A 144,179-nucleotide genomic window follows, 5' to 3' on the forward strand; every position below is an offset into this window, starting at 1 on the left:
TTTGAGACACACACGCTGTCCAATGGGTTTTGTGACAAACACGCTGTCCAGAGGGGTTTGTGACACACAGAGACTCTGTCCAATGGGGTTTGTGACACACACGCTGTCCAGAGGGGTTTGTGATATACACACTGCCAGGGGCTTTTGTGACACACACTGTCCAATGTGGTTTGTGATACACACACTGTCCAATGGGGTTTGTGAAACACAGGCTGTCCAATGGGTTTTGAGACACACACACTCTCCAATGAGGTTTGTGACTCACACACTCTCCAGGGGGTTTTTGACACACACACCGTCCAGTGGGGTTTTAGACACACACGCTGTCCAATAGGGTTAGTGACACACACGCTGTCCAATGTGTTTGAGACACACACCCTGTCCAACGGGGTTTGTGACACACACACTGCCCAATGGGATTTGTGACACACACACTTTTCAAAGAGGTTTGTGAAACACACACCGTCCAATGGGTTTTGTGACACACAGGCTGTCCAATGGGATTTCTTACTCACACACACTGTCCAATGCGGTTTGAGAAAGACACACTGTACAGGGTGATTTGTGACACACACACTGTCCTGGGTTTTTGTGACACACACACTGTCCAATGGGGTTTGTGACACACACAATGTCCAATGGGATTTGTGAGACACACACTGTCCAATGGCGTTTGTGATAAACACTGTCCAGGGTGGCTAGCGAAACACAAATTGTCCAGGGGGTTTGTGACACACACTCTGTCCAATAGGGTTTTTGAAACACACACACTGTCTAATGGGGTTTGTGACACACACGCTGTCCAGAGGGATTTGTGACACACACTGTCCAATAGGGTTTGTGATACACACACACTGTCCAATAGGGTTTGTGACACACACACTGTCCTGTGGGGTTTTAGACACACACGCTGTCCAATGGGGTTTGTGACACACACAATGTCCAACGGGTTTTTGAGACACACACCCTGTCTAACGGGGTTTGTGACACACACAGTGTCCAATGGGATTTGTGACACACACACTATCCAAAGGGGCTTATGACACACAGACTGTTCAATGGCATTTGTGACACATACGCTCTCTAAAGGGGTTTATGACACACATGCTGTCCAGGGGTTTTTGTGACACACACACTGTCCAATGGGGTTTGAGGCAAACACTGTCCAATGGGGTTTGTGATAAACACGCTATCCAATGTGATTTCTTACTCATACACTCTCTCCAAAGGGGTTTGAGACACACACACTGTCCAGCGGGTTTTCTGACACACACACTGTTCAATGGGGTTTGGGACACACACGCTGTCCAGGGTGGTTTCTGATACACATGCTGTCCAAAGGTGTTTGTGACACACATTGTCCAATGGGGTTTGTGACACACCCGCTCTACAGGGATCTTTCTGACACACACACTGTCCAATGGGCTTTGAGACACACATGCTGTCCAGGGTGGTTTGTGACACACATGCTTTCCAAAGGGTTTTGTCACACACACTGTCCAATGCCGTCTGTGACACACACGCTGTCCAATGAGATTTGTGTAACACACACGCTGTCCAATGGGGTTTGAGATACACACAGTCCAATGCGGTTTGAGACACGCACTCTGTCCAGGGGGTTTTGTGACAAACACTGACCAATGAGTTTTCTGATACACACACTGTCCAATGTACTTTGTGACACACACACACTGTCCAATAGGGTTTGTGACACACACGCTGTCCAGTGGGGTTTTAGACACACACGCTGTCCAACGGGGTTTGTGACACACACGCTGTCCAACGAGGTTTGTGACACACACACACTATCCAAAGGGGTTTGTGACAGACACACTGTTCAATGGGTTTTGTGACACACACTCTGTCTAAAGGGGTTTATGACACACACGTTGTCCAGGGGGTTTTGTGACGCACACACTGTCCAATGGGGTTTCAGGCACACACTGTCCAATGGGGTTTGTGATAAACACGCTGTCCAATGGGATTTCTTACTCACACACTCTCTCCAATAAGGTTTGAGACACACACACTGTCCAGGGGGCTTTCTGACACCCACAGTGTCCAATGGGATTTGAGACACACACTCTGTCCAGGGTGGTTTGTGACACACATGCTGTCCAAAGGGGTTTGTGACACACGCTGTGCAATGGGGTTTGTGAAACACACACACTGTCTAAAGGGGTGCATTGCACACACGCTGTCCAGGGGGTTTTACGTCACACACACTGTCCAATGGGGTTTGAGGCACACACACGCTGTCCAATGGGGTTTGTGACACACACATGCTGTCCAATGGGGTTTGAGACACGCACACTGTCCAGGGGGATTTCTGACACACACACTGTCCAATGGGGTTTGAGACACACACACTGTCTAAAGGGGTTTATGACACACACACTGTCCAATCGGGTTTGAGACACACATGCTGTCCAATGGGGTTTGTGACACACACCCTATCCAATGGGATTTGTGTCACACACACACTGTCCAATGGGGTTTGAGATACACACAGTCCAATGGGGTTTGTGAAACACACGCTCTCCAGGGGCGTTTGTGACACACATACTGTCCAGGGGGGTTTGTGAAACACAGGCTGTCCAATGGGTTTGTTGACAAACACACAATGTCAATTGGGGTTTGTGACATACACACTGTCCAATGGTGTTTGAGACACACACCCTGTCCAATGGGGTTTGTGACACACACAATGTCTAATGGGATTTGTGACACACACTGTCCAATGGGGTTTGTGATACACACACTGTCCAGGGGATTTGTGAACAGACACTCTGTCCAATCGGGTTTGTGACACAAAGACACTGTCCAATAGGGTTTGTGAAACACACACTGTCCAATTAGGCTTTAGACACACACGCAGTCCAATGGGGTCTGTGACACACACACTGTCCAGGGGGAGTTGTTAAACACACACTGTCCAGGGGGTTTGTGACACACTCTCTGTCCAATGGATTTTGTGACACACACACACTGTCCAATGGGGTTTGTGACACATACACTGTCCAATGGGGCTTGAGACACATACGCTGTCCAGTGGGGTTTGTCACACACACACTGTCCAATGTGGTTTGTGACACAGACACACTGTCCACTAGAGTTTGTGACACACACACTGTCCAATGGGTTAGTGACACACACACTGTCCAAGGGGGCTTATTACAAACACACTATTGTAGGTGTTTGTGACACACACATTCTCCAATGGGGTTTGTGACACACACTCTGTCCAATGGGGTTTGTAACACACACACGCTGTCCAATGGGGTTTGTGACACACACACTGTCCAGGGGAGATTGTGACTCACACACTGTCCAGGGCGTTTGTGACACACATGCTGTCTAAAGCGGTTTCTGGCACACACGCTATCCACGGGGGTTGGTGAAACACACGCTTTCCAATGTGCTTTCTCACACACACACACTGTCCAGTAGGGTTTGTGATACACATTGTCCAGTGGGGTTTTAGACACACACGCTGTCCAATGGTGTTTGTGACACACGCTGTCTAAAGAGGTTTGTGAGACACACGCTGTCCAGGGGGTTTTGTGAAACACACTGTCCAATGGGGTTTGTGATACACACGCTGTCCAATGGAATTTCTTACACACACTCGCTGTCCAATGGGGTCACACACACTGTCCAGGGGTGTTTGTGACACACACACTGTCCTGGGTATTTGTGACACACACGGTGTTCAATGGGCTTGTGACACACACACTGTTTAATGGCGTTTGTGACACACACGCTGTCCAGGGGTGTTGGTGAAACACACACTGTCCAATGGGGTTTGAGACACACACACTGTCCAATGAGGTTTGTGACTCACACACTCTCCAGGGGGTTTTTGACACACACACTGTCCAGTGGGGTTTTAGACACACACGTTGTCCAATGCAGTTTGTGACACACACGCTGTCCAATGTGTTTGAGACACACACCCTGTCCAACAGGGTTTGTGACACACACACCGTCCAATGCATTTTGTGACACACATGCTGTCCAATGGGATTTCTTACTCACACACGCTGTCCAATGGGGTTTGGACAGACACACTGTACAGGGGGATTTGTGACACACACACTGTCCTGGGTGTTTGTGACACACACGCTGTCCAAGGGGGTTTCTGACACACACTCTGTACAGAGGTGTTTTACACATACACACTGTCCAGGGGGGTTGGTGAAACACACACTGCCCAGGGGGTTTGTGAACACACACTCTGTCCAATCGGGTTTGTGACACACACACACTGTCCAATGGGGTTTGTGACACACACTGTCCAAAGAGGTTTGAGACACATAGGCTGTCCAATGGGTTTTGTGACACACACTCTGTCCAGAGGGGTTTGTGACACACAGAGACGCTGTCCAATTGGGTTTGTGACACACACAGTGTCCAATGGGGTTTGAGAGAAACACACTGTCCAATGGGGTTTGTGACACACACAATGTCCAATGGGATTTGTGACACACACTGTCCAATGGGGTTTGTGATGCACACACGCTGTCCAATGGGGTTTGAGACACACACACTGTCCAGAGGGGTTTATTACAAACACACTGTCATGGGTGTTTGTGACACACACGTTCTCCAATGGTGTTTTGACACACACATGCTGTCCAATGGGGTTTGTCACACACACACACTGTCCAATGGGGTTTGAGACACTCACACTGTCCTGGGTGTTTGTGACACACACGCTGTCCAATGGGGTTTTTGACACACACTCTGTCCAGAGGCGTTTTACACACACACACTGTCCAGGGGGCTTTCTGAAACAGACACTGTCCAGGGAGTTTGTGACACACACGCTGTCTAAAGCAGTTTGTGGCACACACGCTGTCCACCGAGGTTGGTGAAACACACGCTGTCCAATGCGGTTTGTTACACACGCACTCTTCAGGGAGGTTTGTAACAAACACACTGTCCACTAGAGTTTGTGACACACACGCTTTCCAATGTGGTTTGTGACACATACACACTGTCCAATACAGTTTGTGACACACACATTGTCCAGTGGGGTTTTAGATACACACGCTGTCCAATGGGGTTTGTTACAAACACGCTGTCCAATGGTGTTTGAGACACACACCCTATCCAACAGGGTTTGTGACACAAACACTGTCCAATGGAGTTTGTGACACACACTCTGTCCAGAGGCGTTTTACACTCACACACTGTCCGGGGGGCTTTATGACACACAAACTGTCCAATGGGGTTTGAGACACACACGCTGTCCAGGGTGGTTTGTAATACACATGCTGTCCAAAGGGGTTTGTGACACACACTGTCCAATGAGGTTTGTGATACACACGCTGCCCAATGGGATTTCTTACTCACACACACTGTCCAATGGGTTTGAGACACACACACTGTCCAGGGGGCTTTCTGACACACACACTGTGCAGGGGAGTTTGTGACACACACGCTGTCTAAAGCAGTCTGTGGCACACACGCTGTCCACAGGGGCTGGTGAAACATACGCTTTCCAATGTGCTTTCTGACACACACACCAGAAGGATTTGTGATACACACTGTCCAGTGGGGTTTTAGACACACACGCTGTCCAATGGGGTTTGTGACACACACGCTGTCTAAAGGAGTTTATTACACACACGCTGTCCAGGGTCTTTTGTGACAAACACACCATCCAATGGGTTTTGTGAGACACACGCTGTCCAATGCAGTTTGAGGCACACACTGTCCAATGGGATTTCTTACTCACACACACTGTCCAAAGGGGTTTGAGACACACACACTGTCCAGGGGGCTTTCTGACACACACACTGTCCAATGGGGTTTGAGACACACACGCTGTCCAGGGTGGATTGTGACACACACGATGTCCACAAGGGTTTGTGACACACACTGTCCAATGGGGTTTGTGATACACACGCTGTCCATTGGGGTTTGTGACATACACACGCTGTCTAATGGGGTTTGAGAAACAGACACTGTCCAGGAGGCTTTCTGACACACACACTGTCCAATGGGGTTTGAGACACACACACACTGTCCATTCGGGTTTGTGACACACACACACTGTCCAATGGGGCTTGTGACACACACACTCTACAATGGGGTTTGTAACACCACACGCTGTCCAATTGGGTTTGTAACACACACACTGTCCAGGGATTTTGTGACTCACACACTGTCCAGGGGGTTCGTGACACACACGCTGTCTAAAGCGGTTTGTGGCACATACGCTGTCCACCAGGGTTGGTGAAGCACATGCTGTCCAATGAGGTTTGTGACACACACACTCTTCAGGGGGATTTGTGACAAACACACTGTCCACTACGGTTTGTGACACACACGCTTTCCAATGTGGTTTGTGACACACACACTGTCCAATAGAGTTTGTGACATACACATTGTCCCGTGCGGTTTTAGATACACACGCTGTCCAACGGGGTTTGTTACACACACGCTGTCCAATGGGGTTTGTGACACACACACTCTACAATGGGGTTTGTAACACCACACGCTCTCCAATGTGGTTTGTGACACACACACGCTGTCTTGGGGATTTTGTGAATTACACACTGTCCAGGGGGTTTGTGACACACTCTGTCCAATGGGGTTTGTGACACACACACACTGTCCAATGGGGTTTGTGACACACATACTGTCCAATAGGGTTTGAGACACACATGCTGTCCAATGGGGTATATAACACACAAGCTGTCCAGAGGGGTTTGTGACACACACAGACACTGTCCAATAGGGTTTGTGACACAAACAGTGTCCAATGGGGTTTGAAACACACATGCTGTCCAATGGGATATGTAACAGACACGCTGTCCAGAGGGGTTCGTGACATACTCACTGTCCAGGGGATTTGTGACATACACATTGTCCAGGGGGTTTTGTGACACACACACTATTTAAAGGGGTTTGTGACACACACGCTGTCTAAAGGGGTTTGTGACACACACGCTGTCCAGGGGATTTTGTGAAACACACACTGTCCAATGGGTTTTGTGACACACATGCTGTCCAATGGGGTTTGAGACACACACACTCTCCAGGGGGGTTTGTGTCACACACACTGTCCTGAGTGTTTGTGACACACACGCTATTCAATGGGGTTTCTGATACACACACTGTTTAATGGGGTTTGTGACACACATGCTGTCTAAAGGGGTTTGTGGCACACACGCTGTCCCGGGGGTTTGGTGAAACACATGCTGTCCAATGGGGTTTGAGACACACACACGGTTCAATGAGGTTTGTGACTCACACACTCTCCAGGGGAGTTTGTGACAAACACACAGTCCAATGGGGTTTTAGAAACACAGGCTGTCCAATGGGGTTTGTGACACACACGCTGTCCAGAGGCATATATGACACTAACTCGCTGTCCAATGGAGTTTGTGACACACAGGCTGTCCAATGGGTTTGTGACACACACACTGTCCAGAGAGGTTTGTGAAACACACACTGTCCAGAGGGATTTGGCACACGCACGCTGTCCATTGGGGTTTGTGACACACGCACTGTCCACGGGGCTTTCTGACACACACTCTGTCTAATGGGGTTAGAGACACACACACTGTCCAGGGGAGTTTGTGACACACACGCTGTCTAAAGGGGTTTGTGACACACACGCTGTCGAGGGGGTTTTGTGACACACACTGTTCAATGGGGTTTGTGATACACATGCTGTCCAATGGGATTTCTTACTCACACACACTGTCCAATGGGGTTTGAGACAAACGCACTGTACAGGGGAGTTTGTGAAACACACACTGTCCAGGGTGTTTGTGACACACACACTGTTCAATGGGGTTTGTGAAACACGCACTGATTAATGGGGTTTGTGAAACACATTCTGTCTAAAGGGGTTTGTGTCACACACGCTGTCCAGGGGGCTTTGTGACAAACACACTGTCCAAAGGGGTTTGAGACACACACGCTTTCCAATGGGGATTGTGACACACACACGCTGTCCAATGGGGTTTGTGACACACACACACTGCCCAGGGGGGTTTGTGACACACACACACTGTCCAATGGGGTTTGTGACACACACAGTGTCCAATGCGGTTTGAGACACACACGCTGTCCAATGGGGTTTGTGACACACACGCTGTCCAGAGGCGTTTGTGACACACACACGCTGTCCAATGGAGATTGTGACACACAGACTGTCCAATGGCTTTGTGACACACACACTGTCCAGAGGGGTTTGTGAAACACACACTGTCCAGAGGGTTTTATCACACGCATACTGTCCAGTAGGGTTTGTGACACACACACGCTCTCCAATGGCGTTTGTGACACACACGCTCCCCAATGGGCTTTGTGACACACAGACTGTCCAATGGGGTTTGAGACACAGACACTCTCTAGGGGGGTATTTGAGACACACACTGTCCAATGGGGTTTGTGACACACACGTTGTCCAATGGGCTTTGTGACGCACACACGCTGTCCAATGGACTTTGTGACACACACACACACACACTGTCCAATGGGCTTTGTGACACACACACTGTCCAATGGGCTTTGTGACACACACGCTGTCAAGGTGGGTTTGTGACACACACTCTGTCCAGTGGGGTTTTTGACATACACGCTGTCCAATGGGGTTTGTGACACACACACACACACACACTGTCCAAAGGGGTTTGTGACACACACACTGTCCAGGTGGTTTTGTGACACATACACTGTCCAAAGGGCTTTTTGATTCACACACTGTCCAGGGGATTTTGTGACCCACACACTATCCAGGGGATTTTGTGACCCACACACTGTCCAATGGGGAATGTGACACATACATTGTCCAGGGGGGTTTGTGAAACACACACTATCCAATGGGGTTTGTGACACACAAACTGTCCAGGGGATTTTTTGACACACACACGCTGTCCAATGGGGTTTGTGACACACACACTGTGCAGGTTGTTTGTGACACACATGCTGTCCAATGGGGTTTGTGACACACACACTGTCCATGTTGTTTGTGACACACATGCTGTCCAATGCCATTTGTGACACACACGCTCTCCAAGGGGGATTGTGACACACGCAGAATGGGTTTTGAAACACAAACACTGTCCAATCGGATTTGTGACACACACCCTGTCCAATGGGGTTTGTGACACACACACGCTGTCCAATGGGGTTTGTGACACACACACTGTCCAGTGGGGTTAGTGACACACACACTGTCCAATAGGGTTTGTGACACACACAGTGTCCAATGCGGTTTGAGACACACACACTGTCCATTGGGTTTTGTGACACACACGCTGTCCAATGGGATTTCTTACACACACACGCTGTCCGTCTGAAAGCATTAAGTGGATTTGCAGCAATCAGCAGTTAATCTCAGTATGATTAAGCAATTTCTGTATTTAAGTAACTTGTACTTTATAATTTTGAACCTACAGAATTCATGCAGTTAAAGGAAAATACTCCACACGAGGTTCTGACTGGTTCTGCAGCATTATAGTAACACCTTTCAGTGGGGTTAAACTGTGGAATTAAATGCAACATTGGCTTGGAATTTGAAGGTTCAGATATTTCCTGCAGTCAGGTTTCTTACTGAACTAAATTCCCTTCAGTGATTTTGGAAAAGTAAGACTGTTCCTGTGTTCTGGCTGTGCTCCACTGTGCATTTGTTCATTTGTGTATCTAGTTGTGTTGTGTGTCTTTAGGTATGTTGTACCACAGAAAAACGGAAGGAGGGAAGCGCGTTTTAGTTCTAGTACATCGGCACTAGTGAGAATACTCATTCAGTATTGTTATGGCCTTCATGAAGAATAACATGCCCTAAGAAACAACAAACAATCTATTTCAATTCATTTTGGTACTTCTATCAGAAAATAAAGTGACTGAAAACCCCAAATACATTCTGTAGCTTTCATAAAAGTTATTGCAAGTGTATGCCAGATCTGATCATCTGTGCAGCTGCTGAAGGGACCTCAATTGTATGTGAAAGAGGAAGATAGTGCCTTGAAAAGGCAAAATGCAAGATGATAGAGCCTGATTGCTACCAATTATCTTGAAATATTTGTTGGGGTGGTCAAATAACCATGCATTTTAACTTTTATAATGAAGGATTTTCATTAATGTTTTTCTATTTCAAGGTTTTCTGTACTCAAGTGCATATAGAACATAATGGGGGGGGAAAAATGTCCCGTTTTCCCAGTGTCTAAGTATTAATGTTTTGGGAATCATGACTATGACTAGAAAAAGCTGTATTTGTGGAAGGCATACTAGCTCCCCACAAGCGATCTTATGTAGTTAATCCCTGCCTCGCTTCTAAGAGTGGCTGCATTTACTCTTCTGTTTAATTGCTTCTCCTAAAAAGATGAGGTATTATGAAGGTAGATTTATGAAGGTCGTAATAGTAACTTTGTTAACAGGTTGAGCAAAGTATTCCAAGGCTACATAACAGCATGAAAGATGCTGCTGATTGTCTTGTGAAAGTGACGTGGGTACTGAGAGCCGCTGGAGGAGAGTTGAAGGGAAAAAAGAGATTGGAGGTGGGGTTCTTGAATTCATGATGAATTTAGACCCTTGCTGTTCTGAAGGGAGCATTGGGAAGGGTTGTGCACACCCTAAAGCCACTATAAAGAAACGTCAGAGCTTGTGTTAGGGTAACATTTTGGATAGGCTGGAACAGCAGAGCAAATTTGACAACTCCATTTGAAATAACATTTACTCAGCCCACTTTTTGTAATACATGGTGACACATTTCTGAGCAAAGAGAGAGAATTTCAGTGGTTTGCTTATCCACAATTAAAAAGTAATTGGATTGGACAGTTTCACAACTCATAAAGGGTTTAGAAATGTCCATGAAAATGCATGTATTGTATGAAGTAAAGATGCTAAAACCTGCTTTAAGCCGTGCTGTTTGTTCAGCTGTGAATGGGCAGTCAGACACCCACATGCTGGGATAACCTGTTCGTTGTCGTGGTCTGTGTGTAACTGAAGATGAAGCTTCTAGACAGCACTAGCTCTGGATGTGTTCACGTGGCACAGTGAAGTACTGCAGAGCACGAACAAAGCTGGATGTCATTGTGTGAACTGAGATATTAAGATTAATGCTGCCATATTTGCATACTATGTCACATACATTAGTAATCTCTGTTTCTCAGCATCATTCATTAATGTGCATAAAGTGTACTACACATAATGCCTTGCTGGTTTTTTTTCCTTATTTCCCTTACACTAATTTATTTAGAATTGTCATAAGATGTCATTTTGTATCCCCTTTGTTTATAGTTCAAACAAATCACTGTTGACAGATAAATCTACTGAGAAATGTAGATCTCTGAGAAATACGCCATTAGGTGGCACAAGAAGCAGCGTACCCAACAACAAAGGTGTGTATCTCATCAAAACGTGTTCTTCTGACAACACCAATTGTTTCTTGACCATTTAATTCAATGTTTAGGCCTGTGAGAACCATAAATGTATTTTCTCTGTATTTCGTTTGGTAATCTTTAAGTAGAATTTCTCCTTGACTTGGCCGGCCTCTGGGAGATCGCGATGGCTCCGAGTTTTGGGATCTCAGGAACACATCTCAGAAGTGTGGGGGAAAGTATGTTATTTAATGCATTCACAGTGTCTTTAATAATACTGTCATTTTTTTAAACAGAATTTAAAGTATCTGTATGAGCTATAGTTGTGTTTACAGGCAGGTCTTACCATGGCCTCTCCTTCCTACAAGGAGACATTGCATAGTTGTTAGAAGGCAATAAACAGCATATTTAGTGGGAAATGTTAACTAAATCTATGTAGTAACAACACTACTAATCAAGTAGTAATGCTGCTATAGTGGGTTCATTTCTCTGTGCTAATTTTTGGTAGATGTTTGAATTTTAAATAGAAATAGGAGTAAGACTTGAGGTGAAAGAAGGCTGAGGTGAACAGAATGCTATTGCATATCGAGGTTTTATTATTATTTGAAATATTTGCAGACTGTAAAATTACTTTAAAACAACCAACCAACCAACCAAAGCACTGAGATTGTACAATGGTGATCATTAAGTCAAAACTAGCACACCTTTACCTATGCTGAAGGAAGCAATTCTAATTTCTTTTATGCAATGAAGCAAACTGAGATCTTTTTTTCTTATGCATTCTGAAAAAAAAAAAAAGGAGTTATGGTGACATATTCTAAACACCCATGTTTAGAACAGTTAGGGTTGTTTTTAACAATACACAAAGTAATCAGGCTTGGGGCATACTGTACTAAATGTGGTACGAAAATACAGTCTCTGCCCTTAGTGAAATGCTTCCAATGACATTTTTAAAAGATATTACAAATGAGTTTAACAGTCTGTAGAAGAGCGTTGCTGTGGAACGAAATGCATATGCAGTAACAATGGCATATAGATAAGCTGAAACCTGAAATGGAAGCAAAAGTGAAGATTCTGTTTTATAGAAAAGGTTTTTAACATAAGTGAAAGTTTCATGTCAAATGTGGACTGATTTTTAAAAATAAACTTCATGAATGTGTTCACTCAAAATACTACGCAAGCGCCATTTACTGAAGGGGACATGTTGATTATGAACTTAAGAATCAGCTTAGATCACCACATTTTGTGAGGGAAGTACTAAGTTGAATATAAATGCACATGTGAAAGCACCCATATTTAACGTGGTAATAAACTCGTCATTTACGAAGCCAGGCAGATTGGTGGGTAAACTTCAGTATGCACACTGAAGTAGAAATTCTATGCAAGCATGAAAGTTGAAGCTAAAGTCTATTCAAACGTAGAAAAGATAACTCCGTATGTTACTTATTGCTGGTTTTGTTTTCTGATTAGACAAGATGTTCACCAAGGAAAAGTTTGAGGAGAACAGTCTTGTCTCAAAATGGTGATGGGCATCTCTAAATTTCATTTTTACTGACAAAAGTGCATGTGATATCTTCAGTGTATTTGGATAGGATCCACAGTCCGCAAAGGGGCAAGGTATGTACAAATTGGAAATTGAACCGGTGTAAAGGGACTACAAGTAAATGTCATCAGACAGTTTAGGGCCCTTGTGTTGCTCCTGAGGATCAGCCCCGTGTGGGACAGTGACAGCGCTCAGCTACGCACAGCGGCCCTGGCTCTATTGATCTCACTGCTTAGATCAGCGTGTTTCAATTAGCCCAACAGATTTGTGATTACGAGCTTACGCAAACAGTGCAGTGCATTCCCTGCCCCCTCCCATGCTGGGTTCTGGACAAACCTTCATCTCTGAGACAGAGCAACAGCTGCTGGGCCAGAGTCAGTGAACCTCGTCCCTTTGAAAGGGTTCTAGGGATTGCTTAAAGCTCGAAGGTAAAAGCATGTGCTACATTTAAAAACTGGCACAGTGAGATTGGATTTAATGGTGCTTGTTGAATTCCTTTGAGGGTCTGTAGTGCAAGCCGGTAGCATTCCTGTGGCTGCTCATTTTCTAAATATAAAAAGCTCCAGGAGCTTTGCTGCTTGTGTCGCTTGGTGACTTTGATGGAAACATCCTTTTAGCACCACATCGGGGTTTCATCCAAGTCAGTGGGCATATTGGGCTACAGCATCCACAAGCAGCTGAATGTGGAGGCAGTGGTACCTCTCTAAATTAGAGTCAAACTCAAATAGAGAGTGTTCAATTGGATTTGTCTTGCTGGTTGATAGAGTCGTCTTTTGTCACATAAGCGTGAGTTACACTGAGACCTCGAGACAACAGTGGTGATCTGCTCATTTTAATTGGGTTTGGTTCTCAGAAAAAAAAAAAGACAACAAAACAATAGAAAGGCAATGTACTAATTTGATATGCCAGTAAAAGCCCTGGGTGTAAACCACAGCTGATCATTTGGTGATGCTGCTGCCTCTGGCAGATGATTTGAACCGAAACTTTGCAATGTGTGCACAGTGATAGCTCCTGGATGATTTGTGCTGTATCGTTTTGCCTGAATGTCCTAGGAATGCAGAATTCTATGTATTCTTCCAGCCTCTGCTTTGCTTTTTCTTATCAACTGAATTCTGTTTTCAGTTTAGCAAAAATTGAGACTATGGTCCTATCGTTTTTAACTTTTAAAATACTTTGCACCCTCAGAAACCTACAAGAAAGTAGTGTCTGTATTTCCTGAGCAGAGTGGCAGTTTCATCCAGGGTTGACATAGCAGGAGAAAGCTAGGACAGCCCTCTGGCTTGCAGTTTCAACAAATACCAGTTTTAGGAGTCCAGCTTAAGACACCTTTAAATCCCATTTGAGGGAGTATTTGAATTGCTTCCCCTCAGGTCACCTCAGGTCCTCCCTGAAGGTTTTACCATAGGAAAATGTTACTAATCCGTGTTTCATATTCAGAATCTCCTGTCATGTTTCAAAACTTATAATGCATTAGTAACAAAATAATGCAAGATCTTCACCCTTACAAAATATCTCTTACATTACTTTGTGTCTATTCATTAGGGGAGTATTATAAATATTGAAGTATGAGAAAACATACAAGAAAAAGAATGCAAATGCTTTAATTGCCATTGTCAGAAGGGGAGGGAAGGTTGAAGAATCTGATCAAGCACACGCCCTTCAAGAAACCCCTGGGTTCTCCAGAGTCGTGGCTGAACGTGGGAAGGTATCTTCGGATTTTCTCAATTCTGGTGTTACTGGAGTGAAATTCCAGCCACTTCAACTGGCTATTCCTGCTGCCCTGGCCTGTTTTGGGGTGTTTGTTGCTGGCTCAGGGTTCTGGGTGGCTCGGTGGTGGCTGATGTGCCTCTGCCATTGTACCCTGCACAGGTGGAGGGACATGGGAAAAACGGTTTAACCAGCTTTATACAAAAGGCAGAGTATAACTGACCACTTGCCATGCTTGTCCATGCTTGCTGTTTAAGATACGCAGTTCGACAGTTCTCAGCTGCTGATCAGCCTTTACAAAAGGATCTGCAGAATGGAAGTTTAAGAACAAAATACAAAAGCACACACTATAAATTTCTGTAGGTCAAACAAAAGGGATCATTCAAATCACTTAAAATACCTTGAAGGAATAGTACATCAACTTACCTAAAACCGAAACAAAACAAAACAAAAAGTTGTGATAGCTACTGCAATTAGCAGAAAAGAGAAAATGAGTTATTTTTGATAAAGAATACTTGAAGCTGCTGCAAAAAAAATCTCAGCATGAAGTGGAAGGTTCACATCAAGTTCATCTGTACGATTAGGAAAAAGGTTCATTAGCCCAGCAGTGGGAGTTGTATCAGAGAGATTCATTGGACTCTGTCAGACCGGGGGATGAAGGGAGGAGCAGAACCAGATGATAGGCTTTGCTTTGGAGTTAGAGTTTGTGTAGCAATGCATACAATAGCTTTAATCTTGACTAAAATTAAAATTATAGGAGTAGCAAACAATTTTATTACAGCTTTTACAATACCAGCATTTACAAAGCAGCTTTTGAAAGTAAAATAAACTTCTTAAAGTCTTTCTGTTGTTTTCATAGGTAAAGAAAAGAAAATAGAAAAAAAAAGGCAGGAGAGCTAGGATATCAAGGATTTGATGATTTCATAGCAAAACCTATGACCGCCACTCAGCTCTGTGACTTATACATGAATAATAGCAACTTAATTAAAGCAAATTAGAGGTGCTGTTATAGAGTCAGGCTACACAGAATTATAGTTGGTACTTACAGACCTTGTCAGGGGAGTTCAGATGTTTTATGAAGATTAACCTCTAAGAGATTTTTATAGGTAGTGCGATGCAATGCAACCCAGTGCAAAACCCTGGGATTCATATAATCTTCAGGTGCCTATAATGTAGGTGGCTGCATCCCACCTGTTACTTGAGCTCCCTGTACAGTCAGTGCACACAAGTACACCCTGCCAGATGAGTCTTCATCCCACACCTTTCAGCTGGGAAGAACGAGCTCATTTATCTTACCAAATAAATTACCAGGTAACACAGAAGGAGCCTTTCATGTTGCTTTTGTAAAAGAAAATAAACTCTTTAATGACGGTTGGTATGATCACGGTGACCTTGCCGATTCCATAGACTAATAGACAACAGTGTGTTCTAGGATTGGCTGAGATCTTTCCAGCACAACAGGTTTTGTTTTGTCTTTGTTTTGTTATCCTACATGTTGTAGTTTTCCTTTAAAAAAGTGAAGCCATGATCTAAACTTTCACTGCTCTTCACTGATCCAATGGTACACAGGAGGGGACAAGGACAAGCAGGTCTGAGGAAGACTGTTGTGTAAATTAGTTTGAGGATGCCTTATGTGTAGTAAATTCTTCTACTTTATATAAAAAAGACTTGGATCTATAGGTTTTATACAAGGTCCTCTTGAATCACACAGATGACACATTTTTTACAGTATTGTGTTATGAAACATTTGTAATAATTTTATACTTTCTATAAATTTTTACAGTGTTTAGCTTCACTATCTAAAAACTGTTTTGTTCCAAATCATACTCTCTTAACACCTCACGTTCTGTTTGGTATAACTGTCAACTTTCCGAATTCTTACTTGGATTCTTTGGAACAAAGGATGAAAATGTTGCCAAGTGCATGAAATATTTCTTAAAACTGGTGGTTCATCATTCTAATTTTGAATAAGAACATCAAAACTTAGTTTGTATACAGGGCAGTATCTAGCTTGCTGTTGATCAGAAGCATGCCAAAGGGGCAGATTCACATTAAACAAAGTTATTCCTGTGCATATACATCCCGTGCATGATCTGACTGACTTTTCATTAAATTAATGACTGTGAGAAGATATTTTATGTGTTTATAAAGACTGGACAACGCATAAAGAATCTGAGCCTTATAAAAAGAACCAGCATTTGAGCAGTCAGCAACACACATAGTGCATAAAGCCAGTGGGGATTCTGAATACACACGTAAAAATTTCAGTGGCTTTCAGTCCCATTTATAGAAAGTGATCAACAGAATAAAACTTTAAAGCTATAAAACAACAAAACAATTCTAATGATACGACGTTGCAAGTGCCAGTAAACCTAATCTTTTATTTGAATAGCCTGGAAATGTTCCCACCATATCTAAGTTCAACTGCTGACTTCTTATGACAATACACTTAACGAAGACCAAGATATTCCAGATTTTGACAAGTCTAAAACCCAGGTGAGATCCAAGTGTCAGCTACTTTATCTTCACTCTGCCTATACACTCTTCCTTTTTTAAAAAAGAACTCAATTATTTTCTCTTGTTAAGTATTTCTTTTTGAAGAGGCAAAGAAAGACGCAATCTGCATTTTTAGTTTATAAATATTTTGAAAGTTTACCAAATTTTTTTTTTTTTGAAAAATATGCTCTTTACTGCAGTGTGTTTGTTGCATTTCAGTGAAGTTAAACCAGGGATATTCAGCTGAAACAAAGAATAACTCCGTTTGATACTGTGCCCCTTAGTTTTGAATGAAAGGAGAACTCCTCTTTCTCTTTTTCTTGAACAGGTTGGTTTACGTGAGCTGCGATACAAATGTATTTCTAGGACCAGATGTGGTCACTTTGATGCCAGCGTCAGCCAATACTGAACATGTTTGAGCACAACAACCAGACAAAAGAACCTTTGTGTTAGTTATTTCATAGGAACATTTTGTCAAATGTCCTTATTCATAGAATCCTTGCTTGTGCTAAATGCTGTTCTGGCAAGAACTCCATCCAGTTTTGGAGCAGTTATTGAATGACTAACAAATTGTGATAAATTCTATGTACTTACTAAGAATGATGTGTAGCTTTTAGGTCTGCATACAAAATTGTATTGATATTCCATTTTCCCCTTCTCATCCTTGACAAAACAAAATGTCAATAGAAAGAAATGCAAAACCTCAATTTTACTCCATAAAAACTTATAAATCCATTTTCCTGCTCCCTCCTTTTTTTTTTTTTTTCTTCTGAATTGAACTAGGAGGGCAGAATTTTTATAGATCAAAAAATTATTTGTCATCTGTGAAATGAACCTTCAAGCTATAAAGAAAACAACAATGGGACGGTGTGATAGAGATCTGCACAGGCGAGAACGCTACAAAGAGGCTGGGTAGGAGTTGAGCACCCAGTGTTTATATGGTAATAGGGATGCCCAAAACCGAGCTGGGGTGCTGGTTCTTCATACAGGAACATCTGTAGAACTTACTGTGGATGCTTTGCAGGATTTCATAGGGAGACTGGACAAGTTTGTGCAGAGGAATCTATTGAGGAGGACTCAGAAGCTACGGTTAGTTCAGGAACTACACAATATGGCATTTAAACAGTGCAGTTGAGTTGAACCATCTGGGTCAATAAGGAAAATGTTGAAATAACATTGGTCCCAGATAAAGATCTGTAGGTTTTTTTTGCCATAGGAAGAGTGAAGTGGATGAAAGAGAAGAATTGTTCTGCCCATCCATTGGGGCTGGAGGAATTTCAGAGTCTGGAATGGTGTTAGGGCAAAGGAGAGACAGATCAAGCTGGTGTAGAAGAGCTTTAAGCCTTTGCTTAAATTGTTCTGGAATGATCAGTGGGCAAAACCCACACAGGTGATGCAACTAGTAAATATTTGTTCTTGTTCAGAGTCCTTATTTTACCTTGCTGAGACAAGGTAGTTATCTTACCAAAAAACCCCATTCTTTTTATTTAATGATTTACCTTTCAAAACAGTTGGGCACCTAGACATTTATACATCAACTAATTGTTTTTTATGGCCACTCCTTTTATTTCCTGAAAGGCACTTGCTTTTAAGAAACAAACAGCACTTTTCCATTCTAAAGACCATGAAGAAAACTCTAAAGAAACGAACACAAAGCCATGTAGGTTGGTCTTTATTTTGAGATGAGACTGATGGAACTCACAAGCTCTATTCATCTCAACAGATACTAAGGGTGGAGATAGAAGTTACTTTTTTAGTGTCAATGTTACCTTGTTACTGATCTGCATAGTGCATTTGCCACAAAAAATAAGTCTCTTCCCTTGAAAATGTTATCGCTTTGCATTTACCTGTTATTGCCTCTTTTCTACCCCCAATGCACCTACAGTAATCTTCAGATTTTCTGTTCTGTTTCTGACAAGAAAGCAGAGTCTCTCTGGTACTTAATTGCATATATTGTTTGGTTGTGTAAGGTTGTGTTCTTAATCAGATGAGGATTTACTTACGTATAGAGTTTTTGCAAATATGCATGCCTTAGTTAAAGAAACACCTATGTCATTTGTAAAGGTCTACAGATATTTAAAGATATAAACAGCAGGGAGAGTATGAGTGGAATTAATAACAAACTGTCAGTCATCTACCTAGTATAAGGAAATGAAGCAGGTTTGTGGGGTTTTTTTAATCAAATGTCATCTGAAAATCAGAGGAAAATTAATGATATTAAAAATTAAGTCTCTGGGCCAGCACATGTAGTGCTCAGCAGGTCCTGAGCCCGGGATCGCAAAAGTGAAATTAGTCTCTGAAGAATCATGGCAGTTTGAGACCGTTACCACATTTCATAATCTGTCATGGGTTTTCAGACAGACTTTTGGTTTTTAAAACGGTTGGAATTGTGAGTATAATTAATTTAAGTGCTCGGGACATTTGAATTGGATGTGAATCAAGTACTAGATAAGATATCTTAGGAAAAAGCATGCATGGGGAAAGCATTAGGATAAATGTGTTGGGTGTTTGGGGATATTTGGTTGGTTGGTTTGGTTTTTTTTTTGGGGGGGGGTGGTTTGGGGGTTGGTTTGTTTTTCTTGCATGTGTGTGTGTTTTATTTTGTTGTGGTTTTGTTTGGGGTTTGTTGTTGTTGGCTGGTGGTTCTAATTTTTCACTCTAGGAGTAAAATGATAAAAAGACCCCATTGATTTAGAACACTAAATTCAGAGGAATAGAACTGTGAAGAGAAATCTGTAGTACCTGGATCTCCAGAGCTGGTCCTGTTGGCTTTTCACATTGTGAGAAATTCTTTCATGCTGCTGCAGAGGACTTTCGTTCCTCTGGGATGGAGCCAAAAGATCCTGCTCTCCTGAGACAATTTCTGGTGTTTTCTTCTCTTTGCCTCAGGTCTCAGAAGAGAAATGTATCAAGATCCTTCCAGATAAAGTGCTTGAGGAACTACAATAACCTATATTGTTTCTGTGAACTCCTGATGTTGGAAAGACAATCACAATTGCAACTGTGTTTGCTACTTTGAAATGACGATTTTCTATACCTGAGGTGGTTGTTGCAAAAGCTATTTCTCGATATTACGTGTTAAAATCTCATTCTTTATTTGCATACACATGAGTTACTGAAACTGCTGCTTGTTGAGATTCAGCTGTGGATTTAGCCCCCTTCATCTGTAATCAAGCTGTAAAAATCTTGTTAAAACATTTCCTTAATAGTAAAATACCTGGCAAAACAATTAACATGAGTGGAGATAATTGAACATGAGCGTTATAAAGTAGAAAAGTTACAAACCATTTGCCACACTTTTAAAGTGATATCTGTTGTCTCTTTTTATGTTTATTTTTTCAAGCATATATGCTTCCGCCTTCCCTACTGAATATTCATTTATTCCTGTGACTTTATGACATTTTATTTCTTATTATAGCATTCTGTTGCTCACTAAGAACATTAGTTGAGGTTCCCTTTTCATACTCATATGACAGGACACAAGAATCCCATGAAAACTTACAGAAGGACAATAACCACTAAATCAGTTTTATTTTTAATAAATTCAGAAAATAGTTTTTAGAAGTTTGATGTCGTTGAATGTTTTACTTATCTTTTATTTTCCATCCTTTTTGAGTTATATTTGCTTGAACTTGAGCACTTTTCCAATTCGTATTAACTCCTCAAAGAAATGTGATGCAAACCCTGTACTCAGTTCCTTTTAATTCCCACTGCTTGGTCACACATAGAATAGAGATTCAATCAGACTATTAAAAACTTAATGTGTGTTGTTAGAAATCTTCCTCAGTTTTAGAATAAACCACCAGCTTTCATTCGTGGCTTCCATATAATAAAAACTGATTTTTGGAATTTACAGTGAGATGTCACCTTATCGAAATGGGGGAGAAATCAATGTGTTTTGCTCAGGGCAGTCCCTGCCTCCAATCCTTACATACAATAAAGGTGGGGAGAATAGCCTTCAGCCTTTTTAAATGTTTGAGAAGTTCTTCAATGAGTATGAAGTGAAAGTTACCTGGGGTTTTAATTCTTTTTAATTCAAAAATATAGTGAATTTCGTCATGCTGAAATGATTCCATTGTGGTGGCAAAGCCTGCTCTTCTCTTGCTCGCAGCAGCTTCCAGTGAGTCTGGCTGTGGGCAAAGGAGGGAGCAGGACAGGACCAGCTCTGAACGTCAGGTCTGCGCACTGACATACCTGCAAACAACTAATAGAAGATGCAAATGGGAAAGACAAAGCTCTGCTGTTATTCGTTGTCATCTTCTCCCCACTGCAGTGGTGTCACATCAGAGACGATACAGAGGCAAAGATACTCCCAGGAGCTGCTTGGTGTTTGGTGTCAACCTAAGGAAACGCTGAGGCTGAGATTGAACAGTACGTTAATTCCAATCCATTGGGGTTGGCGATACTTCTTTAGTTGGGTGGTATGTGCACTGTAAAGCATGGGCTGAGAGATGCTCTGGGTCTTCATGGAGCATGAGGGTTTGGTTCATGTCGCTGAGGCAATCAGAGTGTTCGTGATCTTCTGTGGGGTCTGATCACACTCAGAGGAGACGGGAAGAGAAACTTCCGGAGAGCAAACGGGTTGTGTTGAGCAGCTCGAGGTTATGTTAATCGGTCACAATCTAAGAGCATGAAAATACAGAAAATTAAGTCCATTTTCATGGGAGGTTCACAGTTCCCTATAACAGGAAATACAAATACATCTGTAGAAAAATGAAGGCAAAGGATTAAAAAGTGAAGAGACACTAGAGGAGATGTTGGGACAACATTTCCCGTTGTGCTGTTGCTCATTTTGTGATATATTCATCTCCTGTGCTGTTCGTCTCACCATTGCACAAGCAAACCCTCAATTGTGGCTGAGGATGACATTCGTCTACACACAAAAACCAACTGATAGTATATTAATATTAATTCAGTATATTAATATTAATTCCTAGACAATATAGTTTACCTTTCCAAAACCAGACTTTATATGTTTAAAATATTTTCATTGTTATTATGTATGTGGTGATAAAGTATAATAAGAATATCAGTAAAACCATTCATAAATATGAGGTAGAAATTGCTTAAAGCAGCAAATAGAATGCTGACTAAATGTGCTATGAGGTTGTATCCACCAGAAGTCCTGGTCTTTGGAAGGGAAGCCTTTTTCAGGTCCAACACTTGCAAATTGTACTTTCCAAAGGTCCCGACAACTCTGAATAAATAAGTTGTTTTTCCTAATGTAAAAGTGAAACATTTGATGGAATTCTTTCCGATCCCCCAAGTCTGTAAATCACTTGTGTAGGAAACAGCTGGAGTAATAAAATTCATCTTCTTGCACCATCAACCAGTTTATTCAAAGACACCTTTAAAAGTAACAAATTACATTTCCACAGAGCAACATCTATGAGGAAACAAATTTCTTATGCAAAATGACTCCTCTAGGAAATTATGAAAATGAAGCATTAATTAAGGATGTGTTTCCTGAATTTCGAGCTGAATGTAGAGCACAGGATGAAAACAGGATTAGCTCATTGTGGTTTTCAGTACCAGGGTGGCGATGTGAAGATGGAATGAACATCAGCTTCTAGCACTGGAAACTGAAGTTTCTTGTTCATACCGAATGTAGATCTCCCTCATTTCTTTGCACAAAGCTTTCCACTTGCTACTATAAAATTCAGAGTGTTCTAACCTCACCCCACGGTGCTATGAACATGAATTTAAATTTCCAAATAAATTTTACAGTATTCGTAAGTATTCATGCCAGTCACGAGCAGGATCAGTTTCAACTTGCACAAACCCCATTTGCAGCTTCTGCTGGGTCTTGGCTGTGACCATACACCAGTTTGGCTGCGGAGACAGAGATATTGATGAATTTTGAGAATGACTTTTCTCCACCTTCTTCATGTTCTGGGTAGAGACGAGATCTTGCAGAGTGTTCGAGAGGGGATGGAGCAAACCGTTCTTATTTTAGCTTTGATGGTGCTTTCTCTCTTTTTCTCTATACTATACACAACCCCTACTCGTCCTTTCATATGGTAGACACATTCTGTTCCGCACACCTTTTTTATTCTGCTCTTTTCTGAGAATCATGTCCCAGGTTAAACAATGGGAACGATGCTGAAATGTCATGTTCTGTGAGTTTAGCCCAGCTCAGGGTGAGGCAGAACATTGTCTTCACAACATATTGATCCGGTTCAAAACACAAAGTAAGGCACTGTTTTATAATAATATAGCTAATGACATTTCAACTGTCCTGTATGTTTCTGCATTTCATTTTTCAGCTACAAACAGACGTGACTTTGATTTGAGGTGGATAGGAAGAATTGTTTTTAAACTGGGCTCATATTTCTGAAAAATGGAGCTTTTATGTATTTGTCCATCTGCCTCCTGTGATGCCAAATTAGTCACTAGGCCAATATTCTGCTTCCAGATTTTCTTAGCCCTGTTCAGTTTTAATTTGGAGCAAAAATTTGAAAAGCTTATAATTAGCTTTAACAGTTTTAAAGTAACTGTTTAAACCCGGTGGCAAATTCTGTGGGGTTTTTCCAGCCATGACAGACTGTTATCATTGGAGATAAACTTGGGAAGTGTTCCAGCTGAACATCTATATATGTGCCTCTATATCTTCTGTCTTTATCTTTGTGTGCATTGGGGAATTAGATATCACATTTTTAGAGGGCGAACAGCTGAGTGCAGCCTCAAAGCAACTGTTTATCAGGTTAATTCTGCAGGATTGCTCTGGTTTAACAGACACTTTCTGCTTTTTCTGCAGGATAATTCTGGTTTCCCTGGACATCTTTCCCACCTGCTCTACACACTTTATCATTTGTGCAAATTTTCCTGCTTGCACATGTTTTTCTCTACCCTATTTGTGCAGCTGTGCCACAAATCTCTGCATGCCCCTTTGCCATTTGTGAGTACATATATATATGCTTAGCTGTGTTTCATATTGTTAAAATGTTACAAAATCCTTATGTATTTTTAGTGCTTAGGCTGGTTTGATGTTCTCAGAACTAGGTTTAAGCCAAATATTAATTAGGTCTTAGTCTGCTCTTGTTCTAGGGATACATCAGGCTACTGAGGTCTCTCCATCATCACTTTTCCTTTCTTCCCACTTAGAAAATGCCATTGTGACCATGTCACAGTGATCAAAGTTGGAAAAGCATGTGCGGGAGTGCCAAGGATGTGTTTTCCCTTTGCATTTTGATCTTGGGTCCAATATACTTCTCATTACCATCATTTTTTCTTGAAAACTTGCCACTAACGGTGTCCAACTGAGGAGAGAGGACCTGAAGTATAGAAACTTCTAATGTGAGAGAATTTAGTCTGTTTGTGTGGTTAACATTTCCAGTGATGTTGTTCACATTGGTCCAAAGTCCCATTGGTCTGATAACAATGAAAAAAACCTTCTGAAAAGTCTGCCTTTTGTTTTCTCTGCGTTCTGTTCATCTTTATACTTAATTATTTGATACTTATTATACATAAAAAGTGCTACCTTTTTTTTTTTTTTGTCTTACTACCTGGTTAGAACGTTCTTTCTTGTCTCTGTTGTCCGTCTGTGTTGCTGCACTCCCACCATGCCCCAAAACCATCTCAGTGTCTGAATTGTGTACACTTTAATGGGGATTAGTGGGATTTTTTTCCCCATAATGCTTTAGAATTAAGCGCCTAGTCATTTTCTTTGGGTTACTTTATTTCACTTATTTCTGCAGATTTCTTCGTGCAATTTTTCTGCTTGAGAGTCTTCAAAAGGTGACTAGAGTCAGCTTGTCCAGAGCTGTGTTTTAACAGCTGCACTGGGTGTGTGTGCAGGGGTGTCTTCATGTTTTTATACTATATATCGACATATACACACATATATTTACAAGCACTCCTTTCCTACTTGGCTCCTGGTGTTTCTCTGTCGCTACAACTCTCTTGTATCAAGTGCCGTATCTTTTTCCTCTGCAGAGTTTTAGCTCACCTACATATTTGATAAAGGCACAATATAGCTCTTTCCAGTCTTCATAAATATTAATTATGTTAATTAAATATTAAATCAAATACTAAATCATAACTTAAATTAAAATATCAAATATTTATTGAAAGAGATCTAGTACTGGTGACTCTGAGAGCAGATACATAGAAATTATCTCCTAGTTAATGTTATGCCATTTATAATTGTGATGATAAGGGTCTAGCAGCCAATGATGTGTTGCAGACTGCTATATTCATGTTCAAATCACATCATCCTTTCTCCTCTAAATAGATTTGTTGCACTATATGGAAATGACTGGTAAAATGTTAGCAGTGAATTTCCAGTGTGGGGATGATGGTTATAGTGCAGGAGCTGAGAACGTGCTGAAATAATCCTGAGGGCGTAGCACCTGGTCTTTTAAATTCAATTAAATCACCGGTTCTGTTATCTTATTAAAGCATCACCGGGACAACACAGAAATGGACATACTGGATTGAGTCCAACGTTGGACACAAAGTTTATGAAGGGTTTGGAGCATCTAATGTGTGAGGAGAGGGCAAGTGCAGAGGCTGACATCTGGGCAGGAACAACCCAGGTTCCAGTGTAAGTTGGGGAATGACCTATTAGAGAGCAGTGTAGGGGAAAGGGACCTGGGTGTCCAGGGGACAGCAGGGTGACCATGAGCCAGCACTGGGCCCTTGTGGCCAGGAAGCCAATGGGACCTGGGGTGGGTTAGAAGGGGGTGGTCAGTAGGTCAGAGAGGTTCTCCTGCCCCTCTGCTCTGCCCTGGGGAGACCACACCTGGAATCTTGTGTCCAGCTGTGGCCCCTCAGTTCCAGCAGGACAGGGAACTGCTGCAGAGAGTCCAGCGCAGCCACCAAGATGCTGCAGGGAGTGGAGCATCTCCCGTGTGAGGAAAGGCTGAGGGAGCTGGGGCTCTGGAGCTGGACAAGAGGACACTGAGGGGGGACTCATTCCTGGGGATCCATATGGAAAGGGGGAGTGTCAGGAGGATGGAGCCAGGCTCTTCTGGTGACAACCAGTGACAGGACAAGGGGCAATGAGTGCAAACTGGAACACAGGAGGTTCCACTGAAAGATGAGAAGCAACTTGTTTGGGGTGAGGGTGGCAGAGCCTGGCCCAGGCTGCCCAGGGGGGTTGTGGAGTCTCCTTCTGTGCAGACATTCCAACCCGCCTGGACACCTTCCTGTGTAACCTCATCTGGGTGTTCCTGCTCCATGGGGGGATTGCACTGGATGAGCTTTCCAGGGCCCTTCCAACCCCCAGCATTCTGGGACTCTGTGAGCGGTGCTGCCATGGTGAAGAGAAGGCCTGGGGGATGCTATCAATATATGGAAAAACTTTACGGGAGGATACAAAGGTGGAGCCAGATGCTTCATGGTGATACCCTGTGAAAGGAGGAGAGACAGTGGGAAAAGCTGAAATAACAGAGATTCTGTTGAAGCAGAAGAAAAAAAAAAAAAAAGAGAGAAAAAAAATTACTGTGAGGTTGACCAAAAAGAAAATTAATTGATATGGGGTTGACCCAGGGCTGGAACAAAGTGTCCGTCCATGGAGGTGTCCAAACCCAATGGTCGTGGCCGCTCCTCTGCTGCCCCGCTCCGATCTGCACCTTTGGACCAAATGCTCTCCAGGGACCCTTCCCAACCTCAGCTCTTCTGGGTTTCATACCATCTATGTCACAAGAGTTCGTATTTTAGTGCAAAATTGACGCCAATTTACCAGAATATGTAAATGATGAGAGCATGGAAGAAGTCAGGTTATTAATGCCTATACAGTTTACTTTTTCCTCTGTTTATTCTGCTTAATTTGGTTTGAACTGTTTATAATTTTCATGTATTTAACCCATCTTCCAAATATTCAAGAGACCCGTCTTAGATTATTTTCACTAAAACAGCATTTGGAAGAAAAGTATGAAGAACTCACAGAGTTCTGGAAGCATTAGAAACATAGTGTCTGATACAAAATTCTGCCTCTTAGATTCTTCTTCCAAATCTAAAGTGATAAAGTGTAAGTGAAACCTTTAAATTCAGCATGTCTGAAACCATTGATTTTCATGGACCAGACTCGATGCCACAGGCAAATGTGAACAAAGCACTTGATCCAACAGGCTGAATACTGAATGTGCAACAAATAAATGTGAGCTCTGCTTTGCTCAACCAGGTCTGGAGACTTTCAAATACCAGGAGATATTGGAATATCCTGTCCTGAGTCCTCAATGTCTGAATAAAGCGTATCTTACATATCTGCTTGCTTTCCGTGGTAGTGTTCGTAGGACCTGGGTTTATTGGCTTTTATTTCTGGCCACATTTTTGTTCCCATATGAAAATTCTATTCCAGTTGAAATGGTGGAGGCTGAGATAAGAATCATCAGCCAGGCACAGCCACCTATTGGAAACAGCTGATCTAAAAAAAATGAGGCTAAAAAGAATCAGAACATGTAAGTTTCTGTTCATTTTTACATTGTGCTTTTGCAATTTATCTGCTGTCACCATATTTTGTCAGTTAATTTCCTATAGCCTAATATTTCTTGAAATGCTAGCTTGCTGTTTCTTCCCCTCTTTTTTAATGCAGCAGGTAAGAATTCAAAATAATTATTGCTTTAAATTATGTCAAGATATTTGCGTTTCAACCATTGTACTGTAAATGGTTTTAAAAGTACTGTGGAATTAAATCAGAAAGAAAGATGGTGAAATACTGCAAATGATACAGGCGCCACCTACTGTTGGCTATTTTGATCTATATTAAACCTGTATTAAATTATATTGTACCAGCTCTACCTTTCTTAATCTAGTATAAGCATTATTTATAAATATTTATGTTGAAACAGGTGAGGAATGTGAGGAGGATGAAGTGGAGTCAGATGTCGAGATTTATTGAGAGGTGTGTGGGAAATCAAGCTTGCTTTTGCTGTTATTCATTTGTACTCCGGTTTGCACTGGTTTCAGGATGGTGTTTTTTCTTCCCAGCCTGAAGAATTAATCCCAAATTGGGTAACTGAATGATAGATAGAAGTAAATTTAGTAACATGTCTTGCTGTCTTGGATGTTATCAGATAAACTGCTAATTAAATGGAAGACTCTGGACGCAGCACAGTTCTGTTTAATCATGAAGCTGAATCGCACAATGCATGTCCAGCTTAAGAAATTGATTTATATCCTAATGACTTGGTTAATCTCATATTTGTAAATCACAGGAAATTCTCAGCTGTTTAATGGGTGCTTTATAATGTCTATAATGTTTGTACACGTAGAAGCTTTACAAAGCAGCAATAGTGTCGAGGGTTTAGATTGCAGGGTGACAATCAAACCCTGGCAGGTGTATTGTTGACCTCCTCTCCCCGCTTCCCACTCAGCACAGGCGATCGGGAGGGAAAGAAGGACAGAGAGAAGAGAGCTGGAAACATTAAAAATGTTTTACTAATGCTACTAATAAGAATAGAGAAAATAATACAAAATACACAAAACCAATCTGGAAAGTCCCAGCAACTGCAGAGCCGGCAGCCGAAGTCCTGGACTGGACTCTACAGCCAACCGGAGCTGGATTCAGACTGTCACCGGCCTCAGTTCGCAGGGACGACTTGCAAGGTTCTCTCCTAATGTCACCATAAGGAAAAGGGAAAAGCGACGAGATCCTCGTGATCTCCCACTTTTATATGAAGTATCACGTAAATGGGATGTTATACACAGTTGGTCAGTCTCTTGGTCACCTGTTTCTCGTTGCCCCTCTGGCGAGATGTCCATCCATGCTTATCAATAACTTGTCATTCCATTGCTGTGTTTACCAAAACATGTACCTGGTTCTCCAGGAAAATGCAGCTCATATGAAGCTTTAGCTGACAGGCAAATTCACTAAAAGAGAAACTTGTTTTTTAACAAAACCAGGACAAATAGCTAAAAATAACGGTACCTATATCTGCCATGTTTTATATATTCTCTACCATAATATTCTACCAGAGGGGCAACTTGGATAAAAATACCAAAATGTAGATGCTGTTGTGCCTAGCGAATACAATGATTTCTATGAAAAAGAAGGTGATTTAACTAAATATATGTACGTTAGAGAAATCAGCATGAAGTAGCAATGTTGTCGCCACACGCATGTGTTTCTGCTACGGGAATTCCAGGATTTCATATGACGAGGTCAGTGGCCACCTGACCTGAATTGAGACAGCGATGTTAGAGAGGAAATGGGTTCTAGGAGATCATTTCCTGGGACGTCCACAGGGAGTACACAGTTATGATCACTTAGTGGCTTTAAATCAATGCAGCTGGAACAATATTTGTAACATTTGGCAGCTTAAAAATATATTTAAACATGAAATTACGGATAACATTTTGGCTAATGGTTCCGTTCAGTTTGTGTTGTGATCAAAACCAGTAATGCTGCATGTGTGTGTGGCACAGATTCTGCCCAATGACGGTGTGCAGGTACAATAACAATGACCAGTGTGAAAAGGAGTGTTCTGCTAATTCAGAGATAGGTAACTGCTTCTGTCCAACTTGATTTTTGAAGGGTTTTTGTCCCTGGAAAATTGAATAATGTAGATAAAATTTGGTTGAATAACTGAAAGCAGAGTAGGTCGTGCTTTATGGAGGGAATTGTTATCCTGCGGGTTTGAAAAGGATCAGCGACGGAAACGTTCTTGAGTTGACCGACGTCCAGAGTGCAGTTAATGTGCTGTCAGACCGCTGGAAACAGAGAAAAATGACTAAATCCAGACTCCTCAGAGCTCTTGTCTGAACAGGTAGGGTAGCAAGTGCATTATGTTGCAAAATGGAGAGAAGCACATACAGAGGGAGAAAGAGCAAAAATACGTGAGCCAAAGTGAAAAGGAAAGTAAAGGATTAAGACAAAATAGAAGGAAGGGCCGGACAAGCCTGGTGTCAGGATTGCTGAACGTCCTCGCGAGCTGCGGAACCTCTGCAAACACCACAGGGAGAAGAAATCCAGGCAGGAGTAGTATCTGAATGAAAAATACTGCACCAGTGGCTGAAGGAGTAATAAGAACTAAAGTTGAAGGAGATTTTATACTGAAATAAGGTTGTGAATCCAGAAAATGCCATACTAGTAGTTTATCACTGTGAATTTCATGTGAACGCCAAGTTATCATGGCTTTAGTATTGATGCAAGCCCTATAATGCAGCACTGAATTAATACAGTTAATAAAATGGACTATGTACAAATAATAGCAATCAAAACTGGATTTGTTCTCTGGCTTGAACTTCAGAATTAGGTTGTGAACTTGGGAGCGTCAGTGAAACGTGCAGGTGAGTAGAACATGCGGAGTCAAGGCTGCTCCCGCGCAGAGCCACACCAAGCTGTGTCCATGGGCAGCACAGACGCGGCGCAGGAAACAAACCAGCCCCTGGCACAGAGAGAACCCCAGGGTGTTAGAGCCTGCTTGGTGATTAGAAATACTAGACAACTATTATGTTACAATAAGGATGGATGTAATCTCTTTTTTCCTGTGTTCTTTAAAAGGAACGTGGTTCCAAGATTTAGAGGATCTCCCACCCCACAGCCAATGGGGACTGCTTTACTAGACAAGTGGAGCATCGATTTCGTCCAGTGTCCAGCTGTAATCACAGACTTTTTACTCACTTTTTGGTATCATCAAAATTAGAAATTGCACATCTCTTTTTTTTTTTTTTGGTATTAAAAATAATTTACAATGTTTTACATTAATGCTAAATCAGTTAAAAGACAGCATTTCTGTTCTCATTAGAGACATGAAAAAATCTAGTATTCAGGCTTTGGACTTGTCAAATACCCCTGGTCTGAATAAGCGGGTGCTCGGGGAGCAGCAGCAGTGTGACAGTGAGAGCTGCAGCACAAGGCACTTCTGCTTCCTGTCCTTTCTACTTTAACGTTGGCTTTTCAGCCTTGACAATATTTATTCTGCCTCTCTGCTTATTCCGCCTGATGCTCACATCCCTTACCGCCTGCCGCTCTCCGTTCTTCCTGCTTTCTTGCTGCGGGTTTTACTGTCCCCTTGCTCTGCAGCCACCGGCACACCTGCCACTTTCAACGTGCAAGGACTGGCAGCCGTGTCCCCTCTGTCCTGCTGAAGAACTGTCCTGATTTCTGGAAGCAAAAGCGAAAGAGATCTTGAGGTTTATGCTGAAAAAGCAAATGAGCTACATGACACAGCCAAACACTCTCTTTTGTGGTAGGATGCGTGAATTTGGGAAGACGCAGTTCCCTCATCTCTGCTGAACTCCTCCAGAGACAGCACAGTAAAAAAACACAGGAAGACAACTTTGTAGCATCCTGTGTCAATAGCATGAGATTGAGTCCTTGTATCCTCTAAGAGAGCTGTCAAGCCTGGCCTGAGAGTGGCTGGTTTAGCTGCTGGATGTCAAGCCTGGCCTTAGAGCAGCCAGTTTAGCTGCTGGATGTCAAGCCTGGCCTGAGAGTGGCCAGTTTAGCTGCTGGATGTCAGGCCTGGCCTGAGAGCAGCCGGTTTAACCTCCAGATGTCAAGCCTGGCCTGAAAGCGGCTGCTTTAGACTCCAGATGTCAAGCCTGGCCTGAGAGTGGCCAGTTTAGCCGCTGGATGTCAGGCCTGGCCTGAGAGCAGCTGGTTTAACCTCCAGATGTCAAGCCTACCCTGAGAGTGGCTGCTTTAGCCTCCAGATGTCAAGCCTGGCCTGAGAGTGGCCAGTTTAGCCGCTGGATGTCAAGCCTGGCCTGAGAGCGGCCAGTTTAGCCGCTGGATGTCAGGCCTGGCCTGAGAGCAGCTGGTTTAACGTCCAGATGTCAAGCCTGGCCTGAGAGCAGCCAGTTTAACCTCCAAATGTCAAGTCCGGCCTGAGAGCGGCTGGTTTAGCCTCCAGATGTCAAGCCCGGCCTGAGAGTGGCCGGTTTAGCCTCCAGATGTCAAGCCTGGCCTGAGAGCGGCTGGTTTAGCTGTTGTTCTAAGAGCCAGGGACATGTTAATGTCTTCTGCCATAGTGGAATATTAACTAGTTGCTAAGACGCAAAGGCAAAACTTACATTCAACCCCAAATTTAACTGCAGTTTGGTGTACATCCTGATTTTGAAGACAGGCCAGAGGACTCTGTCCCACAGGCTGTGTGGGCTTTCTCTAAGGTCAAACCCAGGAGTTACTCCAGAACATTAGCATACTATCTTTAGGTTGCAGCCAGCAAATTTCATCTGAACTATGTAAAATAAAAGGCTCCCTCTGGCCAGAGAAACATAAAAATATTACTCTGCAGCTCCTTCAAGCTGTGACTTCTTTAAAATATGGACTACAAATACGATTGAGTTTGCCTCAGGAGAGTATTTACTTCAATAACTGTGGCTGTAACTCCATTATTTTTCACGTTTCTCTTCTTTGGTGGCTACATTCTTGATTTCAAGAGAAAATTTACTCCTCTTGGTTACAAGCCCCATTTTTTCCCGTTTATGAGGTTTAAAAAAAAGGGTAAAGCTTACAAAGCCATACCAAAGATACACGAGCCCAAACCTGGCCCGTTCGGCTCTTTCATTCAGTTACATTACACTAAGAAAACATATTTTTATCTCTTCCTAGCAGTTCCCATCGAAAGGCTGATTTGGCAGTACACAGATTAAAGAGAGAAAAGATAGCATACAGCAGGCAGTGTGACGTTGTGTGGGTTCCTCACAGCTGTGTGCTCACCTGAGCACTGATCAGCACTACTGATGGCAATTCTCTAATTGCCCAGGGATATTCCCTGTCCCTCAGAAGTTTCCCCAAATCATTGTTTTTGTGGTTTGTGCCTGGTGTGAAAATCCCGTCTGGGCTGGCAACGCTCTGCCCCATGTCCTTCCAGCTCAGCTTTCCAATTTGAACAATACATCTGAATTTCTTTCTCTGTGCACCTTCTCCCACGCACCTTTCCTTGGAGCTCTCTCACATGTTGAATAAAAGATGAAGTCTTTTAAATCCAGCTGCTCTTGTGAGCTCTATTAGCGCTCACTCCTGAAATGCACTTTCCAACTGATGTGGAAGAATCCTGCGTGCAGCTTTGGAAACTTCCAGAAGGTCTCGCAGTGTTCCAGGCAGGAACGTGCTGCCAGCCATTCTTGGCTTGTGCTGTCTATGCTCACAGAGCCAACCGGGAGCTTTTGAGTCAGGCTGGATGTGAAAAACCAGAGTCTTTTGTGTGAAGAAAGAATGATTGAGGATATGTAGTACACTAAAAAAAAGGCAAGCACCAGATTTTAAAATCTTCACTGCAACCTTACGGTGAGCAGAAAAAGTAGACATTAAAATATATGACCTTTAAAATGCAGTTCAGCTATATTATGACATCCTTTGAATACCTTTACACAAGCTTCCTTCCTTGTTACGGTACTTTAAAGGTTTTTGAGGTGTTTGTGACATGCACCAGGATGGTAAGCAGCAGCAGAATATACACTCAGTGCCTGCAAAGGGTGAAATATTATATTACAATTAATATGGTCCATCTTGTGCCCAGGGCATTGACCATGCCTCTATAGATAGAATTTTTCGCCTCAGGAGACTGCAAAATATGTTTTTCATCACATGTATTGCGAAATCCTGATGCTAAGTCCTTATGTTACTCCAGTCTTGCATATTCTTTATTGGATGTCTCATATCAACTGATGTATAGAACTACACCTTGAATTGATTCCAAGCATATTTTCATAACGTCTTTAAGCATAAGTGATTTGTTGGAATTGAAGCCAGAAGATGTGTTTGTTAAGAGAGGTTCTTAGATTTTCATACAGTAGAGAGAGAATTTGAAAAGCAAATGAAACTTAAGAGAATGTTCTTGGTTTAGAACAGTGTTTTGAATATTAATATGCAGAATGTCCCACTCTAGGCACCATGAAGCTGAACTATTTTACAACTCAGCTTTGTGAGCAAGTTCAAATGGGTGCTGGGATTAACCTCCACAGAACTTTCTATAGGTTTGAAGCTTCTACCACAGCCTCCCCAAGAAAGAAATGTGTCTTAGGTAGATATAGGTTGGCAGCTGCAAAAATGACTTGAGCCGGTTTTACTGCGTTTAAAACAAGACAGGATCACTTCAGTCTGCCCTCAGATCACGAGAAAGGCTAATCCATGGAAATAAAGCCTTCATTTTTTATGTAGCCAGAGTCAAAGCATTTGTATTAGGGGAAATTTGAGGTCATAACACTATGATCTGGAATAGAAAGACTAAAAAAAGTTAGTAGGCAGAATTGATGTCTAGTAGGTAAAATAAAAGTATCTCATTGGGATTAAAGAGAGCTAATTAAGGGCCCAGCAGCTCTAACAGCTGTGACACATCACAGATGCATAGTCTTAGTTGAGCCCATCAAAATGCAAAGCAGTTTAAAACTCCTGTGCATCTGTAAGAATAATATTTGCTATCATTGTATTTTCTGTCTTTGTGTTACGTTTCTGCCACTTTAAAGTAATGGTGTTATTGCCAAAGAGCAGCAGGGGTTGCAAAATAACAGGACTGTACTTCAAATGAAAATAGGTAGATGTACGGCAAGTGTAGGATCTGTTTCAATTGGAAGTTTTTAGTACTATACAATGCAAATTTCCAGAAGTATAAAGTAGATTAATTGCAAGAAAGCAGCTATCGGGTTTTTTTAAAGAAATCTCCCCAGCCCTCATGCCCTAAGAATTTTGAGGCTTTTCTCCAGCATTTGAAGATGTCCAAGATTTCGAACTCCCCTCCTGGGAACAGGCAGGAGAACAGGCCCTGATGGGCTCCTGTGCTGGGTGCCACTGGGCCAACTGGCTCAAACTGCGTGGGGATGGGGCGCGGAATCCAGGAGCACGTATGGGATCTGTACCTGCCTGGAAAAACTCGGAGAATGATGATGCTGGAGAAAAGGAGCTGAGTTCTCATACCAATGTTTCAAGTTTGAATTTCCGTTTGGATTTTTTGTATATCTATTTCAGAATATTCAATATTTCAATTTGAATCAATTTTTATTTATAGTACAAATCAAGACTATGGTGTGAAACTTAAAATATGTGAGTTTCAAGTAGTTAACTTTTCAAGCATTTTTTCCCATTGGCCATAAATCTTGAGGCAAATGCATTTATATACAGTTGCACTGTCATTTATTTGTGTAATTAGTTTAAAGGTTAGCTCAAGTTAGGTTAATCTAGACAATAATTTTATGCAATTCCCCGTTGCAGCATTAATATGAACTAAAATGTCTTCATTTATATGAAAGTCAGTGTGGTGTTTGTGAAAGCTAACAGCAAGAATTGTGAGAGGCTACAATTTCTATTTATCTATCATCTTGTTCTTCAGTACAGGAATCACTATGGAGTGGATTGCTAAGGCCCCCAGGTGGGAACACCATGTAGGGTGAGGTGTATATACGATGCACAGGAAATTATGAGATGTGTTTAAAGTAGAGAATTCTGGATTAAGAATCATGAGGGTTTGTTTGTGATCGTGCTTGGGGTATGGCTCTTCAGCAACGTGTATTCATGTCCAGCCTTCATTGTGAGGTACCCTGGTCTGGAGTTTTGGAGATACTGAATTCTCATGTTTGTGTAAAGGGCAGAAACAGCAGAGGTGGGGGAGAGAGGGAACAGTGATGTGAGTTTTACAGATGTAAAATACATCTGTGAACTGCATTCCTTTTTGAAGAAGTCTGTCTTGTAGAAGATCATTATTGCAGAACGATTGGTCTGATCTTGTCCATGAGCTGAGGAAGAGCGTTGCTGTCCCCTCGGTCTCTGGAGGACGTGGCGGGAAAGAGGTGGGTTTGTGCTTTGCTGAGCTGGGGTCTAACACAGACTGGTTTAGTCAGTCAGAGCTCTGTGAGGTCCAGTTGTGTCAGTCCAGCTTCAGGAGACTCTGCAGGGCACAGACTGAGCAGGAGCCCTGTGGTCCAGCATCACCGTCCCGTGCCATGATTCACCACGTCCAGCAGTCAGGTTTGTGCCGCATCCCTACCAAAGTGTTAGTACTGAGCTGTGTGAAGTAGCGCTACACCCTGGACTACAAACCTCAGGCTTAATTTCATAAGATGGGAATATTAAGTGGAAATAGAGGGTATTACCCCCTTTATATGACATTTGCAAGACCAGCACTGCAATACTAGTTATAGGCCACCCACATTTAACGGAAGATGAGATTTTATTTTATAAAAAAGGAGAAATATGGCTAATAGAGAAGCTCAGAGTTAAGCCATGACTTGATCACGGACTATTGGCCATGTTCACAGAGGAGCAATTTTTCTGTTAGTGGGCAACTGTTTAGGTACAACAGAAACCAGTCTCTGGAAACCGAGATTATAAGCAAAGTGCAAAAAACGATTGGAAAACATAGCGATGGAGGTGGTGGCTTCCCATTAGGGTCAGTCATTAAGTCAAGGCTGAGTGCCCTGAGAAACCCAGGGGAACTGGTGCTGAGCACGTGGTGCAGGAGTGGCTGCTGGAGCCAGAGGGGTCAGAACATGTGGCCATTGTCCCTCCCGACCTCAAATCCGCCGAGCTGCAGGCACGGAATTGTCTCAACACTTCACACCAGCCGTTCCTCTGCGTATCGAGAAACATTCTGCTAGTCCAGGAAAAAGTTCCGAAAGGCTGTTGCTCAAATGTGATCCAGTTGTATTTAAGCAAAAAACCAATTTGGCGGATCAAGTGCAATCTAGACATCGTGATCAGGATGTGGCCCTATTGCAGTGCACACTTAGTACCTGCAGTAAAATATAGCCCTGGGTGTGAACAGTTAATTAGAAATGGAAAGGAATTTTAAAGCAATCGCTGAGAATTTTGATACAGCTCCAGAATGAATTAAGAAACTATTTTTAATGATCACAGGGACTAGTCATGCTGAGGGAGTGAAAGAATGGCAGCCTGGAGAATAAACATGATCAGATTGGTAGATTCTTTCTGATGAAAACACTCAGACTGAAGAAATTCATCCCTAAATACGACAGGCAAATGTTTAACCTTTGGGTTTGGTTTGTGTTCACATTCCAAACTAACATAGCTAGAAACACTTAAACTTTTGTGAGTGCCAAACATATGTTTACAGAGTAATTATATTTAACATCAGGAAGCTCACAAAACACTTTCCATATTCCTGTTTTATGTGCCCTTTCGTATTAATGTTTTCTAAATGTCATGTTGAACAGCGTACTAAATTTCAGCTTATTTCTAGGGTACCTGAGGTGGCTGCTTTAGAAGGTATTTTTCTCAGCTGTAATACTGTGATACTGTAATAACTTCTTGCATTTAAATTGGTTGTTAGTATTATATTTCCATATAATCTGTTAACTTGCATTTTCCAGTAGGCCAACATATTGAGGTGTTAATAAAGTGCACGATTAAGCAAGAGTTTTACTGTAGCTGTACCTGTGCACTGCAAATCCTCAGTTTATTGCCACTGCGATTTGCCCTCTGTACAGAATTACCCTTGTTCAAAACTGTTGTGCAAGCCAGCAATTCATGGGGGACTGGCTAATGGGGCTCGGTACATTGCGCAATTTTGACATTGGATCTCTTTCCATCGGGGAGGGGGCAGGGAGGAAGGAATAAAAAATAAAAGGTAAAGTGTTTAAAACTGGACCCAATTTTAAGTTTTTAAAAACCCCACCTGGAGGTCCTGGGGCCAGCAGGGTGACCATGAGCCAGCACTGGGCCCTTGTGGCCAGGAAGCCAATGGTACCTGGGGTGGGTTAGAAGGGGGTGGTCAGTAGGTCAGAGAGGTTCTCCTGCCCCTCTGCTCTGCCCTGGGGAGACCACACCTGGAATATTGTGTCCAGCTGTGGCCCCTCAGTTCCAGCAGGACAGGGAACTGCTGCAGAGAGTCCAGCGCAGCCACCAAGATGCTGCAGGGAGTGGAGCATCTCCCGTGTGAGGAAAGGCTGAGGGAGCTGGGGCTCTGGAGCTGGACAAGAGGACACTGAGGGGGGACTCATTCCTGGGGATCAATATGGAAAGGGGCAGTGTCAGGAGGATGGAGCCAGGCTCTTCTGGTGACAACCAGGGACAGGACAAGGGGCAATGGGTGCAAACTGGAACACAGGAGGTTCCACTGAAAGGTGAGAAGAAACTTGTTGGGGGTGAGGGTGTCAGAGCCTGGCCCAGGCTGCCCAGGGGGGTTGTGGAGTCTCCTTCTGTGCAGACATTCCAACCCGCCTGGACACCTTCCTGTGTAACCTCATCTGGGTGTTCCTGCTCCATGGGGGGATTGCACTGGGTGAGCTTTCCAGTTCCCTTCCAACAAATGACACTCTGTGTAACTGTCCATCGGGCCTGGGCGCTGGGAGCTCTTTCACCGGGCCGGTTGTCGCAGGGCTGGCCCGGGGATGTCGCCGGTCCCCGCTGTGCCCGGGCCGGTCGCAGCACAGGCTGCGGGACGTGTCCCCGTGGGCCCGGCCCTGTCCGGGGGCTCAGCCCCGGCCCCGCTCCCCGCTCCGGCGGGGCTGCCCCAGCGCCAGGGAAGCGGCTGCACCGCCCTGTGCTGGGGGACAGCGGGTCCCGAGCCCTGGGGCCAACAGCACAGACACGGGACAGCGGATTTGTGTAAAAACACGGGTTTCATTGAGTAACCAGCCCGTTTAACGGATTATCCATTCGTTACACCCCGCGTTTTACAGACCGAACCCTCACGAAGCCCGAGCGCCGCCCGCCCCCTGCTGGCTGCGGAGCCGCGGCGCTGGGGAGCCGGGTCCGGCGCGAACCGCGGCGGCCTCTGCCCTGCACCGGGAACAGACACCGCGGAGCGCGGCCGCAGTGACCCGGGGTGACCGCCCGGGGCGGCGGGGCTGTGTGTCCGCGTGTCTGTGTGTCCGTGTGTCACCCCGGCAGGGCCCGGCGAGGCGGCGCCGCCTGTCCCTTGCGGGCGCCCGTAGCGGGCGGGGCGGGGCGGGGCGGGGCGGAGCGGAGCGGAGCGGCCATGGCGGCGGGCAGCGCCATCCAGATCCCCAGCCGGCTGCCGCTGCTGCTCACCCAGGAGGGCGTCCTGCTGCCCGGCTCCACCATGCGCACCAGCGTGGACTCGCCGCGCAACATGCAGCTGGTGCGCAGCCGGCTGCTCAAGGGCACGTCGCTGCGCAGCACCATCATCGGCGTCATCCCCAACACCAGCGACCCGACCTCCGACTGCGACGACCTGCCCGCGCTGCACAGGTGCGGCCCGGAGCGGCTCCGAGCTGCGCCGTGTCCCTGCCCTACCCAGGCCCTGCCCCGCCCCGTCCTGTCCTGTCCTGCTCCCTATCCTGTCCTGACCCTGCGCTGTCCTTTCCTGCCCTGTCCCTGTCCGCTGCCATCTTGTCACTGCGGGGCCGGGGGGAAGCGCTTCTCCCTTCACGAAACTTCTCTCGCTGCAGCGGACCTGGCGGGGCTGGCAGAGAACAACCCAGGAACAGCCCCAGGTTCCAGTATAAATTGGGAACGAGCTGTTGGAGAGCAGTGTAGGGGAAAGGGACCTGGGGGTCCTGGGGCCAGCAGGGTGACCATGAGCCAGCACTGGGCCCTTGTGGCCAGGAAGGCCAGTGGTACCTGGGGTGGGTTAGAAGGGGGTGGTCAGTAGGTCAGAGAGGTTCTCCTGCCCCTCTGCTCTGCCCTGGGGAGACCACACCTGGAATCTTGTGTCCAGTTGTGGCCCCTCAGTTCCAGCAGGACAGGGAACTGCTGCAGAGAGTCCAGCGCAGCCACCAAGATGCTGCAGGGAGTGGAGCATCTCCTGTGTGAGGAAAGGCTGAGGGAGCTGGGGCTCTGGAGCTGGACAAGAGGACACTGAGGGGGGACTCATTCCTGGGGATCAATATGGAAAGGGGGAGTGTCAGGAGGATGGAGCCAGGCTCTTCTGGTGACAACCAGGGACAGGACAAGGGGCAATGGGTGCAAACTGGAACACAGGAGGTTCCACTGAAAGATGAGAAGAAACTTGTTGGGGTGAGGGTGTCAGAGCCTGGCCCAGGCTGCCCAGGGGGTTGTGGAGTCTCCTTCTGTGCAGACATTCCAACCCGCCTGGACACCTTCCTGTGTAACCTCATCTGGGTGTTCCTGCTCCATGGGGGGATTGCACTGGATGAGCTTTCCAGGGCCCTTCAACCCCTGACATTCTGGGATTCTGTGAAAAAAGTACACGTTTCTAAATCAGGTGACTGTATTGTATTATCCTGTTATAGGTAGTGTTTCAGTTATTCACATTCAGAATTTAGGGTTTGGTTTTGTAACCTGTGCTACAAACGAGATTGTATAACTCGGTTGCTTTCCATGATAAGTAACTCCGAGACAGGAGGTTTCTGCAAGCTTTACCTTGTTTGCTCTTTGATGAGCGGTACCGGAGATGTTCCGTGGAGTGTGACCGGTGACGGGTGGCCGTTCTGTGTTGCAGGATCGGCACGGCTGCGCTGGCCGTGCAGGTGGTGGGCAGCAACTGGCCCAAGCCACACTACACGCTGCTGGTGACGGGGCTGTGCCGCTTCCAGATCCTGCAGCTGCTGAAGGAGAAGCCCTACCCCGTGGCCGAGGTCGAGCAGCTGGATCGGCTGGAGCAGTTCACTAACCAGCAAAAGCCCGAGGAGGGGCTGGGAGAGCTGTCGGAACAATGCTACAAGTATGCGGTACAGGTAAATTGTTTTAATCCTGCATGTGGTATGTCAAAATATTTATAGCGGTTTTGTTTGCTTCCTGTCTGCCCTTTTCTCTCTGTAGTTGTTATATATTTCAGTGACTATTCTTGTTATAGCTTAAGGTGTGTGTGTGGAGTTCCTCATTGCAAGATGAGTCTAGCTGTGTATGGCAGTGCTGTCATATGTGACAATACTAGAAACACGCTCCAGTTAAAGGAGTACTTTCGAATATTTTTTTCCCAGAATTAATGATTGATGTTTTGTGAGGTTCGCTTTGTGGTTTTTTTTTTTTAATTATTAAATGAAAAACACCCTTCTACAGCCTTGATTATAAACTGATGTGCCCAGGTATAAGAAATTTGAGTTTAAAGGATGTATAGAAGAAGAGTCATCATAGTGTTAACTGGGAAAGTTTTTGACTGGGGAGATGCAGGCATTGAGAAAAGTGCTGCAAACAATGAAGATGCTTCTGAACTTCTCGAGCAAGCAGAAGGCCCAGAGTCTTGATTGCCTGCTGCTGAGTTAGCGCTGCTTCTGTAACTTCTTAAAAATGTATTTCAGTAGCTTTCCTGTTAAAGTACCTAGGCGTGTTTCGCACTAACACATGCCATCCTCTACGGGTCAGGTACTCAAACAATTGCAAAAGCAACACAGCTGTTCATTGTGTGCTCCTTGCAGCTGGTTGAGATGCTGGATATGTCGGTTCCTGCAGTCGCGAAGCTGAGACACCTTTTAGACAGTCTGCCCAGAGAAGCTTTGCCGGATATCCTGACTTCTATCATCCGTACGTCCAACCAGGAGAAGCTTCAGGTATTATCTTCTATAAACTTTTCTAAGGGGATGTAGGTGTTTGCTGTTTTTTTTACGGTTAATCACTTTTGAATAATTTTGAAATTGCTTATACTTGAGGCTGTACCGTGATCATGTTGTGCCGGGAGATTTGTGGTACAACTGAGCATGAATACTTATAAAAAGGATTTTTTGCTGTTTTTAGAAGTGTTTATTTAGCTCTATCTCTGAACTCACCTAATAGATAAATCAGTCTAATTAGCACTGGAAATGGTTAATTTTATAAAACAGTAAGAAATACAACATGGACTTTTCCTTCCCATGGTCAGGATGATGAAACTTTCTTCAAATTGAGTTGAAATCTTACTTACTCGTCACAGCTGACAGATTACTGTGCATCTCTTAATACCAACAGCTTCAGAATCAGGGTTTTTAAGTCTTTTTAAAAACGTCTTGAAATGTAGAGTTTTTTAAACACTGAGACACTGGTTAAATTTGCGTAGTATGTCAAAATAACTTTATGCAAAAATGATGCTTATGGCTCGATGCTTCCTAGTCTCATTTCTGTGTTTGCTTGCTGTGTTCAGAAGTTTTGAGCTGAATTTTACCCTCTTCCACGTATCAACATCGTTAAACATGGAAATGGAGTAGTGTATAAAATTCTCAAAGACAAGCAAAATGAAACAAAACAACGAAACAAACCAAAACAGCAACAAACCCAACACTTCAGGCACCAGGTGATTATTTCCTGGGTTAACTGTGCTGTGACTTTGTCAGAGGGCTCGCTCTTTCCTGAGCAGCACTAGCTGAAAAATAGAATGGTGGTAGATGTTTGCCACAGAAAATATGCCTAAAATAAGAATGTGCTTTAAAACCAGACAGTATAAAAGACTTTTTTCAATTTTGGAGTGTTTTGTAGTTTTGGCACCCAGACCCTTGAGGCTGCATTTTGTGTGCTGTGTTCTCCGGGCTTTTCTTGGTGCCTTTTTTCCTGAACCGTTTATTCTATAACTCCAGTCCAAAGGCAGTAGCAGAACCTGCATGTTCCCCTCCCGTAGTCTGATGATCCATCAGCGTGAACTCATTGGGGGTTTGACTCCTTGCTCTTAGATTTTAGATGCTGTTCGGCTGGAAGAGCGGTTCAAGATGACGATACCATTGCTCGTTAGACAAATTGAAGGCCTGAAGCTGCTGCAGAAAACAAGAAAGCCCAAACAGGACGACGATAAAAGGGTATGGACCTTTGAAGGTGTGATACTTCAAGATCTTAAATAAATATAAAGGTGCGATTAAATAGGCTGTTCTGGTCTCTGCTGGTTAAGGGTAGATGATAAATACACTTAGGAAATACATAGAGTAAACTTAGGACTGTAACTTCTTTAAGTAGTACCAATAACACTTTGTGAAATTATTCATTGGAAAGAATGATTCTGAATGATTCTGTGAAGGAGGCTCTCCCAGCCCCTTGAATGGCTGCCACTCAACCCCCAAAGTTCACACCTTATTTAAAACCCCAAACCCAATACTATTCACTGTCTCTCTTTTCCATTTGGTAGGTTGTAGCTATTCGTCCTAACAGAAGAATCAATCACATCCCAAGCACTACAGAGGATGAGGAGGAGGAAGATCAGGATGATGTTGTCATGCTGGAAAAAAAGGTCAGAGCATCCAGTATGTCAGAACAAGCCCTTAAAGTTTGTCTGAAGGAAATAAAGAGGTAAGAGACTTTCAAATGGTGGTTTCTTTTCTTATTTTATTTTTTAAACCAAATCCTGACATTAACTTTTTCTGATGTGGTGAGTTGTTTATGTTGGTTGTGTGTTGGAGATTATTTTTTAAATTTAGTGGAGTGCCAGTTTTTGCCTGTAAATGTCATCATTTCATCTTTTTGCAACACCAGAGGTATTGACAAAGAATGCGGTTGATACAGTAACGTAGCATTAAACTGTAAGCTCTAAGCCCCCGTCTTATTAAGATGTCAAAAAAACCCAAACAAACAACACAACTAAAACTGCACTTGTTAATAATTAATGAATAAACTGACCTCATTTTAAGTTTTTTTTTTTCCACTCCTTTTCTCTGGTGAGGGGATAACTTACTATCCATGGTTATATGATTGTTAACAACCTCTTCTTGAGTGAGGACGCCTGTACAGTATTTCATGCATTGTCTATGAAATGTGTGCGTAGGGAACTGACTCTTTTTTTTTCCCTTCTTTTTTTATCCTATAATAACCTATTACGCAAAGATTGATGGAATAGCAACTTGTGTTTTCAGTATTCTGGTTGTCAGAAGGTGTGAGGGTTTGCTGGTGACCTCAGGTTTGCCCAATATCTATGTTGTGGTGCAGGAGAGCCTTACTTCACCATTAATTCCTTACGAACTCTATGCATGTATTTCCAGATTAAAGAAGATGCCCCAGTCAATGCCAGAATATGCTTTGACAAGAAATTACCTGGAACTGATGGTAGAATTGCCGTGGAATAAGAGTACAAAAGGTAAACGCTTCTGTTACTGTTGATTGTCTCTTGCACAGACGTTTCAGGCCAGGTAGCCATCCGGTAAACACTCACATTCAGTTATGTCTCGCAAATGTTTGTCTCATTGTCTGATCATAACAATGGCAATGATGTGTTACTGCAGTTTTACGATTTGCCTGGCTTAAAGTAACATCTGTAGACTGTAGTCCGGTTGTGCATCTATGCATGTGAATTTAAAAAGTCTTAGGAGTACCTGCACAGAAAAATACAGGTGTTGTTACTTGGAATCTGTGCTAATGTGTACCTAAAATAATGAAGAAAAGAGCAGCCAATTAGTTCCTATATATCGGACAGAAAAGCTCTTGTACCTTTCTGAGGCATTCGTATTCCTGAAGAGAGTTCTGGTGTGTCTTAAGTCTGATAAGGAAAAAAAAGATGAGACATCACGATTGTAGTTCATTTTAATAATTAAAACTTCTGGTACAATTAAAAAACTGAGTATCATGTCAGCTTTGTATGGCGGTTTTCGGAAGTTGTAAGCAGATGCTATGGGAACAGTAAGTGTAAATGGAGAGCGGGGAAAGCGTACAAAATCAAACATGATTTTTGCTCCTGCCCAACACAAGTAGATGAAGTGGGCAAGTTGACTTTCCAGAAGGTTTACTGCTGCAGGAAAGGGTTTCATTCCTTCCAGTGGCTGCTGACGAGTGAGGCTTTTGAATAGCATTAAAAACAATCTGATTTTAAAAGAAATGTAACGTAGCACACCAGCAGAGGTGTTTGTCTGTCTTTTCCAGTTCTAGTGTCACAGGGTATTTTGTACAGTGCCAAATCACTGCAAGTGAATCCGCTCTTCAAGGCTCTTGCTCTCCGATAGTTACAGACTCTTATTGAAAGTAGGTGATGAAGACAGGGGGATGAGGTTGTTCTTTGAGAAGACCTTACAGGGTCGCTTATTTCGATGAGAAAGCAAATGCAGAAAAATTCGTGTATCACCAAATTGCTGTTCTAGGATAGATTTTAAGTTCGTTTGAACCAGATTTCAATGCATGACACAGTGACAAGGTGAGGCCCTTTAAAATCTCATTCTCAGTACTTTCGACCTATCTTATGTTAATTTCCTGATTGAGGGAGAATTATAATACTTTTGTTTTAGGAAAACATCATCTGAAATGTATGTGCGTCAGGGGATTTCATTGATGAATGTATTTGTATCTATTGTAGAATGTATGGTTTCTGTTTTTAAAAGGAAACGTACTGATACCTCTTCTGTTGATAGATCGCCTGGAAATCCGTGCAGCTCGAATTCTGTTGGATAATGACCATTATGCTATGGAGAAGCTGAAGAAGAGAGTTTTGGAGTACTTGGCTGTCCGCCAGCTTAAAAACAACCTCAAGGGCCCCATTCTTTGTTTTGTGGGGCCCCCAGGAGTTGGTAAAACTAGTGTTGGGAGATCAGTTGCCAAGACTTTGGGACGAGAATTCCACAGGATTGCTCTCGGAGGGGTCTGTGATCAGTCTGATATTCGAGGCCACAGGTAACTACTTCTTCCTATTCTGATTGCACTTTGTTCTTTTGTTTGTTGCAGAATGTATTGATTATTATGATTGTTTAACTAATACAGATAAATTTTGCTTGTTTCAAACACTGGTAGCTAGTAATTGATTTTTCTTGGCATTCAATGATGTTATTCAGGAGAGAACTTTAGTAACAGGAATGAATGTTCAGTGCGATGTGGCCTTTTTTCTTTCCTTCTGCTGCTGCCCTTTATTGTTGCGGTGAAGAACGGAATTTCATCCTCAGTCATTTTGACACTGAAAGTAGGAAGTCTCATGGAAACTTAAATGGTAGATCTGATTTTTCTGCTTTTTAAGAGGTGTGTAATGATGTAGTTATGTAAAGCAGCCTATGAGCAGCAATGCAGTACTTTACACTTTGCATTGTTGGAACAGGAGGAAGACCTGAGGGTGATGTTTAGAAGTTGCTAGAGGATAACAACTGAGTTACTTAATATATCAAACTTGGTACTGTACTATTTTCCCATTTCAAAAGGAAGTTTTTACAAGGACACTCAAGCTGGAAGATTTCGAAGGAGATTTTTTGAGTGAATTTCCTTAGCATTTATTTTGAGGGTGCATCTCTTTTTGTACTCCTTAGTCTCTTAAACCATTTGTTCGTGTTGGTCTGTTTTGCATTCCCTGCAGTTGGAAGCACAATGAATGGGTAAAGAAGTAACTGCCAAACATTAGTGCTGCATTTTTGGTTCCATTAAACATATTTTTATGCTTATTGCATGCAGTGTAGGAAACTTGGAATAATGAATTTATTAGTATTCTGAAAACCTATAAAACCACGTTGTGGGTTTTTTTGTGACATTAATGAATCAGATCTCTCCTTAAAGCAGTACGTAAGTTATTGTGAAGCAAAGCTATCAGTTATTTCTTTGGTGCCGTGTAGCAGGTTTTTTTTTGGTGTGTGAGTACGTCACAGTTCAGGAAAGAGATTGAAGGGCTGGAGCGGGTCCAGAGAAGAGCAACAAGACTGGTGAAGGGACTTGAACACAAGCCCTATGAGGAGAGGCTGAGGGAGCTGGGCTTGTTTAGTCTGGAGAAGAGGAGGCTTAGAGCTGAGCTCAGCACTCTCTAGAACTACCTGAAGGGCAGTTCTGGCCAGGTGGGGATTGGTCTCTTCTCCCAGGCATCAGCAATAGGACAAGGGGGCATGGGCTTCAACTCTGCCAGAGGAAATTGAGGCTGGAGATTAGAAAGCAATTCTGTGCAGAGAGAGTGGTCAGGCATTGGAATGGCTGCCCAGGGAGGTGCTGGACTCACCGGCCCTGGAGGTTTGTAAACTGAGATTGGACATGGCACTTAGTGCCGTGATCTAGTCAATGGACTGGAGTTGGACCAAGGGCTGGACTGGATGATCTCTGAGGGCTTTTCCAACCCAGTCGATTCTGTGATTCTGTGGTCATGGTGGTGGAAGCTCCCAGTCTCAGGTGGACACTTGCTGGGAAATCTTGTGCTGAACACAGGCACAAACTTCTACAAATCTCAATATAATGCATTTCTAGCGAGCTAGTGCATAATATAATATTGATCACTTCTTAGAACAGAACATTAGAGATGTAAAAGCAACAAACTGGTGATTTTGTACTTGATGACAACTTGAAAATTCAGAGTTGTTTCATAACCCTTTAATTCGGCACTCTTGATAAAACGAGCAACGTGCATTTATTCCTGTGCACATTCAGTGGCAAATTGTCAGGATTTTAGTTTTTCAGAGTGTTTAACGCTTACCTGGAGTTTGTAGCTTGAGGGGCTCATGTCTAAGGGTTTTACCCATGTGAGTTTGGTTGACGTACCCAGCAGCACTGGATGTTTGCAGAAACATTGTTTTAATGCACCTTTTTTCCCGTGCAGCAGCTCTGCGCTTGTGTCACTGTCTGTAAACCTTGGCCACAGCCCGTCTTGTACCCATTTACATACACTGATGGAAACGAAGCAAACCTCTGTCCTCCTCCTTCACGATTGCTGTAATTCAGAAACTTCATTGTTAATCACTGTTTAATAAGAATTCTGATGTTTCGGATTGCTTATGGTACGGATCCCAAAAGCAGTTTAAAATGATTCAACACCGTGTTGCTGTTTGAACTGAGACCACTAGAGGCTGTGGAATCCTCAGCATTACAGACTGAAGTCCCTTTCCAGGGGAGCAGGACCCTGTCATCACCTCTGACTCAGGTGTTGGTGGCTGTCGCTGTAGTATTTTTGAGGGCATTATTAAATTATCATTGCATGTTAGAAGCTAACCATTCTAAGTTCTATTTTGAAAATTTTCCTTGCAATTAGCTGATGGGAAGTATTTGATAAGACAGTTTATTTTTTCATCAGCAAAGGAAAATGCTACCCACAGTTAGCAAGAGTATCGTGTGGTTACTCCTTAACAAACAGGTGTGGAGTTGAAAAACAAACCTGGGGGCAGTTAGTGTGAGCCCCTTGGCAAGCTTTTTGTGGGTAAAATAGAAACCAGCTGTTGCATGGAGTGGAATTACAGAGCTGGTGTGCAAGTGGAGGAGACACAGGCTGCTGTTCTCTGAGGTTTACTGTTCATTAGGCCCATTTTCTAATATTCCATGCTAGAAGCCATTCTTTTTCTCCTTATGGCTTCTTGTTAGGCTTTCAGGCTTAAGCTCAGGATTCCATTAGCATTGCAGACTTGCGATCCTGTGTGTCCCTACTAATGTACTAAACATCAAAAGAAAAATGTACTAAATGTACTAGAACGTCAAAGAAGAAACTGTGGTTGGGTTTCACTTGCGAGCAGCTCTGAGCGCAAGGTGCAGGCTGAGAGCTGCAGCAAGCCCGGGCAGCAGGGCAAAGTAAAAGCAAATGAAAAGAGTGTGGCAGGGTGGGGAGCACGGTTGAGTGAGCGGGGCCAGGGGAGCGCTGGATTTTGCCGTTTCAGGTGTACCGTGTGCTCTGCCATGTGGTAAATTAGCGTGCTGGGCTGACCTGAAGAAATAAACTTCACAGCAGAGTCAGTTCTACTGTTAAGCATCATTCTTTATTTTCTCAGCACTGGGGATCACCCTCCATCAGTGCTCCAGCGACTGGATGCTCTTGCGTTGCTTATATTCATGTAATTATTACGTATGCATTACAATTTTTGGAAATTGTGACATACATCTATACTAAGAAATAATCGGTGATGTTAGTTATGATTGTTTAGTTTCTTACTTACAATACATCTATTAATTATTAGTTAAATATAACTTCATCTTCTGTCTCCCTCCTGTCGTGCAGGAGGATCTAAAACTTGAATAATATTCCCTTGTTCTGCAGGTGCTCAGAAATCATTGATCTCATGTCAGTTGGTTAATGATGGGTACGTCTTTTGTACCTTAATCACAGTGTACATGAAGTTGGCAGCTGCTCTTCAGGGTCACATTTATTGTTAACTTGTATTTCAAAAAGAAAAACACAAAACCAAACCCAAAAAACCGACAACAAACCACAACAACATCAACCAACCAACACCCAGAAAACCCCATCAACCTAACAAACCCTGCAACAAATCCAACCAAAATCCCTAACAAACAAAACCCCCCAACCCAGCAAGTTCTGAAGGAGAACTTAGGACTTTTTTCCAAGCAGCTCACTACATTTAAGGTCTCCTTAGTACTGATATTTTGCTTTATACAGGAACTATATGATCTTCACTGTCACATGTGTGTGTGACTTTCTGTTTTTGGAAAGGAAAGCAGTAACTGTGCCATTTATTCCTGGTGCTGTGAGCTCGTGGTGAAACTCTGCTCTCCCCCCGTGTGAAGCACTCTGTCTTACACTGGTTTTCCTCCTTTCAGCTCTGGCTAAAATAATGAAAATAAAGCCTAACATCACATTGCGTGGCTGCCGTTCACAAACTGCAGTATTGAGTTTCACAGGTTACAGATGGCCAGATAGATAAATGGCTTTTAATCTCAATATATTCTAGTGGTTTTGTATGTAAATATTTTTAGGGTATGTCTTACCAGGGACTTCTGTGTTGAGGTGTGTTCCGTAATAACCATTTAGAAAGGAAAACAGGCTACCTAAGTCTGTATTTTCAAGGTAAAATACTACATTATTGTTTTTCATCATCCTCCATATGACATTTACATCAGCATTCTTTCCTTGCCTTGGAGACGTTGAGTCTTTGATTAATAGTGTAGCAAAATAGACATTGGTCCTTCTCTAATAAATGAAGATGTGTCACAGATTGAGACTAAAATGTATAGTTTCAGTTATACCTGATCAATTTACGTAAATAAATTTAAACATGCTTTATTTGAAATTTAGTGCATCAATTAACCATCTATATGGAGTTAGTTGTTTAGATTTTCCATGTCTAGAGCCACCGAGGGCTTTTCTCTTCTGTTAACACCAGTTCTGTGCAGACTGAGTGTTTTGCGGAACTGCTCCATGTTTCCAACGATACTTCCCTTAATTTTGACCTTTGAGTTTCTTGAAAAGCTCTTGGGGCTGTATGGGGAACCACTTCATCCTTTTTGTAACGTTGGATCCATTTCGCTCAGGCTGTGGTTTCTGTTGAAGTGTTCTATGCGGCAGCTCGTGACCCAAGGCTTGCTTTGGACAGGGTATGTTAAAAATACTTTAAAAAAGGAGATTTTCTGTCCCTGGTAGAATGTTTTTCCTATTGTTTGCTTTAGAAGCCTGTTTCCAGCTTCATCAACTTGCTCGTGGGGGCAGCAACAGGCAAACTGGAATTCTGTTGCATTTCTTGCTCTTTAGATCATCTTTAAAACTTCCCTTTTTGCTCAGATCTAGAATTAAATACGGTAACTGCAACTCGTTCTCTCAGCAGTCAGATATTCCAGGGCACTAGCACCATTGCTGTGTGGTGTGAGGGCTGCTTGGTTTTAGTTAAAGTCTTCTCTAGTATCTTTTGAAACTACTTGGTGGTATTTTTGGTTTGTAAATGTCGTGGTGTTTGTTCCAGGCTGTATTAAAGCAGATCCCAGGGCACGGGCCTGTTTGCACATCTGCATTGGGAGGGCCAGGCTCTGTAATTCAGCACTTCACGTATTTGTTCTTGAGTGACCAGCATTTCATACTCTTAATTATAGTATTTGATTTAGTTATGGCACAAGAAGACAAGACTGTGATAAAGGCAGCAGACAAGGGATATATGTGCATGGAAAATGTAGTTGCTCTGTGCATTGTGAAGGAAGTTTTTACTACCTTTGCTGGATGAATTCAGACTCCTAACTTTGTTTATTCCTTTGCACTGTTTCAGGTTTTTTTTATGTCAAGTTGAAATGACATAATAGAGTTAATTTTTGTGAGTATTAATTAAAGCGTGCTGTATATAGAGGGCACATTTACAGTTCAGCATATTTGGAACTTTGCCACAATTTGTAACTTGTTGTGTGGACCCGGTTTTGATGACAAAAGCCCAGTATCGTCATCATTAAAATGTTGGTATTAATGAGGTTCCCAGATCTGATTCTGTATATTCATATAGTGCAAGGATGCTTGTACTGAATCATGTAAAATACCCACAAGCCATAACATTTGGATATAGCTTAATACATGTGTTTATCTTTCCAGACCACCATGGAACTGGGAGTTTCATCTGCTGATATAATTGCTTATATTAGTTCAGATGCATATTCAATATTTTTACCAACTAGTTCCAGGAAGTTTAGCAAAAAGCAGGAATTGTTACAATCTTGTGTATTGTTGCATCCTCCTCTGTGTTGTGTTTGTGATGTTTCTACCTGTGCTCCGTGTGTCCCTGCAGGCGCACGTACGTGGGCAGCATGCCCGGCAGGATCATCAACGGGCTGAAGACCGTGGGGGTGAACAACCCCGTGTTCCTGCTGGACGAGGTGGATAAGCTGGGGAAGAGCTTGCAGGGGGACCCCGCGGCTGCCTTGCTGGAGGTGAGGGCTCGACGCTGCACGTGGCGCTTCCTTGGGAATTCATAAATAGAACACCGGACAGAAGGGAACATGACAGTGGCAGGGTTTGTGTTGAAATACAGGTGCTGTGTTTTGACGTGGTAGGTTCTGCCCGTTGTGCACAATGCACAGGGTTACAGAGCTTGCTAAGTGAGGTAGCTTTGATCTCAGAGATCTTTACTTAAACACCAGGAAGTATTTGTGTGATTTGGTACATTTAAAGACTGTTCAAGTCTTAAACATTACTTATTTGGAGGACTTCAAGGTGTTGATTTTTAATGTCCAAATGCTGTAAGAAAGTATTGTAGAGCAGCCAGGCAGTAGCTGGAATTTGTCAAGTTTTCCCTTTCTTTCGTGGAATAATTTTAATATATTTTGAAGCTTTTGATGATACAAGCTTAAATTGGAACGAAGGGTTTTACCTAGTGTGTAATGTGGACTAGTTGCATGTTCTATTAGCAGCATTTCTTTAATTAGTGTTGTAATTGCCTTTCTGAACTTAAGTATTTCATTTAAGTAACAGATCCCCACTCCTTGACTGATTATGTCGTGGTGAGTATTTGCTTTCTGTGAAAATCAGCTATTAAGTGTAGTTTATCTGGAATTCTGGGACTCAGACCAAGGTATAAATGAATCTAATTTTGAAGTGCATGATGTAGTTATTTTATCACAAAATGTTTAGAGGTGTTAAAATTGACTTGCTTGAAGACACCAGTGAAATCCTGGAGACACAAGTAAGGATGATACTGTTGGAATATTTCGTAAACCCATCAGCTGCTGAGATCCCAGAGTCCCAGCCTGGTTGGGGTTTCAGGCCCTCTGTAGATCCCCAGCCCAGCCCTGCTCACGCAGGGTCACAGAGCAGGTCACACAGGTGGGTCCAGGCGGTTTGAATGTCTCAGAGAAGGAGACTCCACACCCGCTCTGGGCAGCCTGGGCCAGGCTCTGGCACCTCCCAGCAAACAAGTTTCTGCTCATGTTCACATGGAGCCTCCTGTGTTCCAGTCTGTGCCCGTTGCCCCCCACCCTGGTGTTGGGCACCACTGAGCAGAGTCTGGTCCATCCTCTGACACCCACCCTGAGATATTGATCCATTGATCAGATCCCTCTCAGCTTCTCTTCTCCAGCTCAACAGCCCCAGCTCTCTCAGTGTCTCCTCAGCACAAAGATGCTCCAGACCCCTCAGCGTCTTTGTGTCCCTCCACAAGACTCTCTCCAGTAATTCCTTGTCCTTCTTAGACTGGGAGCCCAGATGTTGTTGGTTAAGTGGGCTGTTGGGATTTCAGGAGGCTCAGATTTGAGTGACGATGAAGATGATTGAGACTGGTGCTTTGCAGGCTTTGTGTAGCAGAGAGCTGCCAGAACCGTCTTTCTGCTTTCATTGTCCCTGGAGTGTGATACAGGATGATATCCCAGTACAATTCCTTCTTCCCTGGCCTGTGCACTGAACAGTTTCATTCCAGCAGTTTGTGGAGAGGCAGGAATGTCTCCCAGGGCCTGGGCGCCTTGCCCTTGCCCCGCAGAGCAGAGCCTGTGTCCCTCGTCCTGCGCGGCACCGTGGGGACCAGAGAGCTGGCGGCACAGCTCGAATGCTCGAGCACTAGTGCACTTAATGCTTCTGCTGTTGTGCACATCTAGAAATGCCTCATACCGCTGTATTTTTACAGCCTCGCCACTGGTTTCTGTTCCCTCTGGTTGTCGGGGCTGCCACCTGAGACTGTTTCAGCCGAGCTGCTTCTGTGGTTCTTTACCTGCTTCAGTCTAAAGGAGTTGGGCTAGTAAGAGATATTTATCCAATTTTATTGGCTCGCTTTTGCTGAAATGATTTAGGGCATAATCCTAGAAGCGTCTCAGTTGTCAGACATAAGGTACGGTGACTTCTGTAGGTGGGATGAAAGTGGTTCTGCTAATATTTGCCTACAGAGTCATTCTAATGACTCTTCTTGACTGACAGTGCTTGAGTATGAAAAACGCTGCTTAAATTAAGGTGTCATGAGCTCATCTGTATGCTGCATGACTTCCTGCAAATGAAACGTCAGTTGACATTCTACAAATGTCATTAGTTTCTTCCTGGTTAGACAGTGTTAAAATGACTGTTTTGACAAGGCCAACTAGTTCTTTGAAAACCGGCGTGTGAACAGGTGATGGGTTGAGAGCTCTGTTTTGATCTTTGCATGTTAACATGAACCAGTAATAATGTAAATGTGCTAGCAGATACCATGGCTTCACTTCTTCAGCTTTTCAAAATGACAGTTATGGTCCTTTACCTCTGTATTTCTCGAGTGGGACATTGTACACATTCCCAGGGTGCATGAAAAGTCTCTAAGTGCAAGGAGAACAAGCAGGGGAGCGTCACAAACACTCAGAGGCATTTTCTTTGTACTTTCTACTTGCGGGATTTTATTTACTCCTTGCTGTTAATGGTAGTGAGCTCTGTTTGTGAGTTTGCTGATACTGCTTCTGTCATTTCTCCTGTAGATATGGAGCGAAGCTGGCTGAAATCTAGTCAGTGCGTGGATAAAAAATACCTGGCAGTCACATTTTGTTGGCGGCTGTTTGCTAGGCAGTCCCAATCAGTAATGAAGGAATGGCATTTCTTGGAAGAGAATAGCTTTTTTGGGAGTGTTCCAGTCATTAATCCAGATCTGTACACAAATATTGTTGATTTCATGCAACCTTTGCTGTTTCTTGTCATTTATTTTTTCATTCCTTGCCTTGCAGTAGAAAATCAAGCATTTCTGTTGTCCTTCTATCATGTCAAGTGTGTGAGTGCAAATGAAATTATTTTTTAAAAAAATTAATTATGTTTGAATTTTTGATACTTTGTTGCTGCTTTGGGAGGTTTCTGGTTTGGGGATTTTAAAACCACGTTCTAGGTGATATTCCCCTTGGCTCCGGCCATGGGTTATTGCACCAGGCTGCTCAGGTTGGCTTCCAGCCATACTGGGCTGCGCGTCACTCATTGCTAATTGACCATTAATTGCATCTGGAGGAGTAATTGCTCTGTTGCCCGTGTTGGGGCTGCTGCCCTGGGACTGTGATTGCTCTGAGCATCCCGAGGCAGGTGCTTTGCCTCTTCTGATGTTCATCTGCCTTTGGAGGGTCATTAACACACTGTTGGCGAGTCCATCTCAAAGAGTAGAACACACAACAGCGTCAGCCAACTGGAACGTTTGTTTTTCAGACCGCTGCTTTTCCTTTGGTAAGTGCCGGCATTAAGTATAAAGGCAGGTCATTTTCGCTTGGTGTGTAGGGGTGTTAGTTCTCCCTGGCTGTCTGCAATGGGGGATATTCAAGAAGAAAATTGCCTGTGAGCTTGGAAGCGAAGCTGGATGGTTTGTAATTGCCAGATACGTGTTCCCTTCCAGTGCTTCTGCAGAGCTGTTGCTTAAGCAAAACAGGATGTCTTCCTCTGCCCAGGCAGCGCTCGTCAGCAAGGGGGTGGCTTAGTCTAAATTTGGATGACCACTGTTCAAAACAGGAGAAAACAGAAATGCATCCAAGTGCCTGATAGTGAGTGTTTGTATGCAGGGCAATTAGAGCAGGAGCAGAGCCAGGCAATTAAATGTGCATGGAACTTCTTCTGGATTTTGTAGTAATAAAAGGCTGGTACAGAGAAGCCTTTGTGTGCGTGTGAGCTGTCAGCCATAAATGAACCAAGATGTTTTGTTCACTGAATGTTATTTTTGTACTTCATATTTTTGCATTCATTTAATGGCTTTGAAGACTTTTGAACTTGAACTTTAGCACGATACCTAGCTGAAAACAGTTCCATTTGCTTTGGAAAATCTGTTTGCAGTGCACAGGCATGATATTGTTTTATGTCTTCTTCCAAGAAATAGTTACCAAGACAACGAATTCTTAGTCCAGATAAATTCTAGCCCTTACAGAAAATCTCAGATAATTCACATTTTTAGATAGAATCCTGTGTAACCTCATCTGGGTCTTCCTGCTCCATGGGGGGATTGCACTGGATGAGCTTTCCAGGTCCCTTCAACCCCTGACACTCTGGGATTCTGTGAATCCGAGCTGGTTTTGATGACAGTTTCCTTTACCTTTATTGGATAGTATGGTTTCCACATTACTACAGCATCAATATTTTGCAAATAATATCATAATCACCAGCTTAGCACTTAGTAGGATTCGTAAGGGTTTCTAGTTGCAGACTAGAAGGAGAAATAGATAAAGATGCATGTAGATCAATGTTTCTAGAAAAACAGTTTGGTCTGTCAGGATATCTTGTTTTCTTTGGAAGCGGTTGCAAATGCTTCAGCCAATAGACTGGAATTTTGTGGAAGTACTGTGTTATTGGTGTTAAAAAAAGGAGGTAAGTTGAATTAGGATTTACTGTTTAAATCAGTTTTGAAAAAGTGGCAAGAGTAGACTCTGAATGCAGTGGGTGGTGGGATTTAGGCGTATGATTCAGTATGTATTAAGGGGAACATATCATTTACATTTTATTACAATCACAATACATTTCCAGGTATTAGTGTTAAATGTGTGCAGCACTTCAAAATAAAGTCAGAAAATGTTCTGTTTGTAAAAGAAGTTTTGCTGTGTTTATGGCATTTTGAAAAGTGTTTTACTAGTTTGTTGTGATCATATCTCTGTTCTAAAGGTTTTTAACTTTTCAAAGACTGCACAGAATTGAAGAGTAATGAGAATTCAGAATTGTTTCTTTCATAAGCAACTAAGAAGTGCTCAAATTCATTTTTTTAGAGCTATCAACACTGTTCCTGGCTATAATTCAAGCTGCTAAGACAAGGGGTGCATTCATTTGGGTACAGGCAGATACATTATTTTGACAGCAGTGTGCTTTTTCTCAGGAGATGCATAGGTCCCATTATTTGTAACGTGAGAGTTATTGATGTCGGTGCAACACTGGTAATTCATCATTTGGGAAGGGGAAGTGTGGCGGTGCTGCAGGGGGTGGGATGAAGGTGGTTCGTAGGTGGTGATGCAGAAGCCAAGTGTGTTCATTGCTATGTGCAATGAGCTTTCAGTCTTCAGTTAAAAAAACTACAAGACAGCAGCTTAGTACATGATCCACATATATTGAATATTCATCACCCAATGCAGAAAAACAGCTTATTTGAGTAATAGCTTAAATATATGCAAGTGTTGTGTTAGCACACATAAGTAGTACTAAAAGCAATAGGAAGACAACAGTGTTATTGCATTTAAGTCATAGTTGTGCGGTGAACTTGAGGCTGGTCAGACTGTGGTGTTATTCTTCCGTGCTTGTTTGATTTTTGTCTCTTTTTAATCACAAAATTTAGGGGGAAGAAAGGAAAAATGCAGAGGTGGTGTTAGGAAGGCCAGGGCTCCCCTAGAGTCAAGACTTGCGTGGGGTGTCTCGGGCAATAAGAAGAGCTTCTAGTAGTAATAATAGTGTTAGTTAAGTATTAATAGTTACAGAGTACTCAGGATGTTGAGGGTCAGGCTTTAGTGGTACTCATAACATTTAATGAATGTAAAGTCAGATTTGAGAGATCCAAATGAAATATAATAAGAATGTGCATGTTTTATTTACTTCTAATTGAGGAACTGTACCATTTCTGTGTTCGCACTTGTTAAGGTCTTGGATCCGGAACAAAATCACAGTTTCACCGATCACTACTTAAATGTGGCCTTTGACCTGTCCCAAGTGCTTTTCATTGCTACAGCCAACACTACGGCTACAATCCCACCGGCTCTGCTGGACAGGATGGAGATCATTCAAGTTCCAGGTAACACAACCATTTTCATTCAAGTGGCTGTTGCAAGTCCTTCGGTGGCATTGGGGTGTCTTTTCCTGAGCTGAAAAGCGGTTCCTTACGGTGAGTGCTGGGAATCCAGCCTGAGTGGCCAGAATCTAGAGGAGACTCATCAGGACGCCTCTGTCGTGAGAATGAAGTTCAGCATTGCGCTTAGGAAAATTCAGTTCCAGGTATCTGGAGATACACGGGTACGTTCTGTAACCATATTGGTGTGTTCGTATTCTAACTGGCTGTTGGCTGATGCATCTCTCTGAGATTCCAGTGAAGAAAGGAGTCTTTGAAACACTACAATTCTATTCTTGTTCACATGAAGTTACAGATAACCGCCAAGTATCATACCAACAGCCTTTTAAATTATATCTGGGTTTTTTTGTTAAATTTGATCAGTTACAATTATAAAAGGTAAGAAATATGGTTATGTTGTAGTGTAAAAGCAAAATGATTAGTAAACATACGCTTTTCCTTTCATAGGATACACACAAGAAGAAAAAATTGAAATTGCACATAGACACTTGATTCCTAAACAGCTTGAACAGCACGGCCTGACTCCACAGCAAATACAGATTCCACAAGTAACCACTCTGGACATAATTACCAGGTAAATTTGTTATTCATTGCTTTAAATAATTTCTTTTTTGGGATAACTAGTAAATAATTTATAAAGTGATAACGCAAATAATTTCTTAAGATCTATTGTCCTTGATAGCTTCAGGAGTTCAGCGCTCGCTAATGTACAGAATTGCTCTTTCCTGAGCTCTGTGCGGCTCTGATACCCCAAACCATCGTTCCTCTCCCGAGGATCCCGTGCTATGGCTCTCGGGTGTCTCACCGTGGGTTGGGTTGGCACAGCTGGCAAAACGCTGTGAGAAACACGAACGCTTGGAGCTATAATGTGATTTCCACAGTGCTCAGTGTGTGAAGCCGTGGTCTTAGCAGACAACTTTGTTTTAAAGAGTGGAGTTTTATTGCTGTGATTTTCATAGAAAAAAATGGAAATTACATGACTTGATGGGCCACGTTTGTCTAAAAATGGGAATTAGATTTTAAAAAATCAGTTGTTTTTGTTTTTTTTTTTAATAGCTTGTATTTATTAAAACTACTTTTTTTTTCTGGGGTGTGAAAGTAAAGATACTGATCAGAACATCTCTTGGACTTGAAAGTAGCGCACTTCCAATGGAAAAAATTCTATTCAATGAGTAGAAGTATTTTAGACCAGGAACAGTATTTTGTCATTTAATGAGTGTGACTGGTGTTTCTTTTTAATTCATAGTCTAAAAGAAAATATTCTTTTACAGTCAGTTCATCAGCTTCCAGTGAACTAGATTTGGAGGTTTAGAATGATTATTCCTTTGAATTTTTACGCATGTGAGAAGAGCTCAGTGCTCCTGGAGCATTGTTGAGCATTTCCCTGCGGTTTGATGCCGCTCAGTCATTCGCCTTTCTTCACGGCTTTATCAGCAAACCGCAATTATTTGGGTAAAAGCACATGACATTTCCTTCCTGTTTGAGTAGCCCGAGGTCTCGGTGCCTTGCAGACCTCATTTTATTTGGCTTTTGTCACGGTCCATTCAGTGATGGACTCGTGATGGTTCATTTACCTAGATCTCGAAGCGCAAAATTAAGGCGACCAAAATGCCAAGGGGTTATAATTCAGTCAAACAGTGTTACTTTATTATTTTACCCGTAGAGCGGCATGCGATAGAGAAAAAGGAAAAGGAAAGGGGGGAAAAAGAATTGGCTACCACCAACTGAGTCCCTATGGTCTCAGGTCCCGTAAGCAGAGTCCTGCCGGTCCTCCGCCGTGATCTGGGATCCTTTGGTGGGGAGATCTCCATGGTGTCCAGTCAGGAACCATCTTTTATACTTCTTCACCCTCATGAGTTGAGGCCAATCTCTGCCTTTGTTTCACAATCCAGGCTTAACTGCGCAGGCTCGAAGAATCCCCGCTTTGCTTGCCAGGAACTGTCTGCGCCTGCGTGGCCTCGCATTCAGGGCTCTCTTTCTGGTCCATTGGGTGACCTCAGGACTCTTGGCAAGCCTCTGTGCATGCTCTTCTTCGTTGGCCTTAATAACAGGGAGGAGGTGGAGGGCAGGTTTGGCTGAAGCAGCAGGTGAAGATCCATCTTCTGGACAGCAGCTCTTGTCCCCAGGTTGGAGAGACCCGTAGAACACAATTCCTTTTAGGAGGTGGGGGCACGTTTGGCTGAGGCAGCAGGTGAAGCCCACACAGCAGCCATTGTTACTGGGAGCCCCCGGGTTGGAGAGACCTGTGCAGCACCATTCTTCCTCAGGCCTGTCTCCAAGCCGTTGCCCAATTCTTTCTGTCAGGGCATCTGTTCCCTGGTGGTGCTGTTCAGGCAAGCACTGTTCTTCGGGCCGACTCTTAGAGCTGTGTGTTTCACGCGGTGCGCAGGTACACGCGGGAGGCCGGCGTGCGCTCCCTGGACCGCCGGCTGGGCGCGATCTGCCGGGCCGTGGCCGTGAAGGTGGCGGAGGGACAGCACAAGGACGCCAAGCCGGACCGCGCCGACGGGGCCGACGGAGAAGGTTTGTGTCTTTTGCATGCTTTAGTAACAAGGAAACTTCTAACGTAGTCGCTAGGACGCTGATTTATCAACCTTTCCTCCCTTTGAATGCTGCTTTAAGGGCTGTGTTTTTAAAAGCTTTGCAAATAGCGACGTTCTTATTATGCAGTGCTGAATTATGGCTTGAAACGTGAGTGATTTCAGCCTGCCAGGTGGGTAATTGAGAAGTGCAGTGGATCTGTTTCGTATCATAGGTATGGAATTATGATTTGTATATGTTGTTATGTCTTCCTACGCTGTTGTACGTGAATCTTTCACCTTTTTCTTTAATAAAAGACTGAGCATGGCTTTACTTATTGTAATTACAGAGGTTCTTTAGCTGTGCTGTGTGTGCTCTGCCGGCTCAGAATTCAATCTGGTTGTTTTGTTGTACTTGAAATAAATGTCTACTTGAAGAGCTTTGAAATTAGAAAGGTTTAGGGGCTCTTGTTGTGCCTTTCAAGACTGCACTTACTCTAAGGCTCTTGGGGCTTTAGTAACTTATCAACTTCATTAAGTCTGTTCTTGTTCCCTATGTATACAAACAATAGTGATTTATCTATCTAAAGTGGTTTGATGTTGTAAAACATTCCATAACTAAGCCAATGTGGAAAAAGCATCAGGTTTTAACAGCTGTACAGCTAGAACGGTTCTGGGCTGCTTTGGAGGACGACAAACAGACACTCATTATCTGTTCTTTTAAAACAAGGCAACTTGGAAGTTTGAATGGTGCCCCCTCTTTCAGAGGATAAATCCTGGAGGAGGAAATATAACCTGCATTTGTACAAACAGCGGTATTCATTAGAAGAAGAGTTTTACGCATAGTAGAAACTTCTGTAATTTGTCTCTGGAAATCTGTTTATTGATGGTCTTTCCGCTTTACATTGCTGGTTTTCCCTCACTCAGTATTTCCCTTCTGAAAATTAAATCTTCTCCTACCTCATTGAGTTTTCTAAAATCACCATGATGTCTGTGGAAACTGTAATATCAGGAGATTGGATTTGGCCTGCACATCCGCGTTTGCTCTGAACCCTTGGCTTACAGCAAGTGAACTCTCGTGGCCGTGCATGTGTCCATGTCTGGTTTACATTAAAAGGAAGAGCTTTTACAACATATTTATGAATGCTTTCCATTTATATAATGTGCATCTTTTCCACCTGCCTCCTCTGTGCTGGGTTTTTCTGAGTCCAGCACTGAATTAGTTGATACTCCTGTGGTACCTGAACTTGCTCTTGACCCGGAGCGCTGAGCCTTTGGGTCTTTGCCACTCTCACTTCTTTATAGGAATTTGACAAGTTGTATTTTTAAAGTATTTCTTTGCACTGAACGGTAGTTGTGTCTAAAATGTACTTAAAAGGTCTAATGCGATTGCTGAATCAAACATTGTCATTCTGCTCTTCAAGCCTTCTGATAAAATAAAGGAAAAGTAGGTTCAGAGCACAACTCCTGATACTACAGGAAGAAACATTTTAATATTAAAGCAAAGAGCAAAAAGGAATTGTATTAGACATCTTAGTCCAGCGAGAGAGGTATTTGCAATGTTAAAATTAGCACTTAGGTATTTACGCTGTTAAAATTACACACTGTTAAAATTAGTGCTGGGTTTGCAGCTTGCGGAAGGTGGGAGCAGCCAGCTCAGTGCTCCCCAAGAGGGCCAAATGTTTGGGGCGGGACACAATGTGGGGTAAATCGAGGAGAAATGGGCTATGAAGAGTTGCCTTTGTACTTCTGGAGTGGAAAGTGTCTGTAAGAAACAGCTATGTTGATAAAAGGGAGTCCAAGGGACAGGTGGCTCTGTAGGTAAAGTTTGTATTACAGAGACATGTATAGAATAGTGTAATCTGCAAGATGTGGTTTATTTTGTACTAATAATATGCTTCTACCCTGCTGTATTTTTAGCCCAATGTGTCACTTGGGAGCGTATGAGAGCAGGATGCTTTAAAAAATATTTTTGTTTCATTTTCACTCAGCCTGTTGGAAACAACCAAGTATTTAAAATGGAACCTGGAAATATTCCCAAATATTTCCAAGTAGATGCAAATAATGGGGTTTGTATTTATTTGGACCTTTTCTTCCTGTTGATTAGTGGGCATTTGTGCAGTTGCGCGTCGCAATGATGATTTTTTTATTTCATATAGCAAATGGCTCTGGAAGAATAGTTAATCGAGTTGTCTCTTAATGATTTCATTTCCAATTATTTCTTTTCTATTTATTTATCTGTATAAAAACACCTGGGGGAGCATCAGTTTGTGTCAGTCTTTGAATTCATACAGTGAACATCAGCAAAAGTCATCGTTTAGAGCTCTCCATGGAGTCAGCCTTGTGTTCATAATGCCATCCCATACGTCACTGAAGCTCTACCCCACGATTATGAGATTTATGTCTTTGACACTAGAAGAAATTGTGGGAGTCACCAAAAATCGTGACACTCTCCTTCCTATTTTAGTGCAACTGCCGTGAGAATGTGAGGCAGCAACTGTGCAGCTGCCGGGGCATCAGATGATACAGCGCTTGAAACCCGGAGTGAAAGATGATTTGTGTAATTCAGACTTGAGAGTAGGTTTAGGACAGGTAATATTTAATAACCAGAAGTGACTAAATGAGGATTCTATCTATGTTGAAACCGAGGCTTTGAAAACACTTAAATGTGTCCATAAGCCAGTAATTCAGTGCAGTTTGTTCTGCTCCTGGTGGATGAACCAACACTTGGCTTTGAGTTTGAAAGCAAGTTTGGCTGAAATGGTCAGTGTGACCAGAAGCGTGTGGTCCTCACCGCCCTCCCTCCGCTTGGGCATAACGCATTTTATTTCGCAAAACATGATTATACCTGACTGGGATGGGTTGCTTGGAATGTCTTTTCTGTTTTAGGCCGAAGAGGTGTAAATGTTGCGAAAAGTTGGATTTATACACAAACTAATTTTCACCATGTTAACTTACCTAGATATTCCTGCATGAAAACCTCAAATTCAAGTGCTTCATGTACACATCGTTTCTCTAGATCAGACTTGATGGAATGTAGTTGTTTTGTGCAAAGAGAAACTTTCTGATCTTGTGGGGAGAACGTGCAGAGCATTATATTGAAGTGCAGTAGGATCGGGGTCCCAGGCGGGATTTTCTTTTCAAAATATCTTTGGGAAGTGACACTTCCAATATGTGGTGCATCCCATTGGAGTTGGACGATGGAAAGTTGCTTTTGAGATGGAGTTTGTGCTGTGCCAGGCTTTGGACCTGGACTCTTGTCAACAGGGCAATCCTGCCCTTCTACCTAAAGTTAGAAATCTTTAGGTTGAAGACTTAGGTATTGCTAGTGCTTAATTTCAATATGTTTTAAGAGCAGCTGAGAACTTGCTGCATGTTGAGGTAGTTCCAGGCTCTTCTATTCGCTCATCTCCGTTATATGTCTAGAAGAAAGCAGCAAACTTAAATTCTTCAAGTTTTGTCTTTGTGACGTGAAATTCCTTTTTAGATTAAATCACGAATTATATATAGTAGTTAATTGTCGGTATGTTTTCTTAGAAGTCTGATTTCTCACACATCTGGTATTTACGTGCAAGGTTTTGTTTTGGGCACTTGCAAAGGCAGATTCATGAGGAACGTTGTTCTGATCTTTGCTGAGTGGCTGCAAAGGGACCTGGGGGAACTAATGGACAGGAAGCTCAACATGAGCCAACAGTGTGCCCAGGTGGCCAAGAAGGCCAATGGTGTCCTGTCCTGTATCCAAAGTAGCGTGGTCAGCAGGACAAGGGCAGGGATCCTTCCCCTGTGCTCTGCATTGGGGAGGCCACACCTGGAGTATTGTGTTCAGTTCTGGGCCCTCAGGTCAGGAAAGAGATTGAAGTGCTGGAGCGGGTCCAGAGAAGAGCAACAAGACTGGGGAAGGGACTTGAACACAAGCCCTATGGGGAGAGGCTGAGGGAGCTGGGCTTGTTTAGTCTGGAGAAGAGGAGGCTTAGAGCTGAGCTCAGCACTCTCTAGAACTACCTGAAGGGCAGTTCTAGCCAGGGGGGGATTGGTCTCTTCTCCCAGGCATCAGCAATAGGACAAGGGGGCATGGGCTTCAACTCTGCCAGGGGAAACTGAGGCTGGAGATTAGAAAGCAATTCTGTGCAGAGAGAGTGGTCAGGCATTGGAATGGCTGCCCAGGGAGGTGCTGGACTCACCGGCCCTGGAGGTTTGTAAACTGAGATTGGACATGGCACTTAGTGCCATGATCTAGTCAATGGACTGGAGTTGGACCAAGGGCTGGACTGGATGATCTCTGAGGGCTTTTCCAACCCAGTTGATTCTGTGATTCTGTGGTCATGGTGGTGGAAGCTCCCAGTCCCAGGTGGACACTTGCTGGGAAATCTTGTGCTGAACACAGGCACAAACTTCTACAAATCTCAATATAATGCATTTCTAGCGAGCTAGTGCATAATATAATATTGATCACTTCTTAGAACAGAACATTAGAGATGTAAAAGCAACAAACTGGTGATTTTGTACTTGATGACAACTTGAAAATTCAGAGTTGTTTCATAACCCTTTAATTCGGCACTCTTGATAAAACGAGCAACGTGCATTTATTCCTGTGCACATTCAGTGGCAGATTTTCAGGATTTTAGTTTTTCAGGGTGTTTAACGCTCACCTGGAGTTTGTAGCTTGAGGGGCTCATGTCTAAGGGTTTTACCCATGTGGGTTTGGTTGACGTACTCAGCAGCACTGGATGTTTGCAGAAACATTGTTTTAATGCACCTTTTTTCCCGTGCAGCAGCTCTGCGCTTGTGTCACTGTCTGTAAACCTTGGCCACAGCCCGTCTTGTACCCATTTACATACACTGATGGAAACGAAGCAAACCTCTGTCCTCCTTCACGATTGCTGTAATTCAGAAACTTCATTGTTAATCACTGTTTAATAAGAATTCTGATGTTTCGGATTGCTTATGGTACGGATCCCAAAAGCAGTTTAAAATGATTCAACACCGTGTTGCTGTTTGAACTGAGACCACTAGAGGCTGTGGAATCCTCAGCATTACAGACTGAAGTCCCTTTCCAGGAGAGCAGGACCCTGTCATCACCTCTGACTCAGGTGTTGGTGGCTGTCGCTCAGCACTCTCTAGAACTACCTGAAGGGCAGTTCTAGCCAGGTGGGGATTGGGCTCTTCTCCCAGGCATCAGCAATAGGACAAGGGGCCATGGGCTTCAACTCTGCCAGGGGAAACTGAGGCTGGAGACTAGAAAGCAATTCTGTGCAGAGAGAGTGGTCAGGCATTGGAATGGCTGCCCAGGGAGGTGCTGGACTCACCGGCCCTGGAGGTTTGTAAACTGAGATTGGACATGGCACTTAGTGCCATGATCTAGTCAATGGACTGGAATTGGACCAAGGGCTGGACTTGATGATCTCTGAGGGCTTTTCCAACCCAGTTGATACTGTGAAATCCTGATCTGAAAATTTTACAAGCAACCTGTTTTTGTTGGTTGTTTTTAGGATTTAGGAGGGGGGTGCCGTTGTATTTGTTGTGGGGAGGTTTGTCTGTTGTTTTTGTATGGTTTGTTTGTTAGTTTTTAAATGTTAAAACAACTCAGTACCGTGCTGCATTTGTGTAAGCAGTAATGTCATATGAATAGCGGATCAGCGGGTGGTTCCTCTGATATGTAAGATGTTGAAACTGTTGTCCTAACCAAACGTTCTGTTTCTGCAAACTTGAATTTAACTGTCTTGCTTTAGATAAACATGTCATTTAACTTGTAATGTGGTTTGTGGCTGCTCGTCTGGGAACATGTATTTGTCGTCATTAAATCTTAATTGCTTGTGTCTCTATAGATTCTTCGTAGTCAGCATTTCTATAGAAGTTGCAAAAGCCGATGTGTTTTCCTCCAAACAAAAAGTTAGTGTTTGTAATTATATTTTTTGAACATCGCTGCGTGTTTTTAGAGAGAATTAGATAATGTCAGAATTTAGGTTAATATTTTTAGAAGAGTTCTGGAGTTTGTTACAGGTTATCAAATGGGCTCTACTGATTAGAGTACATCAACTCAAAGAGTTTCTGGTTCTTTTAATAGGGCAATTGGCCTCAAACAACACCTACTACTGTGAGAAGGCTGGCTGCTTCGGCTGTGTGGTAGAACTGGGTGAAAGAAGGGCAAACAGAGATGGAGAATTGCTTGTGAGGCAGTAAAATCCTGGTATAGAACAAAACCAGTTAGTTTTAAACTCACTTTATTTTAAAATATCAATTGCCGTATCAAGTTGCTCAGGTTTTGAAGATCCGTCGTGTTGATATGTCAGTCTGGTTTGCATTTTGTGGAAGGAGACGTTATCTCTTCATCCATCCTGAGAATTACTTATTACAGGACGCTTCTTAATGTTCCATTAAACAGATGAGATCAGTGCTTTGTGTTTTTCTATAGCTGTTGAAATTCTTGGATCTTCAGGTATTATTAATATGCAAAGGAAGACGGTTTCTTCGTTGAAAGTAAAAATAAATTCAAAGAAAGGAAGCTACAGTAGGTAATTTCCCAAAATGTGCCGCAGAAGTCTGCAAGCTCAACATATACATATTAGATATATATATATAATGTAGACTATGACTTTAAATGTGTCTCAGGCTCATGGTTTTGGGGTGGGAAGGACCATCTTCACTATATAATGCGTGCAGTGCTGTTCTGAACGGCTGCCAGGAAACTGGCGCAGAACCTGAGACTTCTGACTTCTTCAAGTAGTTTTCATGTCTCTAAAATATTGAGAAATCAGAAATGTTAAGGGAATTCTGCTAAGGAAACATTTGCTCAGGTAAGAAATACAGTTCTGCTGCAAATGAAGGCAGGAGAGCGCATGTTTTGAATCCATAAACATTGCTTTAATGATGTGGTTGCTTCTTGACGGTGCTGGAGTTTATAGCATTTAAGAGTGTCATGCTGATTGGGTTTTTAGCCCTTGCTGAAGAGTGGATCGCACCTGGAGGTGTTTCTGGAAATGCCTCATCATTGAACTTGGAGGGATTTTGGTTTTTTTGCAGAGTTTGGCAAATGAATGGCAAAGGCCAAAATGCACCTACTTTATTTGGCAGAACGTAATTCTTAGTGTCGGAAGTTAAGCATTGAAATCCTCGCAGAAAGAGACCCAGAGAGCACAGCCATACAAAGAGCACTGGTTATTAACCCTGCAATATTTCCACATTCAGCTCCATATTCTATATTACACGGCATTAAACACGAGCATCTCCCACAAATGCTGGTTTTGCACATAAATCTGATAAGAAGTGCAAAGTCCTAAGTGAACTTAACATTTTGCTGTTTCACCTCGTTTAAAATGCATTTGAGTTGCGTCTCTGGCAGTGCTCTAGATTTAGGATCTTGAGCAGTTAGAACGTGTTTAGTCTTAATAGTTAAATTTGATGCTATATTCTGTTTAATTTGATGAGACTTTCTTCTCCTAGATTGCAAAGAGCACGTTGCAGAAGATGCGAAACCAGAATCCATCGGTGACGCAGCCGACCTGGCTCTGCCGCCTGAGATGCCCATTTTAATTGATTTCCACGCTCTAAAAGATATCCTGGGACCGCCCATGTATGAAATGGAGGTAACATTTCTTTCTGCTTGCCTGCTGTTTCTGTCTTGCTTGACCACTTGTCTATTTTATTGCTATTGACCGAGTTTATACCATATTTTTAAAAAACGTATTAGCAACTGAACTGTGCTGCTTTGTGTTCCAAGTGTTTTTTCACCTAAAGAAGTTCTATTCTAATTCAGTTCAGGGTACATAAGTAAGCCGATGGGATGTCTGTTAGCAGAGATGCCTGCAACAGTGCTCAAGAGTGTGTGTGGGGGTTTCAGTTTAAAACACCTTTGCGTTTGTTTGGGGATGTTTGGTGGAATCCTGTCCCTTGACCATCCCACACCTCCCTAAATCAGCAGCTTTGTCATGTCGAACCAGCTCATTGTTCAGATTAACGGGACTCTTGGCTATTAAAATGTCGTACGATCTGTCGGGCAACTCGGGCATATCCTGGCCCAGCTCTGCTCCTCACTAAGGCGTTCTAGATTTTGTTCTGCGTTTCGGTCCGTGAGCTTGTGAGTTTGGGATCCTCTGTTGCCCATTTTCCTTGCCGTTACTCTGCTTCACTTCACACCCAGGTAGAGGGTGCGTGTGAGGGTGTGTGTAACCAGCACTGCTGATGAGACACTGATTTTTTTCTGTCTTTAGCCTGGAAAAGGGATCAGTAAACCAGTAAGTTCTTGAGGAAATAGAAATGAAGGGAAAACTTTTAAGAGATAAAGTTCAAACTTCTAAGAAGTTTCCTATGGCACTAACTCCTTCCTATAGGTGAGAGGAGATGGAGGGTGAGAAAGGGGACGAGGAGAAAATGGTTGCTAAGGAATGAGCCTGAACGGAGGGGTTTGGATATGGAGATGTTCTCGAGGAAGTGATTCTTAATGAAGAGACAGAAACAAGGAAGGAAGTCGATAGGAGCCAGCGCTGCGGGTTGTGGTAGAGGATGCTGGTAGGACACCGTGCAGCTCTCTCGGCCAACGCTTCTCACGTTGCTCACTTTTGCTCTGATTTACTTCTTTTTACTTTCAGAAATTAGGAGAGATTGCTCGTTAGGCAGATGATTTTATTGTAAGCATTGTAGGCAAATGATTTTGTTGTTCTTGCTCTTCCTCCCTCAGATGCCCAATAAAAACATCACGCAAGGCAGTTTAAGGCCACTGTAATTGAGAAGGTAGTGTGGATATATTAATACTTGAGCTTGGTTCGGAATGACTCGATTTGTAATAGTCCTATGGGAATTTTTACTAGGCTTTTTTTCTATCTTTTCCTCACTACCTGACTTTTAGAAACAATGACTGAAGACTGGCCTGCAGGCTTTTTGTAGAGAAATAACATTCTATCTGAATTTCCATGTTGAAGTGTGTTCTGTACTGCAGACATCTGGTCTTTGCAGGTAATGTCCTGCAGGTTCATCTGGCTCTTTAGTGCTCGAATAGCAGGTGCACATTAAGCCATTGTAGAAAATGGAACTTCATATTCAAGCCAGCACTCGGATTTCTACAAACCGTGTTTATTGGTTTCATAAAGGAGCTAAAAGAATAAGTTGAAGTTTGTGAATTTGCACAAAAGTTCTGGTTGTTGCAGCTGCACTCCCGGTTCCCAGTCAAGAGCAGAATTCATTCAAATAAATATGAACTTTTTAAAAATTCAACTGTAGGCCAAGAAATGTGCTAATATGTGACTGTCCCGAGATGTTCTGCCTGGACACCTGCACTTTGATTATTGTTGTAAACGAGGTGGTGTGGCTGTGTTGGCAAAGAATTGCTGCTGGTTTGTGGGTTTTTCTGCAGGAGTATGTAGTGCGAGCAGCATGATCAAAGTGCAGTTCTTAATTCCAAGTAGTCATACACCAAGTTGTTTTCTTCTTTGCATGAACAGTTCCCATGAATGTGCATATAAGCATTTCATGGATCTGCTGGCCTGAATAAGTGAAATAAGGGTGACCGAAGTCTTGGGCCTGTGCATCAAAGGCTTCTAAAATGTTCCATATTTAGCAGGCAAATGAAGTGGTGCATGAATAGAAGTGGATACAAGTCAACACAGCATCAATTCCTGAGCAGCTCGGGATTTATTTTCATGTACTATTTGCTGTATTTATTAATGAGTGAATATTTTGCAGTAGGCACTTCATGAGTTTTTCAGTGTACGCTGCTCAGATGGCCACATAGCTCCCGTTTTGATGGATTTTCCCAGCTAACCTGTTATTCCTTTGAATTTTCTCAAGTGATTTGTCAAGATTGTTTCAAATGTAGCTCCTCTTTGAATGATGGGCATTTCAGGTTGGCCACTGCTGGGTTTTGTGGTTCTGGAGCCCACAGTGTGTCTCTGTATCTCAGGCTTCACCCTTCACCTGCATTTTGCCATTTATAATTAGTTGAAATAAAGATAAGAGGCAGCCGCCGTGTCAGTGCCTGGATGAGGCCGAGCAAACAAGACTGGAGACACGACAGGACTGAATTGACCCGCTGTCCTTCGGGGAATGCTTTAGAACCAGGGATTCATCTTCCCCTCCTCAGTGCCTCACGGGTGCGAGTTCTGCAGGGTCTCCTAGCAGAAGGCCTGACAGCACGCTCGGCTTCACGGGATTCAGTCATTTATCACAAATAAGTAATCTTACGTGTCACCCTACAGAACAAATGGTGGAATAAATCACACAGTGAGGCTTTGGAAGAATAATCTTGACAGTCATTTGAAATGTAAAAGATTTCATGAAATGTTTCAGCACAGCGTGCTTTGGGGGGAAGGGTTTATAACAGAGCCAGAGTCTTTATAATCTATTTCTCTTTTTCCACCTCCTTCTTCCCCCTTCTTCTTCCTTCTTCTTCCCCTCCTCTTCTTCTTCTTTCCCCCCTCTTCTTCTTCTTTCCCCCCTCTTCTTCTTCTTTCCCCCCTCTTCTTCTTCTTTCCCCCCTCTTCTTCTTCTTTCCCCCCTCTTCTTCTTCTTTCCCCCCTCTTCTTCTTCTTTCCCCCCTCTTCTTCTTCTTTCCCCCCTCTTTCTCTCTTCCCTCCATTCTGCTCCGTTACCAAGGTGTCATTGGCGCCCCAGGAAAGCCCATCACAGTTACTCTGTGTGCTCAGGATGTGGGTGAGACTGGAGCAAGAGCGAAATTGCTTGTTGTAGGAAAGTGCAGATGCCATACAATAAGTGGTCTATTTTGTGGGACGTACACAATTCGGATTAAGGAACAAATTAGGTTATCTTTTAGAACCACAACCTGTAGAAAGCACAGGTTTAGATGAGGCGTTTTGCTATAAGGAATATCAGTCTTCTGGTGAAGTTTCGGGGAGATTCTCCTCCCCTCGGGGGAAGCTGCTTTCACGTACTTTGCCTGCAGTGTTTTGCTGGGCAATGAATCGAAGAGTGAACCAGAAAGAAGGTTTTGGGGGAGCCCGTGGAAGGGACATAAAGATGCTCGAGGGCAGCGAGTGACTCAGGGCTCGGGACGTGCGGGTGGTGTCTCATTTATCTTGGAATAACCTTAAATATTTTAAAATAAATGACTGCACTAAATGTTAAGACTAATTTTGCACTGTTCAGACACGTAAAATGTATCTGAAACAAGTTCATCTACTTAGATAACAGGTAAATCATGGCTGGGTTGGTCTCATCTACAAACATTTTCCAAAACCAAGACTGTTCATGTAGGTCAGTGACCTCTTCGTCTTGTCAGCTGATTCTAATGCTCATTTTCAATTTTAAAGGTATAAGTAAGGATTTTTTTTCTCATTTAAATTCCTCTGACATTTTGTGAGAAGAAATGATTCAGAGGTGCCAGCAGTGAGTGAGTCTGGTGGAGCTCTGTGTAACACTTCCCAGATGTGGTTAGTTAATGTAATACAATGGATGGTTAACGTAATATCACATACTCCTCTGAGCATTGTAAGGTTGGGGGGGTTGTGTCTGTCTGCCAACATCCCATCCGAAAAAGAGAAACCAAAACCCAAGCCAGCAAACCTTATTGAAACGATGCCAATACACGATGGTCTGCAGTGTGAAGGTGAATGTTTCAGCGTTGTTTGATTGCAGTGTAACCAGGATGAATTGCTTTTGTTAACCTGAGTTACTAAGCGATTACTGAGCTAATCAGAGTAAGTCACTGTAACTAATGAAATACAGGGAATGGATATAGACACTTAATAAAAATGAAAATGGTTGATAAGATGAGGTATTTTGATACCATAGAAGTGAAACACTCTATTATGTACAATTTTCTTAAATGCTAGAAAAAGAAGGAGCCGTTCGTGTTAATTATGTTAATAAGAACAAACACGTGATGCTGTTGGGAGATGGAGCTAGGAGGCACAGGAGAACCGAGACGAGCGGCCGTGCGGGTTCCCGGCTGCGGTGGGAGAGCGAAGGGTGAGCTTGGGCCTGGGAACAGCTCCCCCAAACCCAGACACCCCGATCCTGGTCACATTCCACATCTCGGGCATCAAACTCCAGAGGTGGCGGCGCTCCATAGTTCAGTCGAGTATCTGACAAAGCATACGATAAAAAATGGGAAATTGTAACAAGAAACATGTGCGTTTAATTTCATTTTGTAGGACTTTAAATGCTTTTTTTTTTTGCTTCACCAATTCTCTTGCGTGAGCAGGTTGTTCCTGTCACATATCTGAGTTGTGTACGGCTACAAGATGCAGAATTTATGAAAATTAGCTTGCTTTCTTTAACGTGTGTCTTTGTTGGGGTTTGATTGCAGGGTGACAATCAAACCCTGGCAGGTATATTGTTAACCTCCTCTCCCCACTTCCCACTCAGCACAGGCGATCGGGAGGGAAAGAAGGACAGAGAGAAGAGAGCTGGAAACATTAAAAATGTTTTACTAATGCTACTGATGAAATAGAGAAAATAATACAAAATATACAAAACCAATCTGGAAAGTCCCAGCAACTGCAGAGCCGGCACCCGAAGTCCTGGACTGGACTCTGCAGCCAACTGGAGCTGGACTCAGTCTGTCACCGGCCTCAGTTCGCAGGGACGACTCGCAAGATCCTCTCCTAATGTCGCCATAAGGAAAAGGGACAAAAGGGACGAGATCCTCGTGATCTCCCACTTTTATATGAAGTATCACGTGAATGGAATGTTATACACAGTTGGTCAGTCTCTTGGTCACCTGTTTCTCGCTGCCCCTCTGGCGAGATGTCCATCCATGCTTATCAATAACTTCTCATTCCATTGCTGTGTTTACCAAAACATGTATCTGGTTCTCCAGGAAAATGCAGCTCATATGAAGCTTTAGCTGACAGGCAAATTCACTAAAAGAGAAGCTTGTTCTTAACAAAACCAGGACAGTCTTTTTGGCCCAGTGGTCAGGGTCACTCGCTGTATGAAACAGGAAAGAGAAACTGAGCATTAAGAATGGTGTGGTTTGGATTTTGGCTCTGTCCGGTGATGGGATGGAGTTCAGGCTCGTACTGAAGCGCTCGTGTTCGGGCAGAGATCTTGCTCCAACGGGAGCCACGTCTCTGTTTGTTCTGCAGCGCTGTTCTGCTCTTGCGAACTCCAGGTTGTGCAGGAGCATTTCTGGTGGTGCTTCAGAACGGCGCAGAGCACAGAGCACTGAGTCACCGGCAGGGCTGTGCAGAGCCCGCTGTTGGCTGCTCTGCCCCTTCTCGGGAGGAAGCGAAATGAAGCACTGAGCTTGTGGCGAGGTGTGCAGTGCAGAACGAGTTGATGCTGGAGGAGGAACCCGGGCGGTTGCTCTGGATTTGCCACTTCAAATGGGATTTAAATGTGCTTAGAAGGGGCAAAAATAATTTGAGAAGTTTTAATGTAACTAGAAATGCAGATTTCAGAATTGGAATAGGTACATTTCTGTTGTGAGGCTCCTTTGACTTGTTTTCTGTCCAAGAAATGCAACATTTCTTTAAATTCTCTAATCAGTTTAATGATTTCATCCCTTTCACAAATTAATCAAATTAACTTCAATTCTGCATTTCAATAAGAGACAAATTTATTTTAAAATGGGCCTATCACTTTATTTTAACAAGGAGTATTTGTCTTTTGCTATGGTGACTGCCTGACTCGTCTTTTCATTATTCACAATTATTTATCAGCGTTTGCAGTAAACAGGCGCCGTATGTTTGACCGTAGCGCAGGTGGTGCAGCTGTACTTACAAAGGGGGTTAGGTGACACTCGGGAGCAGAGCTGGGCTTTTCATACCAGAACAGTCGAGGCAAACTGACCTTCGGCAGATGGATTCAGTGAGTGAGCACCCGGGCAGCACGGGCTGAACACTGGAAATCCTTTGAAAAGCCCTCATGGACCTGTGAGGGGTGGTGAGGGTTTCAAGGATGATACCCCCACACATTGGCCATCGCCACCTACAGCTGTTCTGCAATTAATGCTCACACATCAGGCAGAATTGCCAAGGTCAGAGTTGGGCTCCACTTTTGTGTTTTAATGGTGCAACTATCAGGTTGTTTTTGCAAAGGTTTTGCTGGGGCCGTTTCCTAAACTGTGTTGTTTCCCCTCAGGTGTCTGAACGCTTAAGCCAGCCCGGTGTAGCCATAGGCCTGGCCTGGACGCCGCTGGGTGGGGAGATCATGTTTGTGGAGGCCAGCCGCATGGACGGCGAGGGGCAGCTCACGCTGACGGGCCAGCTCGGGGACGTCATGAAGGAGTCGGCACATCTGGCCATCAGCTGGCTGCGCAGCAACGCCAAGCGCTACCAGCTCACCAACGGTACGTGGCCAACAGCGGCAGCCCGTGTGATTGTTCACAGCCTTTGCCCTCTTATGCAGGGGTGCATGTTAATACTGCACAGAAATTAGGTGTCCTAAAACGTGACTTTTTCAATAATTCAGCAGCTTGTAATGTTGCCAAGTACCAGTGGAAATCACGCGTGTGCTTGTTGTGGTGACGTATCAAGTGTTGCTTTAACAGAGGGTTTTCCGGCAATCGGTGCTACACTGAAGACAAAACCCAATATTTCCCCCAATTTTGAAGACAAAACCCAATATTTCCCCCAATTCGTGCCAAGTTGTGGAGCTGGTGGCAAAAGGGTCTGTCCCTGCGGCAGCTCCGGTGCTCCTCGGCTCTGGCACCCGCTGCCTCTTCCCCATTTGTACATCCAAGCTTCCAGTTGTCCTTCAGTGATGCACACATTGATATATGCAATCTGCAGTTTTCCTCTAAAACCAAGTCGTCATTTCTGTTAAAAGTAGATTTTTGTAGTCTAAGTTATACTATTTGGAGCATTGGTGGGGTCCGTATGGCAGCTGCAGTGCAATGGGACTTCAGCCAAGAAGCTTTCAGTCTTTTGTTTGAACCATCCAGGAGTTCTGAGTGTGCTGTATGGTTTGATAATCTGCTCAGTAGTCAAATAACTGTCCAGCATCTGTCATTATTCCTGGAAGTTTAGATAGGTTAAGAAACTACATTGAACTGGTGTATGAAATGCTGCCGGAATCAACCGTGTGTTTACCTCCAGTTTACACTGCTACATCCGACAGGTTAAGTAAGGTGAAAAGATGCAAATTAGAGATTTACTTTATAATTTGGGTATAATATTGGTACTGTTGGGTTGCTGTGGAGTGCTGATTTTGTGGCATGTTCTCTGAAAATTGACTTTTATAGTTTGCGAGATGAAAAATGCTGGTTTCTGCATTAATCCCTCCCCTGAGTTTCCCAGCAGCTGCAAATGCTGAGCTGGTTGGTTAACATGTTGTGCCTTTGTCTGGGAGTTGGTTTGCTGTTTGTTTTTCCAGAGTGTCTGCAATGTCGCGGTGTTTTCTCAGCCTACTGTTAAAAAACAGCGGGTTTAGTTCTCTGCTGGGCTTTTCGAATAAAGACCAGGGACAAAATGCGTTTAGGTTTTTCACATTCAAACCGTTCTTCTTTTTTTTTCCCCTTAAGCTTCTGGAAGTTTTGATCTCCTTGACAACACCGACATCCATCTGCACTTCCCAGCTGGAGCTGTCACCAAGGATGGGCCATCTGCGGGGGTTACCATAGCAACGTGCCTGGCTTCGCTCTTCAGCGGGCGCCTGGTGTGCTCGGACGTGGCCATGACGGGAGAGATCACGCTGCGGGGCCTGGTTCTGCCCGTACGCATCGCGCTGCCCACCCCGCTGGGGCCAGACCGTGCAGGAGCCGGGGCTGCTGGACGGGCCTGGTGCTGCACAGCGTGTGTCTAGTTAAAAGGAAGCCTGGAAATGGGCACATTAAGATGGTGCCAAAATACGTGTTGCAATTCCTCAAACTATCACTACAGAAATATCCTCAGTTTCTTTGAAAGTTGTTTCTTGAAGCTCTTATAGTAATTGCGGATGGGTAACTGTTATTACACGTGTTTTTAGGTTCTTCTTAAGTTTTGTTCCTTGTGTAGTTCAGCTGATGTTCCCATAAAGCTTTTTCAAATGAAAGTTTTCCAACAGATCCAGTTTTGGTTTTCAGCCTCAGAGGGGGCCTGGCGCAGGGGATGGAGTTACCATCTCATACCAAGGGATGGACAGAGGAAGGACCAAGCTCAAGTTTTTAGTTCTAGAGGTGGCAGACCAGGTGAAAAATACACCTGGTGCAAGAAGTAAATAAATTGCCTTTATTGCACCAGTGAGCAGATTTTTCCTGCTGAAAGGTGGGTGATAAACTTTGACACCTGTAACTGCTGAACCACATTTACCTTCCTAAGTGTTGTCTAGAATCTTACTAGCACTAGTAACTGAATTCCCGAGGCAGTTACAGGTTCCTGCTGTCAGACGGTCTGTACACAGGCTTAGAAGAGAGTTCAGGCTGTGCCTAAGAGAGAAACTGCTTTAACCCCCCCTTTGCACCTTGGGCCGCTGGCTGAAGTGACACGTGTTTTTGTAGCACAAAGCCACCTCTGCAGGTTTGCAGCACAGGTTTGCTGCTCCGTGCCTTTTGTGTTGTGTAATTCCAGTTATTTATTGTGTGACATTGCATCCTTAAGACTCTTTTCCCTGTAAACCTTTCCCTGTAAACCCTGTAAACCTTCAGCCTTTATCTTGAAAGAGTCTGTTCTGATGTGGGTGCAGCATTTCAGCGGTTAGAGCCATCCTGAAAAGGACGGACTTGTCCATTATTGATACTCTTGTACTTGCATTCCTAGATTAATTTTTATTTTTTCCTTCTTATTAACTGTTACAGAAAGGGAACTGTAGCATATTAACATATTTCCCTCATTAAGCACATAATGAGCTAAAACTGCTGCATTCTTAATTGCTTTCCTAAATGACCAGGGAAGGGAGAGCCTTTCACTGAAATTTTAACTCCTGATGTGATTTCTTACAATAATTAGCGCATTAGATTAGCATCACGGATTTTCAATCTCTATTTCTTCTCCTTATTAGGTCGGGGGAATCAAAGACAAAGTCCTGGCTGCGCACCGAGCGGGCCTGAAGAGAATCATCATCCCTCGGAGAAACGAGAAGGACCTGGAAGAGATCGCGGTGAATGTGCGGCAGGATCTGACGTTCGTCATGGCGAGCTGTCTCGACGAGGTTCTCAACGCGGCTTTCGACGGAGGGTTTGCAGTTCAGCCCAAAGTCGAGCGTTTGAATAGTAAGCTTTAAGCAGACAAGCTGAGATTAGGTCTGTATCCAATTTAATAGAGATCAGTAAGTATCAGCTGTGTACGCATCAAGTAGAACAATGAGCTAAACGTGATTGTTTGAATGTGGGTGCAAAATGCAATCGAAATACAAAGCAGGTGGCAACCTGAAAACACATCATAGAGGCATTTGCTGCTTTTTACTATCATCAGAAAGAATCCTGAAAATAATAATCTTTTCCTGATAGATTCGAGCATAAGAGAGTGAAAGCTGTTGAGAAATAATTCATGTCAGCAGCTGGTTACACCTCAAAAGAGGACAAACCCACAAACAGAGTAATACACAATTCCATGAGCTCTATTCAGAGGACACAAATGGCAGCAAACGCAGCACGGCCAGAGTCCAATAGATGGGGTTGTTACCAAAAAGCAAACTGATTCAGCACAGAGTTCACTGATTTAGGAAATAATGTTCGATATGCCAGGGAGCGGAAGCATTGCAGGAAAAACAAGGGGGTTGCAATCAAAAATAATGCAGCTTGACTCTGGGATGCTTGTGGTCAGAGTTCAGCCTGTGAGAATTAAATCCACTTAAATGCCAAGAAAATACTGGATCAATAATCACAGTCTGTGAGAAACAAGAGGCTTATGGAAGTGCATCAGCGTCCGTCTCGGCTCCGAGGACATCACTGAAGATGGAAATGCAAACTTACAGAAGATCCTGGAGTTCTTCACTGGGTTTTATGGGGTCAACCACAAGAGTAGACGTAGGATGTTACAATTCTCGCTCTCTCGTTCTGACACAAACTGTGCTTATGACGTGTAAATTGTAGCAGTAACAAAAACCTAATCTAGAACAGCCTAAAATCAAAATAACAGCTTGTTTTGCTTTCATTTCCATAGATAGCAAGCTGATTTACCTGGAACATAATAGCACTGTTAAGTAAAAAATGCAGTGGGTATTTCTGCACCTGCTTTACGAAAGATTTTACAACTTTAACAGAAGGCTTCATCTAATAAAAAGATCAAAATAAAACTCCCTTCTGGTTCAGTATGTTAAGGATTCTACTGTGAGTCATTGCCTCGGTTCACGGTCAGAGGCGGCACACACAGCATCTCGGGATGCTGTCTGCCTTGCACAAATACCTCAACACAGCGCACAGAAACTCGACCATCATAAAACCCCGGAGAGTATGGGAACTAACGTGCTGCTTTGCCCTCAGTCAAACCCGGGGTGGGGGGAATACAATTAGTTACCAAACTTAGTGCATCTCAAATCTCAGTCCTGTGCTGCTCTGCACTCGTGAGGACAGACACACATGGAGCCCCAGTGCTGGCTGTTTACACATGGAGAAAACCAGCATTTTGTGAAGATAGGAAGTACTGCTAAAAAATAGACCTTTTCCACAGCAACTTCACTACAGCAAACAGGACGTTGTTCCCAAAAAGAGTGAAGCAATGACTTTGTCACCTCACTGCAATTCCTGAGCCCCATCCACACAGGCTGCAGGTGAGGGCTCATTCCCCTCTGGAGCCATTGGGCTTTACTTACAGCTCCTCATGTTCCTTCTTCTTAGTTGTTGAGATGATTTTTAAACAAAATTTAACGCCTTACCCCACTTCAGTACCTTTTCTTTTGCTTCCACTGAACACTGTCAAGAACATCAACCTGTGCAGCAACAAGCCAGAACTGTAGAGAACTTTCGCAATCATTTCAATACACTAGGGATTATTCTGCTTTGCAATGGACAGTCAAATGGACCTGATATTAAACATCCATACCTCAGAATATATCACAAGGTAGCTAAAGCTTACCCAAGGTGAAAAGCAAGCAGCAGCAGCACCTGTATCCACACTATAAATTGCTACTGACAGTAACTACCCCACTAGTGCAGCTCGGGCTTGAATCACAGGAGCATCAAGGAAGCCCCTGGGTAACACCACCCAACAGCTCACCTGCTTTAATTCTAAAGCACTATTGCAAACAACCAGCAAGAAACCTCAGAACCCAGATACTAACATCCAGATTTGTCAAACATTTTCCTTCTAAAGCTTATTTTTTTTAAGGGCAATGACAACCAGCAGAGGTCCTGCTGACAAACAAATGCATGATCTGCTGCACTTCATTTCACCTGTTAAAGACACACGTGAATACTCTTTCCCAACACAGCTAAGTAAAACGGTGCTTTCTAAAATAAACAGCTACTGCTAAGATGATGCCAGGCTTTAATACACCATTGATTTTAGCTAAGCTCATAAACTCTACAGATTTCTAGTATGTTTGATTGTGTCATTTGCAACAGACTTAGCAAATCCTCCCGCTCCTTGGAGCCCCACTGAAGTGGGTTTAATGCTGCTGAGGATCTGAGCCTGAGGATGATTTGCTTAATCATTCCATCTGATGATGGGCAGCAAATGTGTTCTACACATTTTTTGTATAAACAGCAGCCCAAGGCAGCGGGGACTCCACCAGTCAGGCTGTTCCTCTAAAACACGGGATTTAGCCAAGCTTCTGTCACAGACCAGCAGAGAAACCTGAGGTAAATGTAGACAAGCTTAATTACTGGCTTTAGAAGACAGCAATCAATTAGTTGTACATTCATAAGGAAAAAAATGCTAGATGGTGGGATGGCATTTATCTTTGAAATCTTTGAAATTAAATCTGTGCACAATTTGAACAGCCTAAATACCCAATTTTAAGAAGTGAAACTTCAACTCCATGAAGTCAACTATTTCTGTAGCACTTTATTAATCCAACCAGATGGATTTGATGCGCCTTACCTGTAGAACTACTTACCTCATCACACATCAAAGTAATAGGAACAAGAACTGTCTTAATAGATCAACCTCTGCTAAGAGTGATGGTAAATAAGCCATATTTTAATGTGTTACAAAAGGAAATAGCCAGCCTGCCTCCGCAGACGCTCAGGTTTGACAAGGATCTCTCTCAGCTCAATGAAACAGCTTTTCACCTTCCTCTTTGTTGTGTAACACAAGCACCGCTGTGCACGCCGGGGCTGCATGTGGCACGCGGTGCAGAGCAATGTCCTCCGACACCCCGCGGCTGCTGACTCGCGCCCTCAGGGCTGCCTGCACCTCCCTGCAACGATGCACAAAATACGGTCACGACTGTTGCTTCAGTGACGACCAGAAGACGTGAGGACAAGAAACTGAGCAAGAATATCAGTGTCGATCTTTGAGCTAAAGCAAAAAGCAAAAGTGGGTGGGTTTTTTTTAATTTGCCAGATATTCTTTTAATGACAAATATAAAAAGGCTGAAAACATCTCATTCTGACTGCCTTAAAAAAAAAAAAAGAAACAAATGGTCTGTTTTTATAATTACAAATACTGTGTAAGACAATACCTTCTTTGTACTGCAAAACCAACAAACACAAGAATGCAATCAAGTTTCTAAGCATCTCTAAATTTGAAATGTGATTTTTTTTTTTTTTAATTTGGAAAATTCTTAATAATTGTTCATTTTTGTTAGGAGATAACTCAAAGTACAACAACATCTCGAGCTGTTTTTAAAGGAGCTTTCTTTCCTGATACATCTCTGAACACAGGTACTCCTCTCGAGTTCAGTACATTCACAAAGCAGCTCAATTAAGAACAGTATCACCAATGAACTGACTACTGGAAGGAGACTAAATTTACCAAACATACAGAAATAGAAGTTTTACCATAGCAATTATGCATATCAAAAGATGACACCTGCAATGAGTTTTAAAAAGATACAAAAGAGAGAAAAACCTGAATTACAGAAAAGAAAGTCATATTTATTTAATGAAAAACTAGAAGTTAATAAAAATTAGCAAATACACAAAAAATATACACAAACAGCAGCAATACTATGTAGTGACTTACAAAGGGGGCGGGGAGGAGGGGAAGCAGCGGCCGGACAGACCGCTCAGCATGGCTTGTCAGTCAAGGGGAGGAAAAAACACAAACGGAAACACGAAACAGTATCCTCGTCAACAGTACAATCAATCTACAAACGAGTTTTTAGAATTATTTTACAACATGTCCTGTAGAATTGATTCTTAATACAAAAGATGTCCATTTCGGGTGTATATATATTTTCAGTGGTTTACTGTGGACTTATTTTAAATATATTAGTGTTACTACATGCAACTGCTTCCTGTACTTTACCAGCCTCTCCTTTTATTTACCTTCATTTACGTCTACCCTCCATCTACCCAATAACTTGACAGTCAAAGATGGTTACCCTAGTTCAGCTAAATTAAATTCAACCTTTTTCAACACTGGCCTGAAGGGGTTCGATTGCCATTTCAACACATGGATATAGTTACGTTGATGCCTAAATTGCCGTTTTCTGCAAAGAGCTGTGCGATGCTGGTGTCAAAGACTAGGCAGTCACTATTCATGATGGCTGTCGCGATTCCCTCGTGAATGGAGCGAGGAGTCGCCTCCCAAGTCAGTCGCCGCCTGTGACCGTTCAGCTCGAGCCGATACGCAAAGTTTTCCGCTTGCTTGCGGGTTCCTATCAGCTGTACGATCGCAAAGAACTGCTGGTGACCATCATACTTCTCCTGTTTCTCCAATACTAACATGAAATGAAAGCCAAAACAAGACTGCATCATAACCCAGTCAACAGCACCAGGGAGGTTAATGTCTGTGGCAAGGAACACGATGTCTTCTCCCTGCAGCGTGGTGATGGACTTGTGCTGATGCATCAGGTGCGGCATCACGGCATCCAGGGAGCCCTGCCATTTACACGAGGCACCGGGGCACGGGCAGGAGTAAGGCCTGAACTCGCACAGCTCCTCATGGTCTGCTTTTTCCGTGTGCGGCAAAGTTATCTCGCAGCCGGACGAGGCGTATTTACATGGGAATAGTACAGAATTGGCAACTTTCTCCATGGCCAGGTTGCGGATGGAGCCCAGCGGGCCACGGCAAGTCGGGCAGCACGTAAGTTTGGGGCGACAGTTGCTACAGACGAGGTGGCCGCTCTGACACTGCAGGATGGGCGGCAGCACATAGTCAAAGCACACGGGGCACTCGAAGAGGCTCGCCAGGTCATTGTTGGAGGCGGTGGTGCCGGTCAGCGCGGGCACCCGCTGCGACGGCGTGCACTTGGACGTACCCGTGGGCAGCGCGGTCGCCGTCTGACGGCTCATCTCTGCAACACAGGACACAAGGACAGTGAGGGGCTCAACCAATCGTATGTTCCTCCGCATGCAGTATTTGATTTACAAAGGAGCTTCCAAATAAAATAGATACAGACAGAAGCAAAAAAACACAGGTAATTCAAATTGTGGATATATTACATGTGGAACATCAGTTGTGCCACATCCAATACAGACACTTGTACAACATGCAAACCTAACAGGTGAAGAGGTTCTGCTAATCATTCTAAAGGGGAATTCACCTATTGGAAGCTGCAAGTGAGAGAAGATACGCTAAAAATGTAACTGAAATCCTTAAAGGTCTTTGTTGCTGTTGTTTTGAGGTGTTTTAAATACTGCATTTATGAAATACTCCACCCACACCCCTCGTGTGTAACAACTGGGAGCGCTACAGAACAGTTTGAAGGCTGCATTTAAAGTTGCTGTGTATTTAGTGAGATGAGAAACTAGCTGTTTTTAATGAAAAACTAAACTTTCAGATGTGACCATCTCAGTAGTCATGTTGACTGTATACTGTGGGGGGCTTTCCAACCCCAACCATGCCCTGATTCTGTGATTGTTTCTAAAAACTGACAAACAGCAGAGAGGGAAAACACAGCTAAGAAGATTCCTGCGCTGCTTCTTTTCCCTGGATAGGATAGTGACTCTACATTTTCATTATTCTGTTACTAAGGCCTGTAGTTTGCAAAGCTCATCGTTGCTTCAGCTTCATGAACTAAACCATTTGTGAAGATACCACTAAGAAAAACAAAGCAATTATTTTACTGAATTTCCCAAATCAGACAAGAAATTCAAATGATCGAAAGTGAGAATCTGAACATGTCAGTCCTCAAACACTCCCAGTAACTCGACAAGATGCTCCTGACGAAGTTTTGCGGCCAGTGGAGTTCACACTGACTTTCTCTCCAATGTCTGCAGACAAAAGGGAACACCTGTCCGACCCAACCACTTGCTCAACCATTCAACAGATGCTGCACTTTTTCCTGCACCCCCTTTGTGCAAGAGAAACTACTAGTACTACCAGAAAAAACAAACACTCCACTTTGAAAAAATAAACCTTATCTCTGCAGTTCAGTAAGACACTATCCAAAATTGGCTTCCGTTACACAGTAAAGTTCTCCAGTGCTCCTCTCCAAGTACACCAGCTCTGTCACATATGTATAACGCTCTCAAAATAAACCTCATCTTTAATCTCCTTGCTATTTGACATGCGAATATTCGGCCATAGGCAAGCTTCCCATATTTAGCATCATTTCACCACAAATTCACTCATCGTTGGTGCCTCAAAGCAGCACGCTGTGCTTGTGCAGGACATGCACTGCGCGAAGCACTGAGCCAGGGAACAATGGGATTCCAAGATGAAAAATAACTTATCTCTTGACATAAAAACTAATCACAGACAGGCAATTTCAAATCCTTCTACAGAAGCACCTATTCCCAGCCCAGAGCTAGAAAAACACGTGTGTCTAAGATTCAGTATTCAGTCACCGATGCTGTGAGTCTCACATGCCCGGTAACAGCGTCATCTCATCCCAGACGGACTAGAAATGTCCAGTTCTCACCTTAGGAAAAAACAAACAAAAACCCAAACATACAGTGGTTTTAAACACTGAGCCTTACTCATACCATGAAGATATGACAGGAATGTTTGTATCTTTTGGCCTTATTTTCCCGCTTTCCAGCTTAGATGAGAAGTTGAAGGCATGTGTGACAAATGAAACACGTGTTCGGGGAAGTGATCCGCAGTGATCCACAGCGCCTCGTTGTGAGGAGATCTGAACGATACGGCCACTCTGCCAAGCAAGCACTGCCCTGTGTTTCCCCAGCACCCGTGGGTGGGAGGCTCACCATGACACAATGCAGTTCTATGCTCTAGAACTAATTACACAGAGAATAATTGTACATGGGAGAACAAATTCTGATCCCACTGTTGGCTTAGAATTAGTTTAGCAATCCTGGACATATTCATATGTAAATTTCTAAAAGCGTTTCCCTTCAGATGTTGTAAACACACACATTTTGGACAAGTTTGTGTGTGCTCCATCCTACCAGAGGGATGGCAGGTAACCGCAGACAGCGCCAGTGACACCCTCTGTGGGAGCAGCTCCCAGCAGCCCCACCAGCTCTGCTCTAATTACCCCTCAGAGCCTTTTAACAGCGAAATTAAGCAACCTACAACCTCTGCAGAAGTTCTTATATGCTTCCCATTCCAGCTCTGTGAGCTACAGACAGGAGATCACGGATCCAGGGAATGGAAATGGGAACCTGCCAACCAAACCATCCCGATCAGCATGCAAGGAACAAACTGGATAAAGCTATGAACTGTAATTACCAAGCCTAAGTCTGCTCGAAGCCTACGCTTTCATCACTAATGTTAACATGAGGATGACTAATAAATACGTCATGATGGAAAAGTCGAAGAGGTCCATTTTTTATAGCTATCTTAAAAAAATACAAATCAATCCAAGGTAACAATGTAATACATTGAACCCACCCAACTATCAAAACCAGGCAATTACAAAACAAGTAAAAACAACCACAGAACTGGAAATAAAGTTTAAAGATATTTTCAGTTACAAAATCCTTACTACACAGTTATTATTATTATGCTATCTTTGTTCACACAGACTGAGGACGACTCTCAAAACAACAGTGACAAATGTACACTACGTGTCACATTCAAAAGCATTAATTCCTACAACACAAATTACTCAAAAGATCGTGCAAATTTGAAAAAAACTAACCAAGAGAAGGGGAAAATTTAAGATTTGCTTGTTGTAGATCAAGAAAAGCTCTGTCCTTGATGGTATCAGAACGCACCGACCTGTTGATGAAACCGTTCCCAAGGCCATTCTGAGGGAGGGCCATGGGGATCCGCCAGCCCGGCTCAGCCCGTACCTGTCCCCCGGCAGGTGTCACCCCCCCGCACGCAGGCCTGCAGGACGCCCCGCCAGGCAGACCTGCCCGCCATCGGCAGCCCCATCGGCAGCCCGGGCGGTCATGGCGGGCCCGCTGGAGGAGTCCCCGCGGTTCCCCGCGCTTTGCTGGTACCGCTTGGAGCCTGACCCCCCCATTTACTGCCGCACACAGGCCCCGGCGCCCCAAGATGGTTCCCGAGCTTCCCCCGCCAGGCCAGGCCGGTCCGGGCCGCGCTGGCTCCTCCGGCCCCGCCCCCCACGCCCCAGCCATTGGTTGCCCCGCTAGCCCCGCCCCCGCTAGCCCCGTCCCCCGCCCCAGCCATTGGCTGTCCCCGCCCTGCCGCTGCCTGGCCCGCGGGGGCGCGCAGGGGCGGGCGCGGCCACGGGCACCGGACGGGCGGGAGGGGCCGGGCTGGGCCTGCAGCGCCCGCAGCGCCGGGACGGAACCGGGGACCTGCCCCCCCGTGTCCGTACGCACAGCTCCCGCACAGCCCGAGGGACAGCGGCCTGGGATCACACGTGTCACTACTTGTGCTTCTTCACATACTGATCTGATCATCTTCCCTAAGCAGTGGTTTTTAAAATCTACAGATTCCATTCAAAACTCTTCTAAAACACAAATTCCACTGCTCGTTCCTGTTATTTCAAGGATGCTGCTCGAATTAGCACTTTCCACTGCGGGTCTCTACAGTACCCACCCAACAGGAATTTTTTCCATTTATATAAAGATTATTCAATCACGCAAAAGCACAATAACCTCAAGGAAAAGGCAAGAGCAACAGATTTGTAACAATGTGGCATATCTGAATATCCACATGGGCTATTACAAGAATTAGAACAGTTTAAGGATAAAGGAGTTGGAAACCAAGTCAGCCTGCTTGTGTGATGTACACGCTGGGCTCAGCAAGGCTTGGGCATTATGGAATAGAGGTGTAATGATGATAAGGTCATAGAAGTACACATTTCAGTGGAGGGAACAGAAGAAAACACTGCAATAAATAGTTCCGGTTGCATAAAAAGTAAGGCCACTGTATCTGAGCAAATAAAATTACCTCTAAAAAGGCACTCTTATTATTTGAGCAAGTTGTGTTAAAGGAAGACTGCAGAAGTTTGTATCAGTGAGAATGGGAAGACACAATCAATTCACTGTTTGAAGTGCTCAGCCGAGGCACTTCGCCAAAACCCTCACTCGTATCAAACACAGCACACTTGGGTTTGACACTTTAATTTGTTTTTGAGAGAGTAACTGAATATTAGTTTTGGGAAAAAAACCACAAAACTTCTGCATAGTCATCTTAATGGCTGGAAGGGGAAAAACATGTCACTATACAATGCTGAAGAGTGATGCAAGGACAGAGAAAATGCCTTATCACAATGTCTGGACGTGATGCAATAACATCTTTTTCAAACACATTTCAGAACTCACTGAACTCAGCTACTTCCATTCAAAATGCACTCTTCATGTATTACAGCCAGCAACAAAGTCATACAAAAATCCTTCAACTTTTTCAATGGTACAATCATGTTAAATAATGAGACTTTTTAAAAACCAGAGCACTGGAGACTAGAGCATTTTCAAAGCTGGAAACAATACTGACTGGTTGCTTTTTTCAAGATGCAATAAAAGCCAAAGAACTTCAAAACTCAAAAGCTAAATGAACTGTTGAAAATACTCATCAAAAGGTGTAAATAAGAACTTTTCAAAAAAATAGACACAGAAAGATCAACCAATATCATCAGTTATTTGTACGATTAATATTGATAACTTCTGTATATTATAAACAGTAAACTGAAGAGTCACCAATATTTCTTTGGCAGCAGAAGGAAGGTTCCATTAATACAACAGAAAAAAAGAAACGTGTGTATAAATAAAAAAGCAAGAAAGGGGCACGTACACATATCCAAGTATCCATGAAGTACAGAATATTGTGCACACAAAACTTCAAGTGTTACTGAAGCAAAAGTCTCAAGTGAATGTTATCTTGAGAATGAAGGTAATTAAACAGCACACTTTGTTCTGATCAAAAAGTGGAACCAGTCTATTTTAAGTAGGGAACTTTCTTGCATTTTTTAAAGTAGTATTAGGTTAATTTTATATTAAGAATTCTTAGGATACCGTATTTTTGCACCACAGCCACTCAATTCTGAAGCTTTGAACTGCTGAGGGCAACATCTCTAGCACAACGAAGCCAGATTTTAAACTACGCATACTTAATATTTCTGAAAATAATTTTCCAAGGAATCTACCTTTCCTCTGTCTCCTCTGGCACTCTGAATTGTTCATGTACAGCAAAACAGAAGGCAAAAACGGTCTAAGCAGGCTCCAGCCAAAATATTATGTATTGCCCTCACCACCACACTTGAGCAATCCAACACATGCAACAAGAGCATTATGCACAAGCGTCCCAGAGAATAGCTTGTGAATATATTTTTTAATTCATCTTTTGATTTTCTATTTAAATTGTAAAAGATATGTCAGGCTCAAGGCTTTCCATTCTGAAGTCTATCAATGTGTGTCTCGCAGCTCTCGGGAGATGTTGGACACAAAGGCCTGGCCGGTGAACACCAGCCCCTGCGCCCACTGCTCAACTCCCACAACACAGTTCATTATATACATTATTAACCAACTACCTAGCACCTGTTAGCCTCTATACACTCTGGTTTTGATTCATTAATTGTGATTTTTTTCAACACACTGTTGTCTTTAATGTCCCTCAACTACACGCTATGTGTTATTTCACACACCTCGGGGCTTCTCTTTTATGATATCATAACCAAAAGCCAGAGCAATCCAATGTAACACAATACTATAAAACAAGACCAAAAAAATTTTACAAAATTGAGGCAAGTGTCATGATGATTTCCTTTCCCAAAATGTCATCTGTCCAGTTCATCTCCTTTTCATACCAAATGACCACAATTTCCAGCACCTTGTAGTGACCCGGCCCACCTGAAATTGCAGGCAGTTTTTCTTCTTGCACCTCAAGACATTCCCTACTAACCCCTCTATATCCAATCATCAGGAACGGAAATCCCACTGGATGTATATAATCACGCAGTGAGCCACCAGCCACCAACACCCTACGTTTCTGACGCTATCACACGTTATCTCGGACAGCGCACGATGAGCAGTTGAGTCATTGCTCGTGGGCAGTCCAGAGCTCCTCCACATTCAGCACCTGCTCTGTGGCACACGCAGATACCAACAGCACCGCGTCAACACAAACACTGTCATTATGCCCATCAAATGACGGTGACCTGTTTCTAATCCAACACAAAAACCTGAGCCTCGGCTGGGGCTGTTTGACTCCCGCCTCATCACTATCATTAACTATTTCTCCTGTCTACCTATGCCGGAATATTAAATATCAACCCAGAAGGTTTTTTTTTTCCAGCTATCAAAGATTTTCTTTCCAACAACTTTATAACATAAAATTAAGAAGGAACAGTGTCATGTAGAAGATACACAACATGAAATCATATTAGCAAGCAACTACTACCATGGTAGCATTAATTTTTAAATGCAACAAAGAATCCATTTTAAAAAGGGAATAACCCGTGCTCTAGCCAACCAGAATCTTCCATATTCTAGATAATCAAAATCTGAGCTAGCATGGAATATCAGAGACTATACTACTGTGATACTCCAGTCTTGCAAAGAAAGACAAGCTGCGCAACAAAGCTCGGAGAAAAAAACCAGCTAACTGGTAAATGCCCAAATTTCATTCTAGAATTGAAAACTAGAAACGTCTGATCAATAGCAAAACCTGAGTTTGGACCACTCATTGTGTCGTGTATGATCACAGAACACCCCAGTTTTCACATGTCTTGTAAGTAGCAATAAATAAGAAAGCAGGTTGCTTTGTAAATTCGGCCCCATCAACAAATTATAGAGCAAAACAGGATGTTTATCTCCGCCAGCTTTTGAGGTTGAGTGGTGAGGAAGTAGGACAGAAAGCAAAAGCTAAGGGAACTATAAAGGAAATTCCTGAAAATTCAAGCTATACGAAAACTAACATATTGAATGGCAGTGCTAGAAAACGAAAATGCAGCAATACATGAAATAAGTTGGTATAAGTAACAATAGCAAAAATTATTTATATTGGGTTATCTATTGTAATAAAAGTTAAGCTGCAAACTTGTGAAACAACTGTTTCAATTACAGGTAGTTAAAAATACGGACAAAAATAAATTCTTTAAATACAAAGCAAACCCAAACACTTGCATTAAAAAGATCATGGGTCAATCCCAAATTGGACATGACTATATTTTTCCTTCTTAAAAACATGCAAATAACTTATCTCAGTGCCCCTGCCGAATCCCACCTCCTGGAGAGGCGCGAAGGCGGTGCCACAGAACCCACTGCACAGCCCGGCACCTGAGCGGCTTCTGCCACTAAAGTCACCTCTTGATGTGTGTCCCCAGTGCGGCTTGGACTCCTGAACCCCCAGCGTGCACACACATGGAACCTACAGCACAATAAATTATGGCAGGAACTCCCAGCTGTCCTGCGCTCACCCTCTCAGACACCAGACTCAAGGCACCTTTCGCTGTAGTTTGAGCACAGTGATAAAGCAGAAGTACAAGTTTCAAAACAAAGATGGCAGAAACCACAGAATCTAACAAAACAAAGAAAAACTTCATATGAAAGTACAGGCAACTGTACTTTGTACTCTGTGCAAACAATAACAGGGACTACTGTTTGTATTTTATTTTTCAGTAATATCTCATTTCCTTTCACCGTGCACAGAGCGCACTGAGCTGCATCAGGATGATCTTCCAACAGTAATTTCTATAAACACCGGCAGACATTTACCTCTTACCAGACATAGCATGCTGCAATAAAAAGTAAGGCAGGCACACAGGAGGATCAGCTACAAACTGAATTAGTAATAGCACTAGGAAAAAAAGCTGGTTATTTTTCATGCTGTAACATATACAACCATTCAGAAGTATCTGAAGCAGGAAGCACTTAATTCTGTTCTACAAGATACCATAGATGGGCTCTGCATACAGTTATGCTCCATTAGTAAAGAAAGCCCTGTGTAAATGTTGACAGCAAATCCTACCGGCTGTATGATCTGGGGGCTGTGTCTCTGCCCTGGCTCTGCTTTCACAAGCCCGGTGTTGCTCCTGCATACTGTAACTGCCGCACGATGTTGCATCACCGCGCGGTGTCTGCGGCAGCGCAGGGTGTGCCGTGAAGCGCCTACCTTGGCTCCAGCGGGCTCCGCTCCAACACCTGCACTGCCATGCACCTCCACGTTCAAAGGCTTTTCTGCGATAACTCTTCCAATTCAAATTCCAGACCCGTTTTACACTCAATATTTTTTCCTGTATAACTAAACAGCACTAGGGAGCAGAGCACCAAAATAACCGGAGTTGATCAAGGAGGATCTGGCCTATAAAAGAGACTCATCACCACACAGAAAGCAGCTCTGTAGGAGGCAGCGGCACAGGATTACATATGCTGCCTATTTTTATAAAGATCTCTCCATCTTGTGCATTGCTTGGGTTCGTACGTATTTCCACCTCAAATAATGATTTATTCTTTGCTCGGTGTTCCTGGAAGCAGCGCTGCTGACAGCGCAGCCCTGTGAAGAATGGCAACCTGACCTGCGGAGGGTGAGAGAACACGGAGGGAGGGCCCAGAGAGCTGAGATTCCAGGGTACAGATCCCGAGGTATGTCAGACACGAAACCTGCACATCAGCACATTCAGCACCGCACGGCATGGAGCGGTGACACCGCAGGCCTCCCTTTGAACCCACCAGAAACTGCTCATTTTTCAGAACTTCTCATACTAACCTACACAGAATCTTTATCACGCACACATAATGCAAAGAGAATAAAACGCACAACATTTTAAATTCAGACCATCAACAAATTATAAAGCAAAATAGGATGTTTAAAAATTGACATTCCTACATATTGGAAGTAATATTTTCCTTCTATGGATACCTAATTCAAAAGGAAGCCTAGGGAAATCTAAAATGGGACATAGGCTTTTGTATTTTGTTGATATGTAGAAAATAAGAGCACTGGAATTATTTGCATTGTAATCAATATACAATCTTAGTAAAAGAAGTGCGAAAACACAGTGGCATTTTCACAGTTCTGATGGTTCCAAACTTTCAGTACTTAATTTCTTTCAGTTCTCATCTTCTAATGTCTTTTATTTCTAGCATCCACACTTTGAAGTACATGTGCCTCCATTCAAACCCATACGGTTAAGTGACTTCATTTCTAGCCACTCATCAGTTCTGAATCAACTATTCCTGTAGTTTCTATAGTATTGTTGCACAAGCATTCAACTGCCACTATTACAAATATTTTTTTTTCTGAATTGTTATTAGAATGTAACTCAAATTCTCAAATTTGGCTACTGACAAGTCTACCATGGCCGCACTCCCGCACAGAGCAACGGCACTGGTGCTTTCCAGGAAAACATCGCTTTGAAAATGTGGCTTTATCTCACAAATACGAGCAGTTTTCCAGCAAGTATTATCAACCTGAGGCAGAGCAAACAGAAAGGAGTTGAACTGCTGACTCCACAGACCACCATGTTACACGAACAACTGAGCATTCTTTGAAACCTTGGGGAAAAAAAAGGTTAGTGGTCTGTAACACGGGAGACCTGGATTTGGTTCCTGCTCGGTCACAAGTCTCTGAGTCACCACAGACAAGCACTTCCCTGCCTTTTGCAGGTTTTAAAATACCATCGGTAGCTGTGAGTCTCAGACATTAATGCAAAAGGGAAGGAATTAACTTGATAAGGACACCAAATTAACTCTGTGGACCCTATTCAAATTTACTTCAGGTTCGTAATAACTAAATATCATTATCCACTAAAAGACACTCTATTAAATTATTTAACATCTTGGTTTTTACAGTCAGCAATAGTCTTCAATCCCTGTTTACTTCCCAGCCCCTGCTCACATACGGTAACTGCCCTCTGTTCATTCCAGTGGATATCAAAGACACAAATTAGGCAACACCCTTCTCACTAATTCTGTTGTATCTAATCTGAAGGTCTCCTTCTGAGACAACAACTCCATACTGACATTTTGTGGAAAGCAAATAAAGGAAGCTTTCTTTGAGGGACCCTTGTATTGCCAAAAGAATTCTCTCAGATTTCTCTGTGCAGATTCGACTCCCCAGCTTTTGAAGCAAGTGATTACAATGCGGCAGAAAAAGAGCTCCTGGGCAAGAGAATGATATTTTATTGCCATTAAATTCTGATCAGGTATGTCTCAAATACTAAGTAAAACGCACTCACTATGTCACTTATTTGTGTTGCTTAGGAAGTGCTTCATGGCATACAAAATTAAAACTCAACCATTTTCGCTCTGAAGTCAGGCCTGAGTCTGCATCAGAAAACAGAACACAATGTATTAGAAATGGTTTAGAAATGAGAGAAGATGTATCTTCCTGCTACTTCACACTTTCTTGATCAGCACTTTCTAAATTCAACATCTATCACTGCGTCCTTCTCTGCAAAATATTGTCCTATCTTCTGTTACGTGCTTAAATCAAAACTTGAGTCTATGTTGTGGTGCTGAATCTTGAACATCAAATCCTAACAATGAACAGCTATCTAGAGCAAAACTGTAAACCTCCAGTACTTTTTAGCCTTTCTCTTTTACAGGAATGTTACAAAAAGATATGAGGTTGGAAGATCTAGCATTCAAAAATTAGGAAATAAAAAATTTCAAGTTTCACAGGCAACCCTAAGTCTACTTCTTCATAACCATATTAAGGAACGGCCTTCATGAAATGATCTTTTTCCCCACACTCACCTCCTTTAGTAGTTGAGCACCTGTACATCCATGGAAGAATTACGATTGCACAAGGAACAACTTTTCCTTAAATGGAACACCTGATTTTAAAGTAAAGCTCTTTAGGGTAGCAGCTGATTTTAATTCACGTAAAAATGCTCTTAAAATTCCTGCTTTACAGGTGCTGTTTTAGAAGAATCTCCATCTCAACTTCTGTTACGGAATGCACACTTTTTATTTGTAAAATCTCCTTTCTAATGACTATACTTGACCTAGCAAAAAGCCAGACTAAAATTTAATAGTACACCATCAACACCTGCCAGCCAATTTATTCCCTAGCCACACCTGTGCAACCAGTCTTCAAAATTACATCCTTAATGGACTTGCATAATCACACAGATATCGGCCATGGAGAGATGAACCCCACACAAATTAACTCGCAACCGCCTTGACACCTCCATGCACAAAAAAGGGGGAAAAATCCCTGTGAATGAGTCATTTTGTGACTCTAATGCTTTTATGTACATATTACACATATATAGTTCAAAACAAAGTCATTCGGATATCAAAATATTAGTTGAGCAGAGCATTTTGACAGCTTTTACAAGAAGACAAAGGCACAGCCACATAAGAAGGAAAGATATAAGACTTATGGCTCATATATAGGCAAAAGTGAACAAGTTGATCTGAATTTAAAAACTAGTCCGAGTTAAACATGAGAAGCTTGTCTTGTACAGCTTCAAGTAGGGTTATACATGTGTCAACACACAAACACATATCAAAATATGTTTCAAATATGATTAACATTAGGTTAACTTAATAGGATTAATATATCTGCTCATAAGACTGTAGTAAATTCTGAGTCCTATCAAAAAATTGTCAGGAAGTATGAAATTTAAAAAAAAAAAATAATCACAGAGTCCATTTTCACAGATCTGAGGACAGGATTCAGGTTTTGGTGCTAAGCTGATACAGAGAGGTACAGTCATTAGTTTTCAAAGAGAAGTTGCAACATTGCATGGTTTAGGGTTCTTAACTACTTTAATAGCACTTTTAAGAACCGGCTAGTTACAGGATTTTTAATGAGCTTTCAGATCCCATTGCAAACAGCTGAGGAAAATGGTTCATCTGTAGCACAAAGCACGGCCTAGCAGACAGAGGCTCCAGGACTCCAGTCACACACACGGTGCCCGTGCAATCCCACCATTTCTACAGCTACCAACAGCAACCTGCCACCAAACGCACGAGTCCTCCTTCTCTCTCAGGTCACGGACTCAGCCAGATCAGCCTCGCACAACTATTACATGCGAGTGCCCACAGCAGAAGACACCAAACACAGCGGGCACCACAGGACGAGCCCGTTCTGCCCCAGCAGTTACAGCGGTGACATCTGCAGCGAGCTGCTCTGGAAACCGGGCAGTAGTTACCCAGGTGGTGAGTTTTCAACTAAGCTCGGGGTTAAAACTGGCCCGTTTCACATTCAGGGTGGTCATAGCAATGCTGTGAGTTACCACTGAGCAGAAACTCTTTACCTGCTGCAGAACTACAGCTCCTGCAGTCCTACAGCTTCTACTATTCTTTCCCAAAACCAATGTGTTAACAGCAACTAACCACATACTTTAGAACTAACGCAGACTTCTAGAAAAATCATAGGAAAAATGTAACTTTGAAAACCCACTTCAAACTAGTAGCTACACCACATTTCAGTATAAAGCAACGTGTACTAAGACTTATAAAACAGAACTTAGAAACCTCATGTTTGAGTTGTCATCCCCTTGCAAGAAACAGAAAACACAGAACCCTCGCTCAGGAAAGATCTCTAGTAGAGAATAAACAGAAAACACAAAGATAAGCCTTTTAATACACCTAAATTTTTAAGCTCTAGCAATATTTACGTAAAGGAATTTATTTCCAAGCTTCCCTTCCTCTAATTTAACACTAAATTGTTTTAAAATGCTCCTACTCCAGTTAAAGCCTTTTCAGCCTTTTGACAACCTGTACATTAGCAAAATTTAACATACAATTTTCCTTCATATATAGTTTTCATTTGACATATTTCATCTGAACACATATTTGAAAAGAACTCTTTAAAAGCGTGGCATTCTAAATGCTCCTCCTTGACAGCATTCAAAGAAACAAACACTGAGAAGCCACCGTGGTCTTTCTCAAAGACTAAATGAATTTTTGCTCGATTTAGCACTACATGCAAGAACTGCAGGAAATAACTTTAAAATATTAACTTAAAGACATCATGCCACACAAACCAAAGTTCAAAGAACTGCTGCTTCACTTTACAGGAGCTGATGAGTAATTCTTTAGGCAGCAGAAGTTATCACTACGCTCTCCTTATTTTAATTCATGTTTCAGCAATGTCATCAACTGTTACAAGAAAAGATACAAACCTGTTTCTAGATAAGGCAAACAAAAAAGGAAATGGTCAACAACAATGGCCTGTAGATGAATTTGTTGCTCTTTTAAAACTGATTTCACTGTACGAATATATCCACAGTAAGCTATAAAAATGCATTTCCACATGGAAAAGGACAAATACCATAATAATATTTTCCTTCCCCACTGAAAACGCCGCCAACCTCAGGTTCCGTATGCAGTTTCTACAAGGAGAAACAAGCCAAAATCAGAAGTGCACCATTTGGTTAACTATCATTATCTAGCACTTTATCTGATTAAAGTACTGCAGGATTAGTAACCAAATCTCTCATTACTCCTGTGATAACACAAAGAATCACCCTTTTATAGATTGACTCAAACAGGCTATATTGAAAAATATATTTAAAACTATATTTAAAGTAGTTGTCCTGGACATTACAGAAACATAGTGTGCAGTCTGGATTAGAACTATAAAGCATACACATATATGAAGTGTGGCATAAAACAGAAGAGTACTAATGGGGCATTAATCTTTACCTAGTAAACAGCTAAACACACTATGGCATGGTATAAAACAACTCCAGGTCAATGACTTGGGAAGATTTTTGTTGCATACAGTTAAGCACTAACAGGAAAAATGGAGGGAAATCTGCAGTGACATCTCACAGTAACACCACCATATTTACAAGTATTTCTCCATTTCTAGCTCATGATGTGATACTGTCCACAGAAAACATTACACCCAAATTGCATTTTACCGTGACATGGTACATTTAAGACAAGAACAGTACATACACTTTGAAAAAGAATAAACTGCCTACAACGAATTCTCTTATTAATGAAACAAAACATCTTATTAAGATGTTTCTACCTGTGGTGTATTTCTGTTAGAGTCAAAATGGTTTTACAGCTGACTATTTCATTCCCAACTAATTTTCACTTAATGCTGATTTTCCTTCAAAAATCAAAGCAAAGGAAAAAAAAAAGTAAAATCAAACTCCTGCATTTATGATATTTGTGACGTTTTAGACTGTAAACTTCAGAGAAGGGATCCTAAGGTTTGGGCCCTCTGTGATGGCTGAGATGAGCCAGGCTTGCCAGTGTGTCACTGCAGCAGGTGGCACTTGGCAGCACCGCCGAGGGCTCAGGTAACTACAGTCAGCAGCTGCAAACACAGTTTTCACTTGGGCTTTCTGCAGAGTGGGTGCACGCATCAGAACTGAGTTCCTTATTCCTTATAAGGAACCGAGTTCCTTATTCCACAGGAATTTCAGACACCACGGATTTACCTTGACTATTCTGCTTCAGCTTAGCTCCTTGAAATGCAGCAACCATTAAAGCAAGACACGCCGATGATCTGTTTGGCAAAACTCAGTCCAGCTTTTAAAACTGACGGTTACAAGACTTCAAACACTGTTACAAGCAGAAAAATAAAGCAAAGGGATTCTAACTTATCAGAACATCATGCTTCTCATAAGAGTTGCACGTGTTGTTTTCCATAATGTTTCACGCGAAGATAAGCATTCATAGAACTGTTTTCAGACCTAAAATTGTTGCTTCTTGCGTGCACATGCCCAGGCTCGCCCCTCCTCCCTATTGGAGGCAGGTGTCTTTGGACATTTGAGCAGTATCTCTTTCTCAATTCACACCAAGCAGACAGCAGCAACTACACTCAAACCTAAGTATGGAAAGTACTTGCGTTATTTAAAATACTTGCTCTCCTTACCTCACACCTACTTAGCCAGAACCACTGAATTTCTGAGCTAACTCCTCCAGTACAGTCGAATTAGACTATCGCATTAAAACTTCACCAACAGAAATTATGAGTTAATGGACAAGATACTTGGTCATAGCATGCACTTTCAAGACATAAATGCTGACCATTTCATCTGTTTCAGAATTCTTGGGTCACAACAGATTTCTAACACTACACCACTGATGGATGACTCTTATCCTTGTGCCTTCCTGTATAATTTTTCACTTCTGTGAAAAGTGCTAAAGCTATTTCAGAATATTAGTTTCCATTGAAGTTAATGCAGTTATCATTTCTAGCACTCAATTTTTACACCAACGTTACAGTGTAAAACAAACAACAGAAGTGGAACTAATCGATTTATTCTTCAGATTCCTCAAAGTTATTTTCTACAACAGATGACTAGTCCTGAGATCCAAGTTTTATCCTAAAAGCCTCTGTATTAGTCCACCTGTATTCTAACACCTCAAATCTTCTCGAAGAGCAGCTTGAATAACTGAGGTTGAGCCGAGTCCTTTCTGCTTTGCTTGCCCTCTGGAATGCACCGTGCTCGCCCCAGAGTTCAGAAGGGAGATAAGCAGACAACTGAAACTATGTCCCACGTGTGGAATATCCCTCGTCCTTCAGGACCTGCTCCAATTAGCTACGAGCTTCCTCACATCCACTCATCTACCACGTTCAGAAAATCGAGTCACTTTATTTAGTACTTATTAGTATATGTGAACTGCTTATTAGAGGGAAAAGGCAGTTATTCAGCTCGACTGGTTGAAACAGAGACTGAGGAGAAAATATTCTATGTTTATGGTTACAAATAAAATGCGAGCTTAGAATAAAAGCACCGCCAGTTCACCACCGGAAAATAAACTTGGTTCTCCTGATAAACACTTAGGAGGCTTTGCCTTTCACTACAAACGCTATTGTTTAAACCCGTGGAGACGGGGAAGGCACGAAGGTCTCCGGGCTTTTAATTCTGCAGGGAACCCGCAGGATGAGCAAGAATCCCCCGCTCTTTGCTCTGACCGGATTAGAGCCGGCCAGCAGCGGCCTTCCCAGGGCATGTCACACACGGCCGACCCATTTACAACCTGTTTCCCGGGGCCGGGCCCGCTGCTGCAGCCGCCCCTCCCGCTGACCTTCTCCGGGCCCCGCTTCGCAGCACAAAGCGCCCGGCGCGGCCCGGCCCGAGCCCCACAAAGGGGCAGCCCCGCGGCGGGGCCTCCGCAGCAGCCGGGCCGGGCCGGGCCGGGCCGCGCCTCAGCCCGCCGCACAATAGCCCGGCCGCAGCGCTCGGAGCCGCCGCGGGGCCGCTTCCCTCCGCCCCTGGGGACGCGCAGGCCCGGCCGCGGAGGCGCAGGCCCCGCCGCGCCTCGCTCCTCAGGCCCGGCGGCGGCGCGGGGCCCGAGCGCCAGCAGGAAACCGGGCTAGGCCGCGCCGGGGCCTTGTCCCCGCTCTCCTCCGCGGCCCCGCGCCGGAGCCGGGCGGGGAGCCGGCCCCTCGGCGGCCGCTCGGCCTCCCCCCCCGCGGCGCGCTTACCTGCGGGCGCTGTGCCGGGCGGGACCCCGCTGAGGCGGCCTGGCTGCCCCGATCGCGCTGCGGCCCGACTGGCTGCGCCGCTCCCGCCGACACGCTCAGAGCCCGGCCCGGCCGCGCGCCGCCCGCCCGCCCGCCTCGCGCCGCCGCCGAGACGCCGCCGCGGGGCCGCGCCCGAGCAGCCCTGCCCGCCACGCGCGCTCCCGACGCGCGCGGCCGACAGCGCGCACGCGCACCCGGGCGGCGGCGCGCGGGCCGGGCTGCCCCGCCGGGGAACAAAGGGCGCGGGGACCCCGCGGAACCCGCCGCGCCCCGGACCCCCCGCGATCCCGAACGGGCCCGGGACGGCACCGGCAGGCAGCGAGCCCGCGGCACAGGCCGCAGCGCCGGCCCCTCGGCAAGGGGGCTCGTCTGCACACCCAGAGAGCCCCCGAAGTGGCCGTGCAGGGGCGTTCTGGTGACTTCAGGGACTGCACGGGAGGTTGCATTTAAATGTGAGAAGAAACTTGTTGGGGTGAGGGTGTCAGAGCCTGGCCCAGGCTGCCCAGGGGGTTGTGGAGTCTCCTTCTGTGCAGACATTCCAACCCGCCTGGACACCTTCCTGTGTAACCTCATCTGGGTGTTCCTGCTCCATGGGGGGATTGCACTGGATCAGCTTTCCAGGGCCCTGACACTCTGGGGTTCTAGGGTTCAGTGCTGCCCACAACCCAGACCCCTCCTGTAGTCAGGCCCGACACCCACCGTAACTTCCAGCCCACAAAGTCTATGAACACCGTGCTCACATGTGTTTGTCGGAGCAGACCTTGTGCATCTACTAAAGCAATTCAGAGGTTTGCCAGAGGACAGCCACTGTTGAGTTTGTTTTCAGTAAAATATTTTAAAAATATGTATTTGCTCTCTTATTTTGATTTTTGAATGACTGAAGCGTTTTCTTGGCTAGTTTAATTGGTTATCCAGATGGTTCTCAATATCCTCCTCCTTCCTTTTGATGACCAGAAAGCACTTCATTTTGTACAGCAATTTATGTTGAATCTGCCAAGGCTGCTCTTATTCAGAGATTTTTTGGGGCTTAATTTTAAGGCAGTTCCTCAAAAATACAGCACTGTACAATATGTACCAAACCCACTGTTTAAGAATCATTGCAGGTATAGATAATATCAATTATTTATTGTCAAAGGATGCCAACTATAGGAGCGTAACTTCTCAGCACGTCATTTTTCCCTGTGCATCCCTTAGCTGTGAAGTGGTTATTGAGCCATTTCCTTTAAGTATTAATAAGGGGTGATGCATGTGGCAATGATCACAAACCCACAGTTGGGTTGGTTTACTGAATCCTTAAGGAAATACATGATGATTAAGTAAAGCATTATTTATGTTGCAGTTAGGAAGGACACTACCCTGAAGCAATGTGTTATCCATATTAGGGGGTGTTTTCCACCTTTGGTTTTAGAATCACAGCATCATTTTGGTTGGAAGAGACCCTCAGGATCAGCGAGTCCAACCATAACGTAACCTAAGTCTGGCACTAAACCATGTCCCTAAGAACCTCATCTAAAATTTAATACAGAGCAGGGCCCATCATTTGGTGTATTTTTAAACACACAGAAGTCTATTCAGTAATGGAAACTTCAGAAGAGGTTCCTCCTATAGATGAGAACAGCTTCTCTCATAGCAGCATTAGTATTTTTAGATACGAGAACCAGAACGCTTATCAGTTCCACTAGTCTGGTTTCTTACAGAGTGTCTCTGTGGTTAAGGCTTTGATCCGGCAAACGCCAACTTTTTGCTAAAAAAAGGCGAGCTGGCAGCCTCGCGGTCCCGTAATCAGATCAACGCGCCACTCGTTGGTCAGCGTTGCTGAGCATTCTCCTTTCAGCAAACAGAAGCTAGCTCTTTCAGTGAAAGGACTGAAGCCTTCCCTCAGCAGGACCACTCGTCTCCATTTTCCTCAACAAGCCAGCACGACACTTCACCAGAAGGTTACAGGAACGTCAGTGTCTTTGAGACCCATCGGCCCTTGCAGCTGGGGTGACGTTCGCCCAAAGCTCCAAACAGGCTGGGACAAGGTGACCTTTGAAGGCCCCTTCCAACCCAACCCGTTCTGTGGAGCTTGGCGGGGGGCTGATGAAATAGACCCCGCAGAAGGTCACACGTGGGTGAAAAGGTCTCTTCGGAGGTATCTAATCCATCCTCCAGCCCCGAGGGAGAACCAGCATTGCCTTCATTATTCCTGGCACACAGTTGTCCAAACAGCTCGTAAAAATCCTCCTGCAGGAGAAACCTCTGAAACCTACTCTAGTGTTTTTCCTCTCCGTTACTTCATTTCTCCCCGTTTCTCTCCTCCAGCTTCATCTCCCACTGTAATTTTAGCCCATTCTTGAAACACTCCAGTGAATACGGAAACATTTTTTTCCCTTCTCTGTTTTTGAAGACTTTAGTCTTCAGTAAATTACGTCAGTTCCTTTCCATCACCAGTGCAAGGCCTCTGATCACTCTTCTGTGGCTGCATACTCTGCCACTGGCTCCTTTTATTCTTTTTTACTCTAGTTCTGGGAACTGGACACGACACTCCAACCCAGGCCCTTTTAATGCTGATTAATAAAGGCTGACTCTATGGGGATGCCAGTAAATTAGCAGTATCAGTCAATATAATAACAGCAAACTGAAGTTAGTTCATTTTAATATCAACTTTTACTAATTATTAATTTACCGACATTACTTTTGAATGCATTGCTTAGGAGGAAAAGTACCTACCGTCATGGAAGTGGATAATACCACTGTGGTTGATAAAGTGTTGTATGTATGTAGGTCTGTAGTTTAATGGGGCTGCTGAGTTTCCTTACTAGACAGTAATGTCTGTAAGTCCTCAGTTTCATATTTAGATGTAATAAAATATGTTTTTCTCCTCTAAACTTCAGACGGTATTCTCATTCTTAAAAGTGCTAATGTTTCGTGTTCATTTAGGTATAAACTAGCTCACACTGAGTTGCTGTAATATTTTACAAAGTTCAGATATAATATTATAGCATACATGAGATTTGAAGCAAAAAGTCATCAGTGATGTTTGATAAGTTTCTGTCCGGCACATCCTTTGTTTCAAGAATGGCGAGTGCTGGCAACACATGGCGGCGTTCCCTTTGGGGGCGGAAATGCGGTTACCAATGGCTGAACGGGACACTGCAGGTTTGGGGCTGGATTCTGGGGCAGAAACGCCGTTTCTGGTCATTCCCAGGAACTGGCAGCTCAGTGCCTGAGCAAAGAACCAAACATAAACTCACGTCTAAGCTCGGCCTGTCCATAACAACCCTGAGTCCAGCAAAAACACACTGCTCAGGTGAACTTTCTGCTTACAGCATTTTACAGTCTCGAAAAGTAATAAAGAATTAAATTTTACCCAGTTTTGAGTGTCCACTAACCACTTTTTTGTATTGAAATGAGAACATTACGCCCTTACGAAAAATGAGTACCTAGTGTCCAACAAAACATACTTATTTTGAGACTCGTATAAATGAAGTACCTGGAGATAACACAGGATGCCAGTTCCACACTAGTGATTACACAGATTACAAAAGGATATCTAAAATAGTTGTTCCTCAAAGTACTAAATACAGTACGACTTTACAAGGAAAAAGCTTTTCCTCACATGCAAAATGATACATTCTATCACAAAAATACAAATTCCAATATTTGTAACCTTATTTTTTCTAGCTACTTAATACTGTCTCCATATGTATTAGCACTGTTGGGTGCATTGCTAATGGTTTTTGCCACCCACAATTCCCCAGTGTCACAGAAAGGAAAATGACAAACTTTGAAAGTTTGTCTCAAACATCCAGGAGGACTCTTAAATACAATGATACTGATTAAGATGGGAGATCGGTTGCTGATCTCTCCCGATCTCTTCATCCTTTTTTTGTATTTATATTCTTCACTGCTAAACATCTCTGTTCCCAAACAGTTTATTTAGGGACTTCCTGACAGGAAAAAGTAAAAGAATAGCTCAGCTACTGCAAGCAGTTCATTAAAAGAGAATCTTATGTTTTCAGGTGAACATTGACGGCTGTTTCATGTGTTCGGACAATGCACTTTGTATACACACAAAGTTCTGAGCTAAGAACAGCTCCACAAGAAAGCAATTTGGGAATACACTGAAGACCTCCTCATATAGACTGTTGGACTAAAGCTAGGACGTCAAAAAGCAACGAGGTTGTCTGAAATACGTGTGCTATCCCACGCTTAACCTGCAAGGCCTCACACATGTACCAGACTGCTGGTATATCAATTTTATTGATAAATACATGACAAAAGGCTTGAGGATTTTTTTTTTTTCCTCTAACATCTACAACATTCAAGTGATTCCCTGAAATTCAGACTTATACTAAAACAAATGCACAAACAAACCCTTCAAAAAGAAAAGCTAAAGTTTCGGAAGGCAAATAAATAGAATCCAAAGCTTAATATTCAAAATAATAAATATTTCATTTTTAAGCTAATGTTACATTAGGCTGGTTGGATTTGATGACCCTGATGTACCAGCCGACTTCATTGGATGTTCTCATAGAACCCATATGTCTATTATTAATTATGGTGCAGCTATGTACTGAGACTTCAAAGATGTAAAAGACATCAGCCTGATATTTTTTCAGGCTGATATTCTGTATTTAATAATTACGATAATTGACTAATTTAACTGATCTCGGTTATTTTATAAAGAGACATTTTCTATTTTTGCTTTTGTTTGAACTTGATGCATTTGATTTATTTACCACCTATGTCTTTTGTCAAGATTTATAAGAAGCGGAAATTGAAAGAAGAGGCGGGAGACGGGTTTAATTCAAAAACCAGCAAGAGAACAGGGGTTTTAGTTTAGCAATGCACACAAACAAAAATAATCTTTTCAACGTGAAAAAGATACTAAATTATTTTTAAAAGTTATTCTGGGTGGGAAAAGGTGCCTTGTTACCCTTTAAATCATAAAAATATACTAAAGTATATTACAGAACCATTTCCAGAGGTAGAGATTGTAGGCAATAGGAGATCTTTTAACTCTTCAGGAGGACTGTATGAGTTAATACAACACTTGCCTTCTTCCCCAGCCTTAAAATGAATTAAACTCTCCCGAATCATTCAGTTCTTACCATGTAAACATGCAGCCTTCATTTAACTGCTTCTCAGTCAAAAATTAGATGTCAAATTACATGACATTCGAAACGGTATAACGTCGGAAAAATTCTGTGCACACACAGCACATGACAGCAGAAATAACTTCATAACTACTTGGCAATTCAGTAAGTCGATTACAAGACAAAAAACTGATTTTAAAATAGTGTGAAACGTAGGCAATAACTTCTCCAGTTTTGAAATTCACATGCCCGTGAGGTTGGACGTGACAAGAAGGCACTTGTGAGGGTTTTCTTTTGGCAAGGTTGTGCGTGGGTGGGAGAAATGAGTCTTACAGCAGGCCCTGAAGAGCAACCTAGGACAGTCCTAGGTAATTAGAAACAATATCAAGTAACAGGTCATCCATTAGATAGTTGTGGGGGTTTTGTGGGGTTCGGTTGGTTGATGGGTTGTTTTTTAAGTGAGAGACTATTACCAGATCTGATTTAGTTTGACAGATAACCTGTGTACTCAAATAATCAGATGCCAGCTAAAGCCTAAATGGTTTCAAACCAACCTCAACATGTCTTTGGTTTGACACAGAAACAAACTGCAAACAGCCTGTGCAGCTGGCACAAATAACTTAGTTTTCCATACAAACACAGTCCCACAACAAGTGATTCCTATCTAAATTCTTACAGCTCATTACTCATGGTTCAGGCAAACAGCCAATATTTTGAGCCTTCCTAAAATGTTTCAATCAGGAAGAGCCTTGTGTAGGATTTAGGTACATCTTTGGCATAAGCCTATTTGTTTACAAAGTAGTTGCCTTGAACATACTGGAGGGAAAAGGAGAGCGGCATCACTTTCCTTGCTTACAGATTGCTTTAGTGCTGTTGTGAGGCGCCGCCGGGAGAGGCTCACGGCTGCTCTTCGGGTTTTGTGACCTGCAAACACACACTAATCCCCTTTCCTAGACTCGGGACCAGTCTCCCGAGGCACACGATGGGCACCTTGCTCAGACCCTGCCGCGTCTCCCAGGACACACGACTGTTCCCTTGCTCCCTTTACTGTGCGACTGAGCACAGGCACAAGCGTTTGCCAGAAGAAGAGCGTTTTGAGACACCTCCAAAGAAAAGGGTCATGCTTCCATGCTTTTTTGTTTCCCTCTCTTCTTCCTCTATCCGTACAAACAGGAACAAAAAGTCTCCTGCTTTTCATTTTCTGCATGGATCAGTAAGAATGAGAGCGCTACTGTGGGGAAGCTTGGACAAAGCAGCGAGGTTTGCATTCAGCTTTAAATTAAGGGTGATTGGGGAGTTTTGATTTTTCCTCTTGTAATTTTTCAGTGGAGTTCTGGTGATCACCAAGACATGAGTTCAGCAAGATCATATAGTACAGTGAGGCCCCACTTGATTCACATTCCTACTTATGTTCAAAATGCATTCAAAAATCATTATCATCACCGAGCAAGTCTCGTCACCAGAAATACATCAGCAAATCACACACTGCCTAAATATAACCTCTTACATGAGCTGTTCTGGAAACAGTAAAATTAAGGCTATTTATTATCAGGTATCCTTTGCCATGCACCATTCCTGTTAATTTTACCAGGAGCCATGAGGATTATAGAGCTGGAGGGGGCGCCTCGCTGGAGAAGACACAGAGAAATCTGATTACATGCGTTATCCCTGACACTTCTGATTTACCAGAGCCAAGGGGAAATCGCAGAAGACAACACCCTGGTTTCCACACCTGAGCACAGACAAAGCTTGAGGCACCGGGATGTTCTGTGATACGAACGCGTATTTGTATTGCACACGTCTATTTTCTTTCCTATTGTAACATCACTGAGCATCGCAGCCCTGGTGCTCGCAGCCGTCCCCACACGAGAGCTGTGGGACTGTGCAGGGAGGTCATTGCAGCACTGCCACCCCCACGAGAGAAAAATGGCATTAAAGCACAGCCTGCTTTGCAACAGGAAAATTCAAAGAATGTGATATGACAAGAACAGGTTGGCCATCCCAGTTAGCGTGGTGACACTGTCCATCAATAACGTCACATAATTTTCTCTATTAAAGATGTTAGGTTTTTAATTTGTGTTATTTTTGTGAGGTTGGGGTTTTTTGTTTCATTTACCATTTCTTGGTTGTGAGGAGATGACTACTCTCTTGCTAAGGTGAAACACTGTCTTTTTAAAAAGTTATTAGACTTGATTCATTAAAGATTAAGCACATACACCAAAGTAAGCCCTGAATTAAATATACAGTCTCTTAGGTAGTTATAAATAAATCCATCCTTGTTTTGATTATTTTGTGCATTTACTTCAAATGCAAAGCTCTTGGGAAGATCACACATTTACAGAGCTGCCGGAGAGAAAATTTATAGCTTGTCAGCTGCATGAAGATATCGTCTTCCACAGTATTTTTGGGTGACATGGTAACAACACTCAGTAAGATGTTAAACAGAAATCCTCTGCAAGCCGTGCCTGCGTTAACTGTGATACTGCTTGAAAGTTGATTTATTTCTAAACGAAAGCAAGTGAGCACATCATTGGAACACCTGCACGGTGAAATGCGCACCCTTTCTCGGGATTCTGGAGCAAATCCTGGCCCGGCTGGCGCAGCGGGATGAGGAGAAGCCTTGCAGCGGGTGTCCTCACTGCGGGATTCCAGCCAGCACACCCCAGGGAGGCACTTTGAGATGCTATAAAATACCACAGCCCTGTCTGCCTTAGATATGGACCAGGGAAACATTGGCAGGGAAAATTTAATGAAATATAACAAGGGCAAGTGTAGAGTCTTGAATCTGGGCAGGAACAACCCCAGGTTCCAGTGTAAGTCGGGGAATGACCTATTAGAGAGCAGTGTAGGGGGAAGGGACCTGGGGGTCCTGGGGACAGCAGGGTGACCATGAGCCAGCACTGGGCCCTTGTGGCCAGGAAGCCAATGGGACCTGGGGTGGGTTAGAAGGGGGTGGTCAGTAGGTCAGAGAGGTTCTCCTGCCCCTCTGCTCTGCCCTGGGGAGACCACACCTGGAATCTTGTGTCCAGTTGTGGCCCCTCAGTTCCAGCAGGACAGGGAACTGCTGCAGAGAGTCCAGCGCAGCCACCAAGATGCTGCAGGGAGTGGAGCATCTCCCGTGTGAGGAAAGGCTGAGGGAGCTGGGGCTCTGGAGCTGGACAAGAGGACACTGAGGGGGGACTCATTCCTGGGGATCCATATGGAAAGGGGCAGTGTCAGGAGGATGGAGCCAGGCTCTTCTGGGTGACAACCAGGGACAGGACAAGGGGCAATGAGTGCAAACTGGAACACAGGAGGTTCCCCTGAAAGATGAGAAGAAACTTGTTGGGGGTGAGGGTGTCAGAGCCTGGCCCAGGCTGCCCAGGGGGGTTGTGGAGTCTCCTTCTGTGCAGACATTCCAACCCACCTGGACACCTTCCTGTGTAACCTCATCTGGGTGTTCCTGCTCCATGGGGGGATTGCACTGGATGAGCTTTCCAGGGCCCTTCCAACCCCTGACGTTCTGGGATTCTGTGAAAAAGGTACACGTTTCTAAATCAGGTGACTGTATTGTATTATCCTGTTATAGTTAGTGTTTCAGGATCCCCTGGGATCCTGTGAAACCTGCAGCATTGCCATCGTATTATTAGAAAGAAAGTTGAAGGTACATCATGTCAAGCACAGACCTGCCACAGTCTGTCTTGCTGTTTCTTAATGTACTATTGTGATACATGCTCCCTTAAAAATTTATTAAAAGAGAAGTAATGGACAAAATCTCTAGTTTGAACATAAGCTCTAGAATGTGGGAATTTCTCACTGCAGAACTGTTCTCGCTGTTGGGCATCTTTGGACAGGTGGTCGGGAAAGCTACTGCCATAGCAACAGAAGCAGTCCTCTCTCTGTGGATCCTGAGCCGCACCATTCTGGGACCAATTTCGAATAAATTGACTCCAGTCATTTCTACAAACATCTGTCCCTTTACTCGTCACATTACAGACAATAATTTTCACAGTCAACACGTTTCGTCTGTGAGCTTCCAAGAAACGGTGCTTAGCAGTGCATTACAATGGGAGGCCCTGGGATGCGACCTGTCCTGACAGTGAACCAGAGCAGAATCCAACCCAGCTGCACATCCAAGCCGCTGTAAAACTGCTCCGAGCACAGACAAAAGAACCCAATATCTGATCAGAATTTCCGTCATTGATTGCAATTCCTATAGTGCTGTGTCCAAGCTGGCGGTTGGTTTGTTTGTTTGCTTCTAGTGTGTCGTTGTTGAGGTGTTTTTTGGAGGTGAAGATAAATTTCAGTGTATTCCTGGAAAACAGGAAAGAACTTATTGATTCCAATTACTAAATCTGCCACCGCTCCCCATTTCCAGGTACGTTTTGACAACTGGGCTTCCTCTTACAGTGACTGCTCTGTCTTTAGGAGTTTTATTCCATTATTCAGGTTCCAATTCTGAATTGTGCACTGTGTTTTTCAGAGGTGCATACATTCCCTTTTCTCCTTACTTAGTCAGTCCATTAAGAAGCTACTTTGAGCCATGGCCATTTTTTTTCCCCTTCTTTTAACTCCTTTTTTAAGCTCTGGATTTTATTGTCATCTTTCCCATTGCTTTCTGACAATTAGACATTGGAAAGCGAAATTGTATCTGGAGTTTCTATCAAGAAGAAAGTCCCGCCTGGGAATGAAAAACAACCCATGGCTGCTGCGTCTGCTGAATTCTAATGGAAATGGGTTTAATCTCGTTAGAGGACAGGCGCTGCAGCTTATTAGTGCCAGAGGCCTTCTGAAGTGTGGACATGCTTATCATAAATCCTCACAAATTATTTTAGATTTCATTTATCTTTGCAGCTTTCTAGTTTTGTAACTTGGTTATAGCGTGGCACTTAATGAAAGCATAACGAAACCCTTTTACTATGCAAAACTTTTCCCAACGTCATTTTATAGAGTACAAACAAGCACAAAGAAGCGCTGTATCCCTGTTCATGTCAGTGCTGCTGAACACATCGCCTGTGTAACCATGGTTCAAATACCATCCCCAAAACCTGCGGACATCAAAGGGGATGGAGAAAAGACCATATCGTAGAAAGGAGATAAATCTCCACAGATTATCAATACAAATGAAGCAGGGAGGTTATAAATTGCAATCTCTTGTGCTGATGGAGTAAAGAAGCAAGCAAAAAGTCAATCTTGCCCCTAAAATTCTTGGTCCAAATGAGGCACTTTTAAAAGTCATTCCCATCTTATCGTGTTTTTACCTTGAGTTTTGAACTGCAGTTGCAACACCACCAAGATGTAAATACTGTGATCTGACTTAAGCTTGTTAAAATAACATACAACTAATTAATTTCAGACAGTAGGCTAAGAAATGCCGGTTTCTTTGCCTTTCAGGTCAGTTCCTGTATAGGTGTTTTTGTGCACCAACAGAGATTAGCTATACTAAGAGCTATAACTACAGACTGTCACCCATACAGAAAAATTACATGGCTAATGGAAAAATGCAATTCACTGTTTTGAAGATTTGACACATATTATTTCCTACATCAAAAAAATAATACTATCTACAGCAAAAGACGCATAATCTGGGAATATCCTCTCTGAGACGTCTCCTTTATGCACATACAGGACATACAGTACTGTGGTACATACAGTACCAATCTTCCATATTCTAGGATACCCTGAATTCAGACAGTTCACAAGAAAAGCAAAATAGGACCTGAAATCCTGTGTCTCTGTTCCCAAGAGCAGATTCTGTGTGTGCTGGGGGAAGATGGAACAGTCACTGCACTTCCCCACTTGCAATTTTCCATCCCTTTATGCGTGCATAAAGACTAATATGTCTGATTCGTTATCCTCATAGTACTTCCAGGAGGACTAGGAAAATCCAGCTCTCCATGGCTGTAATTCACGGAGCAACCCAGCCGAACACCCAGGACATCAGAAGGCTGATGGAGAACTCCTCATCCTTCTGCTGTCACAAAGGGCCAGGCCCTGGGGAACACACGCAGCCCACATGCGGCGGGCCCATTCTGCCGTGGAAATCTGAATTGAGCTCTTCCTTTTGCACAGAGTGCAGCTGCCCGCCTCTGCGAGCCACGGGACATCAAAGGGTGTTGGGTAAAAACGTGTCAATTGGTGTTGTGTTGTGGTTTAACCCGAGCTGGCAATGTAACCACGATAACCATGCAATCACCCCCGCCCCACGCCCCCAGTTAGGGGAGACAATCCAAATGGAAAGGAGAAACTTGGGTTGAGATGAACATTGTTTAATAAAATAACAAAATACTAATACACTACTAGTAAATATATATAAAAATAGAAATAAAAGATACTCAAGGCAATTCCTCACTAACACACCCAGCAGCCAGTCCCAGGACACGGCACCTGGTCCCAACAGCTGATCCCAAAGAGAGAAAAGAGAAAAAAGAGGCAGAAAGGCCCAGAGGCCTCTGCAAAATGGGAAAAGCTGAACTAAATGTCCCAACCAAAACTCCCCCGGCTGCACCACAGAGAGAGAGAAATATCAGAAGAGAAGAAGAACCAACTGGAAGGTCCTGATTCTCCTCATATACAAAGCATGACGCCAGTGGGCTGGAACACTCTCATTGCTCAGTCTGGGTGTGCATCCAGCTCTGTCCGTCTGTCCATCCCCTTCCCCGCTGCCTCACACCTGTGGGCAGAGCTCAGAGTGTCCTCAGCTCTCAGAACAGAGCAACTCAAAACATTAACCCTGTGCTGGGCTGTTATCCCTTGTCCTCAAACTAAGTCCAAATAATGAGCGTGCTGGCTATGGGAAAGAAAGGTTTCTAACTGCACAAAGAAAATTAACCCATTTTCAGTCAAACCAGCACAACTAGATTTTCAGAGATCTTGGTTTGATTGTAGATCGCTTTATGTAGCCTTCATAATATCAAGTCCAGTTTTGCACCAGACTAAGTTACACAGATAATGCTGCTTTTATTGAATGCACTCAGGCCTATAAATCCTCATCATATGCCAGGGCTTCAGAGTGCCGGTTGTTCAACGAACATAAAGTTGGAAGGATGTTCCTGCCCCACAGAGACCTTTGTGTAAGATGAGAGAGAGAAAAGAGAATAGGGACAAAAGGAAGTGGCAAGGGAATAAAAGCTGGTGATGCAGGAAGTACTTACAGTGTGTTGACATCCTGGTATTTATCCTGTTTTGTAGGCATGGCCAAGAAATTTAAAAGGGGCAAAAAGTTTACTGGGATTTGAATGAAAATAACAGAGTTTTGCAGGTGTGCAAAACCCTCTTCTGAAGCATGAATGTCATGGAAACATGTGAATATTTGAATTAATTAACTAAAAAGGCACGGATCTTATTGTGCTGAGGTTACTGGGGGAAGGATTTGACCATTCAGTGCCATTCAGAGGTGACAGACAGTAGCAGAAGGGCTGTGAATGGATCCAAGAAGGAGGAAGGTCTGTTTGCTTGATGCGATGTGCAAACCAGAAACATGCGACCCCAGGAAGGGATCATATCCTCAAAGTCGCTGTCTGGGAACAAAGCAAATTAATAAACAAAAAACACACAGCCAATAAAACCCCACCAAAAGAACATTTTAGCAAGACAGACGTCAGCGGAGAGAAGTACCAGGAGACATTTACCATGAAGCACACATACAGAATCTTACAAAGACAGCTTTTTTTCTTTCCCTGACTGACATACTCTATTTGTTGAGTAGCAAATGACTATACTGAGAATCAATCCTCACAATGTGGGTTAGGAAAGCTTTTCACATTCGTCAGCTACGTGTATAAGCAGAGGAATCTCTGGCATCACCAGTGGCTCGCACAGAGATTCCTTTACAGCCGTTCCATGCTCCAGGAGGTGCCCACATCAGCCCTACCACATTCCTTACAGAGGGTCCTTGCTGACTTTCTCCCCGCTGGTTTTTAGTAAGACAAGGTTTGTGTTTCCTCTGGGTCCCGCCATTTCCTCTTCATTACTTTATATCCCGAGGCGCAGAAGAGCAGCTGCTGCCTTGCGTTGTGTTCTACTGGGCGTGAGGAGCGATTCCCATGCTTGGTGTGTAAGAACCTCATTAGGAGAGACCCATTTTAGCCAGGACACCTCTCTGATTTGGGGAAAGATCAAGTTATTTCTTCTGTTTCGTGAAGAAACTGTGTCAGGCCTTCCTCATTTGCTTCAAGTCTGCCCTGAGTTTCATCTGCCAAAGAAGCAGATCTTCATAAGCTTGTGCTTATATAAACACAGCTACATATTTGAACTTACACAGGACTGATTCCAGCTTACAAAAATCATTGGAATTCCCATGATATTAGAACTGTGTGAACAACAGGAAACATTTGTGCCGCATTCATGTTGTGGGGGCGCTGCCGTTTTAGTGTCCACGCAGCAGGGACATAGAAAGATTCGGGGGCCAAGCGTGAATAGCTGAGCTACAGCCAAATGGATCTCCCAGGCTAATTCATACATTGCATTTGAAACTCCTATTTCTGTCCCTCTGATGGTGGTGCAGTGGTGACGAAAAAGCTGTATGGATACTCTGCATCCTACTCCCAGTTTCATGGAGAGAACGGCAACTGCTGTCGCTATTCTTCTGTGCATCTGTGTCAACAATCTGAGCTGTAATTTATGGGAAATCTCACACAGATTTCAATAATTGGTGCAGAAGGGCTCAAAGTGTTCAGCTGTTTTACAATTTTCATTGGTAGTTTTGGGTGTTAACCCTGTTTACTCTCCATCAACACAGACACAATTTGTTGGACATCAGACCATCAGGGAGCTCCTCTGGTACTTGCTGGTAGTCCTCGGGAAAAGTTCCATTTTACTATGTTATTTTACTGAAAGATGGGCAGGAGAACTGCTCTGAACCTCTTCAGTTTTTAGGAGAATTTCTAAGAAAGCCTATGTTAGAATCCCCATGGCTTTAGTGATTTGAGCCTAACAAGCAGACTAATTGCTCAAGTTTTTCAATCTCTCAACTGGAAAGAGATTGCTACCTGTAATTTAATTTATTAACTGTGCACATACCCTTAATTCCCTGCAGGATAAGAAGGGGAATAATGTATCATAAAGCCACATGTTTAAGTGGCTATGAATGAACTCCCTCGGTTACTGCATAATCCGTCATATCTTGCTTCTCTTTGCATACGACTGAAAAGCCCGACCAGATAAAAAGGGAAAGAAGGAGAACTTGTGAGGAAATGGAAAGGAACCCTGACACGTACACGTGGAACTGCACAGCAGGAAAGTAAAATAGCCAGCATCCAGGTTTTCGCTCTACCCTACCAAAATCTGGTGATTTTGCAGGTTTGGAGAGCAGGATCTGCGCAGTGAGAAGGGACTTTGCAAGACACTGGACAGGATAGACCAGATGTGCTGTCTCTGTGTTGTAAAACCTCTGTTCAAGGTGGTGCAAATCGGCATTTGTTTCTTCACTTGAGAACAGAGAACAGCAGTAGCATCTGCAGCTCTTCCCTAGGGTGTGATTTCCATAGGAAAGGAATACCCTTTTTTAAAACACAATTGAAGAACTTACAAATGATTAAATAATAAGGTCTTGGAGTTCATTTAACCTGAAAGTGGTTTTTTTCCAGTGACCACAATGTACTTTCATCTACAGTAAGATCTGAAATGTTTTCATTACTGGAGAGATAAAATATACGGCGCATCTGTAAATGACTCATGTGGGATGGAGGGAATGTTGTCATATCGCTCACACAGGAAGATGGGGTTGTGATAGATGTCATCACTTCCCACTCCATTGAACAACGTTCTCCAGTTTAACGGACCCAGAGTTTCCTGGCTACATTGCACTTACAGCTCCTACAAAGGAGCAGCTCACAACACCACAGTAACTCCTTGGTAATAACTTGGTGAGGTTTCAAAGAGCATCTTTGTCATACTGACAAATTCCTCCCACGCAGGGTGGCCATCGCATAAGTCTGCAAATGTAAGTCAGAGCTGGAACATCCAGAAACAAAAGGCACAGCCCCTCTTCAGCTTTCGAGGGACCATGCGGGCAGTATCCGTCGGGACATTGTGAGCATCATGTTATTTCCTACCATCTTATTTTAACTCCCTGAATTGAACTGTCAGCATCATCATCCTCCTTTATCTCTGTGTCATCAGTCAAGTTACAAGTGAACGTGTTCACATCCTGTAATTAATATATCACTCTGTAGTGGAAATTTATGTGTTTGTATTATAATTTATAGTGCAAGAAAAAGGCTACAAGTGAACTTTATCTGCCCATCTGTCATCAAAATCTCTGAATCATATCTCATAATTCTGGTTTTCCCAAAAAATACAACTTGTGTTTCTTCTGTATTTTTCCAGCATTCTTTTTGGAGGGAGGAGGGGGAGCGTCAAGGGTTCGACACGTGGACCAGGACAGGTCCCGGTGTGCAATGCCGGAACGACTCACCTCACCCAGCGGATACATCCCACTGCGTTATGATACAGGTGACCTTTTCCATTATTTCCCACAGAAAGAATGTTTTTTGAAACTAAATGTAACCATATCAAATGCATATTTCTTCATTTTATAGATGTCAGACTGAAGAGTGTTTAAAGCACTTTTTATTGTTATTATTAAGATAAAAGGTGTTTTCCTTTTAACATGTCTTTCATGTACTTGAATGTGATCTGGGAAACTAACCAGAATAAAAGAGCTAAATAGATTTATTTACACAGCAATATGCTGCCAACAAGTGTTGGATATGAGGGCCGAAGTCAAGATCCAATCTTCTGAGTTAAATCCACAATAGAAAATAATGTCACCACTTGGCATTTTCTGGAAGCCTTGTCTGCCTTTTTTGCTCCCCATTTGTCAGTGCTCCATCAAGCTTCTGCCACACCATAATGAACTGTTAGCTACCTCACATTATTTACTGTTATTAATGTAAGGTCTTCTGCTATTTGGCTAGAATTTTCTGCAGCGTCATTAGCAAAGGTTATGTCATTTGTGAAGATTAGGTTCTGGCAAGGCTTGGCCTGTTCGGAAGGCTGAGCTGTACACCATACAGTAATTTTGCAAGTTATATTAGCTATACTTCCACACTTAGTACAACTGTGTTTATACCGGGTGTTCTGGTGATATAAGAAGAAAACGTGATTACTAACAAACACTCACTCTGCAAGCAGTGCGAGCAGTCGGGTCCGGCCTCCGGATTGTCTGCAATTTGAGCACTTGTGGCATCTGATCACTTACTGTCACAAACACAGTAAAACGCAAGCCCTACCTTCGTCACTTCGGTGGAAACCAGACAGTGGGGCGAAAGCTGACGACTTGAAAAGCAGCTGAAAGAGGGCAGGATCTCATAAAACTCATTTAACTGGAAGGCCAAGCAGAGTAAATATCAGGTCCTAATCTATATCATTACACCATCAATGTGAATCGGGATTTAAGAAGAGCAATGATATTTAGAAATCTGCATATTAAATTAATATTATAATAAGTGCTTTCTAGCAACTATGGAAAAAATAGAAGTTACAAAAGAGTGGTGAGGTAGAATATGTCAACATCAAATGCTTCTTTTGAGAATACACTCAATATATCTGCTCATATCACCAACTGCAGACAGCTGCATAACGTGATACACACAGGATAAAAATAAGATAGAACTATGAAAATGTCTGCTATCTTCAACCTGCTGCCCTTCCACAGAACACTGCAGGGAAAGCCTAAACCCTGGAGTTGACTGAGATTTATTTTTCAGAGATTGTATGAGCTCCTGAGAGGACCCTCCAAATGCTGTCAGAACACCTTTAATTTATCTCCAAATGCGTGAGCCAACTGTGCTTCGATTGCTGCTGCATGTTTCCCACCATTCTTCCTGGCTGGCATTACACTCCGCAGAACCTGAGCCTGGCCTGCTGCAGCCGTTAAACTTCTCTTGACCCATGCCAGGGGCCAGAAGAGCTGAATACACAGGCTATTTAAATTTCTTTACAGTCAGCTCATGGAAAAGGTCAGGACGCGGAGCACGGGTGGGTCGGAGCAGCACGTACGTGGGTGCATGGGGATGCAGGAAGCTGCAAGTCCAGTTCTTGTATCACAGCACCTGCCATTGGTTTGGTTGATCCTGGGAGATAAACTGATTAAAAGATGGTGGAACCATATCTGCTTTCTTGGCTTTCCAGAGCACCACAGTGCAGTGGCAGAGACTGTGGGCACTGGGATCGCCCTCATGCACCCCGAGCCGTCTCCTGCTTTCCGCTGAATTCTGTCCCAGGTCACAGCAAAAGCTCTGTCCATCCCACTCACCGTCTTGTCTGACTAGATCCCTGTCTATACATTTTGCTCTCAGAAGCATAAAAGTTTTATTTCGGCTACACAAAATCACACAGAAATGACTAGGTTGGAAAAGACCTCAGAGATCATAAAGTCCAACCCTTTCTACTCAGCATGTGTTCCAAGGAATATCAGTACCATTTGCTGAAAAGAAGGGTAATTTATATGATGCCTAAGCAGAGGCATATAACATCGCATAGAGTTACATACTATGATTAGCCTCTGTAGCAGCATGTGCTTCCTAAAGCACAGGTGTGTAATTTGAACAAGGTAACTAGAATTAATCTTTGTATCCTAGCATGTGCAGAAATGAAAACGTCTCCCAAAACGCGCTGTCCCAGCACCTGATGGCTCTCCCTCTATTTCTCAGGTTGCCAACAGCAGTGTGCCTGCCCTCCCCAGGACGCGCATTTATTCCCGTTTCTGACGCGGTCCCACGATGAGGAGTTTCCCGAGGAAGGTTTCCAAGCGGCGCTCCATGCCGGCTGGTGACCTCAGCACAGCGGCTGGCACGCCGGGACCCGCCGGGGTGACATATCTGACCCCCGATACGTGAGCACCTTGAACTCTGGGATATGTTGCCCGGATTGTGGGGATGACTCAGCCATGACGCAACTCTGCTGATTTTGGGGGATTGCGTAGAGCTGCATTTGATTTGTGGAGCTCAGTGATGTTTTCATCTCTATTTTGGAAGCGTGCTGGAGAAAGACAACCCCAGGCTGCCTGATTAGCTCCATTTCTCTTTACCCCACTGACAGTGCTCGGATAGATGTGAGTTTTAAAAAACAAAACCCAGCAGCATGGCAGGTGGATACTATTCCCTTGAAGACAGGCATTCTGCTCTCTTTCTTGCACTCTCATCTTTTATACTTTTGCCATCTTCTAAATAACTGCTACACTTTGAAATTATTACCCTTTCTCCCTTCTGTTTCTACTCCCATATTGACTTCCTAACTTGTACAGGTAAGGACAGAGTATAGTCATACTACAGACATTACAATCTAACCTTTCATATATACAGCACATATGGATAACATTAATAAAATCATCTCCTGAGGAATTCAGTAGCAGTGTTGCAGTCCCACCAAGGTCAGTGAACATGTGGGAAAACTGCATTTGTCTCATAATAAAAATATCCCCACTATGCATAAACAAATGTTCTTCCAAGAGCCACTCAGTTTGTTTCAAATAAACGTCTTTTTATAAAAAACAGTAAAATATAGGCTGCCAATTACTTAGTTCCTATTTCCAGATTTAATATCCTGTGTTTGTGAAACAGTTTTGAAAGTGTTATCCCAACATTATAAAAAATAAAAGAATCTTTGAGTTGAAAATTCACCTCTTTAGATGTAGCACAAATAAGTAGCACAACACTACTTTTTTTTTTTTTTTTTGCATTTTTAGATAAATGGCAATTAAATGTATATTTTTGTGGATGATCCTTAGAAGTTCATTGAACATTCTATACTTTCAGTTTACAATGAAAACCATTTTTGCAGGATTTGCTGATTTTCCAGAAAGCTTGCAAACACTGTCCAGAACCTTCCCTGCTGCTGAGTGTTAGAAAAGTTGAATAAAATTGTTATACTGGAAAAGAGTTAAAAGGACTGGTATAAAGGAAGAAGGTAAAAGCCATGACCCTGAGCCAGCACTGGGCCCTTGTGGCCAGGAAGCCAGTGGTACCTGGGGTGGGTTAGAAGGGGGTGGTCAGTAGGTCAGAGAGGTTCTCCTGCCCCTCTGCTCTGCCCTGGGGAGACCACACCTGGAATCTTGTGTCCAGCTGTGGCCCCTCAGTTCCAGCAGGACAGGGAACTGCTGCAGAGAGTCCAGCGCAGCCACCAAGATGCTGCAGGGAGTGGAGCATCTCCCGTGTGAGGAAAGGCTGAGGGAGCTGGGGCTCTGGAGCTGGACAAGAGGACACTGAGGGGGGACTCATTCCTGGGGATCCATATGGAAAGGCGGAGCGTCAGGAGGATGGAGCCAGGCTCTGCTGGTGACAACCAGGGACAGGACAAGGGGCAATGGGTGCAAACTGGAACACAGGAGGTTCCCCTGAAAGATGAGAAGAAACTTGTTGGGAGTGAGGGTGTCAGAGCCTGGCCCAGGCTGCCCAGGGGGTTGTGGAATCTCCTTCTGTGCAGACATTCCAACCCGCCTGGACACCTTCCTGTGTAACCTCATCTGGGTGTTCCTGCTCCATGGGGGGATTGCACTGGATGAGCTTTCCAGGGCCCTTCAACCCCTGACATTCTGGGATTCTGGGATTCTGTGTGATTCAATGGTATAGACTCCTGCTAAACATCTTCCCTCTAGCGTGAGTTATAAATATGCGAAGAAGAAAGGGAATGAGTAGCAGTATCCCAGCTTTGCTTCCCCCAGTAGGAGTGGGGTCACTGGTTTTGACTGGACAGTCAATAAAACTAGGAGCACAGCGACCAGAATCCTTTGTTTTCACTTGCATTGTTTGCATGAAGTCTCTGCTGCAGCAGCTAAAAACATTGTTGAGATTAAATTTAGGAAAATAGTGTATATGTGCATATTTACAGGCACATGGGAGAGGTTTCCATTGGGTAATGTGGAACAGCTGAAATGGAATTTCTGTGTGAGGCACACATTGCTATCATCGCTGGTCAAAATCTGTAGTCTCAGCAGGGCTTTCCCCTGTTGAATTTCAAATGCTGCCCTTGGTGACTCCGCCGGTCCCCACCATGGACCAAAAGCACACAAATGGGGTTTTAACATGCACGGCTGGCCAGATCAAACCAGCAAAATAGCACAGTGCAGGAGCAGTTTGGTATTAGCCTGTCGTTTGTGCATGTATTATCTGTGCAATTCCTATTAGTGCTGCAGGAGAGCAGAGAAGAAGGGAGAGGACAGCGAGGTGTGATCCACAGCTGGTACATCAGGAGTCCCCCATTTGCAGGGAGACTATAAATATAATGAAGCTTTTTCAATACGGACATACTGCTCTATTCTTTTGGCAAAACCAGCATCAGGTGTAGTAGCTTTGCTCAGTCATGGAAACACAGAGCAGCTCGGGTGCAACCCCTGCTTGGAGCAGGTGAAGCAAATGTGGTGGAACCCGCCTTTGTCCTGTGCAGTCCTGCTCTGGGCATCTGTTCCAGTGCTCTATCACCCTCACAGGGAAAACATCTCATAGGGAATTGGAATTTCCTGTGTTCCAGTTTGCCTCCATTGTCCCTAATGCTCTAGCTGTACATCTCCTGGGAAGAGTCACCCTCTAGAACTTTTCTGTACCTCCCCATTAAATAGATGTAGAGAGCAATAGTGTTTCCCCTCCACTTTCTCTTCTCCAGGTTCAAATAACCCAATTCTCTCAGCCTCTCCTTATGCATCATGTACTTCAGCCCCCTGGTTATCTTAGGGGCCTTTTGCTGTGTTAACTCCAAATATCCATGTGTTTCTGGTACTGGAGAGCCATTAGGAGGTTTCCAGTGCTCAGGTACACAGCCATGTATGCTAAATGGCTGTGAAAGGCTTGAAACTCTTTCAAAAGCAGCGGTAGAATGTTTTACAAGTGCATCACAAACTGTCAGACTTTTGCGTTTTATCTCCTCGATCTTGCGCAAAGCTTTCACACACTACAATATACATGATTTAATATATATCAATACAAGAAGCTGTCAAATGCCTGTTTCCTCTGCTGGAATTAGGAGCTAGAAACTAGGACACTTCCTGCGCAGGCTTTACCTTCACTCACGGTAAGAAGAAATATTAACAAGGACATCAGGACTTTGAAAAGTGTCATAGCTTTGCTGTCCTAGATTTAAAAAGGAAATAGCAACGCAGTGTCTGCTACATCAAGACTGACTCCCAGGAGCCAGAGGGAAAGCAGATGAAAAGCACAGCTTTCTAAATTTAAACCTCCAAATAAAGAGATCTTGCAAAGATCTTAAAGTGATACCCTAAATGCACACTCAGTTATTAAGATAGCTTTCAAACTCTTTGGGTTTTGCTTTTGGTTTTTAAACCAATGGACACCTGGAGGCAAAATGGTGCTGGAAGACCCCTAAATCCCATGTTAAATCGCTGACTAGATGACTCAGAAACACCAGCCCGCACTGTAGGCGCAAATTCTTTGACCTCATTTAAGCTACTGCAAAAACAGAAACAGAAATATGGCAGTGAAAAACATATTTAAAAATAGAGGCTGAGATAATCAGGCATCATGTGCTAAATGCTGTTTTCTTCACTGCCAGGGAGGGAGGGCGGGAATCAGGAGGTTCCATAAAAGCTGAAAATGACAGCGGCCTGTGCAGTGAGAAGGAAGCGAGACCTGATCCAGCCAGCTCCTCAGCCTGATGACAAAACTCTTTCTGGTTGTTTCGTGTGATTCTCCCAAGAGTTTAACCCCAAACGGGTCAGGTTTTCAGCCCCCAGCAGGTCGCTGAGGCTGGTGACGGGTGACAAGAGCTGGAGACCTGCACCTCCCCGTGTAAAAAGCTCCAGCTTGTGTGGAGGCATCTGACCTCTGCTGAAAGTCACAGTGGGCAAACCCAGTGTTGTCTTTCCATCACCAGCACTTGCATAACTCGGGGCAATCCCCGGAATGCAAGCACCTTCACAAAACACAGGGAAGCGAGACTAGAGCTGGAAATGACCCAACTTGCAAGGAATCCGTCCGTTTATTCTGCTTTCAGTCAGACTGAAGGAAATAATTGGAGAGGTTGTCGCTTCCACTGGTGTGTGTGGTGGTTCAGGAGCATCCAGCAGCTCTGCTGATTTTCTTTTTTAACTGTGGTATTGCCTGTCGCACTCAAATCTCACTGGCAGCAGCTGGCGTTGTTTTCTTCAGCTCAGATTTGGTGCTTGTTTGCATTCTCCTCTTCTACCCGTAACTTTTGGGAAATAAGATGCTAGTGGCATATCTAGTGTTACAGACTTGTGCTGTGGCTGCTGACTGATAACACTGCTGAAGCTCTTCTATAGTATCACACGGGAAAATCATTGGGAAAAGGACTTTCCTCTGAAACACTTCAAGATACCTTGGAGGAAACAAATCCACTCTGCAATTCAACAAGAGAAAAAATATTACAATCGATGCATGAAACTTGAAAATAAGTTACTTTTATCTCTGAAATATTGCCAGCACCAGTATTATGAATAATTTTCTGAAGGACAGGGTAAAACTTGAAACTTCATAGTGACCCAACCAGTAAAAACAATCAAAATCAGAGCACAGAAAGTTGGTTTGGTTTTGGGTTTTCTTTAAGAACTACTAATAGAGAAAGAACGCACTGTTTTGTTTCAAAGTGTCCTGTTCTTATTGTTTAACTAAATACTCGAGGGGCACACAGGTATCTGCCTCCTTGACACGATGCTCTTAAAATGGATCCCTGGTCTTGCTGAGCTCACCATGTCGCTTTGGAACCTTAGTCTGTTATGCTGCCAAATGACCCGAAAAAGGCTTAGAAATAAAAACACTGAAATGAATTCACAAAAGTCACAGGAGGAAATGGGCAGGGAGGAATCTGTTCCTTTTCAATACAACCTGTAGGAAGAGACAAAGTAAATACAGCACAAACTCAATCATTTAGATGCCAAGAAAAAGGATCAACTCTGTTTGAAACAAGTGATTTATTGTGGTTTATATAGTCCCTACAGGGATCTGAATCCATGGACCTTCACCTACTACAAACCGGGAAGGAAGCCAAGAACAACCTTTCCACTGGCCTTTGATGGTTATCGTTCCTATCAAGCCAAAGGAAACTGCAGAGTGAGACTCAGAAAGTGAATGTATTTCTATGGTTCAAAAATCTGTATGGATTATTTTTGTAATCAGAATCTCAAAGAAAAACCCTCTTAAGATCCATGACAAGCAATGTTCACATAGCACGTGGAATGGATCCTGTATCCATGTTCTGCACACCCAGATTGCTGTACCATACAATCTTCAAAGATATTGTAAAAAAATGAACATGGAGCTCTTTGTGTTAACATTTACTGTTTGATTTCTGAGCATTATTATTCTTATATTTTCTCTTTCCTGCCAGTCAGTAAATATTTCGTGGATTCCCCTGACACTGGAACATTTTAGGTGGAAGTGAGACAGCGACGTGAGCAAACACGCCAGAAGTTGGGCTGATTCACTGGCTGGATCCCTCTGGGACAGTCGGGGTGCAGGATCTTAGGATCACTCCTACAGCATTTCGTATTTAGAATGATTGTGAAACATCTATTGCTTCAAATTATTTTAAAATGTATTTCCATATAACAGAGAACATAAAGGATATCTGTTCCCTTATGAATGGGCACCTGGAGTAGAAGTGGATCACCTTGGGTCACCACGATGCCAATGGGCGTTTATATTCTGGCAACTGCTTGATCCCCCAAAACTGAAGACCCACAACTGAGGTGAAGTAGGATGGAACATGTGGGATTTGTGCCCAGACTGAGCTGAGCCTAAGCAGCTGCGTGATCCTAACTGGATGCTTTAGGAGGATGTAACAGTGCTTAATAAAACCATAGGCAACACTTTCCACAATCAGAAAACTTTACAAAATTAATCTTTATAACCTGTAAGATATTGGCATATCAGAAGTTTACAAACTGAAATGCAATTGTTTGATTTCCTTGTCACAAAGAGCTACCAAATTTCAAGGAATCGGGATAGGAAATTTACTACAGTGGTTTATAGTAAAAACCAGACAGGCTTAATGTGGGCTGGAGCACACACGTTCAGCTGGACCTCCTCATCTCCTGACTCCCCAAAAGGCTTTGATTACCTATGGGAACAGCTTTCCATGTTGTTTATAAATTGCAGAATGGACATGACTTGACCACGCAATCAATAGGACCCATCACTTTGAAGTTACAGCTACATTTAAGGGATTAAATTAATTAACTATGCAACAATATTGATGTTCTTCATGGTTACTAATGCTCAGGGAGAAAAACATAAATATTACGATTATCAAGAGATATTTTCTTCATGGATTCACAAGCATTGCTGTTTTGTGCAGTATTCGGTACCTCAAAGGGAGGGACTTCTCCAATTTGGTCATAAAGGTCCAAATTCATTTATACATGGAGGAAATAAATTGGAATTTTGCCAAAGGCTGGCAAAGCAGCTTTACCAGATCCCTGTCACGACATCAAATGGGAAACAACAAAAATCGATTCAGAGAGAAAACTTCCACTCCCCAGGATCAGGAATTATTTTACTGCTGTATCTTTGCAAAGTGATTCCTGAACTGGTTTTGCACAACCTCTGTTACAAATCCTGTGCTTATTACACTGCAACATCATTCTGCACATTAACTTGAATTTAGTTTTCTATTTTTTCTTAAGATACTTAATATTAAAGAGAATCAATTAGTTGGATTGATGGTGAATTTTATCTCAGAGGAGTAATGCAAACGAAGTATTCAAAGCTCCAGACACCTACTGCAGCGCATTGGAGAGCGGCCAGTTTTCACTCACAATGTTCTTTGACTAAATTGAATCCAGATGTTTACATGGAATAAAACATTAACAAATGTCTCCCAAGGGCAGCCAATCATTATTGAGTGCCTTAATAACCTAAACCAAAAATTCTTTAAGGTGACAACTAGCCTTTAGCCAGAAAGAGACTTCTGTTTATTTTACTCTATTTTTTTAATAATGTAGGGTGCATTATCCTAATTTAATTCCAGCTTGTCATCAACAAAATACTTATCTGGGGTAATTCTGAAAAAGCTATGCAACAAACCATTTGTGAAAGCAGTAATAACTTAGTTCTCAACATATGGTTCCAATTTTTTTTTCTGTAAACCTAAATTACTTGTAGTTTTATTTTTGTAACACAAATCAGATATATTTGAGAGATCAAGATATAAAAGAAAAGCCGTATTTACATCTTAAAACTGCTTCAATAGTCCACCATTTTGTCTCTCTAGCAAGGTAGTACCATTCAACAATGTTCTAGTTCTTGAAGATTAAATTCATCAAGAGGTTATTATTTAACAGGAATTTCCTGGGAAGATGTTTAATCTTTACATTTCCTGGGGAAATTACATGACACTGTCTAAACAAACATATAGTTTAGTTGTGTCTGCAGCTTGTACACATACAAATCTACATTCCAGAGTTCACAAAAGCCATCAGAAGTTGACCCGTGAGGACTCACTCGCATGTCAAGAAACTGATGTTCGTTTCCAGTCTGCCCAAGAACACCCCAAAGGTCGAGCGAGATTCTCATTTACATTTCAACCACCTTCTTGAGTAGTTCGGCCTGATTTGCTTTATTAGGAACTTGCAATACGCAATAAGTGATGCTCCATTTTAGTTCTGAAAAGCATTTTGACAACTAAAAATGTATACTAAATTTTCTTACGTGTTTAAAATCTATTTTTCTTTCAGTTTTTGAAAGGCACTTTCCAACCTGTATCCCCCTCAGTCCAAATACAAGCCAGGCTCCTGTCCCTGAGGACTAAGATTGCCCATTCCTGTCATACGGAGAAATCTTATCCTGAAGTGCCATGAAGTGTTTAGTCAGGAAATCTCCTTCATTACTAAGACCCTCCAGGTACAAATTCCTTTCTCCTTGAAAACTATGCTGACGAAGTTTGTCCCCTTCCCCGTCCCAGCTCTTGCAACCACTTTGCACACAAGGACTCACCAGACACATTGACCACACCAGAGTGGGAAAACGCGGTTGTGTCCTGAGTAGAAACATCTCCCAGAGGCTTCACGAGAAAGTATTTTTGTGACCCGGAAAACTATATTACACGCCTATTAAAATGCAATATATGGATAGAAAAGCTGAAGTTCTGTGTGAGGCATAGACACTTGTAGGGTATCTTTATACATAAAGCTGTGAGGAATTACCACTAAGTTCAAAGAACACTCAACAATATCAGACACACTGGAGAGTTTAACCATCCTGTTTTATACTTCCCTAAAGCAAGAGATGGAAATAGTAATATCTGGGACGTGTTAAAAGCTTTCAGTGAGTTTGCCACGTGAAGAGACAATGGAACATGCAGAACTGCCCCAGCTAAGGCTGCTGAGGAGCCTTCACAGAGGAACGCCAGGGAGACTTCCCCACTAGCCGCACACAGACCATGCCAACACAAACACAGATGGCGAAGCCCTTCGCAGCTCCTATCTGGTATCAAAGGCAGGAGAAGGTATCGAATGAATTGTGCAAGCTGAAAGCACGCGAGGAATCCAAATTCCTCGATCTGCTTTGCAACAACAGCGAAGCACTGCAAACCAGACAGCGACACGAGAAGGAGACTTTCTGGTGCTGCTTTCTGGTTTGCCGCCGACAGCTCCGTTCAGAGTGGTACCGCGGTGACGCGTTGCCAAACCTGCTTGCCCACAGCTACGCGCGTGGTACCACCTTTGCTTCTGCTTTACTTGAACTTCAGATCAGTTACTGAAATGAGATACCAAACATGTCAATGGCAAAGTCCCATGTTACACTGGCATCTGGAAGAGATGTCCCAGGGTAGGCTGGGTGGTGTCATGGGAAGTATTCCATATTTATACCTTTTGGAGAACAAGATGTAGGTCTACATTTTATTTTGAAGGCAGACAACAGAAAAGCAGTAACTTCCAGAAATGTACTCAGACACTAGAGAGATAACTGCAGTACACAAATCTATACAAATCAGATTACAGGTCACTCCTTCCAGGCGCCTCTCCTCCCTTGGGAATCCCGCCTATTAGTTTAAGGGGGTTATGCCCTCAGGTTCCCAATTTATTTCCACGGGAACTCCTAATTCTTTTAGACCTTTTGCAAAGCCGTAGTCAGAGACAGATGGTACCACTCCTTTCAAACTGCAGCTGTCTCTCGCTTCCCCGTTCTCAAAACTTGTTTCAAATGCCATATCTTTTAAATAAAGTTAACAGGATCTGCCCCATGATTTTTTTCTTGATAGCTTAATGCAATCAAAAGAAGGGTACTTAGAGAACAAGGTGTGCCTTGGTATTTAATTAATCTTCATATATAGTTAGTACCAGAGAATTATTTATAGCATCTTTGAAATTTTTCAATTTGGAACTTAGATAACAGGCTGAGAGTTGCAAAGGAGTAGGATACCAACTATACTTATGGTCTGCAAGTGCTACGGAATAAAAGTAACGCGATTGTAGCATAAACAGACCTGCATTTTCACATATGAAAAAATTCTGCAGCTGCTCAGAACTGAAAATACGTAATATGTAATAGGAAGTGGAAAGCAGGCAATTTCTGACTTTGCTAGTAATGGCACTCATGTCTGCATGAAAGACAAAAAGTAGGTGAAATTACAATATTCACCCATGGTCTGACATTTTTGCTTTTGCCGTGTCACGTCATATAACATTTGTATCTTCTGTTGATTCTGGATTGGTCTGTATTTATGCAGGTGCTTTGGTAGGAAAAAGACCTTAATTTTTTCAGGTTATCCTGACCATTCATTCACGGTACCTCCAATCTCGAGGGAGTCAAGTAAAGAGAGCTCACAACTTTGCTTTTCAGTAGAGGCAAGCACTCGCAGTCCTTGAACAAAACGAGCACAACAAATGGTCAAGTCATTTTAAATTAATCACAACCAACAGAATTCCTAACCACTTCAAAGCTTCTTGGTACCTCTAAATAAAATAAATAAATAAAAATCTAAAGAATTTTATTTGTTCGTATCTTTCTACTAAGGTAGCCTCCTGCTTAGATTGTATTTGAAACTACACTTGTAGCTGTGAACTTCTACATGCCTTTTAGCTGCAGCTCTTTTGGGGTTATTGTTTTGCCCAGTTCTGCTTGGAGAGGGTATTTTCCAGCTGCCACTAGGGAAAAATACCTGGATGTTAGACCATCTAGCAGTGGTTTCATTGCTACAAACGAACTAGGAAAGGAAAGCAAAGAAGTTATCAAAAAAGATGGCAGATTTGGGCACACATTTGCACAGCAGTTGAAGACAAAATGCTGATAGCGCCAGGGAAATCAGCAGGACGCTTGGCCTTAGATGGAAATGAAGAAATGAAGAAAACTCAAGGTTTTGATTTCCACGATGGTTTGCCATCTTTGCTGGGCCAGATCCTGAAACAATGGAGCAGTTATCATTTGTTTAGCCCCTATAGGCTTATCTGCTCATGCCTTCACCTGCCATTAGTGTGTCCTAATACTTTCCATATACAAATTAGTGAAGACCAAAATCTTTGTCATGTCTCTTTCTGGTGAAATCAAATGTTTGTGAGACCTTTACTTAAAATAAAAAATATAAAATGTGATTTTTCTTAAAATAATCATTTGGTGCTGCCTGGGTTTTCTTGGGTATCCATATTATATGTATCATTGCAACAGTAGGAAGACTATTTCCATGATGCAGATCTTGCAGAGGCCCCCAGAGATGCTCAGTGCCTGGGTTTAGTCTGCCCTGGCAGCATGGCTTTAAGCCAGAACTACTTACATGAAAAGTCTTTATCCAGAACTTTGTGCTCTACATTGTCCCTCAGGATTGCAGCTGTTGCCGCAGCATTTCAGAGACTGAAATTCCAGCTTCAGTCTAGCTGTAGTTTGAGCTATTAACTACTGTGTCTTGTCACCAGATTAATGAAAAAACTTAGAAGATAATATGTAATGTAAATTTAATCTGTGTAACAGCAGCATTATTGAGCCAAATATTACTACTGGGTAAATCCATATTTCACTGAGCGTGACTACCACAATATATAATGTTCTGAGCTTTGTTTAGAAACAATCTGAACAGCCCCATCAGTTATGTGAGACATGATAACGAACAATTCAAGCAGACGATTGATGACAGGAGAAACATCTAGAGAATATGTTTCATGTGTACTGTCCTCTTGAGAAGGAAATTATGCTGGTAAATAGGAACCACACAAGAGGCAAACTTCCTCTTGGTACCAGCACAGCTGTCACGACGAAGGAATCAATGTCACGAGCAGTTTGAACTTCAAATAATAAAGTGCGCTAAACAGCAGAGAAAACAAGTTCAGATGCAAATACCTCTACCTCGTGCTTCACAGCCCAGACAAAGCGTGTTGCTTTAAGGCTGATACAAGTCTCCAAGTATATCGCTGGAGCTTATTTCCAAAGTTATCCCAGATGGTCCTTCTTGGCTGCACACCGCAGTAGCCGCCTCAATGACAGGAGCGATAAAACTCAGTCATTGTGTTAAGATCAGTCGGCAGCTCAGGGAGCATTTCACCGCTTGGAAATGCCCCAGAGGGCCTCGGTGAGCCCGGTCCGTGGCAGCTGCTACCAGTGTCTGACAGAGATCAGCACCATGTGCTGGGACAAGCGCAGGGGCTTCCCGGGAGACACAGCAAATGGAGCCAAAACCCCCCAAAATGAGTAATGGGTTGCCACAGAAAAAGCCTTATTTTCAGGAGATGCATCTTTATTAGTGGCCCTTTAGAAATAAAGCCTCGTAACCAGTAACAAAGACCTATTCAGTATGAGAATAGCTCAAGAAACACACTCTGGAACTATTACATTCAGAGAGGAAGCAAAAATCCTCCTAAACTTTGACCCACAAACCCCACTCTATTTGCCTAAACAAAGCACTTGAAATCGGTATAAAAAGTCCCTTAGTGTTATTTTTTGTATCGTGACCTCCCGTCCTCCTCTTCTGCCCGTTACCATTTCTCATTGCATTGATGTTGTGTTGACTCATAAGCTCCTCTAAGGCGTGTTCTGTTCCTATCATGCACTACTTAGCTCCTGGTTGTAAGCTGTGGATAAATCCTGGCGTACTCTAGGAACACACCAGAATCCCACCCCATAGCGATCGCATGAGCATTCCCTGGTCATGAACAGACTGGTAATAAATATCAACTTTATCAAACCATCTCATAGGAACTTTAGAACCAAATTCAATGGAATATTGGCCTTTACAAAATTTCATAGGGACAGAATGATGCGTATCTTGGTTACCATTCACATGAGCTTGTGATTTCTCAAATGAGTCCTGCTGAAAGAAAATAGTGTAAATGCATATTGAGGGAGAGCTAATATCTAATATTATGTGGTAGAAAGAAAAACTTCAGAACTTTAATCTTCCAAAATCAAAATGTTTAGAAATGGCAGAATTCTCATATTGTATTTGCAGCCACCTCAATCATTTAATACACTGTGTTTTGAATTTCAAAACTTAAAAAGCTAAACATTGAAACCAAAACTGAATTTGCCCAAGTGAAAGTTTTAAGATGTAGTCCATCGAGAAATGTCTTTATGTATGAAAAATGTTCTTCTGTGAAGAACAACTTCCTTGGTAGCATAAGAGAAAAAAAACTCTCGGTAAATTAAATACATCTTGGGAAAAAATCTTTCAAAGGCTTCCTAACTGAACTTGCCTGGGTTCACAGTGTTATTTTAAATGCCATGCAAACATTTGAAAGCCATTAGGAAGAAGATGTCTCCAAGCTTTACTTCTTAAGAATTAGCAACAAATACCTATTGAAAAGACAATTTGTTTCTCATTTAGAAACAGAGGTGTCGTGTCTTTTTTAATGGTACTCTTACAGAAGCAAACCAAAAATGTGTTTCTTTTTCAAGCACTTTCAGCAAGTCTGCAGAGCCAACATAGAAAAGGTTCTAAGTATTAGAGGAAGTGGTTTTATTCCCTTTAATGAGGGATCAGTAATTGCCTTTAGGGTTGTCTTGGAATCAGTGATTGAGTTGGACTTGATGAGCCTTGCAGGTCGCTTCCAACCCAGGGCATTCTGTGATTCTGTGATTCCAAACACATTTTGGGGAGAGTCGACTCTTGCTGCATGTTCTCACACTCAAAACCAGGCCATCTGCTTGCTCTGGATGAGGATATTTTAAATGAGCCCGTTTCTGGGAAATCTGTCCTAGCTGCTTCTGTTAAGTCCTAAACATTTCTGAACAGTCAGAAGCACATCCCAAATCCTATTTCAAAATAAAGCAAGTCAGTTCAAACACCTCCGCTGACAATACTATGGATAGTGCTAACTAGATCTGAACTTTCCTCAAACACAGAAAGTTTTGAAGTAAATTTTGGCTTTTGTCTCGGAAATGAGAATATTTGCATGAACAATAGCTTTGGAGCTGCCGCTGCAGTCTATTAACCGGAGAAACTACTCTCTCCATGTCCAGCTTTGCAACCCTACATGTGGACCTTTCCAGTAAAGAAGTAAGTATATAGTATACAGTATATAGTATGCTTACTATACAGTAAGTATAAGCCCATACTGAACTAGCCAAGAATTGCACAGAAACATATTCTGAAACTCACAATTTTTGTAATCTCTGACAAGCAAGTGCTGTGCAAGTTACTTGACCAGGTTCAAACCCTGATTTACTTATGCCGTCTGGGAGTTTTCTCCTTCCTCGTGCTAGAATGGGACTTTAAACAAAGCTACATAGCTGAGTTACGCTCCCACATCATCACTTAAAAATAAACTTATAACTGACTTTTTGTAGATTCATTTTCAAAAGTTTTCTGTTAATTTGCATGGATTCTCAATCCCTCAGATAATTACAATGCTCAGATGATAACCATTCACATAATTATTCATAATTAGCTGGGCTATCTGTGTTCTACTTGTTATCTAGGACTTTCTGTTGATTACATGCACGCCAAAAAGTGGATCTCAAAAATAGAAGCTTCCATTTAATCTCCTCTGCATTACACAGAAATATTTGGCACTTGTTCATAATACATTAGCTTCTAAGTAACATAATAATAGAGCTGGCTGTCTGACTCGAGGCTATTTCTGCAGCTGCTAATTTGATTTTTTCTCAGTAAACAGAAAACTTTCCCCATTATATATACCATCATGTGGCTTTTCTGCTTGCAATGAATTATCCCAGATTGCTACATTACTAGATATCCTGATAAAACAAATTTTGTTTGTTTCAAATAACCTTCATTCAAAGCATCCACTGCATACAATGACGGATGCAAAGTGAGGATATAATGACTTTTTAATAAACACATCTTAAACTTTTGACTGATTTATTTGACCGTAGTATATCTTAGGTATGAAAAGAAGAGGTGTGTGTGCTCTAGGGGCTCTGCTAACACAAATCTATAGCACAGACAAGGCACAGATGGGCAGCTGCACACTCAGGGACACATTGGTGCAAGCTCATTGTGCAGGTGTAGTTGTTCTAGATCTACATTACTCTTGCAGATCTATTTACTTGGTCTATGTGAAGTTTATTTCCCCATATCTAAGAAAAAGCATCGATATTACAGTGTCCTTAAAAAATAAAGCATGTTGCATGCTAGCACAGCATATAAATATTCTTATATAAATAATGTGCTGCTAGTATAAGTCACAGCTTAAAGATAAGCCCAGAGCTGTACATGTTCTGTCCCATCCTGGACTTGCTCCTGAGCTCAGTGGAACAATTTCAAGGAGAGCTGGGGGTAAATGTTTTCATTTTGTGCTTAAAGAGCCAGTCAAACAGAGCTGAGGGCCTCTAAAGGGGTAAAAGTCAGAGCTCTTGTGCAGTGAGTACATGGAAACTTACTCGGCAATTCAAAAATCTCAGATACAGGTTTTGGTTTCATTGTTAGTCATTGCAGACTCTTTCAGAACATGGAAGACTGAATTTAAAATTGAATTCGCGTCACTTTATTCACAGTTGTTTTTACTGTAAGAACTGGACTAGCAGTCCTACACAATTCAGGGAATGCATTGCTATACAACACACTTGACCCTACACTTCTTCCAGTTAAAAACTCTGAAATTCATGTGGATCTTGCCAGTGAGGATGTAACTTTACCTCCCATCCCTGGCCCCAGACTGACAAAGATCAAATAACCCTAGAGTTCCTTAAATAACATAGATTGCATGAACAGGATGTCTGAGTAGATGAAACACTGGGGGTCCTCAATGGAGACTAGCCAGATTGCGTGCAATAAGAAGTATTTTGCCTTTTAGGTAGCCACAAATCAAAGATGTGCTGTTTCACATAACGATTTAGCTGTTATTAATAACCTCCAAACATACCTCCTGGTTTATATTCAGCTGACATGAAGAGGCATTTAAATAATAAAATCCACAATAATCTGAGAATGTACTTCCATTTGCTGATCCCACATCAGACTGTTTGTACAACCAAACTATTGGCTTTTCAAAATACGAATCTGAACAATTCCCACAGAGGTTTTGTGTTATTTTTGTCAGTCCCTTAGGGAGTTGTAAGAAGGTGATTCAGAAAGATGGTCTGACCATTCAAATCCAGACTGAACATCATCACCTAGTGAATCTGAGAGACACAAATGAAATCATTATGATACTGTGGTTAATCCAAGAGTCACCTCCTTGGGCGCCAGAGAAACCACCAGATAGATAGAAACCTCAGTCCCTCTGATTAGCACTGCAATGTTTGAGCACAATCCAGACATTGGGAAAGGAGGCAAAAAGCGAGCCACACTTTGTGTAAGGAAACAGCAGAGATGGTGCCCATGCTGGTGGCAGCAGAGGATTGATGGAGAGAGTAGTACCTGAGAATTCTCCTATAGTGAGCACTTTCAGTCGAAACCTTTCCTTGCTAATGTTGCTGGCACAGGGTCCAGTTCCTGGGGACAGTGTGTTAACAATGCATAATTACACTACAACTCGTATTTGTGCAACAGTTACGAAGCTTTCAGTACTATGACCACACTGCTCCTTCTGTGACCGAGAAAAGGACTTTGGCAATCACGTTTAGAATTCTTAATAATTTTCTCCATCAACTTCAAGAAGTAATATTTAAATAAATACATTTCTTTGTTTCACCTTTCACACCCGCTTTCATGAGAGGAAAGCAAATGAGTGCTAGAGACATCTTCATAGCAGATTTCATGGGATCTCACAGAAGTGATTCTGATGTGGTGGAATGTCACCTCTTCACCAATGTTATTTTCAGAAAGACCGATCATCTGCAATCACAGCTGACGAGGATGGGAAATGGAGATGCAGCTTTAGCTCTCTCCAAGTCACCAGCTCCCAACTGATGAGTTCTCAGGGAAACCCCAAATTTGAAACAAGCTGGGAACATTTTTTCTTGCTGGGCATGAAGATTCAGTGGAGCAGTTCAGGGACAGGAAAGAATATTAGCTTGCTTCCTTTCAGTTCCCAAGGAGATTTCATCTACATACTTTTCCTACAGTTCTGTCTTTGTTCTATCAACTGGAAGATAAAGTAGTGATAAAAACATTCATGCCACCTTATGCCGGAGTCCTCATATTGACCCTAAGGACCCTAAATACAAATTTGCACCGACAGGCCACAAAGCAGCGCAGGACCTGGATTGCAACACACAAATACCACCCGTCAGCTGCTCTAGAATTTTCCACCAAGCTAACAAGGAGACACATCATTTCTGTCCGGACAGAAACACACAGAGAGCGTTCAGGCATCTGGAGATGGGTAGTGTATGTTATGAAGGGAGTTGAAGAATAATAGATGGAAGTTTCTTGTTAAAGCCAGAAGAATGTGTGCCCCTAGGCTGCAATAAAGAACAAGACATCCCAGTTCCCATTGTCCTTAAGTAACCACCACAGCCATCTCCACAGACATCTTTGTGGCATTAATATCGTGCCTTCCTTTCCCGGGTACACAGACTAAACCCTCTGGTTGCAGGTTTGCTCAGCTATGCTTCCATATATAGGTCAGATAAGAAAAATTAAACTCGCAGAAACCAGCTTATTTGTGTTAAGGCCTCCAAGAAGTGCTTAGTTGGCATAATTCAATTTCTTCAGTGTTGTATCAACAAGAATTCTGCTAATAAAAGACAAAGTTTCCTGTGTGGTATGAAAAAAAAGATTTTATAAATAGTTCATTATTTGAAAAAAGGGCAGTTCCCCATGTACAGAAAGATCAGGTCAAGAATCTCTTGTATGAGATTTTTTTTAAAAATAATTTGGGTACCAGCATTTCAGTAATTGTGCAGAAATCTGGAAGCAGTTTTTGTTATAGAAAATGCCTTATGAAAAAGGTCCTTTCAGGCTGGGAAGGAGTGTTACACAAGCCTGCTGCTCCAGAAGCCAAACCCTGCCCCATCCATTGCATAACCAGCTCCAAGGGAGATCTGAGCTCCGCTCCTTTAGGAAGGAGCCTCCATAGAAACTCAACAAGTTACCAGCCTTCCCAGGCAGTAAACAAGGCGTTTACTGTCACTTGCTATTTACTGGAGCCAATTGTGCGAAGTTTAATTTTTTTCCCCCTTCTTATTTCACAGTGTAAACAAAGAAGCAGCTTACAAAAAAGTGACACTAGGCAGCCTGTCTCCTGTTGACACCATTCTGATCTGGGAGTTGTGGTGCTCCTTTGAAACGCCGAACAAGCCTGTAGGCTGCGGGTGCAATGCTGAAAGGAGGCGGGAGAGGAAGCAGCAAACCGAGATGCTCCGCGACGGAATGCACTAAAGAAAACCAAATATTGCAACCGACATTTCAATTCCTCAAGTGTGGAACGAGCCCTACTGATCTCAGCCTTAACAACTGAAACCACTACAAAAAAGCATTGGGCTGATTTATATAGACATCAAAAAAGGTCATGCTTAACTGTGGATCAAGAGACACCTTAACCATCCAGCTTTCACTGTGCTGTTCTTTCCAGCTTGCAGCTCTCAGTCCTGTTGCGGGCCATGCTGAAGTGTTCTGCCAGCTTCGGACAGCTGAAGAGGTTACAGAGGAATACAGCTGAAAATAACAGCCCGGCTTTCATTGCCCATATCCACCTGCGCTGTCTTGACCAGTATCAATATTATTCTTCCTCTATGGTCAGCGCTGCCTTCCTCAGCCTTCTGCACACACATTGTTCTCATTTTCACTGGCCTGGGAGCTGATTCCACATGCAGGATGCCCCACTGGGGCTTTCCCTTTGTAGTAGAACAAGTGCACCCTCAGAAAGTTTGCAGACAACACAAAGTTGGGTGGGAGTGTTGGTGTGCTGGAGGGTGGGTAGGCCATACAGAGGGATCTGGACCAGCTGGACTGATGGGCTGAGGCCAGTTGTCTGAGGTTCAACAAGGCCAAGTGCTGGGTCCTGCACTTGGGTCACAACAACCCCATGAACGCTGCAGGCTGGGGAAGAGCGGCTGGAAAAGGCCCTGGGGATGTTGGTGCCAGTGGCTGAACATGAGCCAGCGTGTGCCCAGGTGGCCAAGAGGCCACCAGCATCCTGGCTGGTACCAGCACTGGTGTGGCCAGCAGGACTAGAGAAGTGATTGTGCTGCTGTACTGGGCACTGGAGAGGCCAAACCGTGAATCCTGGAGGCAGTTTTGGGCCCCTTATTATAAGAAGGACATTGGAATACTAGAGACAGTGCAGAGAAGGGAACGGAGCTGGTGAGGGGCTGGAGCACAAGTGTGATGGGAGCGGCTGAGGGACCTGGGGGGTTCAGCTGGAGAACAGGAGCTGAGGGGAGACCTTCTGATCTCTGAACTGCCTGAAAGGAGCTTGGAGCCAGGGGGGTCGGGCTCTGCTCCCCAGGAACAAGCGCCAGGAGCAGAGGAAACGGCCTCAAGTTGCGCCAGGGGAGGGTGAGGGTGGATCTGGGAACAATTTCTTCCCCAAAGGGCTGTGGGGCATTGGAACAGGCTGCCCAGGGCAGTGCTGGAGTCACCATCCCTGGAGGGGTTTAAAAGGCATTTAGATGAGGTTCTCAGGGACATGGGTTAGTGCTAGACTTACTTTATGGTTGGACACCATGATCCTGTGGGTTTCCTCCAACCTAAATGATTCTATGATTCTAAAAGGCAAAAGGAGAAAAGGAAGATTCAAATATCTCTTGAAGTCTTGATAGCCCATTGGACAAGTCTGGTCTAGGGATTACGTTTTCCAGAGTCAAAACTACATTAAGGACTCATATTTAAGAGCTTGTATTTATAAGAACTTTTCCACCTGCTTATTTCTTCGTCCCTTGTCCTTCGAATCTCATTCAGCTTGGAAAGGATGGACAGAGGTTCTGTTCGAGAGCAAGCTGCAGTTCAGAATGGCAAATGTTGAAAGAGACAAGTAAAGATTGTTTAGATTTAGTTTTGCACAGAATTTTGTTTACCCTTGATTTTAAAACCAGAATTCTTAGGTCTGGTGGTACATTTTTCCAAACACCACATTTGTTGATTACTGGTTAGGGTGAAGAATTTTTGTAGAACAGGATGTAAATTTACATTGATTTCCCTCCAGCAGCAGTTTTTCAAACAATATCTCCTGGGAAAAAAAAAATTGTTATTCATAAGATACATTGTTTTGTCAATCATTTTACTGCAAAGCATTTGGCAGAACTGAATGACCTGAGTTCCATTTCTTCATTGATGTACAAAGAGAGTGAAATATAGCAAGAATAATACCCACGTTTGAAGAAAGCAGCTGCGCAGTCACCCAAAAGAAAAATTTACTCACCATGCTTACACCATTATATGGCATATTTCACTTGAAAATAATAGCCACCGTGCTAAAAATCTAGCCCAATATATTTAAATCTTGATCAGCAATTAACTGTAAAAAGCAAAGTAATGTTGCAGTTTGAAATACAGAACCCAGCAACTAAAGATCTAAGATTAAAAGTGATGAAGTTGAGCGTCAGCACAAATCCTCCTGTCCCTTGAATCAGATTGCACAGCACAAGTGACCAAGCAAGACATCCTACCTGCCTTTCAGACACACGCAATTGTCCTGGCCATGGCTCAGCATGGCCTTTATAATAAACAATTAGACAAGCAAATGCAAATATAAAAATCATAATATGACATACATGAACAGGAACATTATTCCACACGGCACACAAGGCACAATGTAGCCACAAGAACTATCAAATGCTATTACTCAGCATCTGAATGCAAACCAGCTCTGAGAACCTTTTTCCCTTCACAACTAATTTTCCTATTAAGTTAAAATCATTAATCAGAGCCTGATGATCTAACATACAGAGGATCCCCTTTGCTTTGCTGCTCCTAATCACTTAAAAAAAATCCAGCTGCTTTCTTTGAGATGTTCAAGTCCCCCTGAAAGCCCATTTTGACCATACAAGTTCCTGTCGCATCCTGGAAGTCACTTTAAACACTGACAAAACGAGGTAATGCACGACTGATTGAACAGAGCCGGGCAAAGGAAGGCCTTTCAGCCCTCACCTCAGCCCTCACATTGTTTTCTAATTAGTTACTGCATTTGAATCTATGCCAAACAACACACCCTTAGCTAAGCGCCCATTAAAAGTTTGGGCAGTAAATTAGTCAAGTTGTGCAATGCCTTTTAACTCTGTCAAGCCAAGCAAATATTGCCTTGGCATTATGGAAGCACTTCGAGTAACCAAAATAAAATGTGTTCATAATATAAAAAAACCCTCTTGACAAAAGGTGTTCCAAAAGCACTTTCTTTTCCTTGAAATCAAAGGGAAGGAGTCAATTAGGCAGTTCTGAAAATTCCATTAGGTGTATCGCTGAATATTCAGTTATCAAAAATATCCTGACAGCCAGAATTTTCAATGAACTGTAGTGGTCTGGGTAAGCTGTTTATTTATGGTCCATTGTGGTAGCTAATGACACGGATTGTACTTTAAGAGACCTGCATGTTCTAAAGCAAAGGATATCCAAATGTATTACTTTAAAAATTTGAAAGAAGTCAATAGAGATTATATCATACTGTAATGTATAAATTACTCACTTTTTTGATATAAAGTATTATTTTCCCAGAAAAAAAAAAGAAAAAGACATGAGTCCAGACATCTACAGATACAGTACAGTCGGGCTACATCATACATAAGCAACCTGTGGACCTTGTTTTTGATCTGCAATATAATTCTCAATGTAATTGTCTCCACAAACTCAATTACACAGGCTGAGTTTAGTTTCCATCTAGGCACATTCAGTGAAATAAAAGAAATGACAGTGGTATCTAGTTACAGACAGGATTTGCGTAATGGTTACAGTCTGGGTCAACTTCTCAAAATGGAATTATTTTATTATTTAATATATATTATTAAATGAGTGCAAATATGGGGTTTTTTTAAGCTTAAGTGTGTTTGTAATGAAGTATTCTCTGGCAGTGATTAATGAGCAGTTTGAATTAAAAGCTTGTAACTATGATTAATCTATAACCTAAGAGAAGATAAGAGGAAGAAGCTACTGCTTGTTTGATTGCTAGTCTTACCAAACCCTGACACAGTGTCAGTTATCCATCCAGTTGCATATAGAGCAGACCTGGACAAATAAGTCTGTGTAATTTGTAGGGGAAAACTTCACTGGGAACTGTTTTATCCTGCGTGTGCCAGAGCATTTCATTTATTATCATATATAAACATATATGTATATGGTATATATACATGAGATATAGACAAGATATTTATATACATGTAATATTCTATTTGGAATAGGGAAATACTAAAAGGACTAAAAGCAGGCTGAGAATAGATCTTTAAACATAACTATCAACACTTGCAGGTTACCAGATGATCCATTCTCAGATTGTGCCATTTATACTTGTACAGGCCATCTAGACAGTTGTGCAAAATCTTTACAGGATGGCAAGTTACATTAATGATGCTAAACACATGGTTTGATGGTCATATTGAAAACATAATTAAGCACATTGCAATGTAGGGGGAAGAACACAAATCCACACATTTGAGGTGGAAGACATCCTGACAAGCACAATTCAGCTCTTTGTGCAACCTTGTAATAAAAAGGGTCAGTAATACCTGGCTTAATCATTTTATTACTTCTGTAGTTCTTTACAGGGGTTCTTTACAGACACTTTGCATCCGTGCACGCCTTTGGAAAGGCAGCTTCTTTTCAATTCTGATATCTACACTTCCAGAAGGAGAATATTGTGGAAGGCTTAAGGCACAGAGGCCCCGGCAGTGACACAAGGGACAGGAGGAGAGCAAAGCTGAACTCTGTCGAGGAAAAGTTTGGTAGGTGACGGTCAGTAAGCATAGTTATTTACACATTAAAAAAAGCTTTTCGGTTTTGCTGTTAAACAGAAATGGATGCAAGAGAAAGCCACTGTTTATATTTCCTACCAGTGAGATTCCACTATTTTTGATAAACATTTTTATCAAAGTAAGTGGCAGAAGAATCTCTCACCTAAGCGCTTTCTTACCGATAGATGGGCCTTAATGGCACTGTCTCTCCTCATTCTCTCCTTGCAGCATTTCACAGAATCACAGAATCCCAGAACGTCAGGGGTTGGAAGGGCCCTGGAAAGCTCACCCAGTGCAATCCCCCCATGGAGCAGGAACACCCAGATGAGGTTACACAGGAAGGTGTCCAGGCGGGTTGGAATGTCTGCAGAGAAGGAGACTCCACAACCCCCCTGGGCAGCCTGGGCCAGGCTCTGACACCCTCACCGCCAACAAGTTTCTTCTCCTCTTTCAGTGGAACCTCCTGTGTTCCAGTTTGCACTCATTGCCCTTGTCCTGTCCCTGGTTGTCACCAGAAGAGCCTGGCTCCATCCTCCTGACACTCCCCTTTCCATACTGATCCCCAGGAATGAGTCCCCCCTCAGTGTCCTCTTGTCCAGCTCCAGAGCCCCAGCTCCCTCAGCCTTTCCTCACACGGGAGATGCTCCACTCCCTGCAGCATCTTGGTGGCTGCGCTGGACTCTCTGCAGCAGTTCCCTGTCCTGCTGGAACTGAGGGGCCACAGCTGGACACAAGATTCCAGGTGTGGTCTCCCCAGGGCAGAGCAGAGGGGCAGGAGAACCTCTCTGACCTACTGACCACCCCCTTCTAACCCACTGGGCCACAAGGGCCCAGTGCTGGCTCAGGGTCATCTCACAGAATGCAAAAAGCTGGACCCCAGGACAACTATCCAAACTATTAGGTGAACGACAATTGCCTGTCATCTGCAGGCCAGGCTGTGTAATATTTGGCTGAAAGTACAATATAACTATCTTTACTCACTACATAACAGCATGCAGGCTAATTATGAACACAGCAGAATGCTTCTGGAGAACCAGCCGTAGTGATTCCTTGAATAGCAAACATTAAGTATTTAAAAAGATATTACTTCATTACAATTAACTACACATAATGAAGAAGACAGGGTTAAAAAACAAGTCAGAAATTTGCTTGGTATTCAGTAAGATTAATTAAGTTGTTATATTGAGGTATCATTTTGCCTCAGTTTGCATAACAAATGGTAGTACATGTTCATACGCATGATAGCAATATATACCCTGAACAAACTTACAACATATGGATCCAATGAGCATGAATATTACATGTTTTTCTTCCCCGTATCCATTAAGAATGTAACAGTATGCCCATAACACTGCCAAGCCAATCTTCTGCGTTTAGTGGCTAATAACACACATATTGGATAAGACAGAACACCAATGTCTCTATTATCATATTCAAGCGATTTACCAAGAAGTTGTGAAGTTAGTTGTTAGTATTTTCTCTTTCACCTGCAGTTTCAAAGCTACAAAATCCAAGCCCTTTTGTGCTTTCAATGGATTTCTTTACATTTCAGAACATGAGCTACAGAACAAGGCCAGTGTGATTGAGATTATTCTGTTAAACATAATATTTTGCATAGTGAAATACATGGTATAACATTTCCTATAAACCTCAAATGTGGAGAGCTATAGCTATAATAGGTTAAGGTTTAGTGACATCACCAGCAAAATGAGGATATTTCCAAGATACATTTGCCTTGAATTCTCTTTGTTAGGACCAACAGTAGCTCTTTCAGGCACATATTTTTAAATAAAGTAACTCATATTATTCAACTGCCAGACCAGACTTTCAGCAGATGGATTTAATTGACAAATGTAGCACACCAGGCAAGCAAAGAATGTCTCAAAAATCAGAGGTAAAAGCAAAATGGTAATCCACAGAACACTGATAAATTCCATAGCATTTGCTAATTGTGTTACCATTAAACAGATCTTGTCTTCCCCAGATTTACCTTGGTGACTAGACAAGTATATAATCTGTGAAATTTATACTCACTGTACTAAAAAAAACCCAGTAGCTTTCTGTTGGAAGCTTTTCCATGGGCTGTTTCCTGTTGATTTGTTCTACTTAGGTATCTAGCTAGTTTTCATTGGCAGGATTTTCTGTTGCCGAAGGACTGGAATGTTGAGGCTTTTACATTGACACACAGGTTTTCTGCGCGTGATCTCTCTGTTTTACATGTCCTGGCCGTTCTGAAAATGCCAAATCAATCAGATTAAGGTTTCCTTTCCTTAAAATATATGATAGATTTGTTGTGTCTGTAACTGTGTCTACGCACTAACACACAGGCATAAAACAACATGCAAAGATAATCCCACTAATAAAACAGCTGCGTTTTAATTGTTTCTGGGCAGAAAGATGTCATGCTTCTCAACTGAAGTTTTACTCCACAAGAAATCTAGTTGAACACTTTCAGAAAACACTTCCACAATCGCATCTAAACGTGCAGTTCCATAGACTGTCATAATGAGAATGCTCCTCAATATTTTCCGCTGTATTGTAAACTTAGCTTAAAAAATTCCAATTTGAAGCCCCACCAAAACTGCAGCCTGGTTGGTGTCTGTGAAGTGGGAGAAATGTGTCAACAGGCTGATGGGCAGGACTCCATCCAGTGGGAGACGGCCTGGAGGCCTGGGGCAGCAGGAACCTTGTGAAATTCAGCACGGACAAGTGCAGGGTCCTACACCTGGGCTGGATCAAGCCTGTGCAAGAAGACAAGCTGAGGACAAGTCAACAGAAGCCCACAGTGTGCTCTAACAGCCACGATGGCCAATAGCGACCTGAGCAGTAGCAACAGGAACAGGCCCAGAGGTGGAAGGAAGCAATTGTTCCCCTGTATTTGGTGTTCAACAGGCTGCATCCAAAATATTGTGACCCATTTGGGGTTCTCTAGTGGAGTAAGACATTGATAAACTGCAGAGAGAGAGTTCAGTGGAGGACAATGGAGACAACTGGGGCCTGGAGCTCTCATCCTGTGAGAGAAAAGAGCACTGAGACCCCCTGGGGAAGGGAGGGACCCCATAGCAGCCCCCAGGACCTACAAGTGATACCGTAAAATCGGCAAAGTGACAGACTCTTCAAACCATGTTTTAAGGTTTTAAAAGTAGTATTTCTTACTCAGCACACCAGGGCTGGAGTGGGGGTGTCCCTCCGTAGGTCTGCTGCCGACTAGTTGGTCATACATGGCTTATACTTACAGAAAAATTACATATTCATTACAGTTCTTGGAAACCATTAACATATTTCGTGCCTGTTCTAACACAAGCTATCCGTTAAGCAATGCTAAGCAACATTCCAATGTTTCTCAGTTACCTGTTTTAAAAGAATATGTTGTAAATCTCTGTCAATTTTAAGAATAGGGTGTGATTACTAAGTACAAAGATTCTATGTTTACAAGGTCTGCTTATACACAAGATCCTATGGTTACATTTTTGGTTAATCTTTGAAGATTGCTACCTTAATATTCTTCTCAACTGTATGTGTTCTATAATTCCTTAAAATATAGTCTAATAATTAGAAATACAAGTATCACAAGGATGTCATCGAGGAGACAGAAGCAGGCTCCTCACAGTTTTGTATAGTGGAAGGATGGGAGATAAAACACAAATTGAATTGAAAGAGGGTCATATGGATACGATGAAAGAATCTTTCACGCATGAGGACAGCGAAGCAGTGGAACAAGTCGCCTAATCTCAGTTCTTGGAGGTTTTCAGGGCCCAACAGGGTAAGGCTCGGAGTGGCGTGGTCTTGTAGCAGACCCTGCTTTCAGTATAGGGCTGGACCAGGTGATGTCCTCAGGTTCTTCCCAATCTGCATTAATCTGATATTATATTGACTTAGCAAAATTGGGTCCTGTCTTGCACTAGTTGTTCACCAAATTCATCAGCAGAGAGAATAAAAGATATTCGAGATCTTAGACTTCACAAAAACATTCACTAAAGAGAACATTAAGAACATGAGTACTGATAAAGCCAAAGTAAATGAAAAATGGCATTATTATTATTTTAAGAAGGAATAAGCATTCTAAATGCTGGCTTTGTTGCTCTGAAAAGAGAAGGTATATAAATGTAATACTGTGATGTGCATGGAAAGACAAATTTCCACATCAAAATTTTTGTATTTATAAACAAGGAATGATCTTGTTCCTGTCCTCCTCATCAAAGGAGGGCTCTGGAAAACCATCTTGGGGTCTGAGACACCAGCTTGGAGCCTTGTTTTTGGTTCAATAACAGTAAGATTTTGCTGTTACTGTGATCATGGGAAATCTTGAATCCTAATTTGCATATATACAGGAGGATCCCTAAAGCTACACTGCCTTTTGTTTACTTAGATACAAAAATATTCAAGGACTCTACATAAGTATTTGAAGTTAAGCAGATGTAAGTTACTGTAGGCTGAAAAAAAGTTATCTAAGAGTAATTTTTTCCTAACATTTAGAACTTTATAGGCAGTGAACAGCCATGGGGCTTTAGATGGATGCCTTGACTCTCTGAATGAAATGTATTCTTTTTATTTTCTTATTAAAGACCTTACGTTTGCCATTGAGTAGAGAAATGGTCGGCCAAGCAGCGCTAATGTGCAGCATTATCACAAACATCATCAGCCGCTCCAATAATACATTTACTGGAAAAAGTTATGTCATTGAGACAGTTTTCTTTCACATCTAAAAAAAACCCCAAACATGCACGTAGTCCTATTAAGGTCAGCTAAATAAGTGCTGCAGGACGGGGCAGATGATCTGTGATATTACATGCAAATTTTAGAGTATTTAATAGACATTGTTAATGAAATTCACAGGGTTCTAAGCTTCCCAAATAGCTATTTCACTGTCATGTGGATTATTTCCAAAGATTGCCTTAGCAGCCAAGGTTTGCCTTTAATTTCTGACCTATTTTTGGAGAGAAAACAGTCCCAGTAAATAGATTACAATGGGAGCTGAGCCTCCTGGCTCAAATAATGAAACCTCCCACTGAGGGCCCAGGTATCCGCGCAGCCTTTCCCAGTGAACTCCTCGGTTCACCTCGTAGAGGAAGCATTTGGGGAGGTTCTGCAGCGCTACAACCAACACCCTCTTCCACACCATATGCTCCTTGCGAGACCATCTGCCCTTTGTGACAGTCCCAGATTAACCCAGTTTGTGCGAACTCCAAACCCACACGTGGCACCTTTGTAGGCCATGGGGATAACACAGAGCCCCCTTTCCTCTCTCAAAAAAATCCCATCGAACGACTCCCCCAAAGAACACAAGCCTACCCCTCCAAAATGCACCTCCCACCAATTAAAACAAGAGACTCTGCCCCCAAAAAGAACCCCCCACCATTTTTTAAAAAGCATTATAGACTTCCATTACATAGAGGAAGGAAGAGTTTTGTTTGTTTTGTTTTCTTTAATCCTGGGGAAGCAGAATCAAGGGTGGAAATACTAAAAGGATTTAATTTCTTTTCTCAAACCAGTTAAAATATAAAATCCCAAATTAGGGCACTTCTGAATTAAACCCAAACGGCAGACCAGTTGTGATGTCTCCAGAATTTAGAAATACATGCTTCTCTGCAAGTCTTCTTTAAACACACAACCAAATTTGTTTCACAAATGAAATAAATGGTACATTCAATATTCCATTTGCAAGTGCATTGGCTCTTGCAACTTAATTAAATGCCTCGCTAACTTCACGCAGCCAAGCATTTCTGCATGGTTGCT

The 144,179-nt window shown here is 43.0% G+C and overlaps 2 protein-coding genes across 6 annotated transcripts; one reads left to right on the forward strand and one right to left on the reverse strand.

Annotated features, from left to right (window-relative positions):
- Positions 1-38,792: 38,792 nt before the first annotated feature.
- Positions 38,793-78,854, forward strand: LONP2 (lon peptidase 2, peroxisomal). Its single transcript, XM_080352210.1, has 15 exons — positions 38,793-39,145; positions 40,359-40,593; positions 41,275-41,406; positions 42,496-42,618; positions 42,942-43,102; positions 43,789-43,883; positions 45,145-45,403; positions 51,172-51,313; positions 56,910-57,060; positions 57,562-57,688; positions 59,504-59,637; positions 67,074-67,216; positions 73,668-73,875; positions 75,049-75,239; positions 76,503-78,854. Exons 1-15 carry the CDS (start codon positions 38,913-38,915, stop codon positions 76,722-76,724), a joined length of 2,556 nt encoding a protein of 851 aa, XP_080208336.1. The 5' UTR covers positions 38,793-38,912; the 3' UTR covers positions 76,725-78,854.
- Positions 78,855-79,049: 195 nt separating this feature from the next.
- Positions 79,050-98,346, reverse strand: SIAH1 (siah E3 ubiquitin protein ligase 1). Of its 5 annotated transcripts, none has more exons than XM_080351909.1 (2): positions 98,222-98,346; positions 79,050-81,845 (listed from the first exon to the last, which is right to left on the reverse strand). In XM_080351909.1, the coding sequence occupies exon 2, from the start codon at positions 81,841-81,843 to the stop codon at positions 80,995-80,997; it is 849 nt and encodes a 282-aa protein (XP_080208035.1). In that variant the 5' UTR covers positions 81,844-81,845; positions 98,222-98,346; the 3' UTR covers positions 79,050-80,994. The 5 variants fall into 5 exon arrangements, with proteins under 5 accessions (XP_080208035.1, XP_080208036.1, XP_080208037.1 ...); XM_080351910.1 differs by lacking the exon at positions 98,222-98,346 and adding an exon at positions 97,774-97,822; XM_080351911.1 differs by lacking the exon at positions 98,222-98,346 and adding an exon at positions 95,099-95,126.
- Between the last annotated feature and the right edge of the window lie 45,833 nt (positions 98,347-144,179).

The sequence above is a fragment of the Nesoenas mayeri genome, assembly GCF_963082525.1.
Source record: "Nesoenas mayeri genome assembly, chromosome: 12".
Lineage (NCBI taxonomy): Eukaryota > Metazoa > Chordata > Aves > Columbiformes > Columbidae > Nesoenas > Nesoenas mayeri.

Coding starts and splice junctions, on each gene's coding strand:
- LONP2 (XM_080352210.1), top strand. CDS start 38,913: ATGGCGGCGGGCAGCGCCATCCAGATCCCCAGCCGGCTGCCGCTGCTG. Junction 39,146..40,358: donor GACCTGCCCGCGCTGCACAG/GTGCGGCCCGGA, acceptor TCTGTGTTGCAG/GATCGGCACGGCTGCGCTGG. Junction 51,314..56,909: donor CCGCGGCTGCCTTGCTGGAG/GTGAGGGCTCGA, acceptor GCACTTGTTAAG/GTCTTGGATCCGGAACAAAA.
- SIAH1 (XM_080351909.1), bottom strand. CDS start 81,843: ATGAGCCGTCAGACGGCGACCGCGCTGCCCACGGGTACGTCCAAGTGC.